The sequence below is a fragment of the Crotalus tigris genome, unplaced genomic scaffold, assembly GCF_016545835.1.
Source record: "Crotalus tigris isolate CLP2741 ecotype Arizona unplaced genomic scaffold, ASM1654583v1 scf7180000018097.2503214, whole genome shotgun sequence".
Lineage (NCBI taxonomy): Eukaryota > Metazoa > Chordata > Lepidosauria > Squamata > Viperidae > Crotalus > Crotalus tigris.
In genome coordinates this window covers 530,260-667,875 of record NW_024096820.1, presented here as the reverse complement: position 1 = coordinate 667,875, position 137,616 = coordinate 530,260, and the positions used below count along the sequence as shown (strand labels likewise).

At 46.6% G+C, this 137,616-nt stretch overlaps 4 protein-coding genes and 1 long non-coding RNA gene across 9 annotated transcripts; 1 reads left to right on the top strand and 4 right to left on the bottom strand.

The window, feature by feature from the left end:
* Positions 1-8,914: 8,914 nt before the first annotated feature.
* On the bottom strand, positions 8,915-43,060 carry NAT8L (N-acetyltransferase 8 like). Its single transcript, XM_039347635.1, has 3 exons — positions 42,624-43,060; positions 29,684-29,848; positions 8,915-11,947 (listed from the first exon to the last, which is right to left on the bottom strand). Exons 1-3 carry the CDS (start codon positions 42,982-42,984, stop codon positions 11,580-11,582), a joined length of 894 nt encoding a protein of 297 aa, XP_039203569.1. The 5' UTR covers positions 42,985-43,060; the 3' UTR covers positions 8,915-11,579.
* Positions 17,511-27,858, bottom strand: LOC120309921. 2 transcript variants are annotated; one of them, XR_005557222.1, is made up of 4 exons: positions 27,228-27,858; positions 19,163-19,349; positions 18,873-18,924; positions 17,511-17,802 (listed from the first exon to the last, which is right to left on the bottom strand). It is a non-coding gene; the product is annotated as an uncharacterized LOC120309921 (long non-coding RNA). The 2 variants fall into 2 exon arrangements; XR_005557223.1 differs by lacking the exon at positions 27,228-27,858 and adding an exon at positions 23,614-23,736.
* A 9,119-nt stretch (positions 43,061-52,179) lies between the features above and the next one.
* Positions 52,180-60,644, bottom strand: CUNH4orf48 (chromosome unknown C4orf48 homolog). The gene is made up of 4 exons (XM_039347634.1): positions 59,398-60,644; positions 57,537-57,678; positions 54,528-54,616; positions 52,180-52,779 (listed from the first exon to the last, which is right to left on the bottom strand). The coding sequence occupies exons 2-4, from the start codon at positions 57,655-57,657 to the stop codon at positions 52,708-52,710; spliced, it is 282 nt and encodes a 93-aa protein (XP_039203568.1). The 5' UTR covers positions 57,658-57,678; positions 59,398-60,644; the 3' UTR covers positions 52,180-52,707.
* A 1,059-nt stretch (positions 60,645-61,703) lies between these two features.
* NELFA (negative elongation factor complex member A) lies at positions 61,704-85,829 on the top strand. The gene is made up of 11 exons (XM_039347633.1): positions 61,704-62,065; positions 69,337-69,508; positions 71,896-72,057; positions 72,695-72,784; positions 75,654-75,784; positions 76,862-76,931; positions 78,033-78,121; positions 78,633-78,747; positions 79,425-79,696; positions 81,344-81,443; positions 82,695-85,829. Exons 1-11 carry the CDS (start codon positions 61,856-61,858, stop codon positions 82,877-82,879), a joined length of 1,596 nt encoding a protein of 531 aa, XP_039203567.1. The 5' UTR covers positions 61,704-61,855; the 3' UTR covers positions 82,880-85,829.
* A 939-nt stretch (positions 85,830-86,768) lies between these two features.
* Positions 86,769-137,400, bottom strand: NSD2 (nuclear receptor binding SET domain protein 2). Of its 4 annotated transcripts, none has more exons than XM_039347628.1 (23): positions 137,345-137,400; positions 124,240-124,852; positions 118,129-118,294; positions 116,050-116,216; positions 115,376-115,864; positions 113,370-113,514; positions 112,357-112,434; positions 110,987-111,105; positions 108,647-108,722; positions 107,639-107,754; positions 102,729-102,860; positions 100,019-100,142; positions 99,413-99,613; positions 98,024-98,203; positions 96,950-97,106; positions 96,174-96,379; positions 94,296-94,399; positions 92,897-93,166; positions 92,053-92,169; positions 90,708-90,849; positions 89,760-89,866; positions 88,583-88,787; positions 86,769-87,801 (listed from the first exon to the last, which is right to left on the bottom strand). In XM_039347628.1, exons 2-23 carry the CDS (start codon positions 124,822-124,824, stop codon positions 87,551-87,553), a joined length of 4,137 nt encoding a protein of 1,378 aa, XP_039203562.1. In that variant the 5' UTR covers positions 124,825-124,852; positions 137,345-137,400; the 3' UTR covers positions 86,769-87,550. The 4 variants fall into 4 exon arrangements, with proteins under 4 accessions (XP_039203562.1, XP_039203566.1, XP_039203563.1 ...); XM_039347632.1 differs by lacking the exon at positions 137,345-137,400 and adding an exon at positions 135,971-135,992; XM_039347629.1 differs by lacking the exon at positions 137,345-137,400 and adding an exon at positions 133,079-133,451.
* Between the last annotated feature and the right edge of the window lie 216 nt (positions 137,401-137,616).

The window sequence follows — 137,616 nt, the reverse complement described above, 5'->3', positions numbered from 1 at the left end:
GAAGTAGCTCCATCAGCCACTCCCTCACAGAAGAACAAGAGGCTTTGTTTGTGGCCTGTCATCTCGGCTGCCTCTCTTATACCCGTCTCAGGAAGACCCTTCTCCCCTGTTCTGCTCCGTTCTGCTGCAAGACCCTCACATGGCGGAGACTCTGAGGCTGGGGCCCAATCCACTGCATTCCTCATCCCCACAAGCCTGCATGGCCTGCTCCTGGGTGGAAAGGTCAGGAGGACGGGCATGATGGTGCAAACCCAGGTCTGGACTCTTTGTAATGTGTGTCGCTGCTTCCATACTTTTTTTTAAACCATATCCTGCAGACTCCCTGTTTAAAAGGTTCAGTAGGCGTGGGAGCCATTTTGAGATTGATGTAAGTGTATTTAGAGAATACAAAATACAGAATAACATTGCTGGGAGAGACCTTGGAGACTAGCAGTTCTCAGTTTGCCTCAAAAAGTGATCTACAGCCATCCATTTTCTCCTCAGACTAGAATATATAGAGTTGGAAGGGACCTTAGAGGTTTCCTAGTCCACCCCCACCCAAGCAGGAGACCTTACATCATTCCAGACCAATGGCTGTCCAGTCTCTTCTCGAAGACCTCCAGTGTTGGAGCACCCACAACTTCTGAAGCCCGTTCCACTGATTAAATGTTCTCACCACCAGGAAATTTCTCCTTAATCCTAGGCTGACTCTCTCTTTAATGATCTTCCCCCTGTTGCTCCTTGTACTTCTTGTACTTGTATTTCATCTCTCACAATCTCAAGGATCACAGGGTTACTTTCCCACAGAAAGGAAGCTGAAAAAAATTGGTTATCTTAGCATGACCACCATCTGCCATATTTGCAAATGAAGCAGGAAAGAAAGATCTGGGTTTGGAACTGCCTTCACGGTCCCAAAACCTGAATATTATTCAAATAGAGATGTCTCAAATTTGCAAAGTATTATGTAAGGAGGCCGAAGAGTATAGTTGAGCCAAAATTGTTTTGTAAAATAAACTGGGGAAAAACTCCAAAAACAATGACAAAAAAAAAATTTAGCTAGCTACAAAAAAATATTTGGAAGCTGTTATTTCCACCAAAAGAAACGTTACAAAAATACTGACTGGAAGGTTGTCCAAATTTTTGCATCTGCCACATTCATTCTTTTCTTAATTGGAATCTGTAAATAATGTCATTGAAGTAGTAAGCATGCATTCACATTTGCAGAAAAATGTGTTTCTAACTTTCTAGCACATGGCGGTTGGGTTGTCTACTTAGAAATTCACTGAAAGAAAAAAATTGGCCATGTCTGCCGAAATCTTTGCGTGCACTATAGATTTCCAGCATATACCATGGCAATAGAAATCTCACTGACTCTTATCGCCCGGCTTTTTCAAAGTCTGGTCATTTGACCCTCGACTGGGTCAACAAAACCACAACATGAACCCTCAGTTCCTCCACCTACCCTCTAGAGCAGGGGTCTTCCAACTTGGCCCTTTGATGACTTGTGGACTTCAACTCCCAGAATTCCTCAGCCAGACACGTGTGCTTAGCTGAGGAATTCTGGGAGTTGAAGTCCACAAGTCATCAAAGGGCCAAGTTGGAAGACCCCTGCTCCAGAGGCTCAGAGATCCTGGACATCTGCTTCCTTCTGCCAGTAGTTTGTTCATAATAAAATTAGCTGGCTGAGTTACTCCATAGGAAGCCTTTGTGTAAAAGTGAGGGTGAGGAGAGCTGTGACAGCCCTGTAGATCTCTTGAGGATTTGCAGTTGAAAGTTACAGATTTCGAACTTCCAAACGAGCTTAGAATAGCAGCAAACTATGTTAATCTGCTCTAATAAAGAAAGTTTAAAATGCAGAATGACAAATGCAGAGGGAATTTTGCATGGAAGGTTGCAAGTTTCCTTCAGTTTTTGGTATTCAAAACAACCACAAGGATTCAGCATTCTTGGTTTATTTTATTTATTTATAAAATTTGATACCCGCATTTCGTTTCCATCATAAGAACCCAAAGACATAGGCTGTGTTTGCTTTACACACCCATGGTTAACACAATCCAATTTTGGGGATTTGTGGGAACACACTGAGCCATCGGCTGGCTAAATGGGCCACGTTCACCAAAATAAACAAGGCTAAAAGGGGATCGGTTGGTCAGCAATTTCGTAAGCCACAGCCACAGTACAGATACACTCAGGCTGGTGGATCCGATGGAAAAGCAAAACGGATCCCACAGATCTGGTCAGTGCACCCATTGTACCCTGAAATATAAAGTAGTCCCCATCTTAACATAAAACCATGAAGCCTGGGTATCACAGGCCGAGAAAATACACAAGAAAATACACAAGCTGGCAAAATACTTTGGGGCCCATAGAGGAAGAGCAAATGGGAGGCTGTGCTGGGCGAAGCGGGAGGCCGAGATGGGCTTCCAGTTTGAGCTACAGGCTGTCAGATTAAACGCAGAGCTAAAGTCGCTGGCTCAGAGTGGGAAAACATACTTCCCCAGCCTAGATTAATCTGGGTAAACCACAATTGAGTGTATATGCATGTACTGTAGACACACACACATAGACACAAAAACACAGACAATTTAACCCAATGGCTTGGATTTTGCAGGACACCAGATCCCGCACTGCCCCACGTGGTGGCCAAGGCTTGTGCTAGCCTTTCCTCTGATTTAGCTATTACAGGTAGTCCTCTACTTATGACGACAATTGGGACCAGAACTCCCATCCCTAAGGGATGCAATCATTAAGTGAGCCAGGCCCGATTTAAAGCCCTTTTCGTTGTTAAGTGAATCACCATGCACACTAAGAGAGTCCGGCTTCTCTCATTGACTTTGTTGGTCGCAAGCCAGCTGGGAAGGTCCCGTGAACCCAGGATGCTGCAACTGTCATCAGTGCGTGTTGGTTGCCGAGTGCCCAAATTGTGGCTGTGGGGATGCTGAGGTGGTTGTAAGTGCGAGAACCGGCCATAAGCCACTTTTATGGTGCCCTCATAACCTGGAATGCTGGCTAAAGAAACCTTCGTAAGTCAAGGATTTACTTCTATTAAAACTGGCAGCTCACTGATTTTTGCAAACGTGGCAGGGGGAATATAGTTACGTGAATTCACCGATGACCCCCTGGAGGAACCAGTTTCAGCTATATAACCAATTATTTGTCATTGTGGTCTTCTAACCTGATGGGGCATCATACAAGCTGGGAAAACCTTTTTTTCCTAAAGGAAGCATCCTGAGCTGATTGAACACTAAGCCTAGAATTTCAATGAATGTGGAACATGATGACCTGATTCTAGGATATAATATTGTTATTGACCTCAAAAGAATATCCCTTTTAATAACATGTTTATTTTGAAAGGCCTTGTTGAGAGGAGTCTTGAAAGCTCTTCTTTGGAACCTAGAGCATTAAGGCTTTGGTTGATCGTTCTGAAAAAAAAGAAGTCAGCTTTTTGGGGGAAAAAGAGTCCTCCTACCACCTACATCAAGACCGTGAAGCAGAATCTCTGGAGGAGATGGCAGACTCTGCACAAAGGAGGGTGGCTGTTTTTTGGAAAAAGATACAGGGACAGATATGAAGCTATTGTGATGGAAGCGAGCCTTCTCTCAAATACCAACTCCAAAATAATTGCCAAAAGGAAGAGAGTCTGCAGTGAGGGAGCACTCTTAGGACAAAAACTTCTGTACACACGTTGTCATCACAAGGAGTGGACCTCACATCAGTACCAGACTTAATACAGTGGGCAAAGATCAAGGCGCCCTTTCACTAGGCATTGAGAGGCTGAGAAACAGCCAATGGGATATCAGTTTGATGCTAAAAAAGGGAAGGACCATCCTTACGACTCAAGAAACGGAAGCGATCCTCCCAAACTCTGAATGGGCAAAGGGGCAGGATCAACAAATTTTCTTGGAGATCAAGTCCCGGTAACCTTCGTGGCGCAATTAGTATGTCCTTAATATTTGACATGCAAGACATTTTGTGCATGAACGCACAGAGCGGTTAGCTTTGGACCAGCCACTTCCCAAAAGAAACATACATGCTTGGCCTGGATATAGACTGAAACAGGGTGTGTCTGTTTGGGGTCCAGACCGAAACAACATTATTTGGGGGAGAAACATTTCTAGGGAGAGGCCGACAACAGTGGAGAAAGCCAAGGACGTTGATCGAGAGGGCAGCCGAGAAGATTCAGAAGGAAAAGACGGGGAAGATTCTGAGCAGGAGGGGAAAGAAGAGAGATGGGGGCCAAAGGTCCCCAGCCTGGCCCAGCACCCCCTTAAAGGTAGCCTGAAATCCCTTCAGAAGGCCTGGGAGGGGAGGGGGAGTCAATGGGGGAACCATGGAAATGACCACTGAAGGTGAGGATAGTCTCTGAGAAGGTCAACAAATCAGCTGCCAGGGTTCTGGGTCTTGACCTTGAGAAGGACCAGACCGCAGGCAGCTCCTGGAGCAAAGGAGAGGCGCCTCAACAGCCTCAGAAGATCTCAAATGCCATGGCCAGATATAAATGTCCTGCGTTGACGGGTCTTTTGAGTGATTGGGGGGAGGCTGGGAAAGGAATGGAAAACAACACAGACCTAAACAATCACAAGAGAGTGAGTCAGTTGACAGCTTATCTCATAAACTCAGATGGGAGGCTTCAGTTCGCACGTAAGCAAGCTGAAGGCCCCCTCTGGATCCAGAAACTTGAATCGGGTTCCTCTTGCTTTTCTCCATGGCTTGAATGCAGCTGAGCATCCTTAGAGAGCAGCTACTCAGTTCTCAAGCTGCAGAGTTGCATTACCGAGGCTGTTCTTAAAGAGGTGCACTGGGGATGATTCAGTAAAAGCTGGCGCTGGGAGCAAATGCTCACATGTCTGTCTCTGGAATTCTGGGAGTTGAAGTCCACATGCCTTAAAATTGTCAAGGTTGAGAAACACTGCTCTAAAACATCCCTTCTGAGACTGTCCCTAAGTACCAAAGCCATATGGGTCACTCAGAAAGGCTGTGGTCAAGACCCATTTCTGCCTCTTTTGGAAGTAAAGTGTGTGTGTGTGTGTGTGTGTGTGTGTGTGTGTGTGTGTTAAGAAGAGACTTTTGTGACTGAAGACTCCCTGTTTAAGGAAGAGGGAAAAACTCTTCAGGGATTGGATGTGCCTGTCAGCGAGAAACAGCCGTGGCGTGGGAGAAAGACTCTTAGGAAATATATTAACCTTGTACAGTAAATAAAGAAATAACAACAATGGACGTTACTATACAGGCTTAAATATAGGACTCCCTCTAAGCTGGAGAATTTTAGGGTCGTTTTTGGATATATTCAAACAACATGCAAATATGCTGTTCAATCTGAGACAGCACTTATTTTCTATATATAACAGAGACACAGAGATTATTACATGTACTGCACGCACATACGGCATATATGATAATCTCACCATAGCTAGAGATAGGTATGTCATCTGACAACCGGTGATGAGAAAGCCGAGGGAAGGCCCCTGCACAGTCATTAGATGGTTCACTAATAAACTTGGGGTTTTTTGTGGTGATATCTATTAAGATGCTTGAATTTGCAATACATTTTTAGAATTCAAACTCCAATCTCAATTTGTTCTAAAAATGCTTGGCTGACCATAATTTACTATACATATTTTTCAAAAAGCTGGGCTGGTAAATAATTAAATATCCATGCCACCTAGCTGTAGAGGAATCCCATCGGATGAATTAAGCCACAGCCACAGCGTTGTTTGGGGAAGCTCAGCTGAGCCACAACCTTGAAAGGAACATTGTCCAACAGCCATCGGGGAAGATCGGGCACGTCCTCCATCAAGGAAGCAAAATTAAAACCCGGATGACAGTTTTAGCAGAATCTTGAGCGATCAAATTTGGAAGCAGCTCAGATATGTCACACATGATGACAGCAAAAATTCTTGGATCAGAAAGGTAGAAACATTTGTGTTTTTCTAATGAACGTAAGAGAAGTGGGCTGCTGAGTCTAGATTTAGAAATTGAAGGGGACAAAATGCATCAAGTTAAACACGGGCCGAAAAGCTGTCTAAACTTGTATTTGGAAAACATTGTGATTGCCCAGGGCGGCAAATAAGAAGGGGATGAAAGTCTTTTATTTAAGGTATTCTCACTTTGTGCGATTCGAGCGATGTGCCCCATTTTCCATTTTGAGAGCAAGTGGTAGATAAGACCCTTGCTGGAACAAAAGCTGCTTGGAACAGTCAGAAGACTTCAAGAGCTGCTGAGCTGCCCACCCGTCGTGATGAATGGAGCTTTTAGTCCGTGTTCACAGCACTCTTTCAGGAGAAAGGCTAGCAGTCCTTTCCATGGAGGAAAGCCATCTGCCCTGCTAGCCTTTGGGCTTCAGGGAGATCTCTGTCTGGGTCAGTTGTCAAGCACACGTCCAGATTTGCACAGAAACCTTAGTAGCGAATGCACACACATAGTGAACGCTCACAGGTGTGGAGACAGCCGGAAACAGCATCCAAATCAGCTACGGCTGATTTGAAGAAAGGGGCTTCATGAGGACCCTCCCTTATTATGAAATAACTTTTTCCAAAGCATTTGCAGGGTCCCGGGAAATCAGTGCATCTTTATCAAGTCCGTAAAAAAGATACACGCAAAATACTCTAAGAATGCAGTACAACTGCTTGGGTTTATATACCTGAATGCAAGCCCCCCCCCCCCAAATGCATCTGTCTGCCGGATGATTTTGGAGTTATGCGGCTCACGATAGCCATAGAGTAGAACCTCAGTGGAGGTTACCTCCTTGGGGCTCTGCAAGTTAAATTTCTATAATGCAATACATTCCAAGAAGAAATCAGTTAAGAGATTAAGCATTAATTAATTAAATAATTAAGTGTTTGTGAACGTGATAAAGCAGAGGGATCCCTAGGAAATCAAGATGGGCGGCTTCGGCCATGAGATCAATGCTCGGTCTCTTTTTTGCACCTGTTGTGACCCACCTGGTGGGTCTTTGATGGAAGGACCGTGGCCACCCTCTCGCCTTGGCTGACCGTCCCCCTAGCAGCCCCTTTTGTAATAAAAGACTTTAATGCTGGAACTCCTTGCCCTGTTGCTCCAAGCCATAATTTGAGGAGAAGAAAAAACTTCCTTACTCATAAAAGAAATCCAGGTTTTGCCTTGGTTTTTACAAGTGGGGGTCACGCACCGGCCACCATAAAATCATCCACATAAATAGCACATTTGCCCTGTCCTGTTGCAACAGGCACATCTCACTTTGGTTAGGGGGATATTTCCAAGCAGTGGTTGGAGAAACAAGGCAGGAAAAGGGCCTGCAATGTAGAAATCTGGGGGAAATTCCAGATATTTGACTCCAGGAGAAGACCCAGAATCAGCCCCATTCAGTCAGGCGTGGGATTACAGCGGGAAGCTGCCTCTGCTCCCCTTTGACCTAGGGGCTGGGTCCTGGCCTCATAAAGTTCTTTTTAAAAGACCAGCCCAAGTCACGTACCGCATCAGGGGTCTATATCCCCCCCGCAAAAAAAATATCTACAGCCTTTGCAGGGGAAACCTGCCTGTTATAAAGTCAGCCCTAGGGACGCGTGTCTGTAATACGTGAAAAATCTCGCCACTTGGAGACGTGGCGCTGCTGATGCCAGACAGTCTCTGTAAAGGTCCTTGGTCCACGTGCAGCTGGCTGGAAGCAGGCCCACGGAAGGTAGCATAATTGACTTGTGAGGTAGGACGCATATTATGATCACACCACTAGTCTGGATTTAAGCTGCTATGGGTTGTGCCGTCTCTCTCCGGGAACTTGGGAAAAGGGTTTGGTAAGTCGATACGCCTCTTACGGGCATCTTTGCTACATCCCTTTCAAAAACATACATACCTATTTTTATTTTATTTTTAGAAAAAGTCAGGCTGAAGATGAAAGCATAGGCAGATTGTGCTGGATAGTTCACTGGGAGTTATAATTGGCTGCACTTACGATCTCCTTTCAACAGCTCTAAAATGCAAAACGCTGTAAAAATCCCTCATCTCCACCCCATCACACTCTGGGGCCTGTTCCTTCGACTGATGAAGATTTGATGGAAAACTTTGTTTCCTGCATCCTGGCTCTCTTCCCCTCCAAGGTAAAAAAAACACCTAACAGGGTATTGTTCCTTCTAGATTTATACTGAAAAATGTGTTTCCCATTATTCCTAGATTAACGATACAGCGGGCTTTGAATGTTACACAATTCCCTCCCAGCAGCTTCTCCTTTCAGATTATTACCACCCATGTCCATTAGAAATAATTATTCCTATGTAAAAACACTACGGAGTGTGCCCCATCCTTCTTTCAAGCTCTCCTCTCCTTTTTCACATACATTAATCAGAGTTCGATCTTCAGTAACTCATTCGCTGCAGAGATTTAATGCTTCTTCCCTGGTGGGTTCCTCATAGGTCCCAAAGCAAGGGGAGACCTTACAGGAGAAGCCCAGAAGGAGAGGGGAAGGATGTTTCTGTCAGCCCTTTGCTGATATACTGTAATTTAAAGGAAGCGGAAAGAAGATACAACTAGATCGGGGTAGGCAACCTTGGCTCTTTTATGACTCGTGGACTTCAACTCCCAGAATTCCTGAGCCAGCCATGCTGAGGGGAAAGGGAGAGGTTTCCAAGCTGAGCCAGGTTGGCTCAGGAATTCTGGGAATTGAAGTCCACAAATCATGAAGGGGCCATAGTTCCCCCACGCTGGCTCAGGAATTCTGGGAGTTGAAGTCCATGAGCCATGAAGGGGCCATGGTTTTCCCCATGCTGGCTCAGGAATTCTGGGAGTTGAAGTCCACCAGTCATGAAGGGGCCATAGTTCCCCCATGCTGGCTCAGGAATTCTGGGAGTTGAAGTCCACGAGTCATAAAAGAACCAAGGTTGCTTACCCCTGATCTAGATGGACAAGAGACCCCTTGGGGCGTTCAACTAATTGCATGAATGAATTCAGCAGAAGCCAGGTAAGCAACACTTCAAAACCCATGTATTTTCAGAAACTTGCTCCCATGTGCAATGGTAAAAATGTTATCATACAGTTCAGTCAAGGTCTTCCAGAGTAGACTTCGCAATCTGGTGTTGGATCACCCAGCTACGAAAGGGGCAATCTCCACTGGTGCAAGCATTAAACTGTCCACATTCTTAAAGTGCCTCAATAAAAAAATCAATCGTAGTCCACAGGAGTCATGTACCACGCCTCTCCGTTCATCGTCCAATCCATTAGGCTATGTAGTACAATTAATTTTCCAGAAATCATTTAGTGCAAGGGTAACACAAAAGGAAAAACAAATCAAAAGGCACAAGCAGTTCTTTCCCTTCCCCTTTCCCCCTAACGCTTTATAATATTCATCTGGGTTAGGCAGTTTAATGTAATCACCAAAAACAGCTATAAAATATCGTACCAATTTCTGTACACTATACACCTCTGTCCTACATTTTTGCCCCTCAAACGGTACACATTTGAGCTTCAAGAGAAATGTACAGCATAGAATTTTTCTTTTCTTAAAAAAAATACATTCTACATCAACATACACACACACACACTCGGTTCCAACAGGTACATTCTGTTCATCAGGTCAGTCTTTAGTACTGATCAAGTGTTTTATTGCTGCGACACAGTTTGCTCTTGCCATTTATAGCTCAGGGCCCTGTCTGAGGCAGGAAGGCGTTCGCCATTGAAGCAGAAAACGGGGTTTTGTGACCCGCCCTTCTCCCTTTATTTGGTCATCAGCCTGGAGCGCCTCTGTGGTCCAAGGTGCCCCACGCTTGAGACGGGAGCAACGAGGAAGCCCCTCTCCCATCATTGGTGCCCTTCCTGGGTAAGGATGGAGCTATGGCTGGTCTTGAGGAAGGACAGTGATGGGGAAGGGGCTGCAGGCTCCTCACCAAGGCTCTGAAGCGAGGGAAACTCAGGGCAGCCTCTTTATCCTCAGTGGGGCCTTTGCTATCTTTCCACCCGTTCCTCGTTTTGAGACCCAAACAGGACACAAAGAGTCTCCCTACCAATGGAGACACAGCTCCTGTCCTCTGTTGTCAAAATGGAGAATGACCCCCACAAGCAGCCAGGCCAAAGGACCGGCTTGGTGGGAGTCCTTCCACTCTCCTCTCCCCTCAGTGCCATCCGTCCCCGGGACCTTCTCCCCCCAACCAGGTGGGGTGGCCTAATTTCTATCACAATTTTTTCAACCGGAGGAAACGTTGAATGGGAGCTGCTTCTATCAAGCCGAGTCCACCAGGCTGCTTCCCCAAATAAAATGCAACCAGAAATCTTCCGAGCTTTTCTGACCTGTTGCCTTTTAAACCTCAAAGCTGCCTGACTTCTGTTCGGACATAATTAATGCAAAAGTTGCTGTTTCTTGAAATAAAGGTTGGTATTTCAAGGCAGAAGAAGCTGCAGCCTCGGGTGTTTTCGTGCTGGGCTCCAACAGACAGCATGCCATGTCTCTGTTGCGTTGCCTTGCTTTTTGCATGGAACTGTACAACTCACAAAGGTGACATTGTTAAAGCAGCAGTAACGTCGTACGGCAGCTCTCCTAAATTTGTTATCCCACTAGCAAGTAGCAACTGATTAAAATAGTTATCTTTGCTTTCCTAGCTCTCTTCAGTCGAACTGGCAACTCCAGCCATCTCTCTTTTGCATATTGCTTTTTCTGAAGCGTTTAGATTTGGTGCACATTATTAGCGTACAGGTGTGTTGCCATAGAAACAGAAGTCTCCGTTTTGCCTCTGGGAAACCAGTCCACAAAAGCGAAGAGTTTGGATCGTTTAAGCAAACGTAATAAACAAAACTCTTCAATAAAGGAAAATTAACACTGTGGATGGAGGTATCTGGCAGGGGATCTCAAAGTCTATCTACATTCACATATTTGATATTTCGGTAATTTACATATGTTACACTGGGCTCAGGGCTCGTAGTTGCTGGCTTAGGAAGAAAACTAGGATCAAGGACCAGGTCCTGGGTGTGAGATGCACCAATATTCTTGAGAATTTGGGCATGAGGAGGTACATCCAGAAAGTGCATTATTATCATTATTATTATTATTAGCGCCTACTTGGTAGTGTGCTTGAATGCATGCAAATACTTCCTCTTCATGCATTATAGCAAGCAGGATTTTCACATTTTCTGTCAGCATGATTAACCGGCATTGTATCATGAGGACATGAATGCATACGACTTCATAAAATGCTGAGAAATGCATTCGCATAAAACTTTTGCACTGAGCTGTATCATGAAGTATCGCTTTTTTAATACTTGGGGGGAGGGGAAAAGGAGATTATTAATTGTTATTATCATTATTATTTATAACACACGTCAGAGAAGCAGCCTTGTTATGCATTGACATTTCTGTGCTTATGTAGGCAACCGGGTTAAGACTGGGAGAGTGAGCGTGTCCATCCTGACCTTGACCCAGGCCAGGCCAAGGGCAGCAGTCCACCGTATCTCCAGCATTAGCGCCACCATCACCCTACAAGCACTTCAGAAAAGAAGAAGACGGGCCCTTCGCTTGTACAAGGACTTGTACAAAGCCAATGAAGAACATGAAATGAAGAAATGGCAAAGGAACCATGACACAAACCTCCACAAAACATTGGCAAGGAGGTTCTGGGGAGGACCACCATGAAGATGAGGTTCCCTCATTCTTCACGCAGCTGCAGGCAATAGCGGTGGTAGCGAAGCTGGAAAAATATTTGCTCTAGAATAGAATGGGTCATTCCAGGCAGAGAATAGTGTTCGACCACCCCAACATGCTTGAACCCTAAGGACTCGTACAATTTGTGGGCTGCCACCTTCACTGCCGTGGTCCCCAGCACCACGGAGGAGTAGTTATTGACCACGGCAAACTCCAGCACCTTGCGACCCAGAGCTTTAGCGATCCCTTTACCACGGTATTTAGAGTCCACGGACATGCGGCGCAATTCCACCGTGTTGTCCTCCTCGTTGCCTCGGGCCGCCACGATGCCCACCACATTGCCATTTAGCACGGCCACCCAGAAGCAGGAACCTGTCGGCACAAAGCAGAGCGTGAATTGGAAGAGAATAAATATTATCTTTCTAAACACCATAAACCGAGAGGAAGTTCCCAACGCAAGTTCCCCTTAGAAACCACAATTAGTCCAAAATTATCACGTCAGATGCCTTCCTATAAAATTTCTTGCATGACACCCCAAACATAATTTTCTGTTTCATTGCATATTGTCTAAATATTGGAAGCATTGAGTAATGGAAATTAATTATGTTTCGTGAGCTGTGCCATCTGTGAAAGAGGAGTTTATGAATGTCTGCCTTAATTTGCCCACTATTACAGTCCTGTGAAGCAGCACCGAAGCTTGTCCAGAGGAAATCGGCCAGTTCTCCATTGTTTGGTACCTACAATTTTAAAAAGCTTTGGTGGATCATCGGCCTCATGAAGTCTGGATGAAGCAGCCCATGAAGGAGGCCTCTTAACTTCATCCAGAGATGTGTTGCTTGTCAGCAAGTTGGTTTACAAGCCAGCCGTTGGCCCTGCCCTCCGTCTCTTCCCAACCTGATATCAGCTTTCATGATTATGGGCAAGTCCAGCCTCCAAAAAAATTTGTTGGAGACATTATTCTGTCCTTTATTTTTTTCCTGATGGCTTTTAAACAACTCCGAGGCCAGGTGAGCACATCTGCAGCCAGTCCCATTTTGGCTACAAAGACTGGGGCCTTGACAATTTAGGGGGTTGTGCAATGGGATCACCACCCTTCTGGAGGTTCGTGGCCATATTCTGCCCACATTCAAAAATAGGAGCAGGCAGGACAAGGGCGAGGAAACAAAGCAAAGCGAACAAAGAAATATTTAACAATTTGGATTATGGATATGCATTGTGTACTATTTCCAGCATTGCCAAACAGATACTTCCTGTGTTTCAGTGAAAAGACAGGAAATTCTTAGCATCTTTTGGCCTGCAAGGATAGAAAAGAGCATTTGTGATAAGGTGACATCACTGGAAGATAAAGGAACTTTAATATACCGTTATGTATTACATATTTTACAGCAGTATTTAGGTAAAACACTTATTTCCTTAGATTACATTCTGATTTAATATCACCATCTGGCAAACATGTCCAGGGAGATTCTTAGTCATCCAGGTCCCAAAGATACTCTTTCAAGAGGCAACTGGACTTTCTTAGTTTTTTCTTGAAGACATTTCACTTCTCATCCAAGAAGCTTCTTCAATTCTGAGATGTGAAATGTCTTCAAGGAAAAATCAAGGAAGTTCAGTTGCCTCTTGAAAAAGCATCTTTGGGACATCTGGCAAGTACATTAAACTTCATTTCTCTTGATTTTTCCTGAGACCGCAAACCTTTCTTGCAATAATCTGGAGAGATAAGTCAAAGAGAAGATATTCTATCCTGGTAAGAAGAATGCAGACAGTGAAAGAAATAAAACCTCCGATTGGGTTCCTCATTTTATCCCAAACTTAACAGAACTGACACCTCCCATCTCTAATCATCTTTGACTGAGGGCCCCATTAAGTACATGGTTTAGCAGGGATTTTAATGACTTAATGAGGTATTTTCTTCATAGTTCAGTCTTTGTACTTTATTCATGTCTTTGTAGAGTGTGATGATTCCACTACAGCTTCTAGGGATGGCAAAGTGTGTTTATGACTCATAGACCCACATTGTGCTGAATGGAATGACATTGGAAAGAATAAGAAACTCTTAGCAATTAAGGTTAGATTTGGTGATATTTTCAGAAGCGGCCGATGCAATTTTTAATTCCCTCAAATGGTTTAGAACAGTGGTTCTCAACCCTTCTAATGCCGCGACCCCATAATACAGTTCCCCATGTTGTGGTGACCCCCAACCACTTATACACCACCGGGTGCCAGGGGCGTGGCCAAAGAAAAGGGGGAAAAAATGGCGGACAGACTTGTTTGGCGACCCCCGTGAAATGGTCGTTCGACCCCAAATGGGGTCCCGACCCACAGGTTGAGAACCACTGGTTTAGAAGTTAAATCAGAGCCGATTGGCTAGTTATTGCTCTTCTCCCAATTTAATTTCAACAAAACTCACACACAGTCACTCACACAGTCACAAATCATTTGGTTAAAGAGTACTTCAGAATGGGAAGGGAAATAGCACCCTTTGCTTATCAACTAAAGTGTTTTTGCTGTCAGGTGAACACAGCCAGTCTCAAAATTGGGGACCAAATTCACTGTATTTTTAAAAGACCCCAATCCACAACTTTAGAACTGGGATCACACCTCAGCCCACCCAAACACTGTTGCCACATAAACACTCGCCAGATTGGTCGGATTAACTACCTTTCAGAGTTTGCACGTCATCCTAGTATTTCTCTTCCGCTAGCCCACATTCTTCTCTAACTAGGGATATAAACATTGAGCAGCTTCTGCTGGTCTCCCTCTCTAGATCATTGGCAGGCCAGCCCTCCAAGAATTCCTGGTGCTACAGATAATTACAGAGCTTCGTGAAACAAACAGGCTTGTATTCATGAACTGACCTTTCAGCCTGGACTTCCATAGACAACAGTTCCCACCCTCAAGAGATACTTGCAAAATGAATCTGTGAATCTGTGTTATATTGGTCTCTCACCCTTCCTGCACCTTGCATTTTATTGTTCTCTTCTGGTTCCTAGCCTGCCACCCAAAATCGCCCACTGCCCTAGACCCACCACATCTTTGTCCTCCCTTGTTACTCCATCAGGAGTAGCCAGTGGCACATTTGTTGAATGGAAGGGTTGGTCTAGAGATCCATTCTTGGAAAAATATCGATGTTATCTATATGTCTACCTTTGACCCCAAGAAACTAGTTTGTATTAATTAGTTGAAGGAGGATCCTATAATGGAGATCATCACTGGAAGAGTCTCTGTTCCCATAAGAAGTTTCCTTTCTGAGATTTTGAACCAAGATCCAAGAGGTTTAGATTCTCTGGAACAACGACTGGACCTTTTCCGAGCAGATTCAGACCGCGCTGATGCCTTGTGGCCATAGTTTTCATTAGAAAGAGAGGCCAAAGACTCACCAAGACTCAAGGAATATTAAGTGGCCAAGGGTTCAATGATAGTTGTGACGAGGCCGGAATAGGACAACTTGCCACAGCCAACTCACTGTGGCCAACAGGATAATTCAACAATTCAATTATTTAAAATAATTTTTAAAATTGTTTCAATTTTTGTCATTCACGTTTTCTCCCTTCTTTGGCATCCTTTCTTTATAATGATTCTATTCCATCATTTCTTCGGTGTTAGTGTAACGTAGTTGCTGCACGGCAAGTTGTCCTAGACCAGTGTTTCTCAACCTTGACCATTTTAAGGCATGTGGACTTCAACTCCCAGAATTCCACAGCCAGCTGGCTGTGGAATTCTGGGAGTTGAAGTCCACATGCCTTAAAATGGTCAAGATTGAGAAACACTGTCCTAGACCCATGGCAGGTACATCAATGAAACCGGGCTTTTCGTGCGCGCGACTTCACAACCGAAAGTCTCCTTCAGAGGAATTCCTTCAAGAATGTTCTAAGGTGGGTCCGGACAGCCTTGGTTCCCTACCAAAGCACATGTGGAGATATCCATGATTCCTCCAGAACAGACCTGCTCCACACAGGTCATCCTGGCCTTGTTTTTCATAGCAGCCTGGGACCCTTGCTCATGAGAAGGCAAAGTAACCAGTGCAGAAAACAGAGCTGCCTGATGAAGCCACCCAACATTCCCAGCTAACTTGGCATCACCCGCCAAGTCCGCCATTCTTTGCAAGTACACCTCATTTGTGTACTTGTTGGCCTGTAACTTTAGCCTGACAGTTTAGTGGGTTGGCTTAATCAAAATGTTGTGTGGATACTTTTGACTTGTTGAAAACCTTTGGTGTTATGCATTTAATGATTCTGTATACTCAATATTCAATGTATTAATGCATTACAAAATAAATACTGTATAGGAAATTTGCTTTTAGTTTGAGCTAGCCTACAGATAATGGCAAAGAACAAAATCACAGAAAGATCCATTGGAATTTGGAATGTGATTTTCCATCTCTTTCTGGTTAAGAGAGAAAAAGCTAATTTGGTGTCAAATCCAACCACCGCCTCTACGACGTACCAAGAACGGTGTGTACTGTACCAAGTAAAGTGCCGTACTTGATGGTCCTTTTCCAAAGTGCTGTAAGAACTGGAAGGTTTTTTTTATGGAAATGTCAAATAATTGTGAAGCTGAGGCAACGGGGCTACTCTGCTCTTCGCGAGGTCCAATTTAAACAGACCGTGTGGTCACTAAGAGGAACTTACCCTTGCGGGATCCCAAGCATCTGGTGTGCCAGTGCATTCCGTCCCCCAAAACAAGGCCTGTGTTAGGTTGCTGGGGACTCGTGGTTTGGTTTAGCTGTATGATGAGGCATATTTGATTACAGCAGCAATGGGAGCATCTCTGGATATGCTGAAGGCCCAGGCTCATAAACAGACCCTGGAGATGTTCTGCCCACATGGTTGCTAAGAGGGGATTCCAACTTGGTGGACAGAACCACAGAATCAACGGGAGAGACTGCCCCATGCATTCATAATGGCCAGCAGGGAAAGGTTTACGACAACCAGGCCAGGTTGCCTGGAAAGATTCTGCTTGCCTGTCCAGCAATAATTTTAGACCGAAGCAGAGATGACAGCAGAATAAGAGGCCTTCGTTTACGATGGGAAATCTGCGCAATCAAAATCAAAGAGCTGAAATTTCTGAAAATCAGAAACATCACTAAGTGAAAACAAAAACACTTCAAAAATAATAATAAAGCCAGCCATAGATCACAGTAGCAAAATTATGCAAAAGGAAAAAAAAATACAAAAAAATTATATTTGCCAAATTCAAGACCTCCAAAGTCCCTTTCTACTCTTACTCTACTCTACTCTACTCCTATTCTGTTCTGACCTATTCTATTCCTACTTAGTGAACCACCATTCATTTAATGACCATTCCAACTTACAACAATGCTGAAAAAAATAACTTATGAGCTTCGTTACACGATCAAAATTCAGGCTCTTGACCATCGCCCCGTGTTTACGACGGTGGTGCCATCCCGCGGACAAACGTGATCACCATTTGTGACCTCCTGGCAAGTACAATCCAGGCAGGAATTCAGATTCGCTTAGTGGATACGAGAATCACCTAGCATGGTGATTCTTTTGACGACTGTGGCAAAAGAGGTTGTAAAGTCAGGCACAACCACGGCCACTTTGCTTGGCAATGGAAGTTCTCGCCCCTTGTGGTCATAAAATGGAAGACTACCTGCGCCCTTCTGGCTCCAAAAAGGGAAGAACTGAAGGCTTCCAAGATACCTGGCCTCACCTGGGCTCATCCACCACAAGGCAGATTGATTGCATCTCTCTTGGATCCAACGGTCCTGGATCCTGCTTAGGGTTATGGGCAACGTGTGTGTGTGTGTGTGTAGGGAAGCTTAAAGATTTTCTGCAGGTGCTGACAACCCATTTATTGGGGTTCAAACAGAAAATGATGAATCCCCCCCAGGCTGGACAAGGCTAACCACACCACTTCTGGGGACTTGGGACAATAAACAGGGTGCAGGACAAAACACACACACCGCCTGGAGCATTAGGAAAAAACCCCACAAACTTCATTTATTTTTGCAGTACAAAAGGGAAGCCAATTAGAAGAACTTCAAAACTACTGAAGTGGCTGCCATTTGGGGAAGACCCCAGAGGCAGATGGTGCGTGCGTGCATTGCCTTTTGGCTGACAGACACGGCCCTCTGAGGCGAGCAAGTCCCGCCTTCCGATAAACGTTCTGGACATTTCCTGTGAGCAATGACATTTTTTGCAGGTATTCCTGGCCCACCAGCGGCACGAAGGCTGTCCCATCGCTTCTTGAGAGTCCTGCTTCTGTGGAAATTAAGAAAGGAAAAGCCACAATACTGTCGTCGCTGCCATATCGAAATGCATTTTTCTGAACGTTTCTTTCACATTTTTTATCCTTATTTCAATTTCTAAGCTCATGTTGTAGAAAGCAATTTGTAAACTCCTTTTGGCTTTTATACAAAAACTGCACTATGCTGCTCTTAGTCCAGTTTTTAGGGAATTGATAGCATAACTTACTCAGCCAAAGTAAGTTTTGTTCATGTGACTCTTTAAGACAGTGTGTGCCAAACGTGGCAGTTTTAAGAAGGGTAGACTTCAACTCCCAGATTTTCCCAGATAGCAAGACTGAAGTCTGGAAGTCCACCCATCTTAAAATTCTCAAGAATTTGAGAAAAATTGCTTTAAGACTTGTACGTGACATTTAAGTATTTTGCAAGTCTGGTCGCACTTACAAAATGAGGATGGAAGAATACTGTCTCCCCATAAAGCTTTCTTAATAGTGTTTCTGTGATCCAGGAGGAGCTTTTGGGGTCACTGCTGTAACTATGAGAAGCAAGGCTTCTTCCTCAAAACGGAGGGGGAGACTTCAGGTAACGCCATCCCCCCAAATCCCTGGTGCCAGGATGAAACTTCAAAAATACTATCTGGATTCTACCTAGCCTCAGATGCTTAAAAACATGGGCCTCTGGATCGTGCAGTCCAGCATAAATCTCAATAAAGAAAGGAAGGAAGGAAGGAAGGAAGGAAGGAAGGAAGGAAGGAAGGAAGGAAGGAAGGAAGGAAGGAAGGAAGGAAAGGAGGGAGGGAGGGAGGGAGGGAGGGAAGGAAGGAAGGAAGGAAGGAGGAAGGAAGGGAAAGAAGGAAGGAGGGAAAGGAAGGAGGGAGGGAGGGAGGGAGGAAGGAAGGAAGGAAGGAAGGAAGGAGGAAGGAAGGAAGGAAGGAAGGAAGGAGAAAGCAGAACTAAGATCTTCTCCTGCTCTGGCTGCATGTTTTTCCCACTCAAAGGGATGTTGGACAATATCTGAGGGATACCATCCCTATATCAGTTGATGTAAGATTCCCTCCATCAACAACATTCATTTACACCGGCCTACCTTGCTCCTCATCTCCAGCACCTGAAGGCCTTGTTGTTAATTTTTTCTGAGCCTGAAAAAACCAAGAAAATATTAATCTGTACATATTCAAAAAAGCATACTCCAAATTTCAGTCGCCACTGCCCCAGCACCCTGCCTCTGTCCCACCTCTCTTTCCTCCTCCTTCTAGACCCAACTCCAGCCTGACACCCACTTCCCTTGCAACTGCCCTGTCACTTCAAATTTGTCCTCCTGTCAAGCCTCCCACTATCGCTCCATTAACACAACACACAATAGCACAATGCACTCACCAAAGGAGAGCTGGCGGAGGCTGGTGGTTTGCAGGAGAAGCCTTCATACTTGCCAGTTATCCTGGAGGGTCCACGGACAGGAGACCGTTATGGCGGCAGAGCTAGGCAGAGGTCAATGGCCTGGGTAGGGGGGAGCCACTATCAGAGCTGCTGGGGTTATTGTCTCATCCACCAGGGCTAATGACCTCTGCAAATAAAGAAAGTCTCTCTACGCAACCAATCTGATGCAATTAATGCACAGCGTCCAGGCAACAACATAACTGTGATATATAGAACGCTATTTGTGCCCTACAGTGACCCCAAAATGTGGGGAGGACAGTCAGTGGCTAGAACTAATTTACCCACAAACAGTGAAAGTAAATGGTTTCTTGCAAGCCTTAAAACTCAATATTGGTTTATGACACCAGTCTGTAGGTGATTAAAATGTGCCAATATTACATGGATTAAAATAACGTGTTCCACACCCCAAACCAACCCCCTGTTCTCCTTGCAAATAAACAGTGAAAGATTAAAATTGATGGTCAGCCCAGTCAAAGGGCCACAGAAGTATATCAAACTGGGTGTCTTGCAGCACCAAACATTGATTAAATTCCTTTTTGGGGATCAACATGATTATAGGATAACCTGCTGTAGCAGAAAACCACATACTTAATATTCTGAGCACTTATCAGTTTAAGAAGAAAGTCAATCCATGCTCAGTCAACAATTAGGATCATTTATTCTCTCTGCAACACCAGTTTCCTGGTTTGATTAATATTGTAAAATGCCTGTTTGTCTTTAAAAATACATGCCAGGAAATTCAAAGTGAACTTTCCTCTTGGATAATAAATGCATTTATAAAAATCATACAGGAATATACAGCATTGCTTAAGAGAAACAAGAAACCATTTCAAAGATATACTTGGAAGAATTGAGAAAACTATAAACATCTGAGAGATGGCTACATTAATAGGGGGAAGATTTATAAAGTTATCGCAAATCCCAAGATATCCAAATATGATTAAGAACAGTATTTATGCATTTACTTCATATAATTTACTTTAGCCTTATTACAGAGTTTAATATTACAGTTCCTGGGCCTTTGATCTCAGAGTCACCCTTGATATAACATCTTCTGCTCTAGAAAACGTCCAGAGAAAAGTTTGGTATTGGGAAGATATTTCAATATATTTTTGAATCTAGTGCATTCCAATCTTTGTGAAGATTTAGAAACTGACCAACTTGATCATCTGATTAATTATTTGCAGGCAATTTCACGTGGAAAAAGTAAGCACCATTCCTACAGTTATCACGATCTGAAAGGCCTAAAATTGAAACTGGGCGCAACAGATCGGAGGGGAATGAAATGAAATGAAAATGAAAAAAAAAATTGATTAAAGCCCATGGTTAGACAGAGCTGGGAGGAACCTGTTCAACTGAAATTTAGTGTGACATTTAGTGTGATTTGCTCTTTATTGTTGAAGTGTGGGGTATCACCAGACACCAAAGGAGCTGTCTGAGGCTTTCAGAAAGATGAAAGATGTCCCTGAATTTGGAAAGAAATTTAAAAAGATCACCAAACAATTGGATGCAAATCATTCCGTGGTGCAAAAGATCATGGAGGAGATTTCAGACAACTTGCCAACTTGCCCAGGACACGTTGTCCCACCTCTGAGTCCAGCCTTAGAGCAGAACACAGACTTGACTTTTCCCCACTGACTTGGTCAAAGGTCCCCTGGGAAGGTCAACAGAGGAGACCCAGGGCTCTGCAACCATCATGAACTCACGGCTGGTGTTGATCTCTCATCACCGTGAAGGAGTCGGGATGGTCATAAGTAGGAAAACCGGTCCTAAAGTTACTTTTTTGAGCACCATCACATCTTTGAATGATCATTAAAGGAATGGTTGTAAATTGAGGACTATCCCTATCAGTTCACATGGTCTGAACTGCTTCAATTAATGCAGTCTAACACCACAGGAAGATTTAAAAAAAAAATAATTAGTGGCATCACACCACAGGTTAACATTTAGATGAAGGTTAGTTTTCTTGCCCACGTGAAGCTGTATTTGTAGCCTTGTTTTTTTAAAACCTATGTGAAAGTCTATATTAAATCTAGGTAGCCTCAGACTGAGAGGCTGGTCCATTTTCCCGGCCTCTGAAGGTGCTCCCAGAGGAGAAACTGTTTTTGCCAATCACGCTTCTTTCTCCTTGAATAGAACTGACAGCCCCATCCAGTCTTTTGGCAGCAGTCAGAAAGCAGTTATCTAACGACGGGCAGGGTTTTTTTCATTGCTGGTAGCTGTTTTTTGTTTTTGTTTTTAAATCAAGCCTCAAAAGCATTTCATTTGGTTTTTGCATTGCAAATTGAGTCATAGTCTGGGGAAAATTCATGGCGAGGATTAGCTAAATTATTCACTTAAATAAACCAAAATAAATATAAAGTTCACCAGATAAAAACAACTTTTCATATCACCAAGCAGTCTTAAGAAACATAGAATTTTTAAACTTAAAAGTCTGGATCAACACGGCGATCCTTTTGTGATCCATTTTTTTGAATCTGGGACAAGCACTGCTAAAGGCCGAGAAGATTGTTGGGGGAACTCCTGTTTTGTCACCTGTGAACCTCCCTTTGAACGAGCCTCGCGGAAGGATGGCTGCTCTCGGTCGCCCATTGTTCTCCAGAGGAGTTCAGCACATCGTCACAAAAGGGCCTTCGGGTCAGCATGTCCAGTCCAGAGAATAGGCTTCGAGCAGTGGTGGGATTCAAATACCTAAATAACCGGTTCTCTTATTGGATGCAGGCCTGGGTCTCCAAGGCCTAGAACAGATTTCCGGAAGTGGCATCCATGCACTTCCGGCGGGCTGTTCTAAGCTCCGGAAGCAGTGTGCATTCAGCCAGTTCTTTGAACTCAGCAAAATTTAGCTACCGGTTCTGCCGAACTGGTGCGAACCGACTGAATCCCACCACTGGCTTCGAGCTATGAAATTTCTAATAAGCTTCTGCCCTTCATTCACAGCCATTCATCCTTTTGCCAAGGACAAAGGCCCTCCTGCTCTACGTCTGTCCTGCAAGGAACCCGGCTGCTACCGAGTAAAGGAGAGCCTTGGTCTTTGGGGCTCCCAAATGGCTGATCGGCAGGGTCTCTCCCTTCTGGCTTATTGGCATCCCGTGGGATGGACAGGTGGTCCCCAACTTACAACAGTTCATTGGGTGACTGTTCCATCTTACAGTGGCATTGAAAAAGGTGCCCTGTAACCATTTCTCACACTTGCGACTGTTGCAGCATCCCCAGGGGTCACCTGATCAGAATTCAGACGCTTGGCCACTGGCTTGTGTTTATGACGATCACAGAGTCCCCGGGATCACCATCAAAGTCAAAGGGGGAAGCTGGATTCACTAAACAACGGTGTGACAAACTTAACGAATGCAGTGATTCAGTTAACAACTGTGGCAAGGAAGGTCACAAAATGGAACAAAATTCACTTGAAAGCTCTCTCGCTCAGCAACGGAAATTCTGGGCTCAGCCGTGGTTTTAGGCCTCCTTCTCCAGTCTTTGAGCACTGAAGAAAGCGCAGCTGAATAGAAAATGGAGCATTTCTGGGAGACAATACATTATCTGCAGCCACAGCCCTCCTTCGCCCTTTTTGTGCCACCCAGTGAACCCCCACCCCCCAGGAAAGTTCTGCTGCCGCCTGTGGTGGCGAGGAAGAGGGGGCCTGGGAGTGAGGGAGAGGAAGGACTGCCTGCCCCAGGGGGGAGAAGTGAAGGGAGACGGCCTCCCCGCTGCCTCTCCATCCACCCCAGAGGCAGGAAGGAATTGAGGGCATCGCCTGAAGGAGAAAGTTCTGACACGGCGGGAGCCCTGCCCTGTCCCACAGAAGAAGCCGAAGGGGAAGGAGTGGGGAGGGGGCAGAAGACACCCCACTCTCCACGGAGAGGGAGCTAAGGGGAGAAACCCACCCTTCTCTTCCTGGAAGGAGGAGGAGGAAGAGAAGGGTGGTTTTTGAGGTACTTAGAAGGAGAAGCAGGAAAGAGTGGAGGTCTTCTCAAGCTGAAGTGCCATTTTCAGCACCAACCAACAACTGTTTGGCCTCAAAGGAGAAGAAGCCCTCTAAAAGGCAGAAAGGCCAAGGGCGACGGCCTTCCCACACGCAAGGGGCCGTTGCCTAGGACCGCTTCAAGAGCGCTGTGGGTCTCAGACCAACCCTTCCGATCAAAACTGTGAGGCAGAAGGTGTCCCCAAGCCATTGACAGCTTAGGCCAGGGGTAGGCAGCCTCAGCTCTTTTATGACTCATGGACTTCAATTCCCAGAATTCCCCTGACAGCATGCCATAACATTGCTAAGGTTGGAGACCCCTGGCAGAGCTGATCAGCAGCAGGAACAGAATTAGCTCTCCAAGGCCCGTCAAAAGAGGATTGTTTTTTTAGAATTAAGAGCCCACCCTTACTTATTTCTCTTTCACCTTTACCTGTCACTCTATTCGAGGTCTCATTTTTGCTTTTCTTGCTGTTTCATGTCTTCCCCTCCCTGCTTTTCTTCTTTTCTGCACTTCCCCCATCTTCCTTCCTCCCTCCCTCTTCCTTCTTCTTCCACTCTCCCTTCCATCTATTTATGCTCTCTCGGTTTCTGTTTCTGCTCCTTTCCTGGGAGCTGATTTCTCATTCCTGCCATCAACCTCAGCTCCCCCCCCCCCCGCCTCTGCTCACCCACTCCCTTATCTCTTATTCTGTCATCACTCCCACTACTCTGGGTTTGCATTGTGTTAGGTGGCACTGCGAGGCTCCAGGCCCTCCCAAAGAGGCTTCTGTTGTGCAGACATCCCGCCTCGTTCTCAAGATTTGCGAGGAAGCCTCCAGACCGCCTCGCTTTCCATTTTTAACTCCCCCCCCATCACACCTAATGTTTCTTTCTTTTCCCTCCCTTTGCAAGATCTCTGGATTCGCTTGAAAATAGTTATCAACTTCTCAACGCTTCTTGTTGAGCACAAAAATGCCTGCTAAGACCGAGTTGTCTAAGTTGCATTTTTAAAATAGTAATCGAAGTGTCTGATAATTTGTTGAAAGCAACCTACACCTACTCATTGTGTCAGCAAAGTCTGCATTGTGTCAGCAAAGTCCAGCACGCTCAAGAGAGCAACACAGGGCTCAGTCCTCAACGCAGACAGGAAGGGAGGGTTTGTCTGTCTGTGTGCCAAGGGATTGTGAGACAGCCACAATTCCATCTAGACATTTCTCCAGCCTCCCCCCCCCCCTAAGCTCATTCACGTCTGCCTTGCTTTGTAAGTAAACTGTGCCTTGCAGGGCATGAGATATGCTTAAAGACCAGCTGCTTTGGGCCGTGTGTGACCCTCGGCAAACTGCCCACATGGCCCACAATGAGGCAGACGCTGACTTGTAGCTTAGCAACATCTGTGTGTGTGTGTGTGTGTGTGTGTGTGGTGCAGCCCCATGTTAGAAAGAAGACACACTTCTTCCCTTTAGTCCAGCAACCAACAAGTCACACTTCAGGCTTAGCTTCAATTTGTCCCTCTCCCTAAATCAATTTAAGGAACCAAATAATGACTCAACACTCCCTTTGATACACAAAACTGAGGGGGAAGAACCAGGGAGGCTCCATGGGTCCCAGAAATTTTCGAGGTTAGGCTTCATCCCACCCAGGTGTCGCTCAATTGTACAGGTACATTTACCTCAGTGCCTCCCACGTGAGAGATCTCACGGCATCACCCTAAGTCGCTTCATAATTAAAATTTCACACCTTGGATTTGTTTCCCAGCCATCCTCTCACTTAAATATGTAGCTTCAGGAATGACTAACTACAAAATATTTTTGCTCAACATTTCAGGGCTACTAAAATCTCAGCTTCATAAAACTTGGCACACACAATATGTTCACTGAGCACTAGAATGCTAGCAAATAGTAATAGTAGTAAAGTTGGAAGGGACCTTAGAGGTCATCTAGTCCAACCCCCTGCTCAGGCAGGAAACCCTACACCATTTCAGACAAATCGCTGTCCAGTCTCTTCTTAAAAACCTCCAGTGATGAAACACCCACAGCTTCTAGTGGGAAGCTGTTCCACTGGTTAATTGTTCTCACTGTCAGGAAGTTTCTCCTTACTTCCAGGTTGCTTCTCTCCTTGATGAGTTTCCACCCGTTGCTTCTTGTCCTGCCTTCAGGCGCTTTGGAGAATAGCTTGATTCCCTCTTCTTTATGGCAGCCCCTGAGATATTGGAAGACTGCTATCCTGTCCCCCCTTGTCCTTCTCTTCGTTAAATGCTTTTGGTTTTCAGAGGAAATTCTCCTTGATGGGAGTCTGTCCACTCCAGGTCAAAATCTGCAAGCTGGCAGGCCCTGAATCACAGCAGTACCCAAAATCTCACCCTTTCGCGTCCCAGACTCACACGGACATAAGGTGTGGAGCTGCACCCACCGGCTTCCAGTCTTTGGCCCTGGCGCTCCATGGCTTCCTTTCATATTTTTTCCACTTTTTTCCCCCCCTCACCCACTCTCTGTGGAAGAGGGCCAGCGCGAAGTGTGTGTGTGTGTGTGTGTGTGTGTGTGTGTGTGTGAAGCATTGTGCTATGAATGAGGACTTGTTCCTTCTCTTCTGCTGCTCCTACTCTAATTGCAGTGCTATGAAAGAACAACCAAACTCGGTGGACCAGAAATTAACTTTGCAAGGAGTTCCAAGTTTGCCGCTGACAAAGGGGGCGTGGTGGTGGGGGGGGAAGCCACCCTTCTCCATGTCCTGCAAAGGCCCTTGGCTCTCCGGCCACTCAGTCCGTTTCCCAAGGTAGCAAAAGCCAAAGGAGAAAACCTCCGTTTTGCTTTTCAAGGTCACCCTGTTTATTCTCTTCTCTGGCACTTCCTGCGCCCTTTGGCAAAGCCTCTGAACGCATTTCAGAAGGACAGTTGGTGTTTTCCCGGGAGGTTCAAACCCCAACCCCCCCCCCAGGGGCAAAGCCTGGGAACTCTCTGAAACTACACAGAGTTTTGCCCCACTTTACAGCCTTTATTGACGTAGTTGTTAACTGAATCACTGCACTATGAAGGGAGTCCATCTTCCCCCACCGACTTTGCTTATCGGAAGGTGACGATAGGGCACCACATGACCCACCGGGACACTGTGACCGTCGGAAACCTGAGCCGGTTGCTGAGCGCCTGAATTGTGATCACGTGATCCTGGGCATGCCATAGCGGTCGTGTGAAAAACGGTCACTAAATGAACTGTTGTAATTTGACGACTACCTGTAATACTGGAAGTTCTGATTACAAAGATTTTCTTGAAATAAGATGCCGTTTACAGAAATCTTTAGAAAAACTTCCCTGAAGTTGCCCAAAATATCTGAAATATGTTCCCTTTTCCCTTTTTTACAAGCAACCGCTCCGGAACTGACTGGATTAAAAGTGGATTGTTATTGCTAGCTAACACAAGAGTTTGGAATTACACAGGCATAACCATCTTATTTTTGTAAACTTTCACAACCTGAACAGAGGTCTCCCGCTTTCAAATATATTCTTTATATGGATCAATCAAAGCTTTCCAATAGGCTGGAATGTAGAAATATTTCTTCTGAACCAGCAAAGCAAATTACACAAGCATATTAATAGAGGGAAGAGGTCCCAAAAGCCTATGAACACCTGATCAGCTAAGCACAAGTAAGAAACATCCAGTAATTGGGATAAAAGATCCGGACCCCGTAAAACAGGGTAAATTCGACTGATTTCTTTCAACCATTGTGGTCAATCTAAGCAGGGGATATACAAACAAATTTTAAATATGAAATGTCCCACCTATGGATCTCAACACAAAGAACCAGAGATTCAAAATAAATCGGAACGCCATCTTTCTATTTGTCTGAAGGCTCCATGGGACCGTTATGTATTTTCTGGAGAAACGGACTACATGGGCAGCGAAAGCTGGAATTTCACTTCTGGTAGAATTTATTTCCTAGTTAGCAATGAACATGATTTGTTTTTAAATTGCTTTATGTGTTTACTTGAAGTTATTTCCCCCTCCTTCGCCACTACCACATTAAGCAAAAATGTTTCAAGGAATCTTGTAAAGGCATGTTTTTAAAAAAACCTTTCACTGGGTTCCCGAAAGTCAGCGGCAAGCAAGGCCTCATCGTAATCCCCGTTCAGGCAGGAGCGCGCCAGCCTGCATCCACCACATTCGGTCCTCCTTCAGGTTCTGCTGAAGGGACTCCAGATTTTCAATGTGTCTAAATCAAGACAAACATCCACACTCCGAAATCTTTAAAGAGCAACATTGAAATCCCCCCCCCCAATTGACATAACCTGCTCTGACGTCAAAGCCCCCCAAACGGCAGAGAGCTGAAGTGCTATTCTTTCTTCAAACCCATGGAGAGAAGGGAAAAGATGCTCAAAACTGGAATAACGGAGACGTCCCACTAATTCAGGAGGGTTGTAGGTTCTGTAAGTGTGCAACACACTTTTACTAACACCCTTTTTTCTTACTGACACCTGCTCTGAAGAGACCGGGAAGCTCCCTTAGGCACAACTGAGGTTTGGCCACACTCTGCCAGGGAGAGGCCCTCTCCGCTCCTTCTGCTGGCGGAGGGGTCCTGTGGGACAAGGAGTTGCATTTTAAGGATCAACCCTTTCCTCACCCAACTGCCAACGCTGCTGACATGGGATGTTCTTGCTTTGACAACCGATGGAAATGTAGCCATCTTTTCTCTTTCACTTTTAGAATTATATGATGCTGGGAGGGGGGATGTGGATGAGAGTCCAGTTAGACATAACAACAATAACTCAGCCATGGGAATCAAGGTCACTGAGCCCAGAGCTGATAAGGATTTGGTGGGCTGGGGAGAAAGCCCGCACTTCAAGCTAATTGGGGAATGTGCTTTATGACTGTTAATTGGAGGAGTGAATTGTACTTTGCTACTTTGTGGGGGGGAGGGGAATTCAGTTTTTGGCTTTAACTATGTAGTGCCGATACTTTGTTTTTCAAATAAAAGTTTCTTTAAGGTAAACAATGCCTCAAAGTTCTTTTAAAGAGTTTCATCTGTCAGAACCATGACACGGACATTGACAAACATGGTCAGCAAATCAGTGCCAGTCTCGGGGACACGCCTTTCCTCCCTTCAGACATTCTTTCAGGCACCCGAATAGTGATGATGAAACTCACATATCACAAACTGGGGCAGCCTTCTGCCAGATGGAAAGACACGGTTCAGTCTCCATTCAGATAGATTGAACTTATAGCTTGGTTCACAAATCACTTGAACAATATTCCTAGATTTCAAGATGAAAGACAACACTTACACCACTTTTTTTTTTAAAGAGAGAAACCCTATACAGACAAAGAACTGATTAGAAGAACACTTTGGGGGTACACAAAACGCTTCACCAATGGACTACAAGGGCAATATATATATATATAAGCAGAGAGATCATACAGAAAAAATTTACTGTATTTTTTTTTCTCTGAGACAGAGTAAAATACAGTATCGTAGTTAAGTTGCTGGCCGAGAAACCCAGAGATTTTGAGTTCTAGTCCCGCCTTAGCCATGCTGGGTGACTCCGGGGCAGTCATGGTCTCTCAGCCCAAGCCTACCTCACAGGGTTGTCGTTGTGGGGAAAACATGAAGAGGAAGGAACATTGGTATGTTTGCCAACCTGAGTTACTTATAAAATCATAAAGGTGGGATAAAAATCAAATAAATATATAAATATAAGTACCAAGTGCTCTATTTTGACAAGGTATTTTAAAATACACACGCACAAACCACACAAACACACCCCTCTCAATAAATTAGAGTGACAGATCTGTTGTACAAATTTATGGTCTTGAGAATGCTGAGAAAGGCCAGACAAGGTTGAGGCTTGGGCAGGGGTCAACCCAAAGTTCAAGGTTCATCTGGAGTTGGATAAAAGATCTCAGAAGAAGGCAGCTATGGACCCTCCTCAATGGCCGACCACGTCTTGCCAAGATAGCTACGTGGTGCCCATGTAATTACCAGGGATTGAACCCAGTTGGACCAAGACTTTCCTTTCCACTTTACAAACGCATATTCCACATATCCCGAATTCGTACGGTTTTTGAAATATGTACAAACCAATTGGTTCAGGGTTTTTTTTTGTATAGGTACCCAGTATCTTCAATAATACAATCTCTAAATCTTTACCCAGATTTCTTTTTTCTTTTTGCTACAATACTTAAGATATACAGGAGATTTTTTACAGGAAAACCAAGTAAAGTCCCGTTGACTGGATCGCCTGTAGCATTACACGCTTAATACAGTGAAAGTGGAAACCAAGGAGATTTGCTAAGATGCAACTCTCAATGCTTGCATGTAAACTCGAGCACCAGCGTTTAAAAAACGGCAGAATATTTTTCCACTGTTTACATGTAAAGGCAAAGGTTTGCGCAGAAAGCCAATAAGCCCAATATTCTGGAGACACGACGGACCCTCCTGTCCTCTGCCTGTCAGGAGGACACAAGGGCAGATGTTACATTATTCACCGCTTATGGGATGGCTGGTCAGCCCCTTCAGAGCTCTTGTCACTCACCTGGGGATTTCATGTAATATTGCTCAATGTCAGACATGTCCGTATTCAGGGCGCATTCGAGATAGTTGAGGATAACTTTCCTACTGAAGTAGTACCTCAGGCCCATCAGAAAGACGGGCAAGCAGCAGGTCACCAGCAAGGACTTGGTCACAACAAAGCATATAACTATGGAGACAAGGGAGAGAAATAAACGACACCTGTCAGAAAAGAGAATGTAGCAGCGTCGATTTTGGAACACAGACCCCAAAACCACACACCTGTTTACTTGATTCGTACCCACTGCATGAAGGTTGCTTACGCAACACAGTCTACATTCCTTTCTGTCTTTCTTTGGCTAATAATAAATATGCAGGTTAGTCCACCATTTACAGCCGTTCGTTTAGTGACCACTCAAAGTTCCAAAGTGACTAATGACCGTTTTCTCATTTAATGACCGTTGCAGCATCCCCACGGTCACGTGATCAAAATTGGGATGCTAGGCAACTGGCTCACATTTACGATGGTTGCAGCATCCCGGGGGGGGGGTCACGTGATCCCCTTTTGAGATTTTCTGACAAGCAAAGTCAAGCCAGATTCACTTAAAAACCGTGTTACTAACTTAACAACTGCAGTGATTCACTTAACAACTACAGCAAGAAAGGGTCATAAATTGGAGCAAATGTCACTTAACAAATGTCTCACTGAACAACAGAAAATTTGGGCTCAGTTGGGTTTGTAGTGGAAGACTGCCCATATTAAGATCTGACCTCTTTTTTTTAAAAGAACCAAATATTTCAATGTCTGCAGCCAGCAGTGAAAAATGACTATTCTGGATCTGATCTGTGCTCAGAGACCTACCTGCCCTTCACTCACTCCAGTAAGATGTTTATTGAGATTTCTGCATTGTCAACTACTAATGTGTCTTGGTGTTGGGGGTGGCCCATGCCATAGTGCAGGAGTCCCCAACCCCCGCTCCGTGGACCAGTACCGGTCTGTGTCATGCCAGCAACCGGTTTGCACAAACAAGCGAAGCCCCATCCATCCATGGGATGCAGGCAGCACGCAAAACCACGTCCCCCCTCCGGTCCGCAGAAAAACCCCTCCCCACGGAACCGGTCCTGGTGCCCCAAAGGTTGGGGGCCTCTGCCATGGAGGGAACTGGAGGAAGTGACCGCTCTCTCTGTTATCAAACGAAGCTTAACATCATCCAAAATAGAACCGTGACAAAATTCAAATTAACACACAACATTTAATCCTGTTTCTTGGTATCTGGTCTGCACTACTTTATTGGGACCATCAAAATCTTTAGTATAAGATCTATAAAGCAGCAGAAATATACGTATCTATCTCGATTTTTTGATGACATAATGCAGCTGGGAATGCATTTAGAATTTTCTTCTATTTTTCATTTATCTTTCCAGTGCTGAAAAGGAAGTTTTTTAGGCATTCAATCATTAAAGGGCGCATATCAAATCGATTCATCGCCAACAGAATTTTGCTAAGAGCAATTGTCTGAGGTTCCGTGTCACAAGATTTACAAATCGCTTGTTATGGAGCAGCTCCCATGAAGCAGCCGCCAGGGAAGGATAGACGGTCCCGCCACTTCTCAAGTCCCCCAGTTTCGGCCGGATTTCAGCTCCCTCGGCTGCTGCCGTCACTGCGGGAAGCTTCCCAGAAGGTAACTTTGACCCAGGGCATCTGCCCCTGCCCTCCTCTGGGACGCCACAGGAAGCCCCCCCCCCCTGATCCAAGTGAGACAAAATTACTTCCAAGATTCCTTTTTGTCTTCTATAGGTAGTCCTCAACTTACAACCACAATGGGGCCAAAAATTTATGTTGCTAAACGCCACATTTGTTTTTGCCCCATTTTACGACTTTTCTTGCCGTAGATGTTAAGTGAATCACTGCAGTTGTGAAGTTAGCAACTTGGTCATTAAGTGAATCCGGCTTCCCCACTGACTTCGCTTGTCAGAAAGTCGCAAAAGGGGATCACACGATCCCAGGACGCTGGAACTGTCATAAATACAAGTCAGTGGCCAAGAGCCGAGGTGGCGCAGCAGTTAGAGTGCAGTACTGCTGGCCACTTTAGCTGACTGTGTTCAGCAGGTCAGCGGTTCAAATCTCACCGGCTCAAGGTTGACTCAGCCTTCCATCCTTCCGGGGTAGGTAAAATGAGGACCCAGATTGCTGGGGGCAATGTAAATATATATATACATTGCTCACTGGTGTACACCGCTTAGAGAGTGCTTGCACTTAAAGCGGTATATAAGTCTCATTCATTCATAAATTAAATAAATAAATAAATAGAGTATGAATCACGTGACCGTGCAGATGCTGCGGCGGTCGTAAGAGTGAAAAAAAAGTCCCTTTTTTCAGTGCTGCTGTAATGGTCACTAAACAAACTATTGTAAGTAGAGGACCTACCTGTATAGCATTTCTCCAGAATGCTATCCTGTCTCCCTCCACTCTATAAAAATTCTTTCAACTTTTATTCTTAAAGGTTGTGTTTTCCATCAGTTATTTCCTTTCTTTGAATCCGAAGGTACAATTTTCCCACGTTCTGCTTCAAGATTTGTTATTGGTAATCCTGGAATATGCTTAGCTGATGTACCTTAAAGCACAACTCCTATTCCTTGTAACTAAGAAATTGCTTCATAAATTACAGGAGCCTTTTTTTCACAGCCACATCGTATTTCTCAGCTGATTTATATTCAATGTGTGATTGAATATGGTCTAGATGTAACACAAAATCTAGCAACATTCAGGATCCTTTGTTTTGTGCATCTCTGTGTGTGTGTGATTGATTGGTGCTAAGTCAGCCTTTTTGTCCAAGTGCAAAAGCTGTTCCTGTGTTGAATTTTCCTTGGTTAAACTGAGCCAATGGTCCATTGCGTTCCATCATGCATGTGGTCCTCATTTAGCAACTACCTTACTTAGTAACCGTGTGCAGGGACAAGGATGATGAAAAAGTTAATTTTGCAACCGAACCTCTCATGTACAGCCTTGGCAGGTCTGTAAAGCGAGGAAAGCTGAAGTCAGGTCATGAGCCCAGCCGTGGTTTCATTTAGTGACCACTCTGCTTAACCCCTGAGCTGCTAGTTCCTGTTACGGTTGCTAAACAAGGACTACTGCGCTGGGTTTAGATAGAATTATATTTCTGAAAATTTGGTTATTTTTCCTAAAGAATAATTGTTTTACCTGCAAAATGAGGAGAGGTTGCTAATTCCAGAGAACATATCTGAATATTGTGAACGCACTTATGCCATGCATTTTTTAAAAAAACAAATCTTGATTTTGCAACATATTATGTGGAGATACACATTTCCTAACAACAACAAAAACCCACTACAAATCACCAAACACCCCCCAAAACAACAAAGCACCTCGAAGACAAGATAATATAGTAGCCATTTAAAAACCCCATAATCATAGTCAATTATAGGACCTCAGTTATCATCAACTTCAGCCTGAGGTATCAGCGTTTATTGCCCTAAAGCAGCCATTCCTCAAAACCAACCAATTTCAACAGGAGTCAAAAATCTGAGCCACCCAAGACAGCAACAAAGGGAAACAAAGGTGCTATAATAAAGTCTAACTTTTAAGGGCATTTTTAAGGTAATCTCTGTAAAACAGAATAAGTAGAACTAATCCGCCAAGCAAAAGTGCATTGAGATGAGATATTAATGGCTGTCAAAAGAACAAGGAAAAAAAACATATAAATCTTTGGGAAGATCCAAAAATTGAATGTCTGAGAATGTCTTTTTCCATTTTGGGGGACTTTTCTGGAAGGATTGCCCAAAGATCTCCATCGATGGGGCAGGATTATTTGGGAGAGAAAGAGATGGCCCTGCATGTCCTGATGATAAACGACACTTTGAGAGGGACAAGCAATTAGAAGACCTGATGTCAAAGAGTCTTAGACGCTTCCACAAAACGAGTCCCAGCCACGTCCACTTGCTCCGTTTGTGACAGCTGCAGTTTCTGAGGGCTGCTGAGTGACCCACAAAGTCCTAGAATTCCGGACCTCAGAGGCCATCCAGAACCACTCGGTGTTCAGAGAGGGTCCCACTTGAGCATCTCTGACAGAGGGTCCTGCAGCCTCTGCTTGAAGACGGGAACTGATACGGAACAGCCTGTCCTGCTAGCGCAGGAGTAGACAGACAGACAAACAGACCATCAGGAATAGGCAATCTTGGCTCTTTTATGACTCATGGACTTCGACTCCCAGAATTCCTCAGCCAGCCATGCTGAGGGGAAAGGGAGAGGTTTCCAAGCTGAGCCAGGCTGGCTCAGGAATTCTGGGAGTTGAAGTCCACAAGTCATGAGGGGGCCATAGTTCCCCCATGCTCGCTGAGGAATTCTGGGAGTTGAAGTCCACGAGTCATGAGGGGGCCATAGTTCCCCCATGCTGGCTGAGGAATTCTGGGAGTTGAAGTCCGCAAGTCATGAGGGGGCCATAGTTCCCCCATGCTGGCTCAGGAATTCTGGGAGTTGAAGTCCACGAGTCATAAAAGAGCCAAGGTTGCCCACCCCTGTCCACGAGTGTATCAATCAATCAGAACACAGCTGGAAGGGACCTTGAAGGTCATGTAGTCCAACCCCCTGCTCAGGCAGGAAACCCTATACCATTTTGGACAAATGGCTGTCCAGTCTCTTCTTAAAAACTTCCAGTGTTGGATCATTCACTGCTTCTGGAGGCAGGTTGTTCCACTGGTTAATTGTTCTGTCAGAAAGTTTCTCCTTAGTTCTAGGTTGCTTCTCTCCTTGGTTAGTTTCCATCCGTTGCTTCTTCTCCTGCCTTCAGGGGCTTTGGAGAAGAGCTTGACTCCCTCTTCTTTGGGGCAGCCCCTGAGATACTGGAAAGCTTCCAGACTCTGCACCATCCTGATAACCTTCCTCTAACTTCCTCCACATTTGTCCCTGCCCTTTTTGAAGGGACCAGAGAAGACTAGATAATTACTCCCTGTGATCAAGACGGGATGTTCCCGTATCCAGACCCAGGGTGGGATTTGACATGTTATGTTTATATTTCATATGGTCACCACGGCCACCCAGGTCTCTTTCAAGAGTCTCCCCCATCTTACACTTCAGCCTGACACTTCCCTACTCAGAATCTTACATTTCTTCTTTCTTCAATCTCATCCTATTTATTTCGGCCTCTTGTTCCATCCTGCCCAGATCTTTTTCAATCTTCTTCCTGTAAAGTATTAACCTCCTCTTCCAACGTTGTGTTATCTGCAAACTTTTTAAAGCAATTTTCTCGTGTAAGTCATTAATGGAAATGTTGAAACAAAGCTAAGGACAGAATCCGGTGGTGGTCCACGTTCTATTTCCCCCCAACAATTTCTTGGCAACAGATCCATGCTGGCTCCTGTTATTTCTAGCATACTTATCCAAGCATTCACAAGCCTGCTGCTTGATAATCTGTTCCAAGATCTTGCCTGAGATCAACACGGAGGAGTTGCCAGGATCCCTCTTTCTTCTTTTGACGATGGGGGGTGACATTTGCTCTCTGCTGTCCTTTGAGAACCTCTCCAGGCCTCCCGGGGTTTTTGAAGATTGCTTAAAATATTCCATGGTCGCCTCTGTTTCTTCAGTACTTGACGATGTAATCCATCTGGGCCAGGAGACATAATGGAATGGAATGGAATGGGGTGGAGTAAAATAGAGTAGAGTAGAGAACGAGAAGAATAGAGTAGAATGCAGAGTAGAATGCAGAGTAGAATGTAGAATAGAATAGAATAGAATAGGAATAGAATAGAATAGAATAGAATAGAACGGAACAGACAAGAACAGAATAGAAAAACAGAGTTGGAGGGGACTTTGGAGGTCATCTAGTCCAGCCCCCTGCTCAGGCAGGAAACCCTATTCCATTTCAGACAAATGGCTGTCCAGTCTCTTCTTAAAAGCTTCCAGCGTTGGAGCATTCACCGCTTCTGGAGGCAGGTTGTTCCACTGGTTAATTGTTCTAACAGTCAGGAAATTCCTCCTTTGTTCCAGGCTGCTTCTCTCCTTGATGAGTTTCCATCCAAGTTGCTTCTATGACTTGAATTGACTTGAAGTCATTTAAACTAGCTAAATCCCTCTTACTTTCTTCTTGTCTGTCCTAGGCTGCACTTCCTTCCTTCCCTCCCTCCATGCCATTATCAGCTATAGTTCTATTTTCCTTCTGAGAGAAGGTCAGAGCTAGAATTTTTCACCATCACCCTTAACTTTCACTATTCTCTCTTTGGCTTTGTTTTTTATTTCCAAAGAACATTTTTTTTTTTGTTATTTTTGCATCTCTGGCAAATCTCAGCTTATTCTGAGCTTTACCCTTTCTGACAGAGTTCCTACCGTTTCTGGAGCCCATCCTGAATTATTGATGTGGTTTTGCTATTTTCCATCCATTTCCTCTCTGTGTCCTTTTTCTCTCTTATTATTTTAGTGAACTTGGCCTGGATCCACCCTGGCCTCTTTAAGTTTCTTCCATTTCCCCCCTCTTCTTACGGGGACTGTTTGTGATGGTGCCATCAGTATTCCGTTTCATAGAATTTCCCGTCTTTTTACACAAAGTGTGTTACAGTCACTAAACTTTAATGTCAGTATGGTACATAGCTGACTCAAGAATTCTGGGAGTTGAAGTCCATGAGTCATAAAAGAGCTGAGGTTGCCTACCCGTGCCCTAGGGTATATAGGGTATATCCTACCAAGAAATGGCCAGAAAACTGTTACCCACAAAATTAGTTTAGAAGTTGCTTTGATCATTGTAGTTGTTACCCAAAAAATCTAGTAAAAAGGCAGCCACAGAAAACTAAGCATATCATTTCCAAGATAAATTAACTTTACCCAGAACAAACTCTAATCTGGTGGATTATGAACCCAGAGTGCCCTACCTTTCTATGAGTTTACAACTTTCTTTCTCTCCTGGAACCATTTCATTTCAAATTAAAGTTCACACTTACATGCCAACATGCTGACCCTTTGATTAATTATTCCCAGTTTAGGTTAAACTCTAGATTGGATCAGCCATGCCAGGTTGGATAGGATAGACCTCCTCTATCCTTTTCTCAGCCAGTCCCACTGTGGCCTACCCTACTGGTCCACCAGCACCTTGTCTTTCCATGTTTTTGTCCCTCTCCTTAGCTGTTGCTTATGTCTCTACGTGTTATCAGACCACACCGTCCTTCCTTCCTTCCTTCCTTCCTTCCTTCCTTCCTTCCTTCCTTCCTTCCTTCCTTCCTTCCTCCCTCCACCAATGTTCCCATATAGCATACCCTTCCAAACTGCCCATCCAAATCTTTCTGGACCCTCCTTCCTCATTCCCTTGACCACATCAACATATTATCAAAATTAATTATGAAAAATTAGTTCAGTACATCCAGGAACACTTCAGTCATGAATTATTTCAAGTCTGCAGAAACATTTAGACCAGACGGAATTGTCTATATTTTAAAAAAAGACCAACCATCAGATTATCCCTGTAGTGGCTCAGTGTCCCTCATTCCAGTTGCGTTTTAGTTACCAACCGGAAGTCACCAGCATCTCCAGCCGGAAGCCACTGTGTGTGGGCCAGCCTTGAAACGGTTTGCTCAAACGGGTGGCGTGGCTCCCCAGGCTGCGTAGGCAGCTCAGGTCAGGAATTCTGAAGGCAACCGAGCGTGTATCCTTAAGTCAGCCGGGTCTAGGGGAAGCAACAAGTGTAAAATGGAGCAGAGACACCTGGGCATCTAAGGAGGAGACCTCTGCTGAAAGAGAGAAGAGCAAGAAAGCACCAAAAAGTCCAAATAAAAAAGGAGCACCAGATAAACACACAGTCAGCAGGAAGAACTCCCAAGCATAATTCGGTACGGAGTTTAAAATAGCAGAGCAGAACCACCGAATAAAGAGATTAGTTACACAGCAAAGGCGAAGATCAGGACCAGGTTCACAACCCTACCTCAGCCAAGAAACACAACATCAGAACTCAAAGCTCCTTACAAACATTGTTTTCCACCCAAGGCTGCTTTAATGGAGGATGTTCTCCACCTTGTGCCAGTCCGACCCGCCTTCAGCAACGATGGGAGCAGTTTTAGAGCTCCAGATCTTACCAGAGCATAAGCCCTCATTCCCAGCCAAATCAAGGCCAAACCGCCGAAACATCAGTTGCGATTCAAGCCGTGTCCTTTCACGCTTGGGTTGTGGTGTCGCAGGCAAAGTATGCAAGGGCAGAGAAACAAGGTTAACCCTCGTCTCCAGCCCCGTCTCCACCTACGAAGTCCGTGCCAGAAAGCCCAAAAACGGGGGCTTATGGGGCAGAGCAGCGCTACAAAAAGGGAAGTCTTTAGCCCTCGGGAGCAAGGGGGGAGGGCGTGTGAGGGGCGGGTTCAAAATACACCAAGTAGGGACAATAGCGAAGGAGTGGACGGAGTCATGTTTTTCTTCTCAGGCGCTGCTAAATTCAAAGGGGTCCATTAAAAGTAAACCTGGCGAGATTCCGGACTGATTATCATTAAAAGACGTATTTCCTACACACGCAAGATATGGTCAACTGCCAGATGCCAGCCAAATATAGATAGTCCTCAACTTATCACCACCATTGAGCCCCAAAATTCCTGTTGCCAAGTGAGACGGTTGTTAAATGAATCACTGCAGTTGTTTTAAGTTAGTAACGCAGTTGTTAAGTGAATCTGGCTTCCCCCGTGGGATTTGCATGTCCGAAGGTCGCAAAAGGGGATCCCGTGACTCTGGGATGCTGCAGCCATCGTAAATGTGAGTCGGTGGCCAAGCGTCTGAATCTTGTTCACGTGACCCTGGGGATGCTGCAACCGTCATAAGTGTGAAACTTTTAACTTTGTAACTGGAACTGTTGCAAGTTGTGGACTAACCTGTAACTGGTTAAATTTCTGGAACTTTGGGATTTCGGTCCCTGCTAATCTCCTGAACCACAACCAGGACACTGTGAAAGAGGCAGCCAGGCCTATTGGTTAAAGAGCTGGCTAGGACTGGGGAAATTCAGACTGAAACTGGATCACCAATGGAGGCTCACTGGATGATTTTGGAGAAATCACAAGGTCTCAGCCTCAACTACTTCACAGAACTTGTGATTTTTTAAACAACAACAACAACAGAAGTTACCATCTTGAGCTCCTGCAAGACAATCTAAGCTAATAAATAAGCTTAGCCCACCTAAATGTATCTGACTGGCCATTGGTAACACAAAATATTGGATAATATGGGCCTTTGGCTTCATTCATAATCCCCCTTATAGTAATCTAAGCAACCAAGGCTTTTTAAAAAAAAATTAAATTCTGTCTAAAAGCAAAAATATTTCTTAAATCAAAACAATAAAAATAAAGTATCTCAACCTCACTAACTTTAAGTTCTATGGACTTCAACTCCCAGAATTCCTCAGCCAGCTGCATTAAAGTATTTTATTTCAAAAGTGACTGAAATAAATTTTATTTACAGCCAAAAGGCCCAAAGTCATTAAAGTATTTGAAACTGGTACATCATCACCTTCTTAACACTCCAGCAGCAAAACTAAAACCTCCCTGTCTAAATTGATCAATCCAAATGTCCTCTGTTTCTCTCATAGTTCCTATTTTTCCTGGTAATGCAGAAAAGTTTTTTTCCCTGTAATCTTCATTCTATTCTTCAGCTTTTTTTTCACTGCATCATCCTTGTCAGCACTTCCTTCTGCTGCTGCTGTGTATGTCTATATAATACATGCCCGCCCTTTCAAGAATGTCAATGCTCATTTTGAGTTAATTTTCTAAAAAGCCCAGATCGTTCTTTGAGTATCAGCGCAGGCATATATATGCAGACAGTGGAGAAGGCTGGCACCAGCAGCGTTTCGTATTAGGAAACTGGTCAAAATAAAATTCTGAAACTGCCAATCATGCAACCAGCTGCTAACATCCATCAGAATGAATCCTAATTATTTACCTTGCAGTATACTCTGCAAAACTGGCCTGTGTATGCAAACATTCTCTTTAACAACCCAGTCTAGATAGACACAAAAGTGTGAAGCTCATTCTGCTGCATCACAGCCACACAGTAGCTGGTTAAATAAGCTGCAAGCCGCATTTGGACAGATTCATTATAAAACTTGCTCGGTTTGCTATGACAGAAATTCAGTGAATTTCCAAAGGTCAGTTCATTTGGCATTATAATGTTTATTTTATCCCTGATTGGTTTTTAAGTCTGTCTTTTAGTGGCTGTAAAGCCCCTTCTATCTCTCTTGATCAGGTTAAATTTTGCAGAGAAGAGGGGCTTTGTGTAAAGCAGAGGCGTTGTGGCAGTTTGCCTGTGAGGAACGCAGCGAAGTGGACTAATTCAGGGGGAAATTATTTATATAATCATTTATTACAAGGGGCTTGTTTGGTACCTGCTTCCATATACTCTAGGTAGGTGTAGATGGATAGTTAAAACGGCAATAACAGAATCACAAAATCCAAGCAGCCCCAACAGGACAAGGTTCCATTCAAATCCAAAACAGAGAGCCCAGCTCCGAATCAGAGCAGTCATGCAGCAACTGTTGCTGAAACTTAATTAGACCTTCTTAGCCAAACAGCCTTTGGGGTGCCTCACAGTTGTTTGGCTTGCCAATTCATTTGAAGAGGCGGAAGGAAAGCAGAACAGATCCTCAAAACAGAGACTCTGCCAAGGGAAAGTCCAAAAACACCCTTCTCAAGAACCCAGGCTTGAGCTCAAGAACAAGCTAGGAAACCTATCCCTCTTGTAACAAAAACATCCCCAAACAACGTTCCTACACGAACAGTGTGGCTTGCTGCCGAAGTGCAAAATACTTATTTGAAATAGAGAATACCCTTTTCTTTATCCTTTTATCATCCATGAATTCTGCCTCCAATCAACCATTTAATTTAATGACCATCACAACCACAGCATCTAGATTTAGCGAAGAAATCTTCAATTCTGGCTGATAAGCGGCTTGTTGCTTAGTGATTTTTTATCATTCCACGTTGGCACCAATGCAGACTTCCCTTTCTATGGCTACAAAGCCAACCCAAAGCGTGAAGGCTCAGCATGGCTATTTTGATCATCAACCCAAACCTCTCCTGGGCATCTTTCTTAGGGTTAGCACAGGGGACTGACTTGCCCAGAAGGAGGACTTCAAAGCTGCTGCACAGAAGCTTCATGTAGCTGCGGCTACTTCTTTCCATCCTGGTGGAATCCATTTTAAACCGTTTGCACAAGCTCCGTAACCTTCTAAGATCTTTAACCGATTACTTTAAACAGTTCACTCACTTATGCTAAAGTTACAAAAAGAGTTCAGGACAATATTTGAGAGTTCTGGCTCTTTCCTTCAAATGTCATTTATTTCAGAAAAAACCCTCTGGAGCAGTGGTTCTCAACCTGTGGGTCGGGACCCCATTTGGGGTCGAACGACCATTTCACGGGGGTCGCCAAACAAGGCTGTCCGCCATTTTTTCCCCCTTTTCTTTGGCCACGCCCCTGGCACCCGGTGATGTATAAGTGGTTGGGGGTCACCACAACATGGGGAACTGTATTATGGGGTCGCGGCCTTAGAAAGGTTGAGAACCACTGCTCTGGAGTACTACGTACCCTTCTGGCCTGCAAACTCTGTTGCTTAAGAAAACAAAATAAAAAAGTTCATTTTTAATTTCTTTTCCTTTTCTTGAAATGGAGGACCCGTGCCAAATCCCTACATAATTTACTTGCTACCTGTTAGCAGAACGCACGGAAAACTGTCCTGATAATAAATAATAAAACGAAGCTAGATAAAATCTTGGACTTTCTGAAGTGCGAAGACTTTACTTCACTTCACGGGACCCTGAAGTAGCACACAGACGATGCACTACGTCAGTGTTTCCCAAACTTGACCATTTTAAGGCATGAGGACTTCAACTCCCAGAATTCCACAGCCAGCAATGCTGGCTGTGGAATTCTGGGAGTTGAAGTCCACATGCCTTAAAATGGTCAAGTTTGGGAAACATTGCACTACGTCAACAAACCGTACCACCCACATATAATTTTTAAACTGGTAACCATTCACAATCTTTCCCTGCCCATTAAGTAACGTGCATCGGTCCAAGCGTTTATGACTGGCAGCACGGTTCGACTGGGGCTTCCGGCACAATGTCAACTTCTCCGGCATAAGCTCCGCTGGGCTCCAGAGCATCGTTTCTCAACCTCCGCGAGTGGGAGACGGTTGACCTTCCGCTCCCGCCCGTCCTGAGCTGGCTGAGCTTGAGAAGCGATGCTCCGCCGGGGGGTCCAGCCTTGGCGACTTCAAGACTTCCGGCTGGCTGGGGAATTCTGGAAGTTGGAGTCCACGAGTCCTGAAGTTGCCGAAGTTGAACGCCCGGAGGCGCCTTCACCGCAGCCGGGAGAGCTTCCGCCTCCCTGAATCCGCCTCTGCGGTGAATCGGGGCTAGTCAACCACGGCAACTCCGGCTCCGGCCTTCCTTCCCCAGCCGGCCCGGCCAATGCGCCTGCGCCCGCCCGCTCCGCTCCGCCGCTGTCCAGGGTGCTGAGCCCGACGGCCCCGCTCCGGCCTTGCCGCGCCGAGGCGGGAGGCGGCGGGGAAAGCCGGCCGGGCGCCGCAACTGCTCGGCCAGAGGAGCCCCCCGGCGCCGGACCAGCCGTCCTCGCCGCCGGCCCGGAGGTCGCTCGCCCACCGACCCGGCGCCGACCGCCCGCCTGCCTCCCTCCCGCCCGCCTGTCGCGCCCCGCCCCGCGCCAGCCAGGCCGCCTTGTCCCCGACCGGCACGTGGAGCCCCGCCGGCGGCTCCGCCTTCCAAACCTCGCCCGGGCCGCCCGCCCGCCGCAGTGCGAAGTCTTCCCGGGCTCGTCCGCCAGAGAGGCGCCGGGGGCTGAGCGGGCGAGGCGGAGGCAGCCCCGGAGGACCCCGCGGCGCCGCGCCCCCCACCAGCCGACCGGCCCGGCCTCGGCGCTTTCCCGGCGGGCGCCCCCAGCGCCGTCCCGGCCCGCCGCCGCCCCCGCCCGGCCCACTCACCGGCCACGGCGGCGTAGAGCAGCTGGGCCAGCGGCTGGTCCTTGAGGCCGCGGAAGGCGGTGTTGGGGATGCGCTCCAGGATGCCCTCGTAGAAGATGCGCCGCACCGCCTCGCTCTCCGCCGGGTGGAAGGGCCGGATGCCCAGCCCCGCCGCCCCCGCCGCCGACGCCCTCTCCCCCGGACCGGCCCCGGACGCGGCGGCGGCGGCGGCGGCGGCCCCGGGCGGCCACATCTGCGCGGCGGCGGCAGCGGCGGGGGCGGCCAGCAGGCGGCTCTCCTTGGCGGCGGCCCCGCCGAGCGACTCGCGCTCGTCCGCCACGATCTTGGTCTCGCAAACCATCTCGGCGGGCGGACAATTCATGCAAACGGGCCGCGGGCGGAGCGCGGGCGCTGCAGAAGGACCGCGGCGGGAGCGGCGGCGGGGCTGGCGCGGGGGCGGCGGGCGGGCGGGCAGGCGAGGCGGCGGCGGCGGCGGCAGAAAAGAGCTCCGCCGCATTTTGGGGGAATTTATAAGGCAGCCGCGGCGCTGCAGTCGGGCCCGCGCTCCCCCCGGGTCCTAGCGCCCCGCTCATTGGCCCGAGCGGCCCCCGCGCGCTCGCTGGTTCGCCGGCCAGACGGGGGGAGGCGCTCGGCGGGGGCCCCGGGACCCGCCCCCTCGCGCCCTCCCGGCCAATGGCGGGGGCTCCTTCCGCGCGGCCGGGCGGCCTCGGCTCGCCCGGAGGGGGGGCGGCGCCGTTGCTGGCGGCGATTCCAGACCGGGGCGTGGCCGAGGCGGTCCGCCCTGTGGCGCACGTGGGCCGGTTGCCCTTTGTGCAACGCCCGCGCGGCTCCCGGCTCTCCCGCAGGAGCTCCCGGCTGGGCGGCCGCGGCTTCCCTCTCCGCCTCGGGGCGCTTCTCCGCTCTGCCCTCGCCAAACGGGGCGCTGAACGCCCGCAGGGGACGGTGACTGGGCAAAGCGAGGCGGCCGAGGGTGACAGGCAGGGCGGGGAGGCGGCCCTCTGACGGGCGCCTTGCCCTCTCCAGCCCAGCCCCGCCAGGGCTCCCGGGCAGCCGACGGCGCTGGCTCGGCCTTTGCCGCCTCAGGATGACACGGCAGAAAGTTTTGCTTTCTGGACGCCGCAACTCTACGCAGCTTCCTTGGAACCCGGGCCCTGGCAGGCCGCGCGCCCCCGGGCCCCACTCCGGCGCCCCCGCCCCGCCTCCCCTCCCTCCCCGGGGCCGGCTGAGTCATTTCCCCACTGCGGTAGTTGCGCAGGGGCCACCCAGCCCCCTCTGCTCCGCCAGAGCCCCCCCCCCCGCCGCCCTTGCTCCGGTCCGGCCGAACTGCAGAGCGCGGCGCCCCCCCAAGACGGCTCCGGGGGGGGAGGCAGCGGGCGGGACCCAAAAAGCTCCACAGGGTTCCGGTCCTCGCAGCTGGCAAAACTGCGTAACCCCAGCGCTCTCCCTCCCCCCCCCCGAAGCATCGGGGATCTCCGCGGGATCGCTCCAGCCTTTAGAGAAGCCCGACGTGCGCCTCTCGACCGAGGAAGCCGGAGGTGCGGCGTTCGAGCGCCGGGACCGGAGTGAGACCGAGGTGCGGCTCATCCCGGGCTTGGTGCCGTCTACCGACCGGAGGGAGCGCCGCTCCGTCTGCTGCAGCGGGGCAGCGGGCGCGGGAGGGGGGGGGCGAAAAAGTTGGTCCTGGCCGGCCAGGGAACCGCGTGTCCGGCCTCCTTCCCCGGGGAGGGGGGGCCGTCCCCCCAATTATGCCCCGCTGCCCACCGGGAGCCCCGATGCCCGAGGGAAGGGGGGGCTGGGACGCTCCCAGGGGAGGAAGGAAGCGGGACCCAGGCCGGCCCTCGCTTCGCTCGCAGCCTCTGGAGCAGACGGGACGGCCCAACCTTCGGGTCCCCCCGCCCCCATCAGCCCAGGCGTCGGCCTCCCCTTCGGGCAGCCCGGGGCAGCAGCCCCAGCCCCCCCCCCGGAGAGCAGGGGACGGGGCGGGGGGGCGTCTCAGGATGGTCGGCGGCGGGGGGGGGCTAGAGCAACTCCGCCATTGGGCCGACGCTGGCCAATCGCGGCCGGGGCTATTGCCCCCCCCCGGACCAGGGAGGGGGGAGAGGGCCGGCTCGACAGCTGCGGCGAAGCAGGTTGCGGAGGCTCCTCCCCACCCCGAGGAAGGCCGATCGGGCGGAGGGCCTCCCCGCGGGGACCGGCGCCCCCTCCCCGGGCGGAGTCTGTGCCGTGAGGGCGGCGGGCGGGGGTCGCGGCAGAGGCGGGCCCAGGGACCGGCTGGGCTGAGCTCCTCGCGGAGCCGAAGGCCGGGAAGGCCGCGGCGCCCGAGTCTCCAATCCGCCTTGCAGGAGGGGCGGCCTGCTAAGCCGGCCGGCCCGGCCCTCCAACCTTAGCCCGGGTCCCGGGGAGCCCCCCAGGGCAGCGGCGGCCTTTCCCACCGGCCCGGTCGCTTCCCTTGCGCCGGGATTCCCCCCCCCCGAGTTCTATGGGGGAGGGGGAGCGGCCCTTTCGAATTGCGACGGGTGCGCCCGCCCCTCCCCCTCCGGGGGTCCCTCCCGGGCAAGGTGGAAGGGCGACTCTTGCCCCTATGACCCCCCCCCTTTGTGGCTCTGGCTACAAAAGCGGGTCTCCGTGCGAGTTTAGGGCAGGGGGGAAGAAATCCTCCCTGCGGAGGGTCAGTGTGCGGGGGGGGGGCTCGTACTCAGCGCTCCCCCGCCCCTCCCTCGCCACTCAGCTCAGGTTCCCACCCGGTAAAAAGGATGCTTTCCTTCCAGGAGGCCTTGGGAAAAGGGCAGACGGGAAAGGGCGAAGATCCCCTGGAAGTATAGCAGCGAGGCTCAGAAGGCAGAAAGAGAAGGAGTGAAGTCTTTCCTCTTTTTCATCCTCATCTCTGTCCCTCTATCCACGTATATGACACATACATTATCTGTCTCTACATCCATCCACTATATTTATTTCTGACTGCCTCTCCCTCGCACCCTCTCTCACACACACATGCACACTTAGAAGCTGCCCATTGCCTTCACAGAGCAACGGATGATTATCGAAAGCAGAACAATGTAAAAAGTATGTTGAGTTAATTTACATGATGCATTTTATGCTCGATTCGTACTGTAAACTGGGAGTTCTACTTTTGCCTTAAGGGAAAAGCCAGCCTGGGGACTTAGGGCCAGTTACTCTCTCGGCTTTAGGAAGAAGGAAGCAGGGGAAAAACCACTCTAGAGAAAGAAAGGATGCTGAGAAAATTACAGGGATTTGGCCAAACGGTTGTGCGTATTTTGAAAGCACAAAATATGATATATAGAGAAGTTCAGGCACGTCCCTGTGACGGCCGTAGTTCATCAAGGATAAATGGCCGGTTGCTTCATTGTTTGGGAACTTTTAGTATATTCTACATGTTCTGGTTTTACAGCAAATTCTGTCAACAATTGAATAATGAATGGGATGAGATGTAGGCTGTAATTAATCTGGAGTCTCAAATTATTTACTTTTATTTTTTATCCTGTATTTATTATTTTATAAATAACTCAAGACAGAGAACATATCCACCAACACACCTTTCTCTTCTTATTTTCCCCACAACAACCCTCTGAGGTGGGCTGGGCTGAGAGAGAGAGACTGGCCTAAAGTCACCTGACTAAGGCGAGACTACAGACTGGACAGCCATTTGTCCGAAATGTTGTAGGGTTTCCTGCCTGAGTAGGGGGTTGGACTAGATGACCTCCAAGGTCCCTTCCAACTTTACTATTACTACTACTACTACTACTACTACTACTACTACTACTACTACTACTACCAGAACTCTCCATCTGGTTTCTAGCCTGGGGCCTTAACCATTGGACCAAACTGGCCCCAAGGGATTTGCAGAAGAACTCCTGTGTTATTTGGTTTAAATAAAACATTGTTTTGTTTATTTCAGAAACATTTAACCAGTTGCTCAATTGAAAAAAAAATGTCCAAAGTGTCTCACGCAGATTAATAGCCAAATTTATAATCCAGCGATGGGGGCTCTGAAACTGCTGCTTAAAGGACGAACACGGGGCCCACTTAGACGGAAGCGAAGTCTTCAGAAGGAAGAATCCTTTGTTCTGGCCATTCCAGATTCCACGAAAGTGGACAATTCAAGAACAGGTGGTGATATTGCCTTGTGGGGGGGGGAACACTTTCACCCGGAAAACCAGCCCCACCCTTTGTAGCGAGGATGGAGAGATACAGATGGCAAAGCAGAGTTTGACAGGGAGATGTGGGTCACACAGCCCTGGCATTCCTTGCTACGCTTTGAGACTGGTTTATATCTAGCTCCGTTAACTGTTCATCGTAGAGTTTTGCCTCCAGCCCTCTGATCATCTTTGTTGCTCTTCTCTGTGTTCTTTCCTATCACGGTGACCAGAATTGGATGCAGAATTCCAAGGGTGGCCTCAATAGTGCGGTATAAAGTGGTACCATCACATCTGGTGATCTTGATTCTATCCCGCAGCTCAGCCCCAAACCCTTTATCTAATTCCAAGCAGGTGCCAACTGTTAGTTGAGAAAGTTCCTGTGCATGGGCTGTTTAGCAATAAACCAGTTTAATTGGACGTGATCGTTTGCATCTGACCATAGATAACAGCCAATAGCCAGCTACATCCCAGGCCACCAACTTATTCCGCCTACGTGAATAGTGGAAGTTGCAGACAACTGACCATCAAGCGATGCTTAGATCGGTTTTTCCCCGGAGGGAACTCAGGATTTAACCGGCTGTGAAATGATTGGGTCCAACTATTCAATAGGATAATTTGTGCTGGAGCTTCTGAAATGACACGGAGACTAACGAGCGCTCGGGGCAGGAGAAGTTTAATTTATGTACGATACAAGTGACTGGAAAGTGCTATCGAACAGTGGCCCAAAGTGTTTCAAATGGGAAATTTGTATTAATCAACGGATTAAATTAAATCTGGTCCTCCTCGGAGGCAGAGCACGTGTCGTGTAAAGGTCGCTGCTGTTTTGGATCGAAGCATTTAAACTGAGATCATTTCAAATGTTTCCTTTGCACCAACAGCCCTGCTCTTCTGACATCGGGTGACGGAGGATGGAATACCTGGTATATATTCTTATTTCCGCTTTCCCTAAATGACATCCCTAGCCAGCAGCAATTCAGGCAATGAGTTTTTTTTTTCTCCTGTTAATGATGGTTAAGAGGATGAATAGACTTCTATTTCCTTGAAATCTGTTGGATTGAATGACTGCCAGGGCAGGCCAGCTCCCTAAGTCCCGACTTGCACCTCTGAACTGGAAAAGCTGAATTATGTATGCTCAGCCGCACGACGCGGAGCCGGTGTGGCGGCCTCCGTTTACAGAACATCTACAGGTGGTGCTCGGGTTACAACCACTTGTTCAGCGACCATTTAACCTTATAATGGCGTTGAAGGTGAGGGAGTTATGACCACTTCTCAGACTCCTGGCTGCGGCATCCCTGCAGTCAGATGGTCAAGAATTCTGACATTCCCAGCCAGGCTCCCCATCAGCAAAGTCAATGGGGAAGCCGGCAGGAAGTCAGAAGCCATTATCATGTGATGGCCCCACTTAATGACCGGCGCGGTCTTCACTTAATGATGGCAAACGGGATTGCTGGTACTGAGCAGTGCAGTTACATGACGCCACGCATTTATGCCGTGTCGCTTAGTGACTACAATTCCAGTCCCAACAGCTTGTAAAAGGACGACTACCAGTTCCAGAAATAATTTATTTGCAGTATGGGACCGCTAATCTACTGCAAGTTCTCATTTCATCAGGAACATTTGAGTCAAGATCCGACTGAGACTTCTATAGAGTGAAGTCCGTTTCCTAAAAGACAGGCAGACCGATTCTCTTCTCTGACCGACCTGCTTTACGGCTCGGAGAGATCTTCTCACCAAAGATTGGAAAGAATTTGGTCACCCGCCGTTTATCAGGTAGTGCTCACTTAACAACCCACAACTGGGACCGGCCATTCCATCGCTAAGCAATGTGGACATTAAGCAAAACATCGTGTGACCACATTTCCCCCGTAGCCGTGAAGCAGATCACCCGTGGGGCTGCTACACGGGAGAGTGTGAGCGAGAAGAACCCGCACAAAAGCTCCCCTCCCTTGCCAGGGCTGCCACTTTCTCCCCTAGCAGGAATTGCCAGCCTCAGTGGACCCCCTCAGGGGTAGCGCAACTCAGTTGAGAGTTGGGATGACCTCTGGCGAAGCTCAGGTGGCCAAACCCCTCCCCCCCAGGCCCCTCTGGCTAGAGGGGGAGACGAGAGGGTGTCCAGGTCTCCCGCAAAAGAGACATCCTGCAGAGACGACATGGGGTCCACGACTCACAACAGTTCGTTTAGTGACAAAGTTACAACGGCATTGGAAAAAGTGACCTACGACCGTTTTTCACACGACCATCGCAGTCTCCCCCAGGGTCACGTGATCAACATTCAGACGCTTGGCAACTGACTCCTATTTATGACGGTTGCAGGGTCACGTGATCTGTTTTTGCGACCTCCTAATGAGCAAAGTCGATGCAGGGGTGGGGGGGGGGAGAAGCCGGATTCCCTTAACAACCGTGTGCCTATCTTAGCAACTGCCGTGATTCACTTAACAACTGTGGCAAGCGAGGTCATAAAAATGGGGCAAAATTCACTTAACAAATGTCTCACTTAGCAACAAAAATCTTGGGCTCAATTGTGGTCGTACGTCGAGGACTGCCTGTGTGTTTTTTTTTTAAAAAGCTAAAGCTCAGAACGAAGGGAGGTTAGCAGAGGCTAAGAAAAGCCCAAACTGGTTGTTTTTTTAGAACTTCCAAATAAAGAATCGGCTTAATGAAGATGGCAAAATGCGAGCATGGAACCGAAAAAGGCAGAATGACTCACCTCTTATTTTGCTCGTTCTTTTACAAAAAAATTACGCTGCAAGGAGCGAGAGAAAGTGGCTGGGTTGATGCTCAGGATCAATAGAGACAGGATCAAGGAACACCGTGCCATTTTATTTTACGTTTTATTGCTCTGGGATCAGACGAGGCTGGGAGAGAACCACAGGGCCCTCTGGCAGAGTCTTTCTGTTATCGTATCATCTGTGAAGATCCGGAAGAAGCGGGGAGGGCTCGGGCGCCAGTAGAGAACCCGCCTCGCCCTGACCTTCCCAAATGGCCGGTCCTCGTTCAGTGACGGCCACGCTTGAAAACCAGGGGCGACTACCAGAAACCAGCCTGGGCTGTTCCAGAAGAGACCTCCTTGCTCTCGCTATTTCTTAAAATTAGGCATGTTTAGTAGATTGGAGAATCCGTGGGTGTGATATACTGTATTGCCATTCCAGCCAAATATTCAACAACATGCGAGGTATTTGTACCACTTTGTAAAACCCTGGTGAGGCCACACCTGGAATACTGCAGCCAGTTTTGGTCACCATATCACAAAAAAGAGGTTGAGAGTTTGGAAAAAGTTCAGAGAAGAGCAACTAAGAGGATCCAAGGCCTGCAGACCAAAACATGCGAAGAACGGCTGCGGAACTTGGGTTTGGCCAGTCTAAAAGATAGCCAGTATTCCAGTATTTGAGGGGCTGCACAAAGAAGAGGAGGGGCCAAACTATTCTCCAAAGCACCAGAGGGCAGGACAAGAAACAATGGTTGGAAACTGACCAATGGGAAAAGCAACCTGGAATTAAGGAGAAACTTCCTGACAGCGAGGACAATCAACCAGTGGAACAGAAGTTGCCTTCAGAAATCGTGGGAGCTCCATCACTGGAGATTTTTAAGAAGAGACTGGACAGCCATTTGTCTGGTATAGATTCTCCTGTTTGAGCAGGGGGCTGGACTAGAAGATCTCCAAGGTCCCTTCCAGCTGTATTCTATTCTAAAATACTCCATAACATGTTGACTAGCCAGCTAGTGAAGCCTGGGTGAGACAGTTTCCCCTCTCCCGTGACGGAGGTGAAGGATTAATTCACTCACCTGCTAGGCAGATGTAATTTTAAAACCCCTTTAAAACTCCCCACACATATGTATGTGCATACACACCCATCAGCCTCATCCATCCATCTGCACACGGGCACACACACATACACACACATCAGTGTTGCATTGAATCCAGTTAAGTGAAGAAACCTGAACCCATCTAAGAGATGAGCCAACTTAGCAACAGTTACTTTTCTGGCGATGTTTTACATAAATGCATTAAGATTCCTTAAACAAGGATGTGGTTCCTGCTCTTTTAACAGCTGCAGCATTGTTATAGGGGGAAAAAAAAGTGCTCTTCAACCCCTCAGTAGTTGAATTATTGGGAGGGGGGGAAGAAGGAGCCCGCTCTTCTATTTTTAACCATACCACAATCTCCTGCCATTTCTCCAAAGAGTAGCTAAAAGGTTTGAGTCCTGATCCAGACTTTCTCCTGCTGATGATTCCGGCATTCCAGCACGCTGGGCCTGTTTCCCCCCCCCCTTCTTGCACAGAAGCCATAATTATCCAAGTATTTAATCTTTCCTCTCTATTTCTAAAAACAGAATGCCGTTGTATAGAGCCCCACAGCCTCTTTCCAGTTCCTCATGAAAATGGGAATTTTATATTGCAGATACAAGCAAATGCAGATTATTACAGAGGATTAAAAATAAATAAAAAAGATTAGGAAAGCTATATCTGGATTGGTGGCCAAAATAAAATAGTGGTATTTGGATCCCAGGATCTTTGCAGACCTGATGGAGTAGCGCTAGGGTACCTGAAATCTAATTTCTGAAATGCAACTTTCATTTATGGCATGCTTTCAAGCTTTTTCGGCAATCAGCCGCATACTATTTTTTAACCTTCATAAGTTAAAGTGGACATTCACCTGAAGTTGTGTCTTTTGAGAATACTGTAGTAATAATAGAAGAGCGAAGCACAGTCTGAAAAGATTGCTAATGCCAGAATCAGGTCAATAAACATTACCGTAGAAATATTAAGAATTCATAAAATATCTATGGTTCTAAAAAAAACCCCCTATGAATTGGAATATAGCAATCCAAGGTCAGGATCTCAGAACTTTATTTCAAAAAGTATATTTCCCCAGTACTAGAGCATTTGTACATTTATACACACACACACACACACACACACACTCACAAAAACCCATTTCTTCGAAAAGAAACGATGCACAGATAATGTCTACGATACACTGATAATGGAAGAACAGTGTTCAGCTAAAATGGTTAAGAGATAACGGATGAATTACAAATTACTCAGGGCATCCACTGCAGGAAGAAGAGGGCATGGAGAGAGAGGCACTCCCGCTGATCTGTGAGGAAAAGATAAAAATGGGCCACCTTCAGAGCCTCGTTCAGGAGCATCTAGGACGGGTAGGCAACCTTGGCTCTTTTATGACTTGTGGACTTCAACTCCCAGAATTCCTCAGCCAGCTTTGCTGGCTGAGGAATTCTGGGAGTTGAAGTCCACAAGTCATAAAAGAGCTAAGGTTGCCTACCCAATTTAGGATTTTTACCTCAGCGAAACCTTCTTCCTTCACGTCAAGGAGACGTTCGATCTCATGACTGATCATTTCTGAAACTCTTCCCCATGAACTGTTCAGTTAATGAATATTCTTAATTAAATTGTTTAATGACTCGGCCCCCAACTTGATTCTGTTTCATTTTACATCTTTTGCACACTATCAAAATCATATTTTGCCTACGATCAAAGTCTGCCTTGTACACATTATTTGGTATAAACGTCCAATTCCTTCTAGAAGCACTCAGGAGAAGAAGCATCCCAACAAAAGCTCCCTAGAATCCTTGTTAGGGTCTTCACTCTTTAATTTTAACTTTAATGGCAGGGGAGGGAGGGTTATAATATTGAAAAAGAAGGCTTCTGACGACAAAGCTTTTCATGTTTTGCAAAAGTCCATCATTGTCCCTCCCATTTTTTCCCCATTTCTCTGGGAATTACCTTGCAGCTCCTGAGGGTGGACACGAAGACAAAAACACTCTGAATTCAGGCACGACACTCTCATACCAACGTTCTGCCCTTAATTTCAGAAGCCGCCGGATTCACATGCTGGCGTTATTTACTTTCCTAACAGCCGTTTGAGAAGCGCCGCGGAAGGTCCTCTGAGGAAGGGGCCCCTCCAGGACTCAGTTCAGGCCATTGGCGGCTAAACAGTCGCATAAGCTTCTCTTCTCCACTTTGAAAAGCAAGGTCTCCGTCTGCAGGAAGCGCGGGGGGGGGGGGGAGAGGCAGCAGGGGACAAAGCAGGTTAGTCAATTTCTCATCACAGTCTCTCCTTGTTACAAATGCAAAGTAAATAAATGGTGGTCGTGTAAAAATATAAAAGCCTTTTGGATTAAGATATGGTGGAATATTCAAAGAATTTTTAGAAGGAGGGTAAAATTTACCCCACAATTGTTTTTATTAGGTATTGTTACTGATTGTGATATTAAAGAGATCACATTGATGTTAAATTTAATTACAGCCGCAAGGCTGTTAGTAGGGCAATGTTGGAAGAAGGAATCTTTGCCTACTTTGCAAGGGTGGATTTTTAAAGTTTCTTATCTGGCGGAAATGGCAAAGATTTCGGCTTTCTTGAAGGATCAATCGCAGGAGAAGTATTTTGCCGTATGGAAAAAATGGATAGATTTTATACAATATAAGTTGGATATTAAAAAATACTATTTAGTTTTTCAATAACTTATATTTAAAATTTAAAATATTTTATAGATTTTATCCCTTTTCTTTTCTTTTATACTTTCTTTTATCTTTCTCTTTTTTCTTTTTCTTTAGTTTTTTTTTCTCAAGTATTATTTTTCTGGTATTTATGTTTTTTATATATATATATATATTATTGTTAATTATCTTATAGTTTGTTTAATTAATGTATTCAATATTTAGATTTATTCATGGTTTATATTTTTTTTAGATTATTTGAAGAAATTTTAATTAAGCCTATGTTTAGCTCTGGGAAGGTCGGGGGAGGGAATGGGAGGGTTGGGGCAGTTTGGGGATGGGTTGTTTTGTTTTTGTAAAATTTTAAAAACTTAATAAATATTTACAATAAAAAAAAGAAATAAAAGACTGAGATGAACAACAAAAAAAATGGCACGGAACATGATTTTCAAATTCTGATTTATGCTTGGTTTAAGACAAATCTTACAACACAAAAATGTGGCTTGTCCTTATTTTAACGATGGTTATCTAACAATGCAGCAGAACTACCAACTCATTGCTATCTTCCTCTTGGGGTGGGAAGGTGCTTAAAAAGCTAAGCGTCCCTCCCGCCAGTCTTCTTCTAATCACTGACTTAGAAGAACCCCTGGGCCCTTCGGCTGTCCAGTTTTATTTGAAAGTATCCAGAGAGGCCGAGAGTGTTGCTCTTCTGAATAATCAGGAACCACACAAGACCACAGCCCAATGGCCACGTCCGTGGGCCCTCCTCTAGACCCTGAGTGGGAAGGGAAGGAGGGTCAAGTGCCAGCGAGGGAGCTTCCCGGTGTCCTTGTGACTCTAATGGGTGGGACAATTTAAGGACGATGATCGGCAGATTCCGTCCCACGACATCACCGGCCAACAAGAATGACAGAATCCAAGGGGGGGGGGGATTGGCCAAGTCATGCCCAGTATGGGGGCCTGAATCGGCTTTCAAGTTGCCAGGCTGATAGTCATGAGGCAGGGAAGGGACGGGGGGGGGTGAATCAAGAGGGAACTCTGTGACACATTGGGAGACCCCTCCCCATTTCATCGCAGGCCCCTCCTCAGTCTCCCTAACCTCTCAGCCGGCTATAATCGGACACAAGCAAATGTTTTCCCAGCAGAGGGTGAGCTCTCCCTTCAGAAACAGCTCTGTGCGACCATTCACACCTACTGAACTACACAGAGGCTGCAAAAATATATGGCTTGCTCCCTTCGTCACTTCGAAACAAGATGGGTGGTAAATGAATTAAAAAAATAAATGTCATACTCGGGAATCTAAGTTGTACGCCGTCTTCTTTAAATCTTGCAAAGCCCTCTGCATGAATTCAAAGGCATGGCAGTCCACGCACGGTCGACCTGGAAGGGGATTTTAATAGGGACACTTCAAGAACATGAAATATTACAGAACACATGCAAGCGTCTACGGCAAGCACAGGAAGTCAGTCCATCGGCTTTCAAGGGGGCAGTATTGTGCCCATCTCTGAATCAGAAGAAGGTGGAACGAGGCTCCAGCCTTCGTTCTGACAAGAAGATCATGTTTTCTTCTAAAGGAAGGAAGGAAGGAAGGAAGGAAGGAAGGAAGGAAGGAAGGAAGGAAGGAAGGAAGGAAGGAAGGAAAATGGAGGGAGGGAGGAAGGAAGGAAGGAGAGGGAGGGAGGGACTTTTCCAATCCTTTTTCTGCACCCAGGAAAGTTGGAGGTCAGAAGAGATGAGGCAGAAAAAGGCTTTGGAAAGAGCAAATGAACTCATCCCTGGACCACAATTTCCCCATCTTTATGTTATGGTTCACTTTCATTCTCCAAAGGGTTAAGACCCCCCTCAAAAAGGCTGGAGAGGCTCAGAAGAGACCTCTTGGTTGGAACTTGCACTTGGCAGCCAGGGCCACATTGCCAGAAGCAGCACCAATGCAGTTCTCTTTAACTTCCCTGTCTGTGCAGTGCCCAAAAGCTGTTTCTCCCAAATTCTGGAAAGAGTCTTTGGCTTAATATGTGAAAAGAATTACAGTATCTTTGGTAGAATTTTTGTTTTAAAAGTTCCCATAAAACATCACAATCAAAGCTAAAGAATAAAACCGGTAAACATATTTCTGCAAAGTTAAATATTACAGCCATTTGGAGACAGAGACTATCAAAAAGAGGGAAAGCTATACAATGCCTGGAGAAGACCAGAATAAGCATGCATCTCTACTAGACAGAAAAGCCTAAAAAAGTTAGCTTTTTTGGGGGGGGGGGATAAATATGGCCGGGAAAAAGAACGGGAAGATGGAGACTTACATACTGTAAATGAGGGACTTGATTCCTGATGGGAAAGGCATCTTGGATGAATACATTTCGGTGAACAATTGCCCACAAGTTCCAACCTTTTATTATTTTATCAAGCAAGAAATTAAACAGGAATGAAAGAATGTTTTGCTACAATTTCAAACATATTATGCAACATTCTTTCTTCTACGATACCCGCTTTCCTAAGAGTCTTTCAATTTGGATTCTGAATTTGTGACTCTGCTTTTTATGCCATAAAACTGCCTGTCAATCCACCTGAGCATGTCATCAGGAAATAATTATAGAAATAATTCACAGATGGTACAATATTTCTTTGATGGTGCATTATACTAATCAAAATATTTTTAAATTGTGCTGGAAGTGGCTCGCAATCAAATTAGTGCCTCTGGTGGCAATCCATAATCATTGCATTAATTAAAACAAAAACAAAAAACTATGAAGCAGAAAAATCATGCCAAGAACCTGGAGCATTCTTCTTTGGCTTTCCCGAGAGATTTAAAAAGTTGTAATGAAAAAAAATTCAATGCATATATTTAATTAGCTTCCAAATTTATAACAGCAAAACCTTGGAAGGCTAATTTACATCTTTCCTTTGATCGAGGGTGCTTAGAAGGATAGGAAGTAACATTGGCTAAAAATTAACACAAGTAGATGCCTTGCGCTAAAAACGCTTTAACCAGGGATGGCCTCCAGTTTGAGCTTTAGTGAACACCGTCTGATGTTTCAGGAGGCAGACTGGTCTTCCTCTAACGCGGCAATTTTACAAGGTGCAGATTTCAATTCCCAGAACTCCCTAGCCAACAAGGCCAGGGAACTCTGGGAATCGATGTCCACACACCTTAAAACTGCCGAGCTTCAGAAACACTGCTCTGCAGAGCACAAGTAAGTTTCCAAAGTGGCACAAGCGAGCTTTCCTTTGCCCTCTGCTGACTCTGATTCAAGTCCTTGACTTATAACAGTTCATTTAGTGACCATTCAAAGTTACAACGGCACTCAGGAAAGCGACTTAGGACCGTTTTTCATGTTTATGACCGTTGCAGCATCCCCGTTGTCACCTGCTTGGCAACTGGCATGTACTTATGACGGTTGCAGTGTCCCAGGGTCACGTGGTTACCTTTTGTGACTTTCAGACAGGCAAAGTCATAGGGAAAAACCCAATTCTCTTCACAACTCTGTTACTAACTTAACAACTGCAATGATTAGCTTAACGACTTTGGCAAGAAAGTTCATAAAATAGGGCAAAACTCACTGAGAAACTGTTTTACTTAGTAACAGAAATTTTTGGCTCAATCCTGCTTGTAAGGCAAGGAGTAACTGTAGGAATTTGGTTGGGCCGTATTATAATGTGAACATATTCAATTCATGCTTCCCAAAACATACATATATGTATATACAGCATATACAGTATACTATGTAGTTTATTATGATACTAAACTAGCAAAACCATACTTTTAGAATGCAACTAAAAATCTTGTAGGTGTATTAGTCCAGAGCACACACACACCAAATCACAACTATATAGAAAAGTATGTGTACAATAAACACAGTTGCAAGGAGCCTATCCGAGAGGGACACATACTGCTGGATGTGATTTTGGGTTGAAAAGTGCTGGTTTCATCTTTTGCAGCCGAACAAAATTATATTGCGCGCAAGGCAACTGCCCTTTGTGATCCACCTGGAGATCAAAGATTTCAGTCCCACCCAGAAGGTTTGTGTGTGCATAAATAACCTCAGAACCGCATACAGGTATACCTGCCGAGGTGTTGATTTGAGAGGACAGAGGAAATTTAATGCTTACTATCAAGACCCTGGCCTTGCCATGAGCCGGGAGATGGGGAGGACGCAGCCAGCAGCTGGCCGACATCTGCATGGGGCCATGAGCACCGCCCGACTCCCGACAGTCAGCTGGGAGTCGGGTCGGCATCTGGACGTCGGTGGGGAACCGGCAGGGCCGCTACACACCGCCTGGCTCCCGACAGCCAGCTGACACTTACTTTCAGCAGGAATCGCTGTTCCCGATTCTTCCTCAGCCGTAGCGGCCTTTGTAGAAATCAGCCCCATCATCAGGAGTAAAGGAGCCAAAAGTATCATCTTCTTCGTGCAAACTGCGAGCATCCTGCTAGTGAAGCCTTCCTCCTTCCCAGGAGAAAATAGGAAAGGTTATGGACAACAGAGACCTTTTGAAGTACATAGTTTGGCTGAATGTGGTTTTTTTCCCTTCAGCAATCCACATGAGTCAGAACTACAAAATTAAAAATTCATAAATCAATATCACATTCTTGCTATCTGACACAACTAATTAAGTTGTCATCTTTAGCTACACCTTTTCTCATGAAATCTGTGCAATTGGTAGAAACAGAAGTAACAACAATAATGTTATTAAATAAAAGTAAGTAGTAACAACAGAAGTAAGAAGTAATAACACCAAGAGGTTTCTTAAAAGAAAAATGGCGAAGTACTTTCCTTAGGACTGTAATGTCTCTTTTACACTCTCTCTACATATATACGGATGTGACTGGCAAGGGAAGGGATAATTTTAAGTTGTAATGCTCCAGGTCCTTCTAAGACCAGCAGTGTCTCAGGAACATCCACAGCGACGTGGTCAAAAAAGTCAAGATGGCCACCGTGCCTGCAGTATCGAAGGTCTGCCTCAGTTTTATGTCTATCACATGTGAGACAAAGGGGACCAGAGGTAGGGCTGGGAAGGTGCAGCTGAAGCTGCCTTCTTCACCTTTTCTATCCTCCATACCCTCAAGAAAGCTCCTGATCCTTACTTATTTTCTAGTCCGTGCTGTGTAACTTCCCACACAGAGACAAAAACCACGCCTCAACCCCAAAGCTGGTCTTGGCTCGAAAGAGATGGGCCAGAAAGCAGAACCTCTATTGCAAAGTATTTCTGGTCAACATCATCATTTATGTTGATCTCTTATTTGGTTCTACAACTTTAGAATAGGCTGCAACAGTGAGCAGAGTAAAAATACCAGGGGAGTAACGATATACATCAAGCCATCTAACCCCAGAATTTCAGCAGGATGCTGTGACATCTTATGATGTTCTCAAGATAATGTGACATCAATCCCATAATTGCAAGCTTTTAGATACGATCAAGCAACTGTTCTTGATCCCAGTAAGGAAGGGAGATTACGTAGCTGTGGGGTTTCATAGTCATAAACCATGAAGCATTGCTAGGAAGAGTCAGGATGTTTGTATGCAGTGAACTAAAGAAATTACGTAAGAATGCAGGCTAAATAACCAAGGGGGGACACTATTTTGTCTCTCAAAAGTCAATCAAAATCATGATACCTGAACAAAACATCTTTTGCCCTCGATCCCATAGCAGGTGTGTTTACCAAAGCTTCAATAAAAGCAAAACCGTTTTCTGCTGAAAAATAAAAGGTCTTAACACCCATCTTTCCATTTCCTCCATATTATCCACATGTGAACCCCGTATTCCGATGTGGCGATCAGAATGTTTTTAAATCCACTTAAAAAGGTTGGACCAGATACATTTCTGCCCTTGTAGTAACCATGGAAGCGGAAAGTCCCCCATCTCCTTCTGACAGCTGCCAGAAGCTTCCTTCTGGCTCAAGCGACATCAGGACTTCTCTTTCCCCAAACCAAAGTCCTGCCTTATCCCCCCCACCCCCACCCCCAGGCCATTGCTCAGAACAGCCTCTGGTCCAGAAAGGGGCTGGAGAAATCATCTGTTCTCCACCCAGGGTCTGGTGGCTGCTGTATGGGGTGCAAACCGTGCACCCCAGTCGGGCAGACGACCAGTGGCCGTAATGCAGGGCACGGCTGCTTTGCATCTAGATCGTCCCTCAGGAAATTCCAACAAAGCAAAGATAGAAATACCTGCTCTCTCTCTCTCTCCCTTGTCTTTGCAGTGGCTGCTTTGAATGGCTGCCGCGGCTGGTTAGCGCAAGATGTGCGGTGCTGCCTCGGAGCAGGCGCACAGCTGCTCTTTATCCTTTCTCAAAGGATCTGCCATGGCAACCATGCCGAGCCCCAGACTCATGAAACAATGGCCTTGCTTTCCCCGTTGTGGCAGGAAAGGCACAGCTTTTAGGACGTTCCCAAGTCTTTTAGTGCACAGCATAAAATAAAATTGTGGCACGGGAAACATGAACATGTGCACGATACATACACCTCTGCGAGAGATCCCTTCTTCAGATGCAAAGGAAATTGAGTATTGTTACTGATGGGGAAAGGAAGACATGAGGAGTTACCTATAGCTCACATTGGAGATTAGCTTAGTTCAATGAGACATTCTTGGCCTGATTAAAATGTCACATGACGTGATAAGTATCCTTTTTTAAACTCCATTACAGCTCCAACTAAATTCCAATTCACCTGTTTTTCAGTGAAATTATCGTAAGATATCCTTTTCAAAACAATAGCCACTTGATGACAGAATGACTGGAGGAGTCTAAAAGTTCTCACTGTGGATTTTGGACCTACAAATTCTAATTTTTTTTTATTCTTTTGAATGTGATTTCCCGACATGAAGAGGCAGATAAGGACCAGCAAGCAGGCATGTATGCTTCATTCTTGCAGATGAGGTCATGCAATCACATTGCCATAATAGATACGGGGCCAGAATTAGCATCCGGACTTGCTGCATCTGGAAGCTTGAACTGGTCCAGAATCCAGCACTGCGGGGGGCGATGGGCTTGCTTTCTTAGGCCCATGCCTGCTCTTCGAACTGTGCTGGCTGCCAGATTGCTTCCTGGTTTAATTTAAGGTGGGATTATTACCCATAAAGCCGTAGATGGCATAGGGCCCGGTTAGTTGAGGACTGCCTGTTTCCCATAGGAGCTGCCTAACTATTTTGATCTGGCAAGGTTGGCGTGTCTGGGTTCCTTCAATTGAGCGTCATCTTTCAATAAGACCGCAGAAACACCCCTTCCCTTTGGCAGCACCTGCCCTCCCGAGATGTCTCTCTCTCTCTCCCTCTCTCTGTGCTGTACTCTGGAGAGCTTGACAACCTGCCTCTTCCCCCGGGCCTTTGACAAGGGCCCCTTCTGGCACTGTGGGTTGTTAGCGTTGCTTGTTGTCCGGTTTGTGTCATCTTTTATTCTTTGTTTTAATCACTAGATAGGTAGTCCCTGACTTATGCCCACAACTGAGCCCAACATTTCTGTTGTTGAGACAGTTGTTAAGTGGGTTTTACCCCATGTTACAACTTTTCTTGCTACAGTTGCTAAGTGAATCACTGCAGTTGATAAGTTATTAATCTAGTTGTTAAGTGGATCTGGCTTCCCCAGTGACTTTGTTTGTCAGAAGGTTGCAAAAGGGGATCACGTGACTCCCCAGGGACACTGCAACCGTCATAAATACGGGTCAGATGCCAAGCATCCGGATTTTGATCACGTGACCATGGGGATGCTGCAAAGGTCATAACTATGATAAACTGTTGTGACATTTTTCAGTGCCGTTGTAACTTTGAACGGCCACTAAACGAACTGTCACTAAGTTGAGGACCACCTGTGTTATTTTATTCTTCTGCAGATTTTTCAATCACCCGATTGCTGGAAGTCAGGAAGTGTGACAGATTCAGACTGCACCATCCCATGATAGTTTTTGTAAAGTTGGCTGGCTGGGGAACCCAAGTCTTAAAAGTTTGGCGTCCCTTCCACCCCCCATCTAATCCCCGATTCCTCCTGTTTTCCTGCTCCCAACTCCTCCTTCCTCCCAGGATGAGGAGGAGGAAGAGGAGGGCGGTGATGGCGGTGCTTCCACAGGCCTTCATCCCGAAGGGGGCCGTGGCTGGCCTTGGGGAGACTTCGCTGGCTGCTTCCCTTCTCCTGGGCGCTCTCCTCCTGCCGGCCTGCCCTCAGAGAAGCGATGCAAAGCCGCGATGGTGGCAGGCCAAGCCGAGAAGCGACGCCATTTCCCTCCAGACAGACACACGGCGAGTCTCTTTCGGCGAATAAGCGACCCTCCCGCCTCCTCGTTCCCCAGCTCAGTCCTTCCGCGAACCCGCCTCGTCTGCATCCCCGCAGGAGCCGCTTTGGCCGAGTAGCGACCGCTGAGGAGAAGACGGACGAAGCGGGGTCCGCCATCTTGACGTACGACAAACGCGCGCGCGACGCCTTCGCCCCTCCCTCCCCTCCGCGGCCATTTCCCGCCGGCCCTCCCGCGCGCCGCCATCTTGTGTTACGGACGGCGGTGCGAAGGGAGGGAGGCTGGGAGGGAGGCGTCCTCCCCTGGAGGGCCGGGGCCTCGCTCGCTCGCTCGCTCGTCCCCCCTCCGCCCGCTCTTTTAGGTGTCTTCGTGAAATGCCGGCCGCGCGCCTCGGCTGGGCCCCAAGATGGCGTCGATGCGGGAGAGCGACACCGGCCTGTGGCTGCACAACAAGCTGGGCTCGGCCGACGAGCTGTGGGCGCCGCCGAGCATCGCCTCGCTGCTCACCGCCTCGGTCATCGACAACATCCGCCTCTGCTTCCACGGCCTCTCCTCGCCCGTCAAGCTCAAGCTGCTCCTGGGCATCCTCCACCTGCCCCGCCGCGCCGTCGACGAGGTGAGGCCGCCGGGCGGGGCCGCCCCAGACCCCCCTCCGACCCCCCCCCTCCGCCGCCGCCGGGGGTGGGGAGGGCCGTTGCGGGTGGCCGTTGGGGGGGGAGGGGCCCGGCAAGGTCACCCGTCGACCCCCCCCGCGGGGCTTCACCTTTCCTTGGGGGGCCGAGGGGTTCCCCCCCCCGGCCGTGGCCTCAGATGGGGGGGACGTTCGGCCCAGCCTTCCCGGTTGGGCGGCGGCCTGGCCCCGGACCCTCCGCTTTGGGGTCTGGGGCGGAGGATGTACGCTAGGAGTCCTCGGCTTACGACCGTCCGCTTAGTGACCGTGGGAAGTTGGGACGGTGCCGAGAGGAAGGGCCGGGGACCGTTGCCCACCCTTAACGGCCCCGGCGGCGCCCGCGTGACGGTCACGTGATCAAAGGCCCAGGCCCTTGGCCACCGACCCGGGTTTGTGAGGAGGGTCGCGGCGTCCCGGGGGTCCCTCCCTCCCCTCCTGGCCACCTTCTGACCAGCCAAGTCAGCGGGGGAGCCTGATAAACTGAACAACCTGGTTATTAACCGCAGCGATTCGCATAACGACATAACGACCCTGGCAAGAAAAGTCATACGGTGGGGCAAAGTTCACTCCACAACTGTCTCGCTTAGCAACAGAAAGTTTGGGCTTGGTTCTGGTCCTAAGTCGAGGACTGCCCATATAAACGCCCTCGGTTTGTGGGATGATTCCCTCTGCAGAGGAGGAAGCTTTGAGCAGGGAACCTGCCGGGTGCAGCCGGTGGGGGCCATGCCTATTTCCCTTGATTTTGGAGACGCTCCTGAGGGCTGGACCCCAGGGCCTCGTAGAGGGGAGGCCACTAGGAAATGCCCAAGGGCTGTACAGTTAGACCAGGATGCTGAGAAATCACCCCAGGATAAAATTGCACGGGCGCAGAAAAGGGGCTGGCAAAACTTTTGTATCTTGCTGCGGCTTCAGTCACACCTGCTGAACTCGAATGAATATTTTGCCATCCCTGCACTCTCCTCGGTGACCGCCGCAGAAAGAAATCTTTCTGTCGGGCCGCTACAGACGGTGCCGATGTCAGCCCACGGGACCTCTCGGAGACCCTGGAGGGCTGCGATCCATCCGGCTGCCTGGCTGAGGAGCCCGAGATCTGCGGGCCCAGGCGACTGGCTCAGTGCTGGGAATCGCAAGGACTCGGCGGAGGAGAGTCCGGATCCTGGCAGGACGTCCATTTCCGAGATGGGGAAGCAGCTTCAGAGAGCAAAACCAAGGAGACCCGCTGTATTCCTCCGGCAGCCCAAAAGACGTCGGTGCCCCCCCGATTAGACACCCCCCCCCCCCGTGGCTGGGCTACTTGAAGTGGCCTCTGGAGACACACACACACACACACACACCCCCCCGGGCCTCTGCTGGAGGCCCTCTCTGCTGTCGGTCTTCCCTTCCCGCATCCTCACCTCCTGCCATCCTCAGTGGTGCAGCCCAGGCCAGACTAGGAAACTCTCTGTCAGTTGGCTACTGGTAGTTCTCAACTTCAAGCGGTTCATTTAGCGCCTGTTCCAAGTTACAACGGCACTGGAAAAAGTGACTTAAGACTATTTTTCACACTTTACAGACCGTTGCGGCATCCCCCTGGTCACGTGATCAAAATTCAGATGCTTGGCAACTGGCTCACGTTTATGAAGGTTGCCGTGTCTGGTGTGTGCGTGTGTGTGTTTCACGTGATCTGCTTTTGTGACCTTCTGGCAAGCAAAGTCAGTGGGGGAAGCCAGATTCACTTAACTGCGTTGCTAACAATTGCAGTGATTCACTCAACAAGTGTGGCAGGAAAGGTCATAAAATGGGGCAAAATTCACTTCACAAATGTCTCACTTAGCAACAGTAATTTTGGGCTCGCTTGTGGTCGTAAGTCGAGGACGGCCTGTACCGGAGTGTCACCAGTCCCGCTTGCCTCTCTGCCTCGCCCTCTTTTGAAGTGGTGCTGCGCTGGCCTTCTAGCAGCAGCCCCACCTGGGCTCCCTTAGCTGTGGCTCTGGACTGGATTCCTGGTTAGCTGCACCTGGGTGGCAAAACGATATCACGTCTTTGTGTATTTCCACGCATGTGTGAGTCTGCCAAAAGCAGCGTTCCTCCTACCTTTGGCTTTGCCGGCCACAGGTGCACCAGCTGCAACTTGCCCCTTTGTGTTTACTCAGCCTGGAACAAGACGGCCAGATAAATTCCGCACATCTCTGCTGGCAAACCACTTTGGAACTGTTGGCACAGAAGTGATAGGGATACGCCTGGGTGGTCATACAGCCCTTCACTTTTACTTTGCCTTCCAGAAAAACCATTTGTTAGCAATCGATCTTGTCTACTTCTTTCTCCTGTTTCAGCATCCATCCCTGCTTTGGACCTTAGGCAGATTAATAAGACCGCCCCAGGCTTAAAACTGCCTCCTTAAAATCATTTGTATTTGTTGGCATCACAGTCCGAGTCTTCGTGATAATTGATGTGCTGGTTTGGGAAAATGAGGGTAGTTATCTGCAGTATTGCTCTTGATGGGGCCTGGGTTAGGGGAGGCTAGTCTAGATGCCCTTGGGACACTTGGTGGAGGAGTATGTGCCTGGGAATTCTGTTGTAGCCTCCATTGTTTATCATCCAGAATTCCACAGAGGGAATGTAGAATATAAACATGGCAAGTTCAGCTAAGTGACTCTTGAAAAAAATATTGAGAATACCTTGTTTCTTTCCTACCTGATGAGTTGCAGATCAGTAGATGCACTTTGTGTCCAACTTTTCTGGCACAAACCTGGCCTGGAAACCATCGGCCCAGGGAACCAAACTTTCTGAGCTCAGAGTAGTAAGTTTTACTAGCGGAAAGATTAAAGATAAGAGTCCCAGTGAGCGCTTTCCTTTCCAAATGGGAATCTGACATGTAGGCAAAGGAAGGGAGTTCCGTTCTCGTGATCTGAAGGAGCTGTGGAGCTGGTCTTCTGGCTCTGGGGAAGGGCTGTTAGGCTTGACTGAGAAGAATTGTGTGACTTTTCCCCAGGGAAGATGTTTGCTGAGCCACATGGTGTGTGTAGCAGGAGGGGCTTTACGCAAGGGCAGCTGATTCATCCGGTGCACAAGCCACATTCCCAAGGTAGCTCAAACTGCATTCTTTGGCAAAAGGCCGGGCAGGGAGGGAAAAGGAGAGCTAAGAGGCGTGGAGTGAGGGTTTAGCACAGGGGTTCTCAACCTTGGCAACTTTAAGACTTGTGGACTTCAATTCCCAGAATTCCTCAGCCAGCAAAGCTGGCTGAGGAATTATGGAAGTTGAAGTCCACAAGTCTTAAAAGTTGCCAAGGTTGAGAACCCCTGGTTTAGCAGAAGGAGAAGCAAACCATCCTCATGCCCTGCTAGGGGTAGGAACCTCAAGGTAGACGTGTACTGTATATTTTCTCCCTTGGAATTATGCTTTTTACATACATTACGCTTGAAATCTTGTCTCCCTCGCTGACGGATCGGGGGAAAGACTGCAAGCCAGCTTCTAAGAATGCAGAATAGCGCTCACTAAAGAAAGTGAGGATAGGGAGGTCTCCTAGGAAGGCAGGGCGTCGGCTGTTGTCCAGGTGTGTGGGAAGACCCCAAGAAGGATAAAGGTGGCCCCCTAAGAGTAGCAGATACTTAGAGGAACTTGGCAAGAATTCTAGGAGTTGAAGTTTGGGCCTCTTAAAGTTGCCAAGGTTGAGAAACGTTGGACTAGAAACTGTGGCGCTCCCAGAAATGTAACCGACGCTCTGGGTCCGTTATGTAGGGGACACCTTCACCATAATAAAAAAGCCGAGGTTGCCTACCCCTGTCCTAGACCAAGCCAAGTCCCAAAAGCCAGAGGATTCCTGGAACCCTGGCACTCGGACGCATCACCATCAATCGGCACGTACAGATAAACCACATTTATGCACTATTCAAAATAGCCAATTAAAAAAGCAACCACTAAGGAACATAAAAACCGGAACACTCCCGCGCCGGCAGCCAGATAAGCAGGGATTGACGCCAGACGGGCGGCCAAGCAGGAAACAATATCCTAATCGAGGAACTGCCAAGGAGAAAGGCCCACGCCCACCGACACTGGCAGAGCAAGCTACCAGGACCAAACCCCGCAGCCGGTCTCACTGATGATGTTACCTAGTTGGGTGATGAGATGTATTCCCATGTATCACTCCCATTTTATCAGAATATAAGCTGGACTCCTTCAGGGGGTCCTCGCTATAACCCACTCCAGAGGCGGCATGTGCTGGATGTCTTTGAATAGAAGGCCCAGAATTTCTGACCAGCCTGCTTAAATCTCGCCCGCAGGGTGTCCTAATAACTTAATTCCCTCCGTGATTAGGTCAGCTCCGGATCTGCCAGTCTTTTGCGAGGCCCTGAAAATTGGGTTTCTGCCAGGCCACGGAAAGGTGACGCAGCCCGTCTCTTGGCTTTGTTGATGATTATTTTATGATGCTCAACAGCTGTGAGTTTTACATTGTGTGTGTTACTTGTTTTTTATATCTTTTATTGAAAGCTGCCCAGGGTGGTGTACAGTATGAGACGCTTTATATATCAGATGAATAAAATTATAGACTAATCATATTTTGTTGGCAGCCAATATTGTGAAGCTTAGAACCTTGAAACCAAATTGGGAGAGGCTGTATATTCATCGCATATTCAGATTATATGAATGGTTTCTTAAGGTAGTAACTAAAATTCAGGAATCCCAAAGGTGATTTTTCAAAAGGCAAGTGGACTTTGTTTTTTTTTCCCTTTGAAAACATTTCGTTTTTCAGAACTGAAGAACTGAATAGAACTGAAGAAGCTTCTTGGGTGAGAGGCGAAATGTTTTCAAAGAAAAACCCAAGAAAGTCCAGTTGCCTTTTGGAAAAGCATCTTTGGGACAACCGTGATGTAGATAATGGAGAATCTCCATAGACGTTTAAAATTCTGGAGCAACAAATTTTTTTCTGCAAATTTTGGGAAATGGGAAGGAAATAACTGAATAATCTTAATTGCAACTGCAAACTGGAAAATAATTATCCATTACGCTACAATTATATAAACTTACTGATTACGCCATGCTGTACAGTAAATAAGTAAGAACATCTTCCTTTTCAAATTATTATTTGAATAATAATTATTCAAATTATTCATTGTAAAAGACAGTAATGTTATTTTCGTACTTCCTGTTAAGTGTTCATTGTCACCTCTAGCCAAATAACAAGCTATTTGTAGAGTTTTGTGTGAAGGCTCCGCCAAATTCTGTATTGTTTATGTTTAAAAAGAGATTCGGCTCAGATAAAAAATTTCATTGTGATGGTGTGGGTTTTATTTCCAACTACTCAACTACTTCTGTCCTACGAGATGAGGTTGGACTGCTCTAAGAGTAGAAATTGAAATATTGTGTTCTTTACTTTTCTGTGGGATTGTAAAATATTCTAGAATGAACTCTATTCTCAACTGGACCTTGTTTACATTTTCCTTCTTGGTGTTGTGACATTATTGTCAACTGTATTTGTAGCCAAAGTGGAGAAAGCACGTAATCTGTTTCACCTTCAGTTGTTTTGGGAAAAGCAGCTTTTTAATTTGTGCCTTGGCAGTTGCTTCATTCTCTTAAAAAAAAAAGAAGATAGTTTTGATTACCATGGTAGATCCCCCTGCTGCTTTCTCCAAAGTATGTACTGGAAGATAAATGATAACTTGGGAGAGATAAAGGAAGAGGCGGAAGATAGTTAAAGAATAAAACTTGTTTGAAAGGATAGATTAAACCAGGGGTAGGCAACCTTAGCCCTTTTATGACTGGTGGACTTCAACTCCCAGAATTCCTGAGCCAGCATGGGGGAACTATGGCCCTCTCATGACTCATGGACTTTAATTCCCAGAATTCCTCAGCCAGCCTGGCTCAGTATGGAAACCTCTCCCTTTCCCCTCAGCATGGCTTGCTCAGGAATTCTGGGAGTTGGAGTCCACCAGTCATAAAAGAGCCAAGGTGGCCTACCCCTGGTATAGGGTATATATGGTATAGGACAGGGGTAGGCCACCTTGGCTCTTTTATGACTGGTGGACTTCAGCTCCCAGAATTCCTAAGCCAGCATGGGGGAACTATGGCCCCTCTCATGACTCGTGGACTTCAACTCCCAGAATTCCTGAGCCAGCATGGCTCAGCATGGAAACCTCTCCCTTTCCCCTCAACATGGCTGGCTCAGGAATTCTGGGAGTTGAAGTCCACGAGTCATAAAAGAGCCAAGGTGGCCTACCCCTGGATTAAATAGATGCTGAATATGCATTTATCCATATGAATTGGGGAAAAAATCAGTAAAATACGGGAATAAAAATGACGTTTGGCAGGTAGCTAAACCTAATAATTATTACACCGTAACAAGCATTTGTCCAGGAGGAGCAGATCTCTCCTAAGGATTTGGATCACTTCCACCTCCTTGATTTGCCTCAGTCAAAGAGTTGGACGAAGGCCAGTTGATCCTCCTCTCTTGAGATGGATTTTCTTGCTTACCTGCCAAAACAGGACAGCTATAAAAAGCTAAATTTCATTTTCATGAATTGCAGTGGTGACGCTAGTGAGGGACTGCCCGATGGTGGTTTTCAAGTGTTTCATATCTCATGTGATCCTGTTCTGTTGATCTGGGAAACTTGCAGGTGGCGGTTTCCACCAGCTGCAAGTTATACTGTCTGTCCTTTAAGCGAATACACGCTCGCTCTTCTGGCCTTCTCACAGCCTTCGCATCACATTTGATGGCAGATAGATAAAGAGCATCATTCACTAAAAAAACCTCTCAGATCCAATTCTTGGACCTCGAGGAGGGGGTGCCAACCATGGAAGACGGACCTGGTTAGGGCTCTGGGCTCCTGCAGCCAGACAGAAAGGACTCCAAGCGCTTTCATGGATTTTATGCAGCCTCCGGGGTCCGTTACTTTGAACACAGACAGACGGCAGCTCCGTTATAAAGCTGTTTTTCCCATAGGACAGTAACAGGTTAAAAACGTTGGCGATCCCATCAGAGAGAAGCCTCATTGGGGCGCAGGGGCTTCTGCAGAGGAAGTTCCTTTGCAAGGGCCCCTCGTGTCCGCGGCGTGGAGGCTGAGGACGGACAGGGTGGAGCTGGGGGTGGGTGGGTGGGAGGGGGTGGATGAAAAGCCCACGGTCTTGTTTACAACCCCTTGGGGGACAAGGCGAGGTCTGTTCTGGAGGGCTTCCGAAACAAAGTTCCGATTTATTTTGAACGTCCCACTCTTAGTTTTTTTCCCCTCCTCTGTCTTGCTAGATGAATGGTGCCCTGACTGAAATTATCCAGCTGGCTACGTTGGATCCAGACCCCTGGGTCTTAATGGTGGCGGATATCTTAAAATCCTTTCCGGATATTGGCTCCCTTAACCTGGATCTGGAAGAGCAGAACCCCAACGTTCAGGATATCTTAGCAGAATTGCGAGAAAAGGGTAAGCCTCTTTCCCTCGCCTTGCTGCGGTGGAGCTGTCTTTACACAAACCATGGCTTTGGGACGGAATTTCTGTGGACTATAAACCGAAGCTAAGATACAGAGTTTATCATTTACAAATAGTTTTGGAACAGATTGGGTTTGTTCAGCAGCGTGTAAAGCAGCAGAAGCAAGCGGCCTCTGATCTCTGGCTGATTCCCTCCACTGCCCGAACGGTCCACTGTGCCTTAAGCTGCCTCCCTCCCTCCGGTGCGGCCATTGAGGAGGCAGCTTCAGGGGGGCTTCTGGAACAGGCCCTCCGGCTGAGAAAGCTGCTCTCCCAGCATGGCTCTCCACTGCAGACCTTGGCTGGGTTACCGGAGAGCGTCTCCTACTGGGACAAACAGCTTCCCCCAGTCCAGCAGTCTTCCCCAGCGGCCTCTGGAGCAAGGGATGGAGGGGATGCCAGAGAGCCTGTTTGGAACGAGGGAGTGAGTGAGCAGGAGGCTGGCAGACCCTCCCGTAGCAGGACACGTGCCTGGAATTTATTGTGCCCAGTGTGCGCAAGAATTGCTCGAGAGGAAGGGAAAAGCGTTTCTCCCTCTCAGCAGTCCTGTTTAGAATAGAATAGAATGCAGAATGGAATGGAATGGAATAGAACAGAATGGAATGGAACAGAACAGAACAGAACAGAATAGAATAGAAAAACAGAGTTGGAAGGGACCTTGGAGGTCATCTAGTCCAACCCCTGCTCAGGCAAGTAACCCTATACCATTTCGGACAAATGGCTGTCCAGTCTCTTAAAAACTTCCAGTGTTGGAGCATTCACCGCTTCTGGAGGCAGGTGGTTCCACTGGTTAATTGTTCTCCCTGTCAGGAAGTTTCTCCTTAGTTCTAGGTTGCTTCTCTGCTTAGTTCTAGGTTGTTTCCATCCGTTGCTTCTTGTCCTGCCTTCAGGCGCTTTGGAGAAGAGCTTGACTCCCTTTTCTTCTTGGGGGCAGCCCCTGAGAGACTGGAACACTGGCTATCCTGTCCCCCCTCTTCTTTAGACTGGCCATACCCAATTTCAGCAACTGTTCTTTGTATGTTTTATCCGCCAGTCTCCCAGTTAAAGAAAAAGTCTCTGATTTGTTGGCAAAAGGCCAGCAGGGCTGGGGCCCTGTGATTCTTGGGAGGGAAGGGGATGCCAAATGAGGGTGGCCCCTGCTGTCCAGGGAGGCTCCGGGACCTGGTCTCCTGTAACAGTCACCCCAGGGGACCCCGCCACACCTCCCCCTCCCCATCTCAAGCTCCATGGGAGCCCAGCCTCCCTGTTTCTGGAGTCTAATTCCAGCCCCCTCCACCCCCTCGCCATGCCCACAATAGGCCAGGCGTTTCTGCAGCAGCCCTAGAGCCCGGCCTTCCCCTACAGCGGGCCCAGTCCAGCCAGCCAGCCCGGGGCAACGGCCAGTCCCTCTCGCCCCCTGAAAACCGGCCCCTTGGCAGTGCCCACCCGATGCAGCCTGCCCACCCACCCACCCACCCACCCACCTCCAAACCTTCTTTCAGGTCCTTCAGGCATCTCCCACCATGCATCAAACACCCCCCCCCCTTCCTCCCTGCTTTGCAGACTCCTCTCTCTTGCTGTCTGTCTTCTGGAGAGGTTCAAAATAACATTATTGCAAAGGTGTTCAAAATTGTGATGTATCACCTTGGCCATAAGCCATTGAAATAACTATAAGTAGTTTGGTTAGAACACAAAGCTTAGGTAACTTACTCTTTTTATTTGTCCATTTGTTTCTCCTTTACAATTTAGAAAAAAAATCAGTGTAGCTGAAATGTTGAGAGCTTCTGATATATTTAGATTTTTATAATGACATGCCTATAGTTTTCAGTTAAACAGTTTGAAAAAAATATTTTTGCATAAGATTATCCCATGTTGCTTGCTGTCATGCAAAAGGCAGCTTACCAAACACAATTCCTTTGAAAATATTTGTTTCTAGAGAACATGGATTTTAGCCTATATATATTGCAGATATATTCTGCCCCTCCACTCTGAAAGCTGGAGAAAAGCATTTCTATATCCAATCCTATTCAGTTATTTAAATAGCTTAATCTTAACTTTTTTTTTTTAAGCCAAGATCTAATTTTAATAAGTTGAAATTAAACATTAGTGCTTATGTTCAAAATGCATTTAATGTTCCATTTGACAGCACCTCTGATGAGTTGGGATTTTATCAGTTATTTTTATCATGCAACCATAGTTGTATTATAGCAAGGCATATTGTTATATATATGTAATCCTATACTCATTGTGTGTCTGTCTTTTCTTCAGTTGAAATGTACTAAAAAATCTGTGAATTAAAAATGCAAGTTTTCTATCTAAAAAAAAAAAAAATTGACTGACAAAGTCTCTGTTTCTCTGCCTAGTGAGCGATTGTGAGTCCTCAGCCATGTTGCCTTTGGAGTGCCAGTACCTGAACAAGAACGCCTTGACCACCCTGGCTGGCCCCTTCACGCCCCCCGTGAAGCACTTCCAGCTGAAGCGGAAGCCCAAGAGCGCCACGCTCCGAGCGGAGCTCCTGCAGAAGTGTAAGTAGCTCACCCCCCCGGGGGGGGAGGGGGAGAAGAGGGGCAAGCTCTCGAACCACAGCCAGTCCCCCCACTTAACAACGGTTCACTTAGTGACCGTTCGAAGTCACAGTGGAATTAAGAAAAGGGACTTATGACCGCGTTTCACACTTAACGACCGTTGCGGCATCCCCGTGGTCACGTGGTCAAAATTCAAACCCTTGGCAGCTAACTCGTATTTATGACGGTCGCAGCGTCCCGAGGTCAGGTGATCCCCCTTTTGGGAGCTTCTGACGAGCAAAGTCCGCGGGGGAAGCCGGATTCCTTAACCAACTGTGTCACCTGTAGGAATTTTTTATTTGTTTTACAAAACTTCGTAAGTAAAGAAATTCTCCCTCGTTTGCATCTGGCCATCCTAGAAAGTAGTGTGTTGCGTTGTGTTGTGCTGTGTTTGTTGTGTTGTGTGAAGTTACGTTAACTGTAAAAAAAAAAAAACGTAATGTGGAAAAAAAAACTAAGTGCCAAGGTTGCCTACCCCTGGGATAGACTCAAGTTTAACACTGCATTAAAAGCTTTCTTTAAAATTAGTGTGTGACCTTTTTTTTTTTTCTTTTAAAGTTGGATACTAAATAGGTTTGTGTTATTTTTTTTTTTTTAGCGGCAGAAACTGCGCAACAGCTGAAGAAGACTGCTGGAGTAGCTTTTCACGCCAAAGGGAGAGGATTGGTTAAGAAAATTGACACAACAAGTAGGTTTTCATTTTTCTCTCGTTTTATATGTAACCACTTTGAGCCTTAAGATAAACTGGGGATACCAAAAAATGCCATTCAGCTGTTCCCGGATGGATATCACAAAGGCTGTTAGGTTTACGTGCAAGGTTGGTGCAGAAAGACGCTCTCTGGAGGAAGTTGGGGCCCTCACCGAGTCTGCCAGCTCAAATTCCTGCTTTCTGCGGAGAGAGGAGCAACGTTGAGCACAGCCGGCTGCGAGGAAGTCAAGCTTTGTGGCCAGAAATGTTCTCGCTGTGCCATCAAGTGAGCTCCTGTCGCCCAGAGGGAAAACCGGATGGGAGACAAGACGCCCGTGGTTGCCAGCCTCTTCTTTCCCAAGCAGTCCCGGGGAGAGGGGGCTTCCAGGCCAGGTTCCCCAAGAAAGAAAATAACAGCTCAGCACAACAACCTACGAAGGAGGGTTGCAGGAACTGGGTCTGGCCAGTCGAGAGAAAAGGAGGACCGGTGGGGGGACAGGATAGCCAGTCTTCCAGTGTTTGAGGGCCTGCCCCAAAGAAGAGGGGGGTCCACCTATCTTCTACAGCACCTGAAGGCAGGACAAGAAGCAACGGATGGAAACTAATCAAGGAGAGAAGCAACCTAGAACTAAGGAGAAACTTCCTGACAGTGAGAACAATTAACCAGTGGAACCACCTGCCTCTAGAAATTGCAGGTGTTTCATCACTGGAGCTTTCTAAGAAAAGCCTGGACAGCCACTTGTCGGAAATGCGATAGCATCTCCTGCTTGAGCAGGGGGTTGGACTAGAAGACCTCCAAGGTCCCTTCCAGCTCCATTCTGATGGGTTGAAGGTAGATGGCCTGGCATTTCTTTTTTCTCTTCTAGCACTTCTAAACAGTGCTAATTCTGCAGAAGGGAGACCAGCCTCTTCTGCAAGCAACAACTGGACTTAAAAAGTCAATTTTTGGACATCTGAATTCATCTTCACTACGTCAGCCTGTCAGAAGAAGGAACCTTTTGCCTGATTTACTTGCAGAGCCTCCCACAAACACTTTTGTAGGAGGGGCCAGAACTATCCTGGAGGATATTTGGTCACAGTCAAAGCTGTCCATTGGGGCAGAAGACTTGACGGGCGCCTACCTTGCCACAGCTTAGATCCAAAGCATCTCCCTTTGGAGGAGCTGGCCAGGAGCCGGGTGCTGGGGAAGTTCCATCTCAGTCGGTTCTCATCCTGCAACCACGAGGTCTATGGTACCTTCAGATCCAGAGAAGGAAGACCACAAGGATAGCAAGCACCTTCTGAGAGAGCTTCTCAGGTGCTTTGCCATCTGTTTCTGTTCTCACAGAAGAGGGGGGGGGAGGAGAAAGGGGCTTCCAAACAACAAATCTCAGAAGTTATAACTTTACAGCTTTGAATGATGAGCACAAATGCTAATATTTGAATTTTTTTCTTTTGGGGGGGGTTTGCCCATCTGGATTGAATAGTATAACCGCTACAGGGCTTTTCCACCAGTGGGACGGGTACCACCTGTGGTCCATTGGCACCTGGCAGGTGGTACGCAACCATCCTAGAAAAGTGGGAGTGGGGGAGGGGAATGAGCTGAACTGGTGGCAGCACCACACAAGCCTGAACGAGAGACGGCTGGAGCTGCAGGGCTGTCAGGGCTCAGCAGAAGCACCAGGATCAGTGCTGCTTTCCAGCTGATTGGCGCTTCGGGGCTGTCAGGGCTCAGGGGAAGCACCAGGATCAGCGCCAGGCTCCAGCTGGAGCTCAGTGGTGATCCTGGTGCTTCCGCTGAAGAAGCGCCGATCAGCTGGAATGCTGCAGCCTCTCCAGGGTCTTGTGATTTACATTCAGATGCTTGGCAACCGATTCATATTTATGACGGTCGCAGTGTCCCAGGGTCATGTGAAGTGACCAAAACCTGCTGCAACCACCCAGCAGACAGGGGGAATAAAAACCAGACACCCCCCACCCCACCCCCGCTGCCAATCCTCAACAGAAATGCTCACAACAATGAAAACCTCAGACAGGAGGAAGAGCACCGCCAGGTGGGCAGGCAGGTGTCTTACTCAACTGTGGCTTGGGGGCTACTTGTAACTTCGAACAATCAGTAAGCGAACTGTTGTAAGTCAAGGACTACCTGTACTTTTATCACTTTTTTCCTTTCTTTTTTTGTGGGGGGTCATCAAGTTTTTGACCCCTTGCTAGGCGACTGGTGGTCCTCGGATGTTGCCATCTCCTAAAAGGGGTACAGTGGGTGAAAAGGTTGAAAAGCCCTGGACTAGCAGACTTCAGGAGGCAGCCAGCCTCAGACCGAGGGTGGTGGTCCTAATGGCTTCTCCTGACCAGAACTGATAACTGGAGGTCAATGTATGTGGGGGGGGGTGTCGCTGCACGAGGAAGAAGCCCCTCGCAGGGAGTTCTTGTAAGATGGCCTCTCATCGGACATTAACACAAGCACGTTGGAAGAGACGAGCGCTCCACCTATCGGGATGTTCCTCCCGGCAGAGTTCTTCATGCAGCAAGCGGCTTCCTGGAAGCACGTAGAGTTGATGTCCAAGGCCTCTGGAGGCTTAGGAGCTGCAGCGCTTCTGTCCAGAGTTTGCATTTTATTCACAGGCTCCTCTTGGCAGCCCCCGGGGATCTGCTGAGGTTCCGTGACCGTTAGAGGGAATCTAACTTCAGAGACGCGTGAAACACATCTGGAACTTCCAGTACATTTCGTGACAACCTTGGCCTTTTGCTCTGAGTCTTAAAAACGATGGCTCGAAAAGCCTGTAGGGGTTTTAGTAATGTTTTAAAGATTTTACTAGTCTTCATTGGAAAGGGCCTTATCCCCAAGGGCGAGGATTTTGTCTTTAATTGTCCCTTGTTCTCTTTGCAGCTCCACTCAAAGGGATACCAAAGCAAGCTCCTTTCAGGAATCCCACCGCTCCGATTGTCTTCAGCCCGACGGGGAACCGGACCCCCATTCTATCCTCCACAGTGCCCCTGTGCAAGGAGAGGGGCGTAAAGGTATCTCACAGCAAGCGTATTCCTCTTCTTCCCCTGTAGAAGCGAAGGGCTTTTCCTGTCAGTTGGATTCAGAAACGGGCCAGTAAACCTTCCTGGGTTGTGTTGCTTCTGCTCACAAACGCCTAGTGACGGTCTTGTCGGTTGCCCTTTTAGAAGCTTCTCCGTTGGGTTGTTTCAAGTACAGGACATGGCAACGATCTCATTCGGCATTTCACTGTAGCTCACTTGTGCCTAATAATGTGGCAGAATTGTTTAGTAATCTGTCTGGATAGCCTTCCGTGCAGTTCAGGATTAGCGTGCAAAAATGTTTACATTTAGAAAGAGATAATTGAAGAAGCACCCCTAAAAGTAATTAAGGGATGCCTTTATCTTTGGAGTACTTTAAATGTGTGTTATGTATGTGTGCATTTTTGAGAGCAAGCTGCCTGCCTGCCGATCATCTATAGAGGGAACTGTTTGTCTTTTGTTTTCAGGCTTCTACGTTCTTGCTTGCTAAAATCAGTTTTCTCGTCTGTGTCATTTTGAGACCGATAACAATTTATAAAAGAGACTTGGTGCATCTTGTAAGTTAGGCAACAGTGTGCAGTTTTGATGTGCCTCATCCCCAACACCTCCTGAAAAGACAGTGGTGAAATTCTATATGTGCAAATGCTATATTTAAATGCGTCAAATTTAACAGTGGATGTTTATAAAAATAAGCACTCCAAACAGAACGTGTGGCACGTGTTCCACGGTGTTGGCGGACTGGGGAAAAAGTCTGGCCACAGGAGAAAAAAGTTTAGAAAATGAAGAAGTTACTTAATAGACTGATAAACTGTTAAAAGAGAACGCAAACCCTTCCCCCCCCCCCGGATAGTTGTTATTTTTTAGGTTTATGACAACACAAAAACGTTCTTGGATGTTGCTCAGTAAAGTGGAAGATTAATGCACAGGCTGAAACTCTCCAAGCGTTGTAATTTTTAGCCAGACATGATAAAGAACAGACATCGAAGCTGTTTTGTGAAATCCATGATGCAGGAAACCCTGGGGATTTGTGCCACGAGTGGGAAAGTAAAGATTTTCGTTGTGTATTTGTAGTACCTGGACCTCAAAGAGCTGAAAGCTGTGGACTCTGCCCGGGAAGCCAAACGGAGGAGAAAGACTTTGGGTGCGTGGGGCTGCCCCTTCCCTCCCATCGCCCCCCCTCCCCCTCAGCAGTCCAGGGGCAGGAATCTCGGAGGAATTGGGGTGGGGGAGGGGAGGGGCTGCTGCTCCTGGGGGAGGGGGCTCTCCAGAAATGGGGAGGCAGCCTCTCACCCGGCCCCTGTTTCAGAGGAGCAGAGGGGAGATGCTGCAAAGAGTGTCCCCTGAGGGAGGAAGGAAGGAAGGAAGGAAGGAAGGAAGGAAGGAAGGAAGGAAGGAAGGAAGGAAGGAAGGAAGGAAGGAAAGAAAGGAAGGAAGGGGAGGGAGGGAGGAAAGAAAAAGAAAGAAAGAAAGGGAAGGAAGGAAGGAGGAGGGAGGGAGGAAAGAAAGAAAAAGAGAAAGAAAGGAAGGAAGGAAGGAAGAAAGAAAGAAAGAAAGAAAGAAAGAAAGAAAGAAAGAAAGAAAGAAAGAAAGAAAGAAAGAAAGAAAGAAAGAAAGAAAGAAAAGGATGGATCTATCCCGTTAGGAATGCAGGGCATAGAAATGTTGCAGATCAGAGTGCGGTCGTGTAAAATACAGGCAGTCCTCAACTTACGACCAGAATTGAGCCCAGAATTCCTGTTGCCAGGGGGAGACATTGGTTAAGTGAGTTCTGCCCCATTTCACCAGCTTTCTCCCCACGGTTGTTGAGTGAATCACGGCAATGAAGTCAGTCACCCGGTCGTTAAGTGGAATCCGGCTTCCCCCATTGACTTGGCTTGTCAGAAGGTCGCAAAAGGGGATCACGTGACCCACCTCCCCCCCCCCCCAGGGACACATTGCAACCGTCATAAATGTAAATCAGGTGACCAGGAGGGGGATGCTGCAGCGGTCGTAAATGTGAAAAACGGCCCTAAGTCACTTTTTTCCAGTGCTGCTGTAACTTTGGTCACTAAGTGAACCGTTGTAAGTTGAGGACCGCCTGTATTCACGGTGTTGGTTGGGAACCTGGCTTCTGCCGAAGGTCGGGGAAAGGCTGCCGAGAGAGCCCCTCTCCCCATGGGCTTTCCCAGGAGGAGGAGGAGGGGGGTCCCTGGGTGGGAGCAGGGGGCCTCCTGAACCCTCCTCCGCCTTCTCCCTCCCGCAGATACGGACGTGGTCGCAAAGCAGGCGAAGGAGGAGACGGTGGTAGAAAACGCCACCCCGGATTACGCGGCTGGGCTGGGCTCAACCCAGGTACGCTTTTCATCTGAAGTGTTTTTTTTTTTAATATGTTGGAACTTTAAAAAAAGTCTCTTTAAGTTACGCCCCAAATAACGGAGTCAACGTGTAACTTCAGACAGAAAAGTTTATAGGAGGATTTGGGTCCTTGGCTGGCCAAGGGCCTCTCTCCGAAGGGCCTGGGGGGGGCCTCCCTGGAACCCACTTTCCTGGCCTGTTTGCGGAGGGACACAAAGTCCTCTTGGGCTACTTTCAGCACTTGAGGCCCTTTGACGTGTTTGGGTCTTTCCTTTCTATTTTAGGTTTTCACTGTTTTTAAATCTGGCTTTTGCCAGACGGGATTCTTTGTATTGGTTCAAATGACTTTTAAATTTAAGAGTTTTGAGGAGGACCGGTGTCGTCGCTGTGACTTTTTGCCGTGGTCCAGCCACTGGAACAGGTGGATGAAGGAGGGTAGCAAAGGTGCCCTTCCCCCTCTCTGAAAGCCCCCCTCCCCCACGGGGTTGTGTGTGTGGTCCTCTTGCAGAAACTGGCTTCCCTGAACAACGACCCAGCCGCGCTCGCTTCTACGAGTTACCTGCCTGCAGCGCCCAGCGCAGTGCCCTCCTCCTCCTACGTCCCGGGCTCTGACCCCCAGCCAGGTCAGTGACCCCCTCTGTCTTCGGCATCTGGGTTAGATGATTCCAGGGCACATTTCAGAGTGGCAGTATAAACACACATGGGGGGGGGTATGAAGCGATTGCAGAGTTGGGCTTGGTGAACGTGTGAAGGCCCCGCTGTGCTTGAAGAGCCTTCTGTCCCAAAGCGGAAAGCTCAGATATGATGAAAATAAAATTTGAGGAAGAAGCAGAACTTGGGGAAGGTAAATGAGGCAGACTCTTGAGTGACAGTCTGGATCCAGGCTGAAGATGGCCTCATTTCTTGGGGAAGGTGTCACCGTTTCGAAACGCTCTTACACTCCTAGACTTAATTCCTTCCTCGTGCCTCTTTCTTTCTCGCACCCTTAGTGTATGAGTCTGAATTCGTGTCAATGATTTTCTGTAGATTTGTTCCTAGTTCCCTGCAGCTGTTTGCAGCTTAGAATTCTGTGCTGAACCAAGTCCTGGCCCGGGAATTCAGATTAAGGAAAAACAACCCCACGTGACGCTTTTTGAAGGCCCTCTGGTGGCCGTGGACTTTTTGTGCTGAACAAGAAGCGAATATAACCTCGCTCTACGAAGCTTGGTAGAAGGAGGAGGAGGAGGAGGAGGAAGGGGATACAACAGGTATGCCTTAATGAGCCCTTCTACTCTCACAGCCTGTTTGTCCTGACATCCAGCTGGCTCCATCTGGGACCCCCTGCAAGCTAAAGAAGAAGCTGCTTCAGCCACCACCACCACCACGACCGCCACTGCTCTCCCCGTGGCCCAGTTTAAGCAGCGGACGCCCATGTACAATAGCCACTTGAACCTAATGGCCCCCACGGTGGCAGCGGCGGCGGCAGCACCGGCCCCCGAGTCTCCAGCGCCTCCTCCGGTCACCGCTCCAGCAACGCAGGGACCACCCGGCGTTCCCCAGGATGTCCCTGTCAAGAAGTGTCTCTCTCTCACAGTAAGCATCCAGACCTCCCCCCCAGCCCCCGGTCGCAGGTGGGGATCAGGGCAGATGGAGTAAGAAACGGGAAGGCACGGGTCACATCACCAGGCTTGTCCGCATATTGCTTTGTCGCTGTTTGGGGTGGGGGGGGGTCTCACGGTTTAGGTCTGACCGTAATACAAACACCGATGATTAATTTAGCCAGAGTGGCAGAATTTGTGGCCCAGCAGAGCTTAATAATTCCTGTTTTTTTCACGTATGGCAGCATTATTAAGCCACCCAGAGTCCCTCTGGACAGGCAGAATAATAATAATAATAATAATAATAATAATAATAATAATAATAATAATAATGATAGCAGAATAGAAGAGAAAGAACTGGAGAAGATAACAAAATACAAAGACCTACAAATAGAAATAGAAAGACTGTGGCAAAAGCAAGCAAGGGTAGTACCAATAGTCATAGGCTCCTTGGGTGCAATCCCAAAACAACTGGAGCACCACTTGAACACCATTGGCATTGACAAATTCGCTATTAGTCAATTGCAAAAGGCAGCCTTATTAGGAACTGCTTCCATCCTGCGACGATATCTGTAATACCATCAAACATCCACATCTGCCTATCCCACGTCCTGGGTAAGGACTCGATAGGTAGACAAAATGCCAAATCCAGTCTGAACATCTGGCTGACTGTGCGATGATCGATAATAATAATAATAATTAGTAGTAGTAGTAGTAGTAGTAGTAATAGTAGTAGTAGTTGGAAGGGACCTTGAAGGTCATCAAGTCCAACCCCCTGCTCAGGCAGGAAACCCTACACCATTTCGGACATGTGGCTGTCCAGTCTCTTCTTAAAAGCCTCTAGTGATGGAGCACCCACAGCTTCTGGAGGCAACTTCTGTTGCACTGGTTGATTGTTCTCCCTGTCAGGAAGTTTCTCCTTAGTTCTAGGTTGCTTCTCTCCTTGATTAGTTTCCACCCTTTGCTTCTTGTCCTGCTTTTAGGCGCCTTGGAGAATAGCTTGACTCCCTCTTCTTTGGGGCAGCCCCTGAGATATTGAAACACCGCTATCCTGACCCCCCTCGTCCTTCTCTTCATTAAACTAGACATACCCAATTCCAGCAAATAAAGCAAGGAAACAGATTAATAAATAATTTTATGTATTGTAGGCCTGTCCAGAGGCTTCTCTTCTTTAAAATTACGCCTATAAAGATGTCGTGGACGGAGGGCGTGTCTGTCACAAAAGGTGGTTGTTTGCCACCCCCTTCAGCTGATGGGTTTGTTGAGGAAAAGCAATTGGGAGCAGTTACTTTCCACTAAGTCGTGGTTGTCCAACCTTTTGGCTTGCCCCGGCTGTATTGAGCGAAGAGGAATTGTCTTGGGCCGCATATAAAATACATTGTGTATTTAATACATATAAATAACAAACCTCACTTAATTTTTGATACCTTTTATCTTGTGGGGCTGCATTACCAGCTGCCCAGGGCCATTGGAGAAGTATTGAAGTGTCCCCCCAGTTTACAGGAAAACAGGCAGCGCCGCCAGGGCTGCCGGTGGGCGAAGGACACCGGAAGAGACAAGAGACAAGTGAGGATTTCAGCAATGCGGAAGTAATTTCTCTACTGTTGTTTTCAACGGGATATATTCTTGAAACTCATTGCAGAAGGAGCAGTTGTTTGCAGCCCACGAAATATTCCAGATGGCCAACAAAGTTACGAGGCCCGAGAAGTCTCTCATCCTTGGATTTATGGCAGGATCCAGAGGTGGGTATCCGACACTCCTCTCCAGAGGATTGCTGAGTGGACACCAGTGCAGGCTTTCACGGCCGACTGGGCCGTTTGGGCTATTTTTGGAGTGCCGGTTTCTGATTTTGTTGCGTTGGGTTTGGCTGAGTCCTAATTGGGTTCTTTTCCAAGTAAGTTTCTGATTTACCCTGTGTGTGTGTGTCTGTGTGTGTCTGTGTGTGTCTGTGTGTGTGAGAGAGTGTGATTCGTGGTTGGTCCTGCTTTTGGGTTAAGGCCCTTGATGTGGGATGCAGAACGACTAAGCTTTATTAAGCCTCGGACTTCTTCCTTGTTGACGTCGTTAGGAAGTTTGTGGATGTCAGTGGCAGGCATGCTTAGTGGGTGGATGTTGGGAGTGCCCAAGGGAGGCCTCGAACTCAGCTCCATGACCATCCTGGCCCAGCTCAGTAGCTCCTCTTCTGGGCTCTCCTCGTCTGCGCTGCCTCTTGTCCACCTCCAGTCCGCCAGCAGCGCCAGTCACCACCTGTCACTAAAGGGGGATATTCGGCCACTAAACTCTGAAGTCCAAGACTGGCCAACTGCCGAGTAATTTGATTGATTGGGAATCAGGATAATCTGTAACTTTATCTAGAATAATATTTAGTGGTCTTTTTGTTCAACTTTTAGATGTAGGTATAGATAAGAAAAATGATAGTGGTTTTATAAACCAATTTATTATAGAGCATTTTGATCCCTTTTCAGACAAGGCCTTCGTCTACTGCAGGGGTTCTCAACCTTGGCCACTTTAAGACTTGTGGACTTTAACTTTAACTTTAACTTCAACTTTAACTTCAACTCCACAAGTCTTAAAGTGGCCAAGGTTGAGAACCCCTGGTCTACTGAAACGCAAGCGGCCAGCCTGTCTCCTGGATTTGTGCTAAACGAACATCACTGAGAAGACGGTTTAGTTACCAGAGTTTTTCAGGCAAAGAATTGGCCCTTAGCAGTTAAGAAGGTTTTCTTTGATTCAGAATATGGCGTCTACAGAGGCCATGCAATCCCTAACGTACAAATTCAGTTTAAATAAGGTTAAGGAGGTCAGGCTGTCTCCACTGAGGAGAGATTCGCTTCAGGGCCCGTCCTCAGAGGCAGGCAGCCCGTCCTGGGATGGGAAGGAAAATGCACCATGCAGAGACCAGGGAGGAATGCAGCTCCCTTCCCAGCTTTTGTCCCGAGTGATCGTTCTGGTCCGACTCAATCCCTCTGAAATCCGTGATTTCTCCTCTCCAGAAAACCCCTGCCAAGAGCAGGGCGACGTCATCCAGATCAAGCTGAGCGAGCACACCGAGGTCTTGCCGAACCCCGACGGGACCGGGAGCACCACCATGCTGGTGGACACCATCTTTGAAATGAATTACGCAACCGGCGAGTGGACCAGGCTGACCAAGCACAAGCCGATGACAAACATCTCGTAAACAGTTCAGCCACGGGAAGATGTAGACCAAGTAGATCCTAGAATAAAGCCAGCTTATACATTGTGTGTCAACTCGGACAGAACAACATTCCTGTGTGTGACCTGTAACCAGCCCGTGTCACCGCTCAAGTGGGAAGAGGCGACAAAACGGTCCTCGGATGGTGGAAGGATTCATGGCCTCCGGCAGTTTGGCAGGAAAGGGGTTTTATTTGCCTGCCTTGAGAAAGAATAGCAAGGAAGAGGCAGATTCACAGCAGGGACCTCCGTTGACTTTCTCGGTTCTCTGTTAAAAATAGGCACAGTTTCTTTTTTCCTTTTGCAGCTGCCTGCAAGCAGCAGCGTCGGTCCCTTGGGGTGGTTTCCTCAGGCACCCACCCTGAAAAGCCTGTAGGGCCTTCCCTCTCTCCTCTGCTCCTCCGGATTGCCCAAATAATAAACCTCCACTTCCTTGAGAACATCCAGCCCCCCAGCCGCATGGAGATGCATGGCTTCCCATAAATGGGTTGCCTTTGAACATGGATACATAAAAAGAGTTGAGTTCCCCCCTCCCCCAAGCTTATCTCAGGGCCCCCAAGGGGAGCTGCCTTCCCCAGGGTCAGAGTCGGTGCAGCGAGCAGCCTCTGAATACTCTTAAAATGGGTATAAATCCCAAGAACTTGACATTGGCTGCTTCAGGCTAACGTCGCTGGTTCCAGACCTCGCAGGATGGCCTTGCAGGATGGCCCCAAACGGGTCCCTTTTGAGCTTGCTCAAAAGGTGAATATCGGTGGATGTCCTAACACGGTGAAGCTTTTGGGGAATCTCCAAACAGTAATTAGGCACCCCTTCCCTGCTCTGTAGCCGTGGGGTCGAAGGAGGATCTGAGATGGTTTATCACGCAGGGCTGAGTTTCTGCATTTCTCTTTTCGGAAGGATTTGTTGGTTCTCCGAGGGCTGCAGGGCCTGGCCAGGAGCAACGCTGCTTGCAGGGGCCCCATCCTTGCCGGCTCCTGGGGAATTTCTCTTGCAAGCCTTTGAAGTTGAGGAGAGAGGGCAGCTCAATAGCGTAATCGTTTATGCAGAGGAAGAGTTGAAGAATAAAGAATTTCTTTCGGTTCCTTGAAATGGTTGGGAGATGCTAGGATGCTTTCTTTTAAGTGGAAGGTCCAGGGAAGCTGTTTGACCAGGCTGCAGATGGAAACAAAACGCTCTGAGCTCCTGTTCTGAGCACCTCCGGAGAACCTGAAGTGAGAGAGAGGGAAGATGGGCCGCCTTTTAGGTTTTGTTTTAGCACAGCTGAATTGTGTGTTTGTTTCTGAATTGTACCCAGTAGGCCTAACCAGAGTCAGAAGAGCATCACAAAGGGCTGGTTTCAGAAGAGTTTTTTGTGCAGCGTCATTTGACCTGAACCTGGAAGCAGGATTTTAAACCATAGGGCTAATTTTACTAAATTTGTCAGTTTTATGCAGTATCAGCCTGGCTTGCTCAGGCTATTTTAAGAGGCCACCTGGCTATATTCTTTTAACATTGGAAGCCTCCCCTCCCCCCCGTCTTTAGCTGGCATGTAGCAGGACGTGTCCTGGCGTGTTCAAACGTAAAGGCAATATTGACTGCTTGCTTGAACATCATGGCCGTCTGATTTGGAGGACATGCTATTTCATCTTTTATCCAAAAACTTGGTTTGAAGTTAGAATGCAGTTTTCTCTAGAATACCTCTGAGGACTTGGAGCAATACGAACTAACAGGTGTTTATGGTTCTGCTCTAGAGTATTTAGCCAGGGGGTTGGGGTGGGTGCCCAAAAAAAGTCCAGCTGGTCAGAATAGGGCACGGCTTTGAGTACAGAGTTGTGGCTATCACCTGGACTTTCTCGCCCTCCCACCCTCCCCTCCCTCCGTTGGAAGCAGTGGCATCCTTGCGGTCACCTGTGGTGGAATCAGTCACCTGTGATGAATTCAGAACAGTGGGAGCCTGGCATAATACTTGAGAAGAGTTTTGCCTCGCCGGGGGGGGGGGGCTGGCCCTGCACAGCCAGCAGCTTTTACTTGAGTTAGAAGCTTCTCATTTCAGAGTCCGTGCAAGGAAGGGTGCCGTGAAGCTGCTGCTGGTGCAACCCAGATAGAATCCTATGGATGTCCTCAAAGAGATCCTCATTAGAGCCTCGTCTTTGCTAAGCGCTTGGGAAATCACCATCCGATTTGGGCTGGCACAGTAGGTTGAAACTGAGGGATGCCTCTGTCCGGGAAGCCCTTGGGGGAGGTGGGTTCTTTCTTTCCGGATCCCTCTCCCTGTGCCCTGTGGTTGCGGTCTGGCTGCCCAGAGAGAGCTGGCAGTAAACTCTGCAAAGGCCGGCTGGAAAGGCGGAGGCAGCAGGCGGCCCAAGCAGCCAGCCAGCCTGACTGATGGGTGCAGCTTGTCCAGGGCAACAAGGCTCTCCGTGTGGCCCTGCTTGGCTTAAAAGGGACTCTTCTGATTCTGACAGAAAAAGGCAAGTGACCGGTACTATCCACAGTTCTAATCTGGGGGGGGGGGAGATATTTTAAGAGTTTAATTTTAGCTGTAAGATTACTTGTAGTATCCAGCATCCATAAGCATCAGACAAGCTGAAGAGTTACTGCTGAAAAAAAAACCCACGCAACTTCCCTCCTGCCCTACCAGTTAGCAGAAGCCCAGAAGCCCTTGGCAGCCCTGGGACTTCCCTTCCTGTGCCCCCCCCCACCCCCACCCCTCCCCGACTGATGGAAGGGGAGAGAAAAGGCAAGGCTAGGAGATGAACTCTTGAGACCGTGGGATTCTGGTACCTTTTTAACAAGCAATGTTGTTTTGTAAAATGTTGCCTATCTAGTAGAGCAGGCCAGATGTTTTCTATCTTATTTTGTTTTTTTTGTACAGATGTAAATGCAAGACCTCATTTTCCTTGAGTACGTATTTTCGGCATCATATCTGTAATAAAGTTCAGATTTTTCTAAGTACATTTTTCTTTTTGCCCCAGTGGTGGTATTATTTGGCATCTGCTCGTCCTTGACGGGGCTCCCGGGCGCAGGCCCTAAGGACGTGCTAACTAAATGGCAAATGTTCTCAGACCCTACTCCACCGAGCAAGCTGAATGAATGGTAGCACTTAACTACCAGGTCACTGCTGCAATTCAATGGGCGTAAAGTTTAAATATAGCATTGAGGTGAGGACGCTTGTGTCCCGATTCTATTTAAAGTCTTACATCTATTCAACCACGCTCCAAGTATTTTAGGAGGCGCGATGCAGTTGATGAAAGCTCATGTTTTTAAACAAAATTTGTAATCTGAAAAGGCAATCTGTAGTTTACTTAATGTGGCATAACGTGACCCTCCTAAAATTTCTATCGGGAACTTTTATTAACATCCACTCCACATCACAGGTAAAACTGTATAATGCATTACTTCTGTTCACATCTTTGCCATACTCACGAAGAATGCAGGAACACCCTTTAAAAAAAACAACTTATATAAAGGAAGCTGGGATTCAGTCACCCTCCCATCAGCACAGCATCTCTTGAAAACAGAAGAGAATGGGATTAAACGGGGTGTGAGGGGAGAAGCAGGCAGAAGAACTAGGTTAAAATAATGGCCTGGATCCAGTCAGGGTCCATGGAGAAAAAGACCTACGAAATTCCCGCAATGCATCCCCAAAGGAGAAGCAACTACTAGGAGCAGCTTGAGATGCTAACGACAGCACTAGTCCACCTGCTTCCTGGTCACTAAAAACATCTATTTGTGGTTGGGCTTCCAATCCCATTTTTAGCCAGAAGTTGCCAGAAACAAAAACACAAAAAAACGGGGACGTCTGCTCAGGGAGGTCAGCTCAAGAGTTGCTTTTGTTTCCAGCATCCTTTTGACACTTATTTCAGTCTGCTTCTCAAAAGAAGTCTCAAAATAGGTTCGATTTTGAAATACTTTTATTATGCAAATACGATCTAAAAATTGGGCACAGATTTTAATATCCATTTAAAGGAGGACACTGGTAATGCATTTTTTTTCCCCTTTTTTGCTTATGGGAACTAAACAGTTGACCTGAGGCACAGTTGACTGGACTCTTCTTCCAAAGCTTGCCACGGGTTCAAGAGGTGTGCTGCTTCCTTGTCTTCAGCGTCTTGAATGTTGTTACAATTAAAACAATAAAATCAAAAGCCATGGTACCACATTCCCCCCTCCCCCACCCTCTTATTTAATGCAATCCTGTTGAGCGGATCTCCTCATCACGTTGGGCTTCAAAAGCTAGTCGAGCTCTCTCTCTCTCTTTTTCTCCCTCTATTTAAACATTTCCGAGGGGTGATTACTATTTCAAAGGCTACGAGACCGTCCATATACGCCGTCGCTGGCCGAAAAATCAACACACCTCCGTTCAGGAAGCACCGGGGAAGGAAGAACTGTTCCATTCCTAACAGTTCAAGTATTCTCATTATTTATTTCTGGAGAGAAAACCTGGTTTGTCCTGAAATGTCTGAACTTGGCAGGCCAGAGTTCATGATCAGTGCAGATGCAGCGGGCGCCCAGCTGCGGGGTTGGCTCAGTCGGTTAAAAATCGTTCGCCCCCAAAGCCAGTTCTTGCGCAAGATGTGTAGTAAATGGGTGTCCTTCCCTGATCCTATTCACAACTTATTTACAAGACAACCTTGGCAGTGGGACTGGCGGGGGGGGGGGGAGTCTGTTCCTCTCAACATTATGTCCTCTTCCACTTGTTCCTTTGCCCTTTACATTTGACCGAAATCAGTTTCCTGGGAGGCCGTTTGGCTTTCTTCTCCGTGAAGTTCTCCCCGGGGTGGTCAGGGCAAAACCACTCTCCGCTCCGGTTGCACTCCAGCAGGGCCTCCTCTTGGTGATCCTTGCAGAAGGAATTGGGGCAGAAGTGGCAGAAGGAAACGGAGGGCTTGCCACAAACGTCGCAGTGATGCCAAGGGCACTCCCACTTGCCTGCCGTGTGGGGGGGGGGGGAAAGAACAAAATATCAACTCAGAAAAACGGGCCACGATGTCCACACATCCACCAAAATCCTTCCCTCCAGCCTGAATGAACCGGACAAAGGCAGCCACTCTATTGAACAATGCACACGTTCGCTTATCTCCTTGACCGTTATCAAAATAATGGACAAGAACCGATTAAAAACAACTTGAAATAAAAAAGTCAGCATGTTGTTAAGCAAACACAACCGGAAGTGTTTAAAGCTAGAAACACACTTTTGGAGAGGGCCTCTTTCAGGACTTTTCCTTCCCGCTGAATAAACTACAATTAGCTTAACAATGTACGGTTTAACTTTGGAATCTGGTTTCCTCTCCATGAGCCTGCTGCTTTATCATTTCCAAGGACGACTCCTGAAGACGATGTCCCTCTCCCTGGGACAGAGAAGACCCCAGGCAGATGAACGTGGCCCTGCTGAGCAGAATGGCTGCTAGCCTCCTTCTCCTGCCCACCACCACCTCTCCCACGGAGCTGGCATGCAGGAACACACACACACAGACGCCCAGGAGGAGCTTGAACAATTCTGCCCGGTCAAACCCCTCAACAAAACTACACCAACCTTTCCCTTCTCACTGCTTTACCGTGGACCAGCTTGGCTGGAGACGGTTAACCCCGGACTCAACTCTTAGCTTGACCCCCCCGAAGGGGGAGCAGCGGAGGAAAACAGACTCCTTCTAAACTTGCAATTTTTCAATTACAATCCTCGCGGGTCCAAAATCTGCATTTTCTTACTCACCGAAGGGACGTTTTACCAGATCGAGGCAGGAGAGGTGATAGGTCTTGGTGCAGGACTTCCGGTCACACAGGACAAGCTGCCCTCCATCTCCGCAGCGGAAACAGTAGTCCTCCGTTTTTTTCCTAGCTTCATTTTTCGTTTTGCGTCTCCTTGCCCTTCTTTTGGTCTTCTTTCCTTTCTCTTCTGAGGCGTTGGAGGATGAATTCTTAAAAAAAGAAAAAAAAAAGAAAAAGAAAAGTTTCCGTTTTGCAGATTAGGAGATTAGTGCAGCCTTTAAGGAGTTGCCCCACCGTTTTTAGCCATTTTAAATTATAAAAACTTGTTGGGAATCCTCTTGCAAAATGTTTCCAGTGTGGTGACTTGACAATGGCCACGCAAGACGGAACTAAAGAGAGAAGCATTGTTGGTCAAAATGCCACCATCGTCCACTCTTACCTTCCTCGGGGAGAGACTATTTAATTTTGTAATTTTACTGAATGCTCCTCCACTAAAAAAACAGCTCTTGGTAGTGCCAAAAGTGCTGTTTTCAAGAGGCAACTGGACTTTCTTTGTTTTCCTCTGAAGATGTTTCCCTTCTCATCCCAGAAGCTTCTTCAGCTCTGGACTGGATGCTGGGAGAATGGCAGGATTTACACTCCTTGCAGACAGCTGGTCATTTGTACCCTGAAGCCACTTGGAGGTTTTTCTCTGTCCTGAGTCAGAGTCATTGAGAAGTGGGAGCTGTGCTTCATGCAGATATATCAATCCTTCCATTCCCCACCATCCAGTCAGAGCTGAAGAAGCTTCTTGGATGAGAAGCAAAACGTCTTCAAAGAAAAACAAGAAAGTCCAGTTGCCTCTTGAGAAAAAAAAAAGCACCTTTGGGACAACCGTGACCTGGATGACGGAGAAGGACCCAGAGGTATTCTTAGAAATAATTGGACAATTGTTTTATGATGATTTTTTTTTTTTTAACATCACAAAAAGTTTTTCAAAATTGGCCAAATTTCGTTGGGAGTTACGGGTTCCAGATTCCGGACACATTCTGTGAGTTAGTCCATTTGAGGTGCCTGGCTTCAAAAGGCCTTGCCTTAGGCTGCCCCTTTCTGCCCCCTAAAATTGGTCCCTCAGAAACCACTCGGCGAGCGTTGTAGTCGCCCGTGGAGAGAGATTCCTCTTCTTGGCGCATGTCACATACCTTCGGTCTGTCCCCAAGGAAGCCGCTGCAGTTGGGAGCCCCACACTTGCACACTGTCTTCTCATTGCCCAGGCAATCCAGATTGTAGTTGAAGGTTAATTCTGTTCCTGAGGGGGAAACCAAATTGATTTTATTAATGTTTATGGGGTTAGGAAAAAGATGGGGTCGGGATTTAGGTTAGGGTTAGGATTAAGGTTGGGGTTTTTCCAAGTAACATTCTCAATATTTAGCAAACAGCATAATGTCTGGGTTTATGTATTTAACCAACAATAATAGAAAATAGTTAATTATCATAAACAATATGCTAATTAATCATTCAATAGCCTTCTTCTTGCTAATATGTATTCCAAATTACGTATCACCTTCCTTTCTCTCTAATTCGTTTTTCTAGCCATGGATAGAAATTATCCCATGTTCTAAAGTACACCGAGCCTTCTTTCTCTTTTATCTTTTAAAGTCAATCTATCCACATTTCTACACACTATAAAATTTTCTTAACTAATTCTTCATTTGGTAAGTTTTCATTTTTCCAATGTTGGGCAAATACCATTCTTGCTGCCATTAGTACATGTGGTATTAAATATCTGCAATCTTTCTCATAATTACCTCCTATTATTCCTAACAAAAATAATTCTGGTTTAAAGTCTATTTGTTTTTTAGTCATTTTCTCCAACCATGAAAGAGGAAAAGCTTATTGTAACCATCATTACAACAGGAACAAGGTCAGCTTGGAAACAGCACCCCCAGTTTCTGCAGCTTTGTCAAACAAAATATTTTTTTCCTCTTTTGTTTGTGTTTGTTCTGCTGCATTAAGAGGGCAGGTTAAGCCCACACTTGAAAGATGTTTCAGCTGCATCAGTGTGAGAAGTTTTCTGAGCAGGCTTTTAAGGCTTGATTTCTTTTTAAGAGAAAAAAAACCTTGCACAGGAGGAGGAGAGCAGCTTGTACCTGTGGGAATGTCACACACCGCAAACAAGCCTACTCGGGTGTCGCCATGCACCGTCCACTTCAGGGTCTCGCAGTTCGGCTGGCAGCTGTGATTCATAAAGCGAGAATAGTTGCCTTTCGGCCCGGCGTCAATTATGCGGTCCTGGAAATCAAAGGAGTCAGGCAAAAATCTGAGGTACAGCTGTACCGTTTCAACAGAAACAGAGCCTTGGCCCCCCCCACAGCTGGTATATTTAATTCTTCCTCGACAGACTTAAATCTGTAATCTGTGCAAATTTTATCACACTTTTAAGAGAAACCTAGAATTTCAGAGCTCTACATCTGGATTTGATTAATTCTGCCTTACAGTAATGTCTCATCACCTAGCTAAATTAAGATACCTGGAAAACGTACAAAATTGTGAAAGAAATATAATTGTTCCTCGGTTTGGAACAATTGGGTCAGGAAGATGTGTTTTCTTTCTTTTCTCGTCTTGAGATGATTAGACAGAGAAAAAAATGTTTTGGATCTTCAATGGACAATGCAAAGAAATGGGGTTTCTTCTGGTTTTTTTTTAAAAAACAAACCTTGGTATCCCTTCCTTGAAAAGCAGGGAGGATAGAGATATTGCCATTAAGTATTTCCAGTCCTGGGAACACAGAAGGGTAAGCAAACAAGCAAAACTCTTCGTGTAGAGTAGGGGTCTTCCAACTCGGCCCTTTTATGACTTGTGGACTTCAACTCCCAGAATTCCTCAGCCAGGCACGTGTGGAGTTGAAGTCCACAAGTCATAAAAGGGCCGAGTTGGAAGACCCCTGGTGTAGAAGTTGAGAATTCCTAGATCAGTCAGAAATTATCTTTTCCTAGTTCCAAAGTAGATGAAGAAGTTGAAGCTTCAGCTTTGTTGGACAAAAGCATTTGTAGGTGAAAGGTACAGAACTGTCACATAATGCAACCTTCTCTTCTTCCATTCAGCTTTTATTATTGAATAATTACTATATTCACTTCGGAGCGTAATCCAATACACGTCTACATAAAAAGGAATGCCATTTACACATAAGAGGATTTTCACCAAGATAGGTGGATACAGGATTGCAGTTTTAAACATAACTCAAAAAAAGGGTGTCAAAGAAATACTAGCACTTCCTGTCGCCCTAATTTCTACAGAGGCGTTTTAAACTCGGTGTTTAAAACGGTGTTGATCGGTAGGCTTACTGATGTTGCTTTTGTGCTAGGTTTTTTTCCCCCCACTGTGAGAATTGAGAGTCTTGCTATTGCTGAATAAAAAGCCAGTTTATAAATACCGCATTTATAGGTACCAGGGTTAAGACGAAGGTCAAGCTAAGCCATATAAAAAGAACCCTACCTTATCAATGGTGAGCATGTAAAAGTGCGTGATGTCGTTTTCGTGAGCGTATTTGATCCTCGCCATGCATTCCCCTTCGTCAATCACTTCGCCCACATACTCGTTCACAAACTCGCCCTGAGGGAGGGGAAAGCGCAGCTGCTCAACCAGCCAAGAGAAGAAAATGGGGGGGGGGAGGAGAAAGGGAGGGGGGGGGCCTTTGCACAACCGTCAGACCTGGGTGTAAGAATCAAGCCTGGCCCCAAAGGCTGCCTCTGTCCAATTTCCCTTTTTCTTGGGCTGATACGATCCAGGTAAGCCCAACTTTTCTGTGGTTCACTGAAACATTCCTTAAGGGTGAGTTTTGCCCCACTTTACGACCGGTCTTGTCCACGGTTGTTAAGTGAATCAGTTAAGCTGATAACCAAGTGGTTAAGCGAATCTGTCTTGCCCGTGGACTTTGCTGGTCAGAAGGTCACAGAAGGGGATCATCACGTGACTCCGGGACACTCCGCGACCGTCATAACTCTGAGTCAGTGCGAAGCGTCTCAGTTTTGATCACGTGACCCACGGGGGATGCTGCAACGGTCACGAAGGGTGAGAAACGGTCACAAGTCACTTTTTACAGTGCCGTTGTAACGTCAAATGGTTACTAAATGAACTGCTGTAAAAGCCGAGGACTCTCCGTGTGGACATTTTGAGCCACAGGGGGAAAGAAAGGTGGGATGTAAACCGAAGGGAGAGACTATTATTATTATGATGCCGAAAGGCCCCTTGGGAGTCCCCCCCCCCGGCTGCACGTCCTCCATCTGGTGCTGCCACAAGCACACACACACACACACACCCCGCCGGTCAGCAGCCCCACCTTCTTAATGTCCCTCTTGGCGACCAGGCCCCAGCCCTTGCCCTCCGTCCGGATGATCTTGGTCTCCGGGTACTGGCGCTTGCTGAAGCACTGGTTCTGGCAGCGCCCTCCAGCCGGGCAGACCTGCGAGTGGCACTCGTACATCAGCATCCGGTTCAGGCACTCGGAGTCCAGGCCGCAGGGGTTCTCGTCCGAAGGCTTGCAGTTGCACTTGGGGATCTCTGAGATGTCCGCCGTATAGATCTGGACCTTCCCAAAGGGCTTGTTGACCTGCAGACGAAAGACCAAAGCAGGCGCTGACTGGGCGCCCCCCCCCAAAAGGCCCACAAGGTCCCGACCCAAGCGCACCGACCCACTTCCGTCCTTTGCGCTCGTGTGTTTTGCGCATCCCTTGCACTCTAACCCCCCCACCCCCTCGGCTTTCATGGGACCTCGAAGACTTTGGCGGCTCCTCCTGTTGCTCAGAGGCACCGAGGGGCAGGCTGCCATGGCAGCTGGGGGGGCTTCAGATTCTGCCAGCCTCGCCTGCTTCCACTTCCTTCCCCAGCACCCCACACGGGCCTCTATCCGGCCAACAGGAGGGCGAAACCCTGCTAATCCTAACCCAGCTAGCTGCCTCCTCCAAGGGGAAAGAGAACAACCAACTGGGTTAGGGTAGTCTGAGGGGCAAAAGAAGCCAGGAGATCCCTAGATATTCTGGGTAGCGGTGGGAGAAAAGGCAGGCCAGACCCCAGCTTTAGCATTCTTTGCTGTATGGAAGGGCGAGTTTGGGAACTAAAGAAAGCACACCTCTTCTCTGAGTGGTTTTTTTTTTGTGTGTAATTACACATATACAGAAATGCATAAAAATATTACCAATTCGACCTAGCAAAACACACAATCCAGAAGATTTATTGAATGCTTTTTGGATGTGAAGATGATTAAGTCATACTTTATGGATGAACATTCTGAAAAAACATTATTCTGCCACAAATATTTCCCTTTAAGTAACTGGTAGTTATTTATTTTAAATTATAGTTGCTCAGTTCTGTTTCCCATATGTTTAACACTCCTCTACTGTAGATCCAATATCTGGTTATTATCATTCAGCTTGTCAACTAGAACTAAAATCCTTTGGAAATATCTTATCCCTTCTCTAGCAATTTTTATTTAATAAAACTAGAACAAAAAGACAATTAAAGCCCTTTATCTCTCACTCCTGTACTTAAAAATGGTCCTTTCCTCTGACGATTGATACAACACAGAACCCCATTTAGGCTAAAGCTGACCTATGAAAACTCCAAAGTTTTCATCCCCAGCTACCCTCTTCTCCTTCACCCCAGAGCATCCTGGGCCCATCCCTGGACCGATTATTTTGGGGGTCAGAGAGGGACCAGACCCGTCCTTCAAAGCATCTCACCTTGATATGTTTGTAAGGGGGAGGTTTGCGTTCGTTTTCTTGAGTTTCTTTGGCTTCCCGCTGAAATTTTATCTCCCGGAAGCGTGTTTCCGCGTCTTGCAAAGCTTTAAAAAAAGAATTGGTAAAATTACAACTACAAATATTCCCTATAAGAATTAGGCCTCAACCTCATTAGCTGCTTGGATCTGCATATGTACCGTGTTTCCCCAAAAAGCAAGGCCTACACCAACAATAAGCCCTAGCTTGATTTTTTGGGGATGGGCCTAATATAAGCCCTATCCCAAAAATAAACCCTAGTTTTGGGGCGAGGCACACACCTAAAAATCAAGCTAAGGCCCACCTGCTCTGTACCCGCTCACCTGGCAGCCAGGCCTCTCCTCTCTGGCCCATTTCTTCTTCTGCAGCCAGGCCTGCATTTCTCTGAAAACCTCTTTAGCTGAGCACCAAGCGATGGATTGAATCCATGGCTCGGTACTTGGCTGCATGGACCTTCCGGGAAGGCCTGATTGCAAAATGCAGGCCTGAATGCATCTGCAGAACTTCGGCCCCAGAAGAAGTGGACCGGCTGGGTGGGGCTGTCAGTGCCAGAGGTGAGGTAAGGCCTACCCCGAAAATAAGAGCTGGTACCTCTTTTGGAGGCAAAAAATAATAATAAAAAAAATAAGACCCAGTCTTATTTTCAGGGAAACATTGTATTATATCGATATGTTACAGCATCTCAGGTTCTTGAGAAGAATGTGATGCTTATGAAGGCCAACCCCAGTTGAGGGACTAGCAGCTGTGATTTCACACAGCTGTGTACAAGTAGTCCTTGACTTACAACTGTAATGGGAGTGACTGGTATTGATTTTGCAACATTTTTTGCGAAGGTCACCCATTTAATCATCACAGTGATTAAGTGAGCGAATGGTTTGCTGGGGGTGGTTTTGCTGCAATGTATGCGGCTCGGTTGAGAAGCGCTTGAAGTTCGGTCACGTGACACTGGAGGGGAGGGACCTTCAGACCTTCAAAACCAATAGGGTCTGGGAGAAGATGGATAGATTATATTCAGAAAAAGTATGGGACTACAAAGTTTCATTTATTTTATGAGTAAATTTTATAGTAAATGTTGTAGAGATTTGTTTATGATGTAATTTAAGGGGAGTTAAAGGCTAAGTATGATATTTTTTTTTCTTTTCTTTCCTTTTCTTTTTCCTTTCCTTTTTATTGTTAACTTTGTCATTAATAACCCTGTACTCTGCTCTGGGAAGTGAGGAGGGGAGGGTTGAGGGTGGGTGGGTGGGTAAGGATAATATAGATATGGTAGTTTATGAGAGAGGTGCTGCTTGGGCACTTCCCCTATGCTGTGTTCATGTGTTTGAGAGGGATGAGAGGGGAGGAAGGTGTAGGGAGGAAGGAGGATGGTAAGAGGAGAAGGGGAGGAAGAGAGTAGGAGGGGAGGAAAGAAAGAGGAGGGAAGTAGGGAAGGTACTAGAGAGGGTGGACGCAGCCTGGGGGGAATAGGCAGGCGGTACCAATGGTTATGAATTTATTTTATCATGTAAATTGTATTTTGTATGATGAATAAATGGAAAATAAAAAAAAATTTATTGGAAAAAAACAACAAGAGGGTCTGTTGTAACTTCCAATGTTTGCCAAACAACTCGTCACAGGTTGAGAACTCCCCGTATACAATAATTATAATATAGTTACCAACCTCGTTGACCCTGCTTAGCTTTTCTGAAGTCAAGCTTAACTAGGCGCCGTCACCAGGCGCAGCCAAGTAAAATACTGAAATCCAAACTCCTGGGTGAACTGCACTGGATTCTGATTCTACGCGACAGAAGCTGATCGCCTAGCAAGAGTGCCTTTGAGTTGAAATGTGGCGAAATATTTTACCGTTTTTGAAGACTTTCCCGATCCCTTTAATGGCCTGGTACCGACTTCCCCGGTCTCCTTCCATATAGGGGAACACGCGGGCCTGATGGGTCCAGTAGTAATCTTTAGAGCCAAAGAAAAACACAGGGAATTCTCCAATCTCGTGCTTCATTTTCTGGATATTTGGGGGGACGTTTTTGGGATGGCAGACTTCGGCTGGCCACCACCTACCACAAAAACAACCCAACGAAAGGAAGAAATTGAGGCCAGCGTCCTCTCAGAAACAAATGAACATCAGTCTCATACAGAAGAGATTGTGTTAATGCATACAACTCCCCGTCAAAGATCTTTCTACCTACAAATTCCCCCTTTTCTGAGCTCTGAGGAAGAGACACCATCATATAGACCAGTGGTTCTCAACCTGTGGGTCGGGACCCCATTTGGGGTCGAACGACCATTTCAGGGGGGTCGCCAAACAACGCAGTCCGCCATTTTTTCCCCTTTTCCTTAGCTGTGCTACTCCCTTTTATTCTATTGGCTTTTGAAAGCCAATAAAATAGACTCTCTTAAATAGAGTCTAATTCTATTGGCTTTCAAAAGCCAATAGGAATTGTCCAGGCTGTCTCTGCCCTGCTGAGCCCGCCAAAAGTCCCAGTCTGCAAACGGTGCTGCACCAGTTGAGTAGTCCTCAACTTACGACCGGCTGGGGGTCACGGAATTAAAAAGGTTGAGAACCACTGATATAGACCCACAACGATTTTTTAAAAAATATTTAAGGTATGTTTATAAATCCAAACCTGTAATTTCCCAGTTTGACCCAAATGATATCTTGAAAATGGATTTTTTTCCCTGCTTTGCAGTCATTGCAATACCAGCTTCCGTCTGGCATTTCAATGTTTAGACAGTCGGGATGAAACGCAGCAGGACAAGACTCACAACATAACAAGCTTCCCCCTGTAACAAAAGGCACAAAACAACCCTCAATGACAGGAAAAAGAAAAAAAAGGCTTTATTTTGAGCATAAAAATGCTAATGTGTTTCTCTGTAAAGATTAAAGCTCAAGTCCATGCAAGCAAAAAGGAATTATGCAAAGATTACAGTGTTTGCTAGGCTCTATTTTGAGAACAGCAGCAGAACGAACTCCTAGTAAACTGGGAGATGTGCCTACTATCTACACCTCCCTTTGTGACCAAGAAAAGCTGGAAGCACAACATTTGAACCACGCTTGTTGGACAAACAGCCTACAAATGCTATCCGAAGACAGAAAGCTTTAAAATGTGGGTCATATTCCCCACATCAAGTTCGTCCATGGATGATGGCTTGCTGACTCTTTCAGCACACATTTTTAAATCTAGGCTACCCAATTTAAACATGGATTTGAAGCTAGACTTGACTCACACACCAAGACTGAAGGTCTTCACGCAATGAATGGGAAAAAGGTTGATTTGGGTCCTCTTTTCTTGGACTGAAGGCACAGATGAGGTGGCTGAGAACCGCATTTCTTATTGAAACCTATTTCTTCTCCCATACCTGCCCTCAAAAAGAGAATTTTCTGGAGCAGGTTTCAGGAGTCAATGCGGGGTGGGGCAGGCAGGTTAGCATATGCTAACTTCATATTTATAAAAGAACTCTTCCCATTCTTATATTTAGACATGCAAAGTCTTCAGTTCCATTCAGAACCAAAACCCCTATCTTTTCTAAATACTTTTGCAACACACACACACACACACACACACACACACACACACGAAATAAAGGGGCTTTAAACTTAATAAAAAGTCTGACCAGCCACAACAAAATCCCCTTACCCACCATGAAGACCCATCACAGCCCCGAAGAACCGTTCGAATAAAATTAAGTCAGTTGTTTACCTTTTGAGCACACAAAACACCAGCTGACGTTCACATGAGCGTGGTGGCTTTTCCCCTTTGTGGCAGTAAAGTGGTTGGTACACACAATGCTGCTGGAGGAAAGCATGGCACAACCGGCAGCCACACAATTGTCGCCCACGTGGTAAGCCACCGGACAGCGAATGCACCGTATCATTTTGCCTGTCAACATATTGACAAAAATGCTTAGGAACTTAAAAAGGAGCAGAGCGCACCAAAATCCATAACTAGCTAGGGGAGTATGGCAGCGTTTCTCAGTCTTTGAGATGTGTGGACTACAACTCCCAGAATTCCCCAGCCAGTTGTGGAAGTCCACTGGCTGGGGAATTCTGGGAGTTGAAGTCCGCACATCCCAGAGTTGAGCAACACTGGATTGTGGCCTAAGCTTCCATGAACTGCTCTCTAAAGTACGGGAGAGCGTCATCTTGAGAGAGACATGCAGGCACACGGACACAAAAATGAGGCTGAATGTGGGGAATTACAGAGAGAAGGGCAGATGGGAAAAACATCTCTAAAATGGGCATTTAGACATGAATCAAACATTTCACAGCAAAAACTACCAAACCCTGCCAAGGCCCTTGTTTGACCGGAAGACGCTCGCCTCAAAATGATTTTTCCCCCACTTCGGTTTCATAGCTAGTAGACTCTCCTGCTGTGGATGGAAGAGCTTACTCTGTTGTGTAAACCATTTGTGATACCTCGGACTCACAAGGACGGTATGACTAATCCATGTGAGCCTATCACCAGGCAGAAAAGAAGTCTGGCTGTCTATTTATTTAATCGGCAAAATCCTGACCTTAAAAACCCTTCATAAATTAACAGCTCGGCTCATAACAGGAGCGTCCCTTATTTCATCACGAAACTGGCGTCTCTTTGCTCAAGAACGCCCACCTTCGAACAAACAAAAGACTACGGCTAGTCCTGGACTTACAACAGTTTGCTTAGTGACTGTTCAAAGTTACAACAACACGGAAAAAAAAGAGACTTATGGCCATTTTTCAGACTTACGACCGTTATAGCATTCCCCTCCCCGGTCACGCGATTTACATGCAGAGGCTTGAAAATTGGCTCACATTTATGACGGTCGCAGTGTGTCCCGGGGTCACGTGATCCCCTTCTGACAAGCAAAGTCAGTGGGGGGCTGGAGCCAGATTCATTGTACAACTGGGTTACTAACTTATTGTGGCCGTGAGTGGAGGACTGCCTGCGTTTGTGGCAGGCGGCCGCGGCGCCTCTCTGTGCTCCTGGCAGCGGCCGCATCATGGCCGCCCACCCCGGTGCTCTGGGCCCTCCGGGAAAGAGCCCCCGGCGGCACCCAGAGAGCCAGAGGGAAGAAGAAAGGGGGGGGGGAAAGAAGTAGAGAGCAGGTACCTTTGGACACTTTGGGGTTGGAGGGGTTGGCAATGTGACAACTCTCGCAACTGTGCAGAGGGCAGCGAAAGCCCCGGTTCTCAAACACGGTGAGGGGGGATTTCTTCACGCAGGCCTCGTGATAAAACTTTCCGCAGTGAGAGACGGCACAGCGCTTGACCTCCGACTGCTTCTCCTTGCAGACAAAACAGGCGTGGAGCCCTGATGAAAACGTAAAGCATCCTTTCAGGGTTGCTCAAGAATAGAACAGAGCCAAGTTCATGCTTAGCTGGAGCCAACAAAGTGCTTGGAATGAAAAGTAGCTACCTTTTTTTAAAAATAAAAAATAAATAAAAAATACATCATTTTTCACAGGCCTGTCCCCCCCATAAGCATCTTCCTCTCAATATTAAATGTCTAACTTTGTAAATGTCTTTTAGAGAACAGTAAGGAAATTTGGGGGAAATGGAAGGGTGGCTGTACTGCAAAATATTCCACAGAGTGGACCAAATCCTTTCCAATAGGAAAGGTGGAGACGGGAGGTTAGCACGGGGTTCCATCCCCCGGCAACGAGGGTCCAGAGCGGGCAGAGGCTCCTGTCCCGCCCCCCCGGGAAGCGAGACTTGCCTGAAGTGCATTCGCTGCACCTGAAGCGCCCCTTGGGTCGTCCGGAGAGGCCGCTGCAGCTGGCGTGGAAAGCCCCCAGGCAGCGTCCTTCACACAGCAGCAGCTCCCCGGGCTTCTCGCAGACCTTGAGAAGGGAAAAAAAGTTAAGCCTTAAAGGGCCAGATCGAGGGTCCCTCTCCCTTGAGGCTGCCGTCTTTTTTAAGGGCACGGGGCTCCTTAAAAAAAAAAAAATTCAGATTCCCCGAGAGGAGGGTCCATGGTCAGCCTCGTCCGAGTGTGTGCCAAGAGGACGCCTCCGGCAGCAGCTGCAGCCACAGAGCTGGCTTCAACGGGGAGCTTCCACGGAAGGCGAACATTCGTGGCTTCTTGTGGTGGAGAAAAGAAGCATTTGCAGACCCCTTTTTAGCACAGGGAACCCTCGACTTACAGCGGTTCATTTGGTGACTGCTGAAAGTTTACAACGGCAATGAAAAAAGTGACTTATGACCGTTTTTCACAGTTACGACCTTTGCGGCATCCCCAGGGTCACGTGATCAAAATTCAGTGGCTTGGCTGCCGGCTCCTACTTAGGGCCATTGCTGCTTCCCAAGATTGTGTGATCACTTTTGGCGGCCTTCTGATCAGCAAAGTCAATGGGGAAACCGGATTCACTTAACAACGGGGTTACTAACTTATCAACTCCAGTGATTCACTTAACCGTGGCAAGAAAGGTCGTAAAATGGGGCAAAATCCACTTAACAAATGTCTCATACATTTTGGGCTCAATTGTGGTCGTAAGTTGAGGACTGCCTGTATCAGAGAACGGGGTGTTCTGAGCTACTTCCGGAAGCTGGACGGTGATGAGGGGGTCGATTTATTTCTTGACCTCCCACATCCATCTCCTTATCTCTGGACCAGGGACCGCCACAGACCCCACCCGAAGGAACGTCCCTAGCTAGTGAAACCACGGCTCCAGAGGTCAGTGGGGCCTGGCCAAAGGGAGGGCCGCCGGGTCTGAGAGCTCCACAATACTGCAGCATCAATCGGTAAACAATCTGCTTGCTACGCAGGAGAAGGCCACTGGCTGCCATCTTGGAACTGGATTACTACAGGAAGTTAAGCTTCGAGAGATGTAGTAGCATCTCTGCAGCTGCGCTCCTTGTCAAGCAAATAAACAATTCCACCACACCCAAGTACTGTATCACAGATAGAACCGCAATGAGTTTCCAAGTGGCCAGGTATTTTGCATGTGGGTTGCACTTTCCACATATGACTGTGTGCTCAAAATATGACAACTGCGTTGTGACACTTTAAAGCTATCAGCCTAAAAAGGCAAAGTATGTGAGTTGGGGAAGCCAAGCCCTAATGGATGTATTGTTGCCTGTGACTACCTTCTTCAGGCTGCTTTTCTCCAACTTCACGGTTACTGCTGCTTCCCTCACTTCTGTTCTATGAAGGTTAGGCAGTATTTGTAACAAGCACGCTTAAAGGCTCCCACTGTTTGCTTGGCCAATTTTTATCTAGGCTGAGCAGTGGGACACAGAACCCCTTCTCTCCCCTCCCACCCGCCCCCCAAAAAGACAAGTCCCAGGTGGGAGTGATTAATTCCAAGCTCAAAACATGTTTTTTTAAAATGCACATTCTGACAAATGCAGTTGGACTTGGCATAGATCCAACGTCCAATAACGGATAGATATTTGAGATTCGCAAATTGTCTACAGCAGATAAGATTTTGACCGTTTAGTTTCCCCTACAGACCTTGTCTGTTTCTGGTTTTCATTTTATTTAGATTATGCAGTATTCATATTATCCTAATTGGCAAAGTCTGTAATACTAGAGCTTTAGAACATGATTGTTTGGATACTGACAAAAGAACGTCCCCATTTAGATTATCACATACAAATGGAACATTCGTTCTGCCCCAAATGACATGTTTAAAGGGCCAAGTCATGAGGTTTGTTGAAAGTCTACCTAGGACAGGGGTAGGCCACCTTGGCCCTTTTATGACTAGTGGACTCCAACTCCCAGAATTCCTGAGCCAGCCATGCTGAGGGGAAAGGGAGAGGTTTCCAAGCTGAGCCAGGTTGGATGAGAAATTCTGGGAGCTGAAGTCCACCAGTCATGAGAGGGCCATAGTTTCCCCATGCTGGCTCAGGAATTCTGGGAGTTGAAGTCCACCAGTCATAAAAGGGCCATGTTTCAAGACCCCTGGTTTAAATATTTAAATATTTTTTCCTCAAGGTCACGTGATCAAAATTCAGGCATTTGGGCAGGGGTAGGCACCCTTGGCCCTTTTATGACTAGTGGACTCCAACTCCCAGAATTCCTGAGCCAGCCATGCTGAGGGGAAAGGGAGAGGTTTCCAAGCTGAGCCATGATGGCTCAGGAATTCTGGGAGTTGAAGTCCACCAGTCATGAAGGGGCCAAAGTTTCCCCCATGTTGGCTGAGGAATTCTGGGAGTTGAAGTCCACCAGTCATAAAAGGGCCAAGGTTGCCTACCCCTGACCTAGATGTACTGGAAGGCGATTCTGGTGACAGTTTCCCATGGATATTTCAACATATTTGTTCATGTTAAATTTTCAGATTTACAAGCAAAAAGCTGCCTTGGCAAGCACTGATGGTCTGCTGTCACCTCAGTGTTGACTCTTAGTGACCACGCAAGATACATTTTCCCCACCACGATCTCTCCCTGACCTGGTCTTTCCGAGAGTTTGCCCCTTCCTTTCTTACCTGGCAGACGTACTCCTTCCGGGCTGTGGCCCCTCGGTCCGACTTCTTGGACAGCTGAGAAGCCTCCCCGAGACCCTCGTCGGCGCTTTCATAGGCAGACTCTGACCTCTCGTCTCCCGGACCATCTGAAATCTAAAAACCACAGGAGGAATTAAGAGCTGCCCACATTCTGCGCATTCTGACGTAAGGTTGCTTCTGTGTGTGTGTGGGGGGGCAACCCTACGATGCATTAACCCAGTGTTTCCCAAACTTGACCATTTTAAGGCATGTGGACTTCAACTCCCAGAATTCCACAGCCAGCAATGCTGGCTGTGGAATTCTGGGAGTTGAAGTCCACATGCCTTAAAATGGTCAAGTTTGGGAAACACTGCATTAACCCCTTCAGCTCTCCAGGGGTTGCTGAACTACAGATCCCAGCATCCCCGGCCAGCTTGGAGCCCTTAGATTTCTTCTTCAGCAACTAGACCCCCAAACTCTTCTCTGCCAACTTTCATTTGTGACAGGCCTGTTGCATAGTCAGCGGGTGAATTAATTCTAGCACGGGTAATTTCTAGAGGAGGCTGCTTGCCTGGGGGTCAGCAACGAGTTCATACAGGTGAATTTTATACCTGACCAGGAACTCTGACTGGATCGTGTTACAGCAGGAAGCCCTCCCCCCCTTCTTGGGATGGTCTAATCACAGCTGTCAGCTTTCCTCAGTTTCCCAACAGATGCAGCCGCTCTGGAAGCCGACTACAGGTAGTCCTCGAATTACGACCACACCCGAGCCCGAATTTTCTGTTATTAAGTGAGCTTTGCCCCGTTTTACAACCTTTCTCGCCACAATTGTTAAGTGAATCACTGCAGTTGTTAAGCTAGCAACATGGCCGTTAAGTGAATCTGACTTCCCCATGGACTTTGCTGGTCAGAAGGTCGCAAAAGGGGATCACGTGACCCCGGGACGCTGTGACCGTCATAAGTACGAGTCAGTTGCCAAGTGAGTGCCTGAATTTTGATCACAGGGCCAAGGGGAGGCTGCAACAGCCGTACCTGTGAAAAACGGTCATAAGTCACTTTTTTCAGTGCCGTTGTAACTTTGAATGGTCACTAAACGAACCGTTGTTGAGGACCACCTGTACTCAACAAACCAAGAATCCGAAGGTGTGCAAAATGTGAGCATGTAAAGATGACCATTAAAAAAAACAAACCACAAAACACTACAGGTAAGCTACTCTTCCGTGTTGCGATCCAGGTGCCTCCCTCTTTATTTGCTACCGGAGGTTAACAAATAAAAGGCCAGCTGTTAGTTTAGGAGAGGGTAACACAGCTCTGCCAAAAGACAGGTGTGTGGTGGTTTACATGGGCGCGTGAACATGTCACAGAAATGTACGATAGACATGTAAAATGTTGAGGTTTGATTTTAATGTCTGGTTTTACTGCAACAGAGAGAGTTGGAAGTCAATGCCTTTTGTTTCTTCACACCTTTTTTTGTTTTTCCTTTCTATACTCTTATCCCCTACTATTTGCTTTTGCATTTTCACATTTTATGTTACAAATGAATAAAACTAATAATAATAATAATAATAAAAGAACACGTTGCATGGACGTCTGCTGGCTAAAACAAGTGTTGAGACCAAGTCAAGGCATAAGACGGTGCTACAGAGATGGGAAAACTCTTCAAAGGGTCCGCTCTGCAGGGAGGGCTCAGCTAATCGGCCTTGAGTCTTTGCATTGAAAAAAAACCCACTTTTTCTGTCCCCATCATAGCAAACCTGCGAGAATCACAGAACGCCTTTATCAGTTACAGGACTCTGAGCACTGGCTACATGGAGGTCATTACACACCAGCTGTGTGTAGATGGCGATAGGGAAGCTATCCTAGTTCATGTGATATCCTGAAGATGCTTTGTTAGAAAGACACCTGGTTAGGGAGATGTCTACGGAGATTCTCCATCGTCCAGATCATGGTTGTCCCATGATTTTCAAGAGGCAACTGGACTTTCTTTGTTCTTCCTTGAAGATGTTTCGCTTCTCATCCAAGAAGCTTCATCGGTTCTCAATAAAGTTAGACCTGAAGAAGCTTCTTGGATGAGAAGCGAAACGTCTTCAAGGGAAAGCATAGGAAGTCCAGTTGCCTCTTGAAAAAGCACCTTTGGGACCTGGTCAGAGAATTATCCTATTGTATCCAGAAAAAGTGGAAGAGTTCAGCGCACAAAATTTGCCCATCCACCTTGGATGAAAAGACTGTTTCACTTACGCACAGACAACTACAGCCTATTATTACTCATATTATGCAGTGACTGTCACTGTGCAATAGTGCAAATCTTTTACTCAGAGGAAAAATGGAAATACGGCCATCATTTTACACAGGAAAAACAGGACCGTTGTCCAGCACGAGTGCCTTTTTGAAAAATAGCTAGACACGGCCAGTGTTTTTGGTAGACCTTTCCTGATGGACCAGGCCAGCAGTTCTCAACCTTTTCTTCACCATGGATCCTCTTTAAATACCTTTTGTGGCCAGGGACTCCAAAGCCTTAACTCAAGATTTAAATCATAACATTTCTTCAAGCCTTTACGGACCCCTTGTGACGACGTCGTGGCTCCCAGGGGCCCATGGACCACAGGTTGAGAACCCCTGGACTAGGCCGCACTTACTGTGGAATTAAGAGAGCTGAGAATTGCCTGGAGGATCTGTGACACTTTCACTTGTGAAAGACACAGGCAGAGGGCAGTCCTGGTCTGATCACACATACACAGCTGCCTGGGTTCATGGATGACATACGGAGGAAAGTCACGCAGCTGAGACAGCGGTTGTTCTCTGCTGATGAGCTTAGTTCCCTGTGGATGAACTCAGAATTCAGCCTCATGAAGTGAAGGATTGCTGAGCTTCAGTCCCTTCCGTCTTCTCCTTTGAGGTGGACATTGCACTGTAGCTCTTACGCTGAACCGGCCGGCTATTCTGCTGTCTCAAATAAATGCAGTGCAACGGAAGCTCTGACTGACAGCATCAAGAGGCTGGAAGATGGATGCATGTCTGGTGGAGAAGGCCACATCACTTGTAGGTCCAACAATGAGGACATCTGAATCTGCTGGCTTGGATACCATGGAAGTTAGCTGTAATCTACTACAAGTTATATACTAATGCAGCTGTTGTTGATCCTTGGTTTCCTATGTACAATGTTTACAATCAGGTAACAGAGCCAGTGGTCAGAATTTCAAATCTGGGTCCTCAGTAACTTTTTTTGGTTTCCGTTGTAATTTCAAACGGTCACCAAGCAAGTCGAGGGATACCTCTGCTCTGCTCTGGCGATCCATTTTTTACCGATTGCTGCGTTCTCTTAGACAATGTGATGAAAAAGGATCTCATAGCAGAAACTGGTTTATGCTATAGGATAAATCGTCCCATTGCCCTAATCCGGGGTTAGGCAACCTCGGCTCTTTTATGACTCATCGACTTCCAACTCCCAGGATTCCTGAGTCAGCATTGCTGACTAAGGAATTCTGGGAGTTGAAGTCCATGAGTCATAAAAGAACCAAGGTGCCTACCCCTGCCCTAATCCATATTTATTACCAACGATCACGAAGGGGATTCACGCTAACCAAATTTTATGACCCTTTTGTGGCAGTCATTAAGTGAATGCCACCTTAACTGTGGCACTCACTTAATGACTGCCACAAAAGGGTCATAAACCCATTGTTTACTACGGGACATTTTTTGATGGCAATTGGAAGCAAACTTCAATTTCTAGCAAAAATGTCATAAATTGTGGTCACGTAACTGCAGGAGTCTGCAAACGGCCGTAAATGGGGGGCAGGGGGGAGGCTGCCTAGCTCCCAAAATGTGGTCATGTGACCTCAGGGTGGAAGAAGGCGGCCATCCAGGTTGTAAACACCCTTTTCGGGCTTTGTTGTAACTTCAAATGGTTGCTAAGCGACCGTCGAGGACCACCTGTAGAAAGACTTGCGCTGTGTGTTGCAATTGTATTGCTCTGAGCTTTGAGGTTGCCGTATAGAAAAGATATGCACCATGTGAGCACGCACATCGGGACTGTGTGGGGCTCTAAAATCAAAGGACTCAAGAGGAAGATGTTCAGTTAACGAGTGGTTGACAGGCGTTACCTGCACGGCCACATCTGGCCCAAAAGCCCATTTGCTCCTTCCTGTCCCAAGCCTTGCAGAGTCTGAGTGGATTTTAAGGAGAAAAAGAATCCCAATAACCAGAAAAGGGTATTTTCCCTCTCATTTATACTGCTTGTGGCCTGAGCTGAACTGAACGTTGTTTCATCTTGGTTTAACTGTGCCAACAGGGCCTGCTTAACCTCTGCATGTTTTATGCTTTTGGCCGAAGTGCTTCTTCCTAAGCATTTTAAGAAAAGCTTTGGTTGAAATATTTGGGATTAAGCAGCTTTTGGAGAGTCTGAAGTAGGCCCAGCCAGCATCACAAATTTAGACTTGGTATCTGAGATAGTTGGATGGCCTGAGTGTCCCTGGCCTATTCTATGTTTAAAATCCTCGCAGCACCCGACTTTAATGTCTCACAATACTGTGTGGAACCGACATTCAGGAAAGCTGGCGTGTGGCACCCGGTTGAGTTCTCACCAACGTTTCCTCTTTTCTCCTACAGAGATAAACGTACCAGACTCTGTGTACAGAGAAAGGTGAACGGAGGTTTTCCTAACAGCAAATGAACCCTGTTTCAAAGGTTATTCCTTTCCACTGTTTAAAGCAGTGTTTCTCAACCTTGACTATTTTAAGGCATGTGGACTTCAACTCCCAGAATTCCACAGCCAGCATTGCTGGCTGTGGAATTCTGGGAGTTGAAGTCCACATGCCTTAAAATGGTCAAGGTTGAGAAACACTGCTTTAAAGAAACCAAATTTAAGTTGCTTGCATATTTTTTTATCTGCTTTCCATTGTTCATTTGTATTTTACCTCATTCTCAGTTAAGGACGCTGAAGGAGATGAACTTTTGCTATAAGGGAGATGCGAAGAGTCTGGTCCCGGGGCCCGATTTCGTTTCTTCAATGGCTTATATGCATCGGACAGACCTGCCGTTGTGGTAAAATAATTTTGGTTTACAAAGTGAACTTAAGAGTCCCAGGGCCTTTCCTTGAAGTCAACACCGCCTGACTGATGTATCGAGAATTTAGAATATTCTTTTCAGATCCCCACGGAATGGAATTAGAAATACAGATAGAGAAGCAAATATAGACCACACTTCAGAATAGTTAAAATACAATGCACGTAGCATGTTTGCAGTCTAGCATTCCATTGGCATCCCCATCTTTTTCTGAAGATGTGACCTGGATGGATTTGGTCAATAATTTATTATTGATGTTTCTATAGTAGATTTGCAAATCAATTTTACAAGGTCAGAGCTTTTTAAATACTTATGGGGGCTAATGCTACTTAGGTTAAACCAGACTACATTTAATTGCCTGGCTTCCTCAATGAGGCTTAAAAAACACAGCTGTAAATAAAGCCAGCTGCATTCAGTGGATATCTGTCTTGTCTGTCATCCATCTGTCTCTTTCTCTCTAACCGTCTGTCTCTGCTTATCCTTATCTATATGTATCCATCTGTCTATCTTCATATGTCTGTCTATTTGTCTCTATCTTCTATCATCAATCAATTAATCTCTGTCTGTCTGTCCATCTAGTTACAGAAGAGAATTTCATTTACCAATTCTAAGAATCCCGCCGGGCTTTCCCATCCCTTCCTGATTGGTTTGAGTCAGTGTGGGAGGGAGGGGGAAAAGGTAACAATTAGGACCCCACACCTTCAACACATAAAAGGCGTGTGTCCCGCTTCTCAAGCTTACAGCAGCATTCAAACAGGGCCATGGCTTATTTCCCCACATTTCAGCAGCCACTTTAAACCACGGAACGTAGAACCTGGTTAATGTTAGAAGACGCATCAAGCTTGTTCTGGCTACATTACCTGACGGCTTCTTTTGTGAGGTTTCTGTGACTTTAGCCAAGTTTGTTTTTGCCATTTTGTCATTGCTCCTCTCTCTCTGTTATTAAAAAAAAAAGGAAGAGAGAAAATGAAATAAAAAAAACCACAAGAGCCTTCCTAATTTAGATAAATACGGGAAGAAAATACTGGAAGAAAATAATCACCTCATTGAAGCAGACTCTAAATAGAAATACTAGCTATTAAAACAATCATTTAATTTTAAAACATCATGTCTAAAGTTAGCACTTTTAAGACTTCTGTGATGGGACTAATTAGAGCGTCCATTTAAAATTCCCACTGGGGAACCATCTTTTGCTGAAGATGTGGTTTAGTTACCTGATCGGGTGTAAGTTTGGAAAAAAATAAGTTACTAAGCAAACCTTAGTTTTGCTGGAAGATTAAAAACAAATTTAATAGCAGCATCTCCAGTAGAAAAGGACTTACGAGTACAGGTAGCCGTTGACTTACAAGTGGTTGATCATTCAGAGTTAGGACATTCTTTACAGCATTTCCGGCTGTCAACACGCCATGCCTCACCCTAACAGCTGCAGGACGGCATGACAGGTGCTTGGCAAACCAACTCACGTTTATGACTAGTTGCAGCATCCTGCAGTCACGAGACAGTGGCTTGTCGGTTGTAAAATTGGGTCTGATCACATGGGTGCCTCGACTTACAACTTAAACTCTGTTCCCAAAAGCAGTCGTAGATCTACCTGGTCAAGGGTAGCGTTGCTATCCAAGCTTCCTATGAGGATGGCGGGGAAGTTACGCGCGAAAGGGTTTTCTTTTTTTACCCTGTCGGTTCATAGATACACATGGACAGGTAGCTTACCTGTAAAAGTAGTTGATCAAGTCATCCCCAACTAAATAAATCTGTGACTTTTAGCAGAAAGGAGCCCTGTTAAAGGAGGTAAGGAAAGGTGTCCCAGAGAATGTGGCTTAGTTGGGGCGACTACTCAACAGAAGCAACCGCCAGACCACGGGGTTAAGACACCCTGCTTGATACGTGCCGATATCTCAAAGCGATGAAAAAGACAGGAGAGACACACACACACACACACACACACACACCCGCCTCACTTCAAGGGTGCTGCCTGAACAGGTGGGCCTTTCCGCTTCCTCCCCACGGATTAAGACGAGGGAACATGAACGGAAGCTGCAATCTACTCGGGAATCCATTGATTCAGGGCCAACAGAATAGGCTGCACGCAACTATTTTACAGTAGCTGAGATAACGAATCAGCTTTAGGACCTAAAGTCCACGTTTCTTTTAACAACAGTTGACATACCTTACTGGTGAAGGTGTAAAAAAAAGAAAAGAAAGAAAAATAATATTTCTAAGCGCTAATGACGTTGCTTGTGAGTTCACAAAATAGGCATTCAAAAAAAATGAGGATATCTATTCAGGGAATCTTTACCGCAACTGAGCCCAAACTTTCTGTTGTTAAACAAGAAAGTTGTTAAGTGACTTTTGCCCCATTTTACGACCTTTCTTGCCACAGTTGTTAAGTGGATTGCTGCAGTTGTTAAATTAGTAACCCGGTTGTTAAGTGGATCCGCCTTCTCCATTGACTTTGCTTGTCAGGTCACAAAAGGAGGACCACGTGATCCTGGGGGACGCTGCACCCATCATATACATGAGCCAGTTGCTAAGGGTCCGAATTTTGAACATGTGACCATGGGGATGTCATTTTTCACAAAGTGTGAAAAACGGTCCCATCACATTTTTCAGTGCCGTTGTAACTTCAAACGCTCACTAAATGAACGGTTGTAAGTCAAGGGCTCCCTGCACAAACACAATTCCACTGGATGTTTAACATTTCCAGATACGTGAATTGTTGCTTCCGCACCTGTTAATCCATTTGTTTGACCCTAAATGTGTGAAGTGTTGGATGCAAATAAACAACTAGTTCAAGATGGAAAAAAAAAGTGAGACTGGCCATCTGAAAAATACAGATGAAAGGGCATTTTATCCCCTTTTCCAGATGAAACCCCCAACCCCCCCCAGACCCCCAGGTGCAGCTGATTTCCTTTCTCAGCTGTTCACTTGTACCTCTACTATGACGGAAATATTCAGAAAACGGACCCACGAATATAAAATATGACATCAAAGATGCTTTTAGGGGCACTGCATAGTCTGATGTTTCAAAATGAGCTCTCTGGTTAACTACTTGTTTAACGGGTCGATCCATCAGCTGATCACCCTGTCCATTAAATCATCTGCTCCAGTGAAGCAGCATGTTATTTTGATAAAACAAAGTCAAATAATAATCATGTCGGTTGCCATGACAGTAGATCCAAATAAGCCAAGAACATAGTTACCTTCTGATAGTTCTTCTTATCCATTCTCAGCCTTTTTCTAGATGCTTCTTGAACTTCAAAATCTTCCGTGGGTTTCCTTGTCCTCTTTACAGGTTTCCTTTTATTTCCATATAAGTTACCTTGGAGTAGGGATGGGGAAACTTAAAGCTCATGTAGAAATTATCTCGAACCAAAGCAGTTACGTTACTGTTCTAATACAGCTTGATAATGTTTATTAACCCTAAACATCTTGTGACTCCCAGCTTCTCTTATTAAAACTAGCTTTGCAGTACACACCCACGAGAGCAGATCTTATATACAAAAACATCCTACACCTATCTGTACATTTAATATTAATTTCTCCTTTCAATTTATAATGGATCTACAACCAGAAGTTTTTTTTCTGAAGTAACTTCTTTTAAAAAGCGCACTAGTGTTATATAAAGCAATTATCCCATTTTCTGAAATTATTATATGATAGACCATCACCCTAAGGCTTGGAAAATATAAGGCAATTACATGTATTAAGTGAATTTGTTTCATATAAAGACCAAGGGTAGGTTGGGGGGGGGGAATATTTTAGACAAAGATAGTGGGGAAAAAAGGTTTTTAGGCACCTTGCATATTTATACCTGAAACCTGTGGGTCTGAATTTGAAATAATAAAGTTCCATGTTACAAACTTTAAGAGAGAAGATTACAACTAGTTTATACAACCTATTTCACCAATTCTCCTTTATATGTAAAGATTCTATTCCCTATCCCCAAAATCCCCTATTGGATCATAACAAAACTTCCTAATTATTGTTCATTATTCCCCAAGTATACTTTTTAGCCTAGGACCAAATTGCTATTACTTAATTTGGAGCCACAGAACTTCATTCAAATGGTTTGAAAAAAAAAATCAATATTCTTTTGCTGGTAATTAAATTTTCAAGCCTCAAAACATCTTACTATCCTATCTTACAACATGTTTCTTTTAAAAATGTGTGGATAACTGTCCGTTTCCACATGCCAAGGGTGAAGTTTAAGTTTATTGGGAAAAGCTATGGCCTAGGGCCAAGATTTTGACATAAGCTATAGCGACGTGCAAAAACGGTCTTTCACAGATCCCTAAGCATGCCCAGATCTGAAAGTCATCTTATAGAGGTGTAACAAACTGAGGAAGCAAGATTCATTTTAATTGGATCGTAAGAAGAAACTTCCATAAAGCTGGACAGAATTTTGTACTACAGTACTCAAATATTTAATTCAAGATCCATAAAAACGCTAAAACTGAAGGAGCACAACATTTTGAGGAAAAGGCAGGATGGAGCAGTTACATGAAAGGCACACTTAAGTAAAGGGTTGCTTAGTTTAAAATCAATATTACACAGCACAAATTTAAATTACTTCTGGATCTTGGTCTTCGTTTACGTGATCCTTGAAAGACTTTACGTGTGGCCTTGCTCAAGCTCCTCGCGGCCGGACCTTGAGAGATACAGAATGTTGTCTTGTTTGCTTTTAAAATCGACACCCACATATTTTATACATCGAGACAAAGCATTCAACTTTCCCCACAAGTTGTCATTTCACACACAAATAACAAAACTGACTACAGTTTTAATACATTTTGTCCAAAATTGAGAAACCTTTCCAACACACTCTCATTCTTCTCATTGTCCAAAGCAGCAACCTGATATCTTAAAATTTCTGTTGTAATCCAACAACGTTATACAGACTATAATATTAACACTGAGAGACAAAAAATATGGCTTTTTAATTTTTTTTCCCCTTTAGGCATAATCAACTCTTCCAAATCTATAGCTAAATGCTTTATAAAGATGGAGATCTGGCCAGATTCCTGCAGATTCAAATAATATTCTCCACCACTAGCTACAGCCCTGTCTGTCCTGGACACAAAATTTAAGCACTGGGTGGGGTCTTTGAACATCCACACAGTCTTAATTATTGCCAACACAGGGACACGGAGTCAACCTCCGCTCCGACTTTAAAAACAAGAGTTACGCTCAGAGCGAATGTCTTTAATTTAAATTCTAGCTTAATTTCTTTCGATCTCCTTCATTCCCATTTCGCTGACAGGGGTACAGGCAGTGGCTGCTGCTTGGAGACAGGAAGGGAATGAGACACCAGCATTATCTACAACAGGTTTACACAGAGCAACTTCGCAGAACAATGAGCAAGAAATGTAGACAATATTAACTTTTCTGGTTTAAATAAATAAAAAAAAAAAGAAAAGGAAAAGAAAAGGACTGCATTCACTGCTTATCGGCACGACATCCCAAAATTAGAAACAGAAATAGTGAAAGCTGATTTCCCCTATAGGCTGTGAACTGTGTGCTTAATTAAACATGGCTACATATATTAAACTTAGTTAGAGTATACTAGCACAGTTTTACGTTTACCAGTGTCTTCTTCACATTTGGGAGAGGTCACTAGGGCAAATTTTGTGTTATAGCGTGTTTTCTGTTTTTCGCTTAGCATGTTCCACTGTGACTCCAGCAGCTCTTCTATTTCGTCGCTCGAGGCATCGGGATGCTCAGAGACCACCTGGACGTAACAAACAGGAAGGAAACAGAGAGACTGGATGGAGGAGACAGACCCAGAGGCCCCCAGCCTGTCTGCCCTTCCAGGCTCGCTCTTTGCTTGTTTTCTTGCTTTCGTTTTCAATTTATTCATTCCTTATTTTGATTTTTTTTGTTGCCCCAAAGGCGCTTTTTCCAAAAATGTTTTTCCTGGTTTTTCCTTTATGACTTCAGAGAAGCAGAACGTCTTCACGGAAAAGAAAAACAAACAAAGTCCACTTGCCTTTTGCAAAAGCACCTTTGGGACAAGCATGATGGAGAATCCCCCCAGGTGGGGCGGACGTGGACTCACCCCGAGAACCGCTTAATCTCAGCTGCCGATATTCAGTACAGAGAATCCTCGGATTCTGACTTTTCTCGCCACGGTTGTTAAGTGAATCATTGCACTTGTTCAATTAGTAACACGGTTGTTCAGTGAATCTGGCTCCCCAACTCACTTTGCCTATCACAAGGTCGCAAAAGGGGACCACTTGACCCCTGTGGGATGCTGCGACCGTCGTAAGTACGGACCAGTTGCCAAGCGTCCGAATTTTGATCGCGTGATCCTGGGGATGGGGCAAAGGTCGTAGCTATGAAAAACGGTCACAAGTCACATTTTTCAGTGCCATCGTAACTTTGAACGGTCACTAAGGGAACTGTTGTAAATCGAGGACTACTGTATTTAAGTAAGACAAACGGTCTGTTTTTAAAGTTTTCTCCAAGTTTTTTTTCTTTAAAAAAATAATAATAAAAATCTTTCGATTCTCCTATAGGACCCGGATCTTTTGCGTCCCTTAAAATGTCCTGCAATATTATTGAATATGCTAAGGAAAAAGGTAATGGGGAGACACCCGAAGAGTTAATTATGTATTTAGATTAGAAATATGGAATATAGCAATTGAAATAATTAAGCTTAACACAGGATCTGGATTTGTGGATCTATTTAGATGAAAGGTTATTGAGGATTGTTATGATTGATTTAGTTGTATTGAAATATATTAACTTGAATATAATATGTTACTAGAGGGAAAAGAGAGGGTTTTTTTTAATGATTTAATCTGAACTTTATGAGTATGACTTTGTTTTGTGGACAATTGATTGCCCTGCCACCACGTTGATTCTTAAGCACTTGTTTGTAAAATGAAAAAAACAACAAATCTTGTTTTAAAAAAAAATGTCCTGCAACTCCATTAACAGAATAGACAAAAACATTGAAATTCTTCAGCCAAAAAAACAAGGGCCCCGCCTTGATTTCAAGCGTGCAAAAACAATGTCACGAACAACACCTGCAACTGGCAGGTACATCCACACAGTACAGGTGGCCCTGACCTACGACTGCTCGTTTAGTGGCCGTCTGAAGTCATGACAGGCCACCCCAGAGGTACTTATGACCCAGTTCTAAAATCCTGAGGGCTGCCTCCCCAATCATGTGACGGTCAGTATTTACAGCTGTCTGTCTCTCAGTTTAGACTCAACTCACTCACAGATTTGCTATCTTAAAAAGCCAGGAAGAGAAGCCCAATGAATTAGTGCTTCTTAGAACCTGGATGAGCGTTAAGTGTGTGAGGAGAAGACACACAGGTGTCGTACTTTGTGACTCTAAGGCAGGGGTCCCCAACCCCCGTGTCCGTGGCATGCCACAACTGGTCCGCACAAACAAGCAAAGCCCCATCCGCGGGATGCAGGCAGCACGCAAAACCACGCACCCTCCGGTCCGCGGAAAACCCTCTCTCCACGGAACCGGTCCCTGGTGCCCCAAAATTGGGGGCCTCTGCTCTAAGGGACCCATCCAGACACCTGAAAAAGGAAGGATGAAGCGCCACGATACGAATTCTGAAAACACAAACCTCATCTCGGTGCTTCTGACAAAACACCAGGAACTGGGGGACCCCATCGCTCTTTCGGTTTCGGGGAGCGTAGGCAATCGCTTTCTTCCTACCGAAAGGGGACCCCCCCGTGCCTCCTCTGGCTTCTCTCTCCTCCAGATATTTTCCGGAAGGGGGGCCCTGGACAGGCCTGGGGCTGAAGTCTTCCGAATCACTTGCGCAAAGCGACTTGGTCCTTCTCCCCCTTTTGGCTGGGACGTCGTATTCTTTGCTCGATTTCAGAGTCTGAGAAAGGTCTTCGTCCAAATAAATTTTATCCATCTCTTCCAAAGACTTAACTACGAGTCCGGCTTCCTTCGCCACTTGGGGGTTGAGGACCGGCCTGCCCCTGACGTAAATGAAGGTGTACTTAGCTTTCCTTTCCTCCACGGACATGGACAAGGCATCTTTGGACTGCTTGACCCCCATCTCCCACTGGGGACGCAGTTTTCCTGAAACCGGTTTTAACATCTGCAGGGGGGAGGAAAAACATAGGAAAAAGAGGTAATTTAGGCTAACAACAGAAAAGCCTTACCTGGTGAATCTTGAAAAAAATATTTTCTCGTTCATATCAACGCATAACAAGATGCCACTAGCAAGCAGGTAAAATGGCCCAAGTATTAGCAAGTACAAAACAGCACAGGCAGAAATCTTACCTTTATTTTCTCTGCTTTGTTAATGGAATGCTTTGCGCTTTCCTGACACAATTGCTCAAACTGCTCCTCTCCTTTGAACATTACAAGGCTCTTTTCAAACACCCAGGCTCGTTCTGGCGCATCCCCAAAAAACTGTACGTGATACTGGCGAAAACTCTTTTTCTGTCCTGAAAATATAGACAGCATATTTGACCAATTCAGGGTCTCAGCTTAACAGAGCTATGTGCAAAGATGAAATAACACTGGACTGTATGAAGTTAAAATTTTTCCCAGTATTTCTGCTGAGTTCAGTTGTTCAACACCAGCTTGGCATCCTAGATATGGGTGGGTGTCTCTATTCTTGGTACTAGCCAGGATGGAGGGGGCATTTTGAGAGCTGACATCCAAACATTTGAAGAATAACCAGATTGAGAAGGGGTCCCACCTATCAGAGTAAAACATAAAACTCTTGGCGGAGGGTTGGCTTGCTCAGCTGCCATTCTGGCGATGAATTATATCTTGGCTTAGCGCCGTGTCTGGAATCAGCAAAACCACAACTTGTTCAACAAGCTAATAAAGCAAAATAAAATTTAGCATGAATGAATGAATCCACCTGGCGTTGCCCATTTTGGCTGTGTAGGCTTGTTAAGGTAGAGGAGGGGTCTTCAAACTTGGCCCTTTTATGACTTGTGGACTTCAACTCCCAGAATTCCTCAGCCAGGCACATGTGCCTGGCTGAGGAATTCTGGGAGTTGAAGTCCACAAGTCATAAAAGGGCCAAGTTTGAAGACCCCTAAGGTAGAGCAAAACCAAACCATTTCTGAAACAGGTGATTTAATTAACAAACACCTAAACTGGCCCACTTCCAAGCCTCCATCTTTCAAGCCATGTAGGCTTGAAGCAATGGTTTCTCCCACTCTTTGGCGTATACGCGATATGCGATTGAGGCCTTCACAAATGATCTTGCGAGGGTCAGCGAGGCTGTCCTCTGTTCGGAAAGCTGCCTGCTTTTGCAGTGTTGAGTGTTGGTGGGCTGCAGTTAACCCCCCCCCCCAAACACAAAACCACCTGGATAAAAACAAGACGCCCATTTGAGAGAATGGATTTGCTCAGCAATGGTGTGGTTCGCTAAATGACTGCCGTAAATAGGGTTGGCAGATCAGGTGTGGTCGTTCTGGGTGCCTCCACTTATGACCACGACAATATATGACCACGACAATTAACCAGTGGAACAACCTGCCTCCAGAAGCGGTGAATGCTCCAACACTGGAAGTTTTTAAGAAGAGACTGGACAGCCATTTGTCTGAAATGGTATAGGGTTTCCTGCCTGAGCAGGGGGTTGGACTAGATGACCTTCAAGGTCCCTTCCAACTTTTTATTATTATCGATCATCGCACAGTCAGCCAGATGTTCAGACTGGATTTGGCATTTTGTCTACCTATCGAGTCCTTACCCAGGACCTGGGATAGGCAGATGTGGATGTTTGATGGTATTACAGGTATCGTCGCAGGATGGAAGCAGTTCCTAGTAAGGCCGCCTTTTGCAATTGACTAATAGGAATTTGTCAATGCCAATGGTGTTCAAGTGGTGCTCCAGTTGTTTTGGGATTGCACCCAAGGAGCCTATGACTATTGGTACTACCCTTGCTTGCTTTTGCCACAGTCTTTCTATTTCTATTTGTAGGTCTTTGTATTTTGTTATCTTCTCCAGTTCTTTCTCTTCTATTCTGCTATCTCCAGGCACTGCCACGTCCACTATCCAGACTTTTTTGTCTTTCTTATCGACAATTGTTAAGTCTGGGGTGTTATGTTGCAGGTGCTTGTCTGTTTGAATTCTGAATTATTATTATTATTATTATTATTATTATTATTATATGACTGAAAGTCTGGTCATTAGTCATAAGGACTATCGGTAATGTACATTTAAAAGTCTGCATTCTTTGCACCCTCTGCATGTCGTTAAAACCAACACAAGTGTGGTGAATGAAGGATTATTATTGGCTGACTTCTCTTGTTTTGAATATTTGGCTTCGTGGGCTGCTGTCTGGAACCGAGCCTGTCCCGAGCCAAGCGGCCCCTTGCCCCCCCCCGAAGGACCTACCGTTGAGCTTGGTGAAGTGATGGAGAAGAGGGTCAGCGGAGATCATGCAAGGCCACCACGGATAGCCGGACACCTTGGACCAGACCACGTCTCCCACGCCGTACTTCAGGGCCTGCGTCCGGTCCTCCTTCTCGGCCGCCATAGGTGAGTCTTCTTGAGCAGAAAACTTCAGGAAGGGGGGGGGGAAGAGAAGAGACCCAGATTCTAGCAATGAGAAGACTTTCACAGCTGACCCAACAGTGAAGCACCTTCACCTATTCAGATCAGTCTTAATCTCCAGCTGTTGAGTGTGCAGCCTTTGAGTAGTCTGGGCTGTTAGGAAAACAGGTGAGAAAGGCAAGGAGAACTTCGCTTCCAACGCTACGCAAAATCCTCTGATCTTCAAGGATCAGGTAAAGCCTGAGTTTTAGGAATGAAGAGGTAGCCTATTGGCACGTGTCTCCAACCTTGGCAACTTTAAGACTTGTGGACTTCAACTCCCAGAATTCAAAGCTGGCTGAGGAATTCTGGGAGTTGCCGCCCACAAGTCTTAAAGTTGCCAAGGTTGAGGACCCCTGGCCTACGGGTTGTCCTCAACTTACTATTCATTTGGTGACTGTTTGAAGCAACAACAGCACTGGAAAAAAAGGGACTGACGGCCGTTTTCACATGACCACTGCCACATCCCCACGGTCAGCTGATCAAAATTCAGATGCTTGGCAACTTACGATGGTTGCAGTGTCCCGGGAATGGTACGATCACCATTTATAACCTTTTGACAAGCAAAGTCAACGGGGAAGCCAGGTTGGCTTAACAGCCCTGTGACTAACTTAACAACGGCAGTGATTCACTTAACAACTGTGATAAGGTCATAAAATGGGGCAAAACTCACTTAACAACTACCTGTCTTAGCAGTGGAAATTTCAGGCCCAATTGCGGTCATTAAGTCGAGGACTACCTGTATATCTTAAGAGGAGAGCTTCTTAACTTGGCTTCAGTAGGAATTAAGGGTTTGGGGCCATATACTTTTCTTCAGATAGGAACTTCCAAGGTGGGTTATGGCTTTAAATTAGCCAATTCCTAAGATAAATGGAATCCTTGACGTTGCAGCTCTGCCTACGTTTCTCCAGATCTTACAGAGACACATCTAGAGTCCTCTTGGAGATGACCGTTCTTAAGAGGGCTCAAGAAATTAGAAGATGCTTGCTCCTGGGGAGGAAAGCTATGGCAAATCTAGACAGCAAATCTAGACGCCACCCTGCCAACAAGAGTGCGCATAGTCAATGGGTCGGACACGACTTCGCAACTAACAACAACAACAAAGAGGGCTCAGCAGCTGGAATCATTCTGAGAATGGCATCAATGAGTCAGATGTATTGGGGGGAAGCTAGGAGGAGCCCACAATGGGGTTAAGGACTGGGCTCCATTGCCCTGATGAAAATGGACCGTGTCTTGTTGGCAAGAAATACATGGACAAACCATAACAGTCCCGAATAAGCAGGAAGCTTCTCAAGATGTTTCTCCAGCTTAAGGCTTCTCCCAAACGGAGGTGTGCAGTGCACATTTTTGGAAATCTGCCAAGCTTAAAAATCAAAGCTGCTTAGTTGTTTCCATCAAAGAAACTGAACTGTCAACACCACAGCAACACTGTCTGAAAAGCACGGGCACGTTGCCACATTTAACGTGGGAAACTCCAAGACACGCTTATTATTAAATCTAACTCTCCTCTGACAAAGGTTTTACAAACAGCAGTGAATTTACATGCAACCTGTTCACTTTGCATTGTGTTCAAAACCATGGGAGTTTGGAAAAATTTCAGAGAAGAGCAACTAAGATGATCAAAGGCCTGGAGACCAAAACATATGAAGAACGGCTGTGGGATTTGGGTTTGGCCAGTCTAAAGAAAAGAAGAAATAGGGGTGATATGATAGCAGTGTTCCAGTACCTGAGGGGCTGCCACAAAGAAGAGGGGGGGTCACCTTATTCACCAGAGGGAAGGACGAGAAACAATGGTTGGAAACTGATCAAAGAGAGAAGCAACCTGGAACTAAGGAGAAACGTCCTAACAGTGAGGACAATCAACCAGTGGAACAGCTGGCTCCCAGAAATTGTGGGCACTCCCTCACTGGAGATTTTTAAAAAGAGACTGGACAATCACTTATCTGAGATGGCGTAGGTTCTCCTGCTTGAGCAGGGGGCTGGACTAGAAGACCTCCAAGGTCCCTTCCAGCTCTATTCTATTCTATTCTATTCTATTCTATTCTATTCTATTCTATTCTATTCTATTCTATTCTATTCTATTCTATATTCTATTCTATTCTGTTCTGTTCTATTCTATATTTATTCTATTCTGCATTCTATTCTGTTCCTATTCTATTTTCAGCCTCTGAATACAAATACATTCCAAGTACAAATCCATCCAAACAAGCCCAAATCAAAAATCTAATTTCCTACAGCATCTCTTCCACATCTTGACTGTTCCAAGTGCTCTTTCTCATGCAACTTATTCTCAAACTTGGACAGCATTCAACGGTGCCGATTGCTTCCTTGGAATCGGAGAGCAAGAAGGAATGGCTCTGATGAGCTTCATGAACCTATTAGTGACCTTCCAATCTCTAGCAAGCAGAACCGTTTCAGAAGATGTTGAACACCGCCTGGGATGAGATGCATCCATCTGAAAGCCTGCGGGTTAACATTCAGGGGTCCAGCAGCCTTACACCTTCTGGAGATGGGCTCACAGGAACAACCCAAATCATCATAACACTGTTCTTAAGGTCCAGTTTTACTACATGGTCCATATGGAATATGGTCCTGGAAACAGCCAAAATATCTAGAACTGACAGGCTGACACTTCCTCCATCTAATCTCTTTGAGTGCGTCATTTAACCAAAGAGAGAAGCAATCTGGAATTAAGGAGAAACCTCCTGACAGTGAGAACAATTAGCCAGCGGAACCACCTGCCTCCAGAAGCGGTGAATGCTCCAACACTGGAAGTTTCTAAGAAGAGACTGGACAGCCATTTGTCTGAAATGGTATAGGGTTTCCTGCCTGAGCAGGGGGTTGGACTAGATGACCTCCAAGGTCCCTTCCAACTTTATTATTATTATTATTATTATTATTATTATTATTATTATTATTATTATTATTATTTAACCAAAGCAGTTCCTATCCCAATATAAATCTACCCAGAAACGATATGTCTAAAATTACAAGGCAACCCTCTTCTCCTTAGCCAGAACTGACATTTGGGCTGGCCCTGTTGGGCTTAGCATGTATTTGAAGGGGGCCCTGACAGAGGATTTCTGGAGAAAGGTCCAAAGCGAGTCCTCGGAGTTCCGTTTTACACAAGACCAAAGCCCTACTTTGTCTACGGAGATTCTCAGACATCCAGATCATGGTTGTCCCAAACGGGACCTTCTTGGTTCGGTCTAGACCAAAAAAGCACCTTTGGGGCAAAGCCCTCCTTTGATAAAAACTTAAGAGCGGGTTCTCAATCTCAAGAGGGCAGCTGAGGAATGTTCTGCTTTGTCCTACATTTGGGGTACTCTGAACTTAAAAATAGGCCAAACGCCTCCGCTTCAATGGAGTGGAATCCTGGGAATTCTAACTGGCTCCTGTCCTGAACAAGGACGGAGAGACAGAGGAGAACGGCATTCTCCAGGGACAAGCCCTTCGGTGGATTTCTGTTTTTAACACAGCCAATGATTGTAAGGGGGGGTGGGGAAGCGAAATTCACCCCTTCATAGTACAAAAGCATTGCACTGACTTAGGTTTATGATCATACTCTACATCAGTGGTTCTCAACCTGTGGGTCGGGACCCCATTTGGGGTCGAACGACCATTTCACGGGGGTCATCAAACAAGGCTGTCCGCCATTTTTCCCCCTTTGGCCACGCCCCTGGCACCCGGTGATGTATAAGTGGTTCGGGGTCACCACAACATGGGGAACTGTATTATGGGGTCGCGGCATTAGAAAGGTTGAGAACCACTGCTCTACATGTATTCCTCATATATTTAATATTAAATCCCCACATATTTAATATTGTATGTCACAGGGAGCCATGCATTCAATCAGGACTATTTACTGATTCCTTGTCTAGTTCAGCACTCTCCCAACTAGGCCTACTCATCAACCACAGCTTTCATTATCTCTGACCACCAGGCGGGGAGGTGGTGGCGGGATCTGGTATCAGCTGTGGTTCAAACTGGGACGGAAGGAAGCCTCGCCAGGACACCCAGATGTGCCACCCCACCATTTCCTTCCCTTCCATACTTATTCGGCCTCATGGCGTCCTTTCATGCTTTCTAATACTGATATATTTATATTGAAAACCCATTTTTTTATAAGCAAGAATACATTTCAAAACTTAGGAACATCTTAAGGGTGCCATCTCCAAATAGCCGTGAAGGTAGGGAGTCAGAAGTATGACCTTTGTAGACTAGAAAATTAATGTATGGTAGTTGGAAGATAAGGAATTAAGTTTGAAATCTGGACGTGTGACAATGATTTGAGCCTGACACCAGAACTAAGACAATTCCTGCACTTTTTTTCTCCTTGACTCTTATCGGACATTTTATTTTAAAACTCAAAATTATTTTACTTTTTTCAGTGATGCTCTCCAGGCAGTTGCAATGAATAATCTCAAGAGTGAAATAAAGATTGCAAGTGACTGCAGAAATATTACCGGCCTTTTCTCTAGGATCATCAATGTACAGACAGAAAAATGACCAGCAGAGCTGGACAAGCATCATATTGCTGAAAATAGCCAGAAGTACATCAAAACATCTGGATCCAAACCTTTTCAACATCCAATAGTACACTATTAACATGACTGGTTCTGATTTAGCATTATTATTCTCTGATTTGAGAGCTATTTTTTCTCCTTTTCACAATGTTCGAAGCAAATTTTGCTCAATGTATTAAAAAAAAAAAAGCAACACAGCGGAAAATACATCTCTTTCCATAACTTCCAAGCAGCATAACCTGAAGTCACGATCACGTCTAAATCTTCTGGATGGTTTTATATCTACTCTGGACCCCATCCTTCCTGTTCCAGAAGAGCAGAACCAGGAGAACATCCTACCATTCACACCTACACAAGGAGTATCAGATGGGAGAAACAAGGGGAGGGGACCTAAATGATTCTGGAAATGGATGCACATCTTCTAGAGCAGGTGTCCTCAAGCTTGGCAACTTTAAGACTTGTGGACTTCAACTCCCAGAATTCCTCAGCCAGCATGAGGAAACTACAACCCTTTCATGACTTGTGGACTTCAACTCCCAGAATTCCTCAGCCAGCAAAGGCTGGCTCAGGAATTCTGGGATTTGAAGTCCACAGGTGGTAAAGGGGCCATAGCTGCCCTTGATTTATTTTAGGTTAAGAATATCAGCCTGGGAGCTGAAAAACTACCCCCAATCAAGGCAACAGTAAGCCACTTCTATATTGCTGCTAGAAAATTGTATGGTCATACAGGTAGTCCTCGACTTATCACAATGGAGCCCAAACTTTCTGTGGCTAAGTGAGACATCTGTTGAATTTTGCCCCATTTTATGACTTTTTTGGCCACAGTTGTTAAATGAAGCACTGCAGTGACAAGTTAGTAGTACTCTGTGGATCTGGCTTCCCCACTGACTTTGCAAAAGGGGGGGGGAATCATGTGACCCCGGGACACCGCGACCGTCGTAAATGTGAACCAGTTGCCAAGCCTCTGAATTTTCATCACATGGCCCTGGGGAGGCTGCAAAGGTCGTAACTGGGAAAAGCGGTCACAAGTCACATTTTTCAGTGCTGTCACTAAACGAACTGCCGTTAAGCCAGGGGTTCTCAACCTTGGCAACTTTAAGACTTGTGGACTTCAACTCCCAGAATTCCTCAGCCAGCTTTGCTGGCTGAGGAATTCTGGGAGTTGAAGTCCACAAGTCTTAAAGTTGCCAAGGTTGAGAACCCCTGCGTTAAGCCGAGGACTCCCTGTATTCTGTACCTACCAAAGCTGACCAAGGGTGCGTTTACATTTTCAGAAACCAGGGACATACTCATCCTTGGAGCAGAAATCTGAAAACTCGACAGCCAACAGACTGCAAATTCTGATCGCCCAACGGTCGCAAGGAACCAAGGGGACCCGCGGTAGTACCTTGTCGCAGGAGGAACCGGACGACCCAGACAGCAACGCCGCTTCTACGAAGCCCCGCTCGAGTAGGGAGTCGTACTTGATGCTCCTCTTCCTGCTCCGCTTCTCCTTGTTGGCCGGGTTGGGCTCCGCCTGAGCGGCCTCCAGCACGCCGTCGCCACAGATGGAGGATTCAAAGAGAGGCTTCCCGTTCATGTACGTTTTAGTGATTTTCAGTTTAATTTCGGGTGAGCCGTTTTTGGCCGGGGTAGTGTTGGGGGGCGTCCCAGTCTCCTTGCCCTCCTGAGACTCAAAGCGCAGTTTGGTCTCCTGCGCTCCCGACTCCCCGTTGAAGACGCGGGAGGTGAGGTCTTGGAGCTTCTCCACAGGGATGTAGGGGAGGCCGTCGCGGCCGTTGTATTTCGGCACGACATCGTCCTGTAGTGTGGCGGAAAGGTGGGCCTTGCCCAGGTAAACAGAGCACTCTCGGCTCACTTCACAGCTGGGGGGCCTTCCGGTGGGATTCCCCAGGATCTCAGGGACCGGCTTCATCTTGATGTGGTTGGCTCCTTTCTTGGGGAGCAGCAGTGGCTTACTTTTGAAATCCATCACAGGTGTTTCCAGTTTGTTTATATTTCTGCATAAATAAAGGAACAAAGCAACAAAATTGTATTGTTAGTCCTGGAGGTTGCGTACTGGGCATAATATGACCAAAATAAGCTACCAAAATAATATAATCCAAATATCTGAGACGGACTGCGCAGCGTAACTTCTAAAATATTCACGTTCCCTACTTTTAAAAATCACATCGAATTGTTCTAGCTAATTCTCAGAGCGAGACAATACGCATTTTGAAAAAGGGCAAGTACAAACATTTTGCTATTTTACAGCATTACAGCATAAGACCGCCAATAAAAGAACAAGCACAGACAGAGAGTATTATTTTGAGTTGTTTACTTGGAATTGTATTTTATTCCTATTCTGTTTGGGGAGAAGGGGAGAGAGAGAATTCCTACTCCTGTTAACCAGGCATTGTTTTGGCTGGTCAATTTTGTAGGACGCATTAAAACGTCCTACCAAAGTACCTAAGAAACACAGGAAGGAATCGAAGGTCTAAAAAAATACGGGAGCTAAGGACGATTGCTAGTAACAAGGCTCCATCCAAATCCAATCAAAGCACAAACAAGCTGCAAATAAACAAGAGGCTGATCTTGACAGGAAATTAAAGGATGTGGGATAGAAATGACTCATTCCTGTTCGTAGCACAAAAGCTGCTGAATGCCAGTTGCAAACTTGCCTCGGACTTACAACTGCTAGGATTTAGAAATCAGGCGACCCAGTCAAAGCGACGGGCTCACAGCCTTTGCCCCGTTATTCCCGGGGAAACCTCTGAGAAATTTTCATCCCAAGGAAGCTGAGATTGACAGGCGGTTCTTTGGGGGTAAAATGCCAAAGACAAACAGAAGGATGCAAATGCAGAATGATTTAGTGATGGTTTGCATGTGGCATGTTGTGCAGATAATCCTTGAGTGTATGACTGGTTAGTCACACGATGGAATCAATTTATAACCATCCTGATATACGAGCATAACGGGCAGGTCTCCATTACGTCGTAGGTTGAGGACTCTCTGCAACTGATAAATGCAACAAATGTTAAGTTCAGGACTGAAAACCATGGAAGCTGAACTTAATTTTTTTTAATTTCAGAAAAGGCTCCTGCTGAATCCTTCCATCTGTCTGCTTATCTCCACCAGGTGAACTCCACACATCAAAGGCGGAAGGCCTGAGAATGTTTATAACAAGAGGGCAATCGGGGTGTGTGTGTATGTGTGTGGGGAGACTGAGGGGAGTTGGCCAACGGTTCTTCCTCCCTGCTCACTCTGGCCTGCTGGGTGGACCCAGAGGGGCGTCAGGGGTTGAGGCAGAGAGGATGGCACCAGGTAACCAGGTCAAGAGAGAGCAACGGGACAGACGCAGACAGCAGGAGATTTGGGTATGAAATGTTCAAATCCATAGTGATACTATCCATCAAGCCTGTATGAAAGCTAGCCAGATGGAAGACTTGCAAACATCCCTACTATGTTCAGACATGCCCAGGGCCACAAGCTTAAATAACACAAATAAGCACACATTTCTGAACGTGCAAATCTCCCCAATGGGTCCTCCCAGATGAATTCCCAACCATCATCATCAGAAACATGGTCAAGGCAGCAGAAGGACACCGCAAGATCCTGGAGCTCCCTTTAATTGGAAATATACGTACAAAGTCAAATTAAAAAAACAATCAGCATGCAACTGTGATATATCTTGCTGTGTGATATCTAGGTATATGCCTCATTCTGTATCTAGATTTACTAACAGGACATAATATAAAATTATATTGTTTTGCTGAGCTGCAACGGCTACATGCAGGAAAAGAAACAAAGCAACTGTATCAAACTCTTTGACAAACCAATCTTGACCTATCTTGACACATGAGCTTGCATTCTGCAGGGTATTTATAGCAATTAAATAATTGATCTAACCGAGTGCAAGCTAGGAAACAATTTAAACATTCATCTTCCAGCTACAAAATAAAGCAAGTTCACCTTTCCCCTTTACAAATACAGCTTTACATTCGAATGGTGGATCACTTCCAGTGGAAAAGTTTTGTTTTTAATAAAGCTTCCAATGTTGTTGTTGTTTTTTTAAATACCGTAAATGCCAGCGTACAAGGCGACCCGGCGTATAAGACGACCCCCGTCTTTATAGCCGGGCCGCATTCCTAGAACGTCGTCTTATACGCCGGAAACTACCAGTATTTCCGGCGTATAAGACGACTCGGCGTATAAGACGACCCCCGTCTTTGGCGCCGATTTCAGTGCTCGCGGAAGCCGCCTTATACGCCGGCATTTAGGGTAATACTGATGTTCACATGGGGATAAAAATGAACCAACCACTGCTTTCACGATCAAAGTTCTGAAATTCCATTCAGCAACTCATTACATAATCCATAAATCAGAAGAGGACCACTCGTAGGCCCAGAGCCCACAGCTTACGGGGACTCCACAGCTCTTTTGGAATACTAAATATTCCAAACATTTGAAATATGTATGTGATATATACGGATAGCAAATACGCTATCCAAATCCAATAGTCGCAAATGCTGAAAACCACTGGTGCGGTTATCTACTATTGAAACAAGCAATTCGCAGAAAATATCCTAAGCCCTAGAAGAGGGTCTTCAAACTTGTCCTTTTTAAGACTTGTGGACTTCAACTCCCAGAATTCCTCAGCCAGGCACGCCGTGCCTGGCTGAGGAATTCTGGGAGTTGAAGTCCACAAGTCATAAAAGGGCCAAGTTTGAAGACCCCTGCCCTAGAAACACACAAAAATGCCCAGTGAGGGGGCGGGAAAAACCCCTACAAGATATCACTCTCTCCAACAGAAAACAACTGTTGATCCAATCGCCAAGCATCAATGAACCTGTTAGAAGGACCCTAAGGACCTCACCCTATAATCAGCTACTGGATAGGTGGATATCCCCGACTTCTGAGCTACGTCCATGTTGACTGGAGCATTAAGTCATGAAAAGCTAATCTAAACCCTTTTAAAGAACAATGCAACATGTAATTATGGTGGGCTTACTGTGATTTTAATTAGAGGTTCTCGGTTACCTGGATCTAATTACAAAAGGGTTGTTGAGGATGATGACGACTTATCCATTGACTACTAAAACCTCCTTTCCCCTAAGCTTTAATAGGCAGAACAGTGCATTATGGGGTAAAATGTTTTGAACCCAAGTGCCTCATTTCAGAATCTGTCCAATATCTGGGACCCATGACGCCTGTGAAATTGAAACTTTATAAAACGTGTTATAACAGAAAAATGATCACAAAACAGTTCATGACATAGCATGAAAACATTTCCTGTGCTGATGTTTGACTGTGCTACACAGGTCAAGCCAGATGCCCTCTCCGAATCTATCCCAACTTTTCCAGTGAAGGAAGGACACTAGAAGCTCCAACGTTGTTGAAGGTGTGGGGGGAATCAGGTGAGGAAATATCTCAAAGGATGAGGCAAGGGGACACGGGTTGTCTGGTAAAAACTAAATTCATGGGTTTTTTTGCCAATGTCCACACAATCAGAGTTAGAGTAGTCATTGAATCCAACTCATGTTGAGTGCAGAATCCAAATTCAAGGGTCCCACATAGATGGCTATCCAAGGTCTGCATCTAGCCAAAGAAATGAAGCCCAACATCTCTCTTGCAAAGTTTGTTCCATAAGACAAGTGTTTCATAATATTCTATTAAAATCTGCTTTCCCATAACTTCAAAGCATGCTTGGATGTCCTGCACTCTGAAACAATAAGAGTTTTGACCAACGTCTTGCAATATCTTTTCAGGTATATGAAGAGCGCTATAATATTCCCATTGAACTGGTCCAACCCCTTCAATATCTTTTCTTATGATTTAATTTCTCATCCTCTGACCTTTTTTTTTGCTAAATCCTTCAATGCAATGCTTAGGGTTAGACAAAATACTCAAGGGAAACTTTGACCAGGGCAAAATATACTTGTTCCCCATTATTTCTTCTCATGAAGCCAAATATTATGGCAAAAGTCAACTGGGGGTGGAGGTGGTAAAATGCAGGGCAGCCAAGAGGTGAGGTGAGATAGATGGATGGGAGGTCCCAACCACAACTGGGACTACCAGAAGGGTCATCCCAAGCAGTGGGGGGTCATGTGATGTTTTCACCTAACAAGCACTTTGCTTAGTGACAAAAATTCTAGTCCCAATTAGGGGTTTAAGTGAAAACTACTTGTATGACGACGCCACACCTCTGCATTTGATGCTTGTTTCCTTACTGCAATTAATTTCTCCCCAACTTTATTCTGAGATTATTAGCCCGCTATAGTTCAGTAAAAATTGTATTTGTGTTCTGCATGGTTGGCTATGCTATCCAAATTTCTTCCTTCTGCTTTAGACCAGTCAATAACAAAAAAAAATACCGTATATGCTGGCGTACAAGGCGACCCGGCGTATAGGACGACCCCCGTCTTTGGCGCCGAGTCGCATTCCTAGAACGTCGTCTTATACGCCGGAAACTACCAATATTTCCGGTGTATAAGACGACTCGGTGTATAAGACGACCCCCGTCTTTGGTGCCGATTTTAACGCTTGCGGAAGTCGCCTTATATGCCGGCATATACGGTACTGAAGAATTCAGGATTCAAGACGTGTCCACACATTTATTTATCAAAGATGCTCAACTTAACTTTACGGCCTTCCACTCAATACTTTTTCTCCAATTTTAACTAGGAGCCACTGATAAAAGCTGATTTTTCCCCCCTTCTCCCCCCATTTAAATAGCCTATTAATCAGTGTGTCCTGTAATGGGGTGCTTTGTCAGGGTATCTGTAGCGTTCTCTTCTCACAACCTACTAAGGAAATGACTCAATCAAGAGTGGAGATAAGGTTAGACTGAACAGATTTGTTCTTGACCAGGTCACACCCGGTGCTTGGCAAGTACTGAATGAACTCTGTGTCTTTAGGACCCACTCTAGAATTTTCTCACCTATTGGCCTTTGCAGACTGGACTCGAATTGGGTTCTTCCTCCCTTTGTGAAGCCACCTGCAGTTCCTCAGCTGTCCAGCCCTTCACCAGGTCTTAAATGTTCACTCAGCTTGACCCAAAAGCCGCCCCTCCCCCCCTTCCAGGCTCGCTCCACAAAGAAGACGCACATTATGTGGTCTGAGCACAGTGTGAGGCCATCTAGTATATTGGGAATATGCAGTATTTTTCTGGATCTGCGTTATATTTTTGCAGTTTATTATATTGCTGATTATGTCCCCTTGAACTCTGTCTGTATCACGATGGCAGCAGTATAGACCAGTGATGGCGAATCTTTTAGAGGCAGAGTGCCCAAACTGCAACCCAAAACCCACTAATGCATTGTCGGATGCCGGGTGGGTGTGGCCCATTGGGTGGGCGTGGCTGTAGAGGTAACGGCAAACTGGGTGGGACTAAAAAGTTCAATCAATTCCAACTTTGCAAGATCTTTTTTTTTCCCTGCGAGAAGTTGAAATTGACTGATTGATTGAACCTTTTTTTTGCACACGGCGGCGGAGGCCTAAAGCGAAAAGGTTTTATAAAACCCAGCTGAAGGCCTAGGACTGGGGCGACGGCGCATGTGCCCACAGAGAGGGCTCTGCGTGCCACCTCTGGCACCCGTGCCATAGGTTTGCCACCACTGGTATAGACATTCCATAAAACGAATATCTAAGCATTCACGAGTTCAAATTTGAACTCATTCTAAACAGGTATGGTCTTCCCATTAAGGACTACCTGTAATGAATTTTATTCAACAAAAATAGCTTTCTGTCTAAAAAAAAAGGATGGTAAAAATTACTGCATGTATATTTTTCTTCCCTTTCCCACAAATGTTAAACCTTGAACTAACAAACCATAGCCATCATAGAATCCAAGGGCTGGAAGGGATCTTAACAGGTCTTCTAGTCCATGGGTAGGCAACCTTGGCTCTTTTCTGGGAGTTGAAGTCCACGAGTCATAAAAGAGCCATGGTTGCCTACCCCTGTTCTAGTCCAATCCCTTCTCAAGGCAGGAGGCCTTATGCCATCCCAATCAAATGGCTGTTCAGTCTATTTTTTGAAAATCTCCAGTGATGGAGCACTTCCATTGATTGTTCTCCCTATCTGGAAGCTTCTCCTTAGTTCCAGATTGGATCTCCCTTGAACCACCAGCATCCATCCTTCTCCTGCCCATTGGTGCTGTGGAGAACAGGTCCCCTCAGCCGTTCATCATACGATTCAGCCTCCAGACTCTTTTTCATCTTTGTTAGTCTTCTCTGCCCACTTTCAAGTTTTCTTTCTGGACTGTGAAAGAGCACAGCAAGTGCCCTTTTGGCATCAATTCTCTGACCAGAATGTCTGAAGTGGACACAAAAGGACAGGAAAAAAATTGCAAATGGAGTACACCTGTCTTCATCCTAAGGTTTCTTATTTTGCTTTTTTAACCATTTTCATTATCTGTTTATGTTATTTTTAAGATTTTTAGATGCAGAGCTGGCTGCGGAATTCTAGGAGTTGAAGCCCACAAGTCTGAAAATTGCCAAGGTTAGGAATCCAAGTCTATTGTGACCAAAAAACAAAATCAAAACACAAAAGCAAGAGTCTATTTCAGTAATAAGAAGGAATATTTGAATATTGTAGAAGACATTAGATCCTCCTTTTAAAATGCATTGCCTTAAAGTACGGTTTTTAAAAGCTTTCCAGCCCAGCCTAATTTCATTATGATGTGTGCATGTTAACAAGGCAGAAACATATCACCGCAAGGCCTACATAACCAATGCTATGCCACAAAGGTAGCCAAGTTTGGTCTATCCATAAAGAAAAAAGATAAATATCAAATATGATTATGAACAGGAGACAGGATGACGGATCCCTGACAGGCAGAAAAGTTGTAATTGCACCAAGTCAACTGAAGCTCGTGGTAGTTGGTGACTCACAACAAATCTGTGCCAACTCCATTCATCGGTATGTGAAACACGCTGTTTGCCAGGAGCAAATATTAAGGATGTGACAAAACAATTTCCAGTACTTACTGAGCCCCCTGCCAATAATCCCCCCCCCTGCTAATTCCTATAGGAACAAAATGGTATTAAAAAGAGGACAAAAATGTGTAACACCATGGGAGCTTGGGAATTCTAGACTAGAGGGAGAAGTCTGGGGCACAATGTCTCCATCAGCCCATCTGTCCCTGGAAGGTAATAACTTAAGCAGCTACAGGCAGTCCTCGCCTTACGACTCCAACGGAGCCCAACATTTCTGTGCTAAGTGAGAAATTTGTGAAGTGAGCTTTGACCCGTTTTACGACTTTTCTTGCCACGTTTGTTAAGCGAATCACTGCAGTTGTTAGTGACACGGTTGTTAAGTGAATCTGGCGTCCCCATGGACTTTTGCTTGTCAGAAAGTCGCAAAAGGGGATCACGTGACACACACACCCCCGGACGCTGTGACTGTCATAAATGTGCGAGTCTGTTGTCAAGCGTCTGAATTTTGATCCCGTGACCCTGAGGGATGCTGCAACGGTCAGAAGTGTGAAAAACGGTCCTAAGTCCCTTTTTTTAAGTGCTATTGTAACTTGAGAGAGTCACTAAGCGAACTGTTGTAAGTCATGGACTCCCTGCACAGGAGACAAGGAGGGGTGCCTGATGCTCTCTGAGCTCAGCTGTTTCCTTGCAAACATCTCATTACCTAAACTGGGTAACATCCTCAGTTGTAGCCAGAACTCCTTACTAACACTGATGACGTTGCCTAGCTGGGTCATGAAACGTCTGCAAGGAAACAAGCCAGCTCAGAAAGCACCCAGGACCCCACAATTCAACTCGGACTCCGAGCTACAAGTATTCTCCTTTATTGGTACCTTAGACTGTATAAATGATATCAGTTGGGAAAACCTGTTCCTCGATTCAAATTCTCCAGAGGAAGGCAGGGCAGACGCCTTGAGACCACAAGAACTAGCAAAATGTGGGCCACCGGGATCAGGAGGGTTTCAACTAAGCCTCCACCTTTTATTCAGGGCCAAAAATCCTCAAAAGCTACTGAGGAAGAGGACAGACAAACTATGGGTAATAAATAATAATAATGTTGAAAGCAGAGGCAACAAACAAGATACACCCGGATTTCTAGCACCAGAATGTGAGAATCACTAAGTGTAATCTGACTCCCGTGATTAGCTGCAAGCAGTGGGATGAGGAAGAAAAGGAAAGCTACACGAAAGGAACTGAAAGACACAAAAGGGAGAAGGTGCAGTCCTCATCTTATGACTTGTCACTCAGCAACTGTCCAAATGTATTAATTACCCGGAAACAGGGAACTTGTGGCCCAGATCAGAGGCTCTGCAGTCATGTGACCTGCACTTCAGACGCTCAGCAACATGGCCGCCTTCACCGCCGATTTTGTAGTCACGTGACCATGTTTTACTCAAAACCGGCACTTCCAATTTTCAGCAAAACTGTAGCACAGCAGGAAATGAGTTTGCTTAATGAGCGCAACGTTCCTTTTAACAACCAACGCAAAAAAAAAAAAAAAGAAGTAAAATCAAGTTTCAAGCAAAATCATGTCAATCAACCCATTTGATGACCATAAGGCCTTACAGCCGTAATGGATGGGCTCCATTACAGTCGTGAGGACTACCGTAAATGCCGGCGTATAAGGCGACTTCCACGAGTGCTGAAATCGGCGCCAAAGACGGGGGTCGTCTTATACGCCAGAAATACTGGTAGTTTCTGGCGAATAAGATGATGTTCTAGGAATGTGGCCCGGCTATAAAGACGGGGGTCGTCTTATACGCCGGGTCGCCTTGTACGCCGGCATTTATGGTACCTGTATTTTTTTAAATCCATCCCTACTGCACTGATTATTTCCATGGGGTTGAGAGAAGCGGAGGAATACATTAAAAGGCGTATAGGTAGTCCTCGCTTTACGACTACAATTGAGCCCAAAATTTCTGTTGCTAATTGAGATGGTTAAGTAAGCTCTGCTCCATTTTACGACCTGTTTTGTTGCAGTTGTTAAATGAATCACTGCAGTTGTTAAGTTAGTGACATGGTTGTTAAGCAAATCTGGGTTCCCCATTGACTTTGCTTATGAGGAGTCGCAAAAGAAGATCACGTGATCCCGGGACTCCACGACCATCGTAAATATGAGTTGGTTGCCGAGGACCTAATTTTGATCCCATGTCCATGGGAATGCTGCAACGATCGTGTGAAAAATGGCCGTAAGTAAAAAAGTCACTTTTTTTAGTGCCACTGTAATTTCAAACAGTCAGTAAACGAACGGTTTTAAGTCAAGCACTACCTACACCAGTGGTTCTCAACCTGTGGGTCAGGACCCCATTTGGGGTCGAACGACCATTTCACGGGGGTCACCAAACAACGCAGTCCACCATTTTTTCCCCTTTTCCTTAGCTGTGCTACTCCCTTTGATTCTATTGGCTTTTGAAAGCCAATCGAATAGACTCTCTTGAATAGAGTCTAATTCTATTGGCTTTCAAAAGCCAATAGGAATTGTCCAGGCTGTCTCTGTCCTGCTGAGCCTGCCAAAAGTCCCATTCTGCAAACGGTGCTGCACCCGTTGAGTAGTCCTCGACTTACGACCGGTTGAGTAGTCCTCGACTTACGACCGGTGGGGGTCACGGCATTAAAAAGGTTGAGAACCACTGACCTACACAGTTGTTGGCATCTATTTTCCACTATTTCCACCAGCAAGCATTGGTCTTTCCAAGAAACACCGGTGGAAGATATGAATTATCTTGACATCCTCAGGGACCACCCTTTCTGCAAGACAAATTCCTCTCAGGAAATTCCCAATTTATCTTGCTCTGAACTTTCTCCCTCAGAAGGCAGAATAACATACAAGCAATCAAACAGACTTTGTTCAGGGACGCCTTAGATGAGGAAATGGAAGTAGCAGCCATGTTGGAGAAATGGTTGCATAAATGGAAGAAGAATGAAGAGGAAAGGCTCAATCTTGTTTAGGAAAACACAATACCTATTTATTTTCTAAATCTCTAGGACCAGGTAAACTACAGTCTAGAACAGTGTTTCTCAACGTTGGCGACTTTAAGATGGCTGGACTTCAACTCCCAGAATCCCCTGAGTCAGCACAGCTGGGGAATTCTGGGAGTTGAAGTCCAGCCATCTTAAGGTCACCAATGCTGAGAAACACTGGCTAGAATATTAAAGAAACTTGATGATCTGCAGATCATAAAAGAAATTAATCTGTAACAGCTTGAAAATCACACAGCAATCATTAGTAATCAGGAAGGATTAGTCAGAAACAAATCTTTTGAGGCCAACCTTATCTTATTTCTTGATTCCTTAGCAGATCCTTGATTAGATGATGGGATAATTTAAAGGACTACTATAGAGTCAATTTACAATCCACACAATCAGCAATTCCCGTGAAACTGAAGTACCATCAACTATGGCACCACACAATTTTGTGTAGGGCCTTATACTGTCCTGCACCATTTTTTTTATTAATAATTTGGACGAGTACATGGAAAAAAGAACCATATGTGCTTAAATGATTCATAAGACGTGAATTGAACCTTGTGTCTCTGTGCGAGACCAAACCACTAATTAAAGTAACATATATTTTTTCAGGAATTTCCAAAAACCTAAAAAATGCTGGTGCTCAAGGGATCCAGTCACCAAAGTTAACTTTTAAAGCAACAGCATCTTGATTTGCAGATTTGAAAAACAAACAAACAATTTCTCCAAAAAAACTTCACCTTACTGGGGGAGAAGGGTAGCATATGAATTTAATAGAGAAACATAAATAAGTCACCCTGTTTTACTGAGTAGCACAGATTAATTCCAAATTGGTTTTTTTAAAAAAATGTGCACAGATTTAACTTTTATCAAAACTGGCGAGAGAATGCCAACTTTGATAGAAATTTTTTTTTATCCATTTAAAATTGTAACTAAGATAATGGCCCAAATCAGACCAATAAATCGAGTCTTGGGGATAAAGCTGCTGGCTCTTTGTTAGTCTCCTTTACAGGAGCAATTGGATGAGAAACTCGTGTTTTGTTGGATACTGGATGACCCTCCCTTTAGAAGAACAAAAAGATGCCTGTGAGAGATTTCTGAAACTTTTACGGGCCCTCAAAGCCATTGACCACAGGTTGGAGACACATCAATCAATAAACAAAGGCTGAATCAACCACATAGGCTTAAGGGTCACACCTGTTAAACCATTAAACTACAATTCACAAAGGGAAGGGGGGGGCTAGGTTCACGCATCATGCCACCGGGCCAAACCGGACCCCAATGCTCAGCATTTCCATGGAATTCAAATGATCGTGAAGGCAAAGAGAATCTGAGGCCTGCTGTCACCTCCACAGCAAGTAAATATTTCTTTGAAGACGCAGTTAAAATGCGGAGAGCTTTGGGGCCCTTTGGACGCCCCCACCGACCACCAGGCCGGCTGGCCACCCTCAGGCACAAAGCAGCCGCAGCTCCACCAAGATGGGTACCAAGATGGGGCCCGCCGGCCGCTTCCAGCTAGGAGCGGCTCTTCAAAGCAGCCGCATCTTTCCCCGAGAACCCAGCCGGATACAAACACGGGGACGATCCCTGCCCGAATTTCACCCCGGCCAGCGGGGACGCGCTCCGGTGCAAGCGCCGCACGGGAGACTCGTCGGAGGCTGCAAAAGGCGGAACTTTTGCTTTTTAAATTGGAGACGCGATGCGGAGCCGGTGCAATTATTATTTTGGTTTCGTCCCGACGAAGCATGCAAACCGCCGGTTGGACGGACGGACGGCCAGCCCGGTCCCGACGGGCACGCAGCGGATCCGAGCATCGTCGCTTCAAGTCCCAGAGAAGCCCGGACTCCGCTCCGGAAAGCTCGCCGGGAGAAAGCGAGGACGGGCAGCCCGGGATCCAAACCGGCGGAGGAAGAAATCGGCCCGGCCGGGAAGCCCGGAGGGTCCCCGCGTGGTCCGGGCAGAAAGGCAGCCCGGAGAGCCGCCTTCGGCAGGGCGGGTGGACAGCGCCGCAAGCGCCTTTAAGCCCGCCGCGCCTCGGGCCACCCGGAGAGGCGCCCGGTCCCCGGGGACGCCCCGCAGGATCCCCCGGGCAGGCAGGGAGGCCGCCCGCCCGCCCGCCCGGCGGAGGAGACCCTGCGCGGCGGGCAGGAAGCCTCCCCGCCAGGAGGGCGGAAGGGCGGCCTCGGGGACCGGGGCGAAGGGCGGGGGGGATTCGGGGAGGACGCGGGGCCGGGCCCGCCGCGCAACGCCTCTGCCCCGTCGCCGCCGGGGGCGCCCGGGACGGCCTGGCCATTGCTCCGCGTGGCGGCTGCGGCTGCGGCGCCCCCCGGGCCGGGCGAAGAAAGCGCCGCCGCCGCACGTGGCCGCCTCCGCTCCCCGCCCCGCATCCAGCAGGCCAGCCGGAGGAGGCAGCCAACATGGCCTCCCCGCCGCCCCGGACCCAGGAGCGGGAGGAGGGGACCCCCGCCTCGCCCGCCCGCCGCTTGCAGGGATGGAGCGCCGGGCGCATCGGGCCGGGCGGGGTGGCTGCGGGGGAGGGAAGCGGCCGGCGGGGCTCCGGCGTGCACTGACCTGGCGCTGGGCTGCCTGGCTGCTCCCGCTGGCCGCCTCTCCCGCCGCTGCCGCCCCGGCCGGCCGCCCAACCGCCCCGCGGACCCGCCTCCTCGCCAGCCGAAACCAGCGCGAAAAATGCCCCGCGCTGATTGGCTGCGCCGCCGCCTTCGCGCCGCCGGAGGCCCCGCCGCGCCCCATTCAAACCCGCCGCGCCGCCGCCGAGGACGGAGCCCGGGCGCCTCCGCCCCCCCCCACGGGGACGCCCCCCGTCGGCTCAGCCCCCGCCGGCT

Bases quoted from the DNA above. Each gene is read 5' to 3' on its own strand.
- NAT8L (XM_039347635.1), bottom strand. From the start codon at position 42,984: ATGAATTGTCCGCCCGCCGAGATGGTTTGCGAGACCAAGATCGTGGCG. The intron at 29,849-42,623 runs GTGAGTGGGCCG...TTGTCTCCATAG, and splicing joins GCTCTACGCCGCCGTGGCCG to TTATATGCTTTGTTGTGACC. The intron at 11,948-29,683 runs GTGAGTGACAAG...TTGTGCCGACAG, and splicing joins ATATTACATGAAATCCCCAG to GTTCCTGCTTCTGGGTGGCC.
- CUNH4orf48 (XM_039347634.1), bottom strand. From the start codon at position 57,657: ATGCTCGCAGTTTGCACGAAGAAGATGATACTTTTGGCTCCTTTACTC. The intron at 54,617-57,536 runs GTAAGTGTCAGC...ATCCCCTTCCAG, and splicing joins AACAGCGATTCCTGCTGAAA to GTCGACCGTGCGTGGACTGC. The intron at 52,780-54,527 runs GTATGACATTTA...CGCTTCCTGCAG, and splicing joins CGTACAACTTAGATTCCCGA to ACGGAGACCTTGCTTTTCAA.
- NELFA (XM_039347633.1), top strand. From the start codon at position 61,856: ATGGCGTCGATGCGGGAGAGCGACACCGGCCTGTGGCTGCACAACAAG. The intron at 72,785-75,653 runs GTAGGTTTTCAT...TTCTCTTTGCAG, and splicing joins TAAGAAAATTGACACAACAA to CTCCACTCAAAGGGATACCA. The intron at 81,444-82,694 runs GTGGGTATCCGA...TCTCCTCTCCAG, and splicing joins ATTTATGGCAGGATCCAGAG to AAAACCCCTGCCAAGAGCAG.
- NSD2 (XM_039347628.1), bottom strand. From the start codon at position 124,824: ATGGATTTCAAAAGTAAGCCACTGCTGCTCCCCAAGAAAGGAGCCAAC. The intron at 112,435-113,369 runs GTAAACGTAAAA...GTATCTCTCAAG, and splicing joins CAAATGTGAAGAAGACACTG to GTCCGGCCGCGAGGAGCTTG. The intron at 89,867-90,707 runs GTACAAGCTGCT...TTTCCCCCTCAG, and splicing joins GGTGTGTGACATTCCCACAG to GAACAGAATTAACCTTCAAC.